This window comes from Hesperophylax consimilis, chromosome 16, assembly GCF_061612785.1.
Source record: "Hesperophylax consimilis isolate HC1 chromosome 16, BYU_Hcon_1.0, whole genome shotgun sequence".
Taxonomy (NCBI): Eukaryota; Metazoa; Arthropoda; class Insecta; order Trichoptera; family Limnephilidae; genus Hesperophylax; species Hesperophylax consimilis.
The window spans coordinates 4,357,290-4,501,468 of NC_142851.1; the positions used below are offsets into that span (position 1 = coordinate 4,357,290).

A 144,179-nucleotide genomic window follows, 5' to 3' on the forward strand; every position below is an offset into this window, starting at 1 on the left:
ACAACAAACCATCACGTCATTTTTCCGCAGGGGTTGGTGAAGAGGATGGCCCACTACACAACTGTGTCTTCATAATCATAATCTATAGAATTAAATTATCTAACAGAAACTATTGGGAAATACACACATTGCATACTTAACCCTTCAGGCCTCGGAAGGACATTACTAGCCACAAACATCATATTCCATTATAGCCTCTGAAGGACAGATCTGACTGGGGCGTCAATACATAACAAAAGTATTTTTATCTTTTTTCTATAATGCGTAGATATGTGATTTTTTTTCTTTTTTTTTTTTTTTAAGATAACAAAATTTATATTATAAGTAAGGTAACAAAATTTGTATTACAAGTGAATAACAAAATTATAACTTACGAAGAATGCAGTTTTTTATTTTATTTTTTTTATTTTTTTATTTATTATAAATTTTTAAAGATACAGGTATATGCAGTCCCACAAAGCTGTCACACATGACGGCTTGTCTGTAGGTTCTACAAATAATATGTATAAACATTTTTAATTTTTAATACATGTATGACACAAAATTATACAATAAACAATATCACAAAATAATATATATCAAAGTACCTACCTATATACAAATTATTTAGGCAGGTACGTTGAGATGTTCAGGAATACATCAATAATAATGTTCAGAGATACATTGATTCGTCGCTTATTAGCCAACGCTTAGTGTTTTTGGGGCAGGTAAGTTCGTCATTAGAAAGATAAATACATTATATTGAATAAAATTGTCAAAATGCATGATTACGAATTTCGTCATTTTTTCATTGACAGTTAAAAAATAATTTATATTTTTTTATTATATAAACGGTATAAAATTGAAGCGACAGTTTTATTAATTATTAGCTACACAAAAGAAATATTATTTATAAATATATAGAATTATTTCAAAATTATAGACGTTCCGAGTCAAAATGTCCTGGTTAGTTTTTTTGCAAACATTTTCATGTTTGATATTAATAATTAATTTTTTAAAAAGATCAATGTTGTTTCCAAAGGCAAATATTTCTAAGATAATTTTATTTAGTTTCTAAAATAGTATTTTTTTAACGAAAACTTCAAAAATAAGTGACATGTAGCACATTTTAAATACCTCAGTAGCATTACAAAATTCAAAAAAAATTCACTATGTCTTTGGGACTTGTTGGTAAAAATATTTAAAAACCTGAAGGGTTAAACGATTGACAAATGATACAGAATAAAGATGTAAAAAAACTCCTGAATTATAACCCAGATACCCTAACAAAAAATTATATCAAGAAATGAACTTTTTGAAATTAGAAAATTGTATGAATATAAACATACGCCTTTTCATCTACAAAATACACACTGGACACACGAACAAAATAGTATAAAAAAGTCACAAGTACATAACACTATACAAAACAACATAATAAGCAACACCGGTGTTAAGAGAAGCTTAGACCACGAAGGTATACACTTTTACAATCTGCTTCCCGATCCTGAATAAATAAATAAAATAAAAAATCAATCTTAATACAAGTGAACAAAATTATATTCTACTTTAAATGTAGAATAATTGTTAAGACAAGTAATTTAATTAAATCAATTTGTGTATTATTTTAATTTTAAATAAAATAATAATTATTAGGTAAATGTATCAAAATTATGAAATATGTACTCAGTAAATAAGAAAGCGAAATATTTTTATTTATTTAACTATAAATAAATATTTAAAGAAAATAAACTTAATTTTCCACATTACATAATAAAATTATATCCAAAATGGGTTCATAAGTAGGAAACATTGCACTCAAACGCATTTATTAAATGCATGAATCTTTATTTTTTTCTTGGCCTAAAACAGGACTCGAATATAGTAAACGTCAAGATATGTTCTATTTGCAGTATTTAATTAAAGCATGTGTAATATTTCTAAGCGATCATATTTTCAAAACAAAACACAAGATTTGGCTTAACCTCGCAGTGCATCAAGACCGGTTTTTAGTTGTTTTTTTATGAAAACTCGAACCTCAATGTAAAGGTGGCATTGCAACAAAACGTACTCGTAAGAAAATTTCTTATATTAAATGTTTAGCGGATAATTATTTAAAGTACACTCGATCCAGGTTTACTTTTACTGGGGATCATAAAGTGGAATGGTATTTATCATCACGATTTATTGGAAGTGATACACACCGAGCGCTAACGCAATGCAACGTCAAGGCGGAATTCGGTCAACCGCACACAAGGAGAGCCGCGTCATTAGCTCATAAATTTTCGGAAAAAGTGAGATTGCGCAAAGGAATGTTGTACTTTACTTAAAAATACAATCGGCATTGCGGTAAAAAGTTTACTGTTTCATCCAGGAGTGGGTGGGTGGATATTATTTCTTAGTAAATTGACGCGACGCGCGACGTCATGATAAACGTAAAATCGTTTATTGATTCAATCAGGAGAGAGTGAATATTTTCATAGTAAGTTGTCGCCTAGCATGTTATATCAAGAGAAATACAGAAAGATTATTAGAGTTTTCGTTTGATTTTATTTTTGTGGATCTTAAGCAAGCGTTCCAACTGTCCGAACGTAAGTTAAGTTAAGTTAAGTTAACTGTAAGTTACTATTATTAGACACGTTTTAATTTTTTATTGAGTTAGTTTATAATACATAATATATTAATATATAAAAAAATATTATTTTTATGATAAACTAATGTTTATAAGACAAGGTTTTTTATGCATAGAATAAAGGATAAAAAATAATTAGTCGCCTGAGATATATCAATACAAATTGAAAATATCTCCTGAGTAAAAATAAATGCCGCCAACGGGAATTGAACCCGTGCCTTCTGATGTCCGGTCAAGTGTTCTGAAACCACTGAGCTATGTCGGCTTATTTCCAAACCGCCAAATAATTCAACATGTACTAGTTACTACACTACTACACTAGTACATATTTATTAATCCTATAAAAATAAAATAAATACGTATTAATACATTTTACAGCTCTTGCCTATCGCGATTCTTGAATTAAGGCCAATGTTAAAAATTGAGGGATTTACAAAATCATTTAGGTTTTCTGAACGGTTTTCTAAAGAATTCATTGCATTTAAATTTCAATAATAATTGATGTCTAAACGAACACCAATAAAATAAATCACAGTAATACAGATTAATGCGTATCATAATTTCCTGGCACCAAATTTGGTGCGCCGTCGTCCCACTGTTCCACTTTGATAATCAGCAATCATAATTCACATTTTGCCATATTGGCAGAGGCGGTTAACGTCTAAACCTCTCTCCAGGGCCAGGGTTGACCTAGATCCCTGGACTGGACTTAACGAAATATTATAGATAAATACATATATGCTCCTGACTTTATGCAACTTCGCTTTCTTCTGTACCGATTTAGCGTACAAAACAACTCCCAATTAAACAACGAAGTAATTTGGGAAGCAGGTTTCGGGCTTTGCCGCCCCGGGTCCATTTATTCGATAGCCAACATTTCTGACATAGATCACTCCAAGTGGTTCGCTAAGTTAACTGTTTTAGCAGGGGTGCCCGGGTTCATCGGATGAGGTGTGTTCCGGATGCGCCTGCCCACCAGCTGCGTGGCGTGCCAGATCAGGAGACGCTGGTTTGGGGAGACTATGATCCCTAGATTCCTACCCACACGTAATACCTTTTTCCTTCCCGGAACTTCCTTTTCTTCCGTTCCTTATAAAGACACTCCACGCAGCATCCCCATGACATGTGCCATGAGGGAAATTGTTTTCTTCAGGGCCTCCTGTTTGGGGTTAGTGAAAAAAAAAAAAACATTTTTGGCCAAATATTAAGATCACAAAAAACGTCCACATGGCATTTCTTGTGTTCTTCTTTATTCTACTTAAATAATGAATTGACTGCGGGATGAACTGTACACATAAATGTGTAGGTAAATGTGCACTTAACAAGGCTTTCATATCACCGGGAATTAACCCGTTCAGCTCGCCATGGTCACGAGGAAGCTACTACCTCTAATGACACATGCGAGTAGGTACTCTCACTCATGAAAAACCGCAGGTATCTCTTGCGATTACACGGCATGTCGCTCCTTCTACACAAATGATACAAAAGTCTGTAATTTACAGCATTGCTGGCCTGTAAAAAATGGCAAAATGGCTGCCAATGTAATGGCCGCAAGTCCCGACATAACTGCTGCCCAATTTGGCATTATCACATTGACTCGCATTCACAATGAACGATTCTCGATGCCTTACTATTTAAGTGGTTTGAATCGCGTGTAATAAATATTTTTAGAAGTACAGCTCAGCTCACACCTTCCGCTGTTCATTAGGGAATCCCACGTGACGAAATCGGCTTTCGAAAAATGTAATGAATAAGTTATAATATCTACATAACAGATGTCTTTGAAGTCATTTAAATATCGATCTCTAGTCAAACCAGAATAATACGAGTAATGAGGTGAAGACGAATAAAAAGTAAGCAAGAAAACAGGTGTTCTTTTTTTGTCAATGGTAATGACTCTTTCGCAATCGTTCTCTCCGTAATTGCATATTTTACAAATACCTACGTAGGTATCACTTAAATTTATGGTAATATGTAGGCAAGGATACGGCTTCATTGAAATTTAAAAACTTTGAAAAATATTTTTTGAAAACATAATTTCTTAAAAAAATTCGGACGAACAACATAATTTTTAAATACAATTTGAATTTTCTTTTTGGTTTTTTGGAATGAATTAATGCAAATCTTGGAGGCAATAATTTACCCACTACAAGACCCCTGATCGAGCTGAAACTCAGTAGATAGACTTGTTAATGACTTATCAATGTCAATGAAAAGGCACTCTATCAACTTTTGGTACACATTTTCACGTACATATACGCGAACACAAAACACAAAAATTAATATAGGTATGAAACAAATGTCTTCCTACCTACCTCTGGTCCTACCCGATCAGCATTTGGCGCGGTTGTTAGAGTTGTCGACTCCAGTACTTGAGTAGGAAAGTTCAATCTTGAGTCAAATAAATATGGTAAGCATGTCGAATTCTGCTGCATACAAACTGCAAAGGCTGTTTTACAAAACAAGCCTTCATTACAACTTAATTATTTAGCTTTCAAACATTGATTGAGAATAAAATGGAACAATAATGCAACCCACGACAAACAATTATTTCTTGTAGTAATTAAGTTGAAACCATGAGTTATTTTTTGTGTATTAACTGTGCAGTGGAATTCGAAAGTATATATTAAAAAAATAGTTTTTTAATTCATTTTTACAGGATGAGTTTAATGAATATAAATTCTCAATGTATTATGATAGGTAGAAATGACCTTGTACATGTTTATCGTTTATCTAGAAATTAGATCTAGGATACTTGGTACATTTTGTTATAATGGTTTGGAATGTCAGATTCAGACTATAGTAGCATTCTCCACATTCATTACGTATTGCACAGTAAGATGAATTGAATTATTACTATTGTAATAATGAACATAGTGCAGTTGGCGGTTCAGATTGTAAAATTGAATCATGAATGTGAAGCAAAATCCTAATAAGGACCTCAAAATTGGATAAACTCTGAATTGCGTGTTGATGGACATTGCAGGTACAGGTAGACAAAACAGATTGGCAAGTGTCAAGCACTTATAAGTTAACCACTTTCAACATAGGTGAAGAATAGTTTTACGATGCACTACGTCGTGTAATATTTTGAATCGAGCCGCTATCAATAACACACCTAACGTAGATGGCAATAAGGCTTAATTTCCCGCTTCACACCATCCTCCTGTTTTGATTTATGCAAGAAAAAAACATGGCCAAAAAGTGCCTTTTATTTTATTTTGTGGATGCTCAGGAACAAATATTTAAATGTTTTTCGATCATTTTATAAATAACTTAATTTGCCACATTATACAATAAAACCATCACCGAAAATGGGTTCGTAAGTAGAGATTAGAGCTTTAAAGCAGTTTTCGACGGCCTGCGTGGTCGAGAGATAAGACTCGACTAGCAATCCGAAATCCGCGCGTTCAAATCCCGGCGTGTGCAAGTAAATTTAATTTGAATGGTTTGTGTTATTTTACAATTTAATCATTTAAAAAAATTAAAGGTATATTTACGGTACGTTCCAGAGTGGAAGATACTCTCAGTATCACCCTGTTGTAAGACCACCATTCAGAATTCAGAAATGAAATGCCTTTAGCCATGTTTGTTGATCAGATCTGAATAGCCAGGTACGTCCCCACCATCCTGTTCCCCATTTTCTTCCCCTCCCTACTACCTTCAGCCGCAAAACATACCCAATTGGGGATGCCATATTCTCACTGGCAACAGATGGTTGGGACTCTTGTGCGGTATTCACATTAAAAAACATCAACAACAGTAACTTAATGCAACTTTTTTATTGTTTCGCGAAAGCAGTACGTCACACGTTCTTGAATGCACTGACGTGCCGGAATTGGAGTGTTATATACATTCCCCATTCCCCCGGGCTACTCTGATAGCAGTATTATGGCACCTACTTGGTTTTTGTATACCTGGTGCCTACCTTCATAGAGCCACGCGTACCTACATAATATTATGTCCTATACCTGCCCGTCTACCCGACGTAAGAACACACAATGATGTAGTAACTAGCGTAGTGGAGTTGGTTAGTTTATTTCAGGAAGCTTCTTTACAACTTCTTCTTTCACCAGAACTTCGGACTCGGTGAAATTGACGTATTAGATCGGTTTATTCACACGAGAAATTAATTTTGGTATTACTACGTAATTTAATGTTTTAAAAGTCTAATCATATCCGATTACAAATTCTAAAATAATCATAAAGAAATACAAATTAGGTATTAAAATTTAGTAGAACGGATAAAACCGGATAGGTGCTTTTGTGTAGGTGTTTTCTTTTATATTATTTTCATTGTTTTTACCAAAATTTACTGTGTGACGTCAGGTACGTTTTAAAAGTAACGATACGCGATAGATCGAGCTCCGGACTTAATGATATTCAATATGGTTAATGTAGTAAAAGTTTGTCAAATCATTCGTTTTTGGCCTTCAGTCCCGTTTTAACAGGAAAACGAATAATTTGACCAGGTTTTTAATGAATTAACAATATTTCGTATCAGTAAGTTTTCTCCGTTTATATACGAGTATATCATTTGTACTGGACACCTACGCCAGTGACATTCGACTGTAAAATGCCGTTTTCCTCTCGGGGGTACCTTGGGTAAGGATTTGCAATGAAACACAACTTGCGAATGTCGTCGAACAAATGTATAATATAATAAAAATACAGTTGCTACACGTGTTAATGTGTAGCAATTATCCTTATATCTAAACAGAAATATTTCAATGCGTCATAGCGCCGAAAATTAATTACTAAGGTCCCACAGTTTTGTCAGTAATTCATCCTTGAACTGGCGATATGACACGTGTAAGGTGATTTAAAATCTTATCAATATGACTCTTCGTGCGATATAAGCCTTGAAGGATTCGGCATCGCAAAATGTGTGGTATCAGAATATTCATTTTCTTAATTATTTAATAATTATTATGTACATCCATCTGCTGTCCGGTACATCATTTATTATCAAAAACTTCCCAACTCAATATAGAAACCAATTCTAGTGTTTGGATTGGAGAGCAGCGCTATTATAGTTTTCAAACGGTAAGGGAAAAAACTATTTAGTTAAGCTAAAATAATTTTAATAACCCAAAACCTTACCGCTAGATTCAGTCAAAACAAAATGCTGCTTTCTTGATAAAACATTAAAAAACCATGTTTTAATAAGGCCTGAACCCTGCTTCATCTCTTACCATTATTATATCTTGTTATGGTCCTGAATTAAAGTCCGGAACATCTACTACCTCTCACAATGGCTACATACTTTTGCCTTACATAGTCAGAGCTTCATTCAATATTATGGTCTATGTCTTTTTTCAAGTCTCTGGCTTCTTTGAATTGCCTGCCTTTAAATGCAACATGAATATAGTTTTTATCTTATTACAACTGTAGAGTTGTTTCTCGGAAAGAGCCGTAGCTGCAGAGTGTGATGATGGATCAAATAACAGACATGGAATACTACGTAACGTCAAAATCCTACATTAATTCTTTACTCGGTAGGTGCAAAGTAAAATAATTGGCAAGTTGATGAAGAAAGGAACGTCACACTGGTCTGAAGTGGAATCAATTACAAAACACACTACACCGCCAAACAGACTGGAATTTCGGAATCGTACTAAGAATTACGGTCTGAAGTGGAATCTATGACAAAGTTTCCAAAATTTTAAATCCATATTCTTAGTCTCTATGATGCCGATTATAGACTATTATCCAGTAATAACAAAGTAGAAATGAATGAAGACAATGGTGGGTAGGTACCTAGCTACACCTGAATAAAACAAGGATAAAGTGCACAAAACCTTACATCAGCTGTCGAGTGCTTTCGGTTTCAGTTTGTATTTGTTGTTATTTTTTTTTGTATTTGGTCAATATTTTCTATTTTTGTGCTCCCTATGTTTTGTTTCCAACTCCTTGTTTGAGATTTAAATATTATAAGATTGTTGTGATTTTTGAATGAGACTGGGATTTTTTCGTATTGTTTAGTACCACAATATTGGAAGCATTTTTGTCCAAATTTTGTATTTTTATTTGCTTGTTGTATATGTTTTTTACCATAGTGTATCTAATATTTTTATTTATCGGGTATTGAATTTATGAATATAAAGGAGTATTATTTTATAAAAGAGTTCTTTAATTAGCACAATTTTAAGAATGCTGAAGATTTCGTCAGTGCTAGTTCTTACAGGGACTTTAGAATGTTGTCATTTCCTCTGCCCCATCCAAAAATACCGTATTCTAACACTGATTTGTTTTGATGAAATATATGATTCATGCAATATCTTAATTTTTTTAGTATCAGTGTTGTCCAGCCCTGGGGAATGTGAGGGTATATAGTATTTTATTGTGTTTATTTCTTGCTATAGCAATCCCGATGAGTTACAAAACTCATTTTAGGGCAGGAGGAACTTACAATTCATATGTAGGAGGTAGTAGGTACAATTTTACAGCGGTATTTTGATATCAAATATAAGTTTCACATTCAATACAGCATAAAAATTAAAAATTAAAATAATGACACGTTAAGTAGAACAAACAACAATAGAAAACAACTACAGAAAGAAAAAAGAAAAACATGGATAAGATACAACAAGAAATGACAACACAGTTACATATTTTCATTTTTAAATGTAGTTAAAAAATATTCTTTTAAAGCATTGCTTTGCAATTTTTTATTATGCTGGATGTGTTTGTACATATCTGGAAGCGAATTATATAGTGTATAGGCAATATAGTTCAGTGATTTTAACCCATATTTTGTAGTGTGTGTTTGAGGAATGCGGATTTTATTGTTATTTCGAGTATTGTGGTTGTGGATGTCTTGATGGAGTATAAAGAGAAGTAGTCATATATCATATATCGAGAGGTTTGTGTCACCGCTAACGTACGTAACGCATTGTTGACGTTATCCGTAAATAAATATAGTTTTTGCTAATATAATATCTTTTATCGTAGTAAACTATTGTGTAAAGTGATTAAACAACATTGCCCTTCGGCACTAACTAACTAGCTCTGTGAACATTCCCCTCAATTTAAAAATATCGCGAATGTGAAATACGCTTGTCATCGTGATAGCTTATAACTTAAACAAAACAACAACAAAAAAACTAATCTCGTGCTGCATACAACAAAATTCTTTGCGAATCTCACCATTCAACTAGTTAAAATCACAGTGCAAAATATAGTGAACTATAGTGAAAAAAAAATAATAGTGAAAAAAAAAACATAACAACAACAACAACCTGTGTCACCAACCTAGAAATATAAGAGTAATATCCACCGTCGTTCGAAAAGGGCGAATAGCTCCGTGGTCTAAAGCACCATAACCCAAGGCGACGCCCATGGTTCGATCCTCACACCGGCGAAATTATAAAAGAACTTTTTATTTTTATTTTTTATAAATCTAATTTTTACTATTATTTTTTTGATAATAACAAGCTATTTTCATAAAAATAAATTTATTTTAATAATAATAATACCTGCCAATAAATAAATAAAAATTAAATTTAACACCTATCAGCACAAAAATAAATATGGAAAACTTCACCTGCAACCTATAATTACAAAGGAATCGATGTTTTGGTGCTCTTCCTGTGAAGAGAGTCTTCACTTTGCCTGCGGCGGCATAACTGAGGGTCAGTACCGGAAGCTCTCCCAAGAAAAACGAGCCAACACCAAATGCAGTGGATGCAAGACGGAACCTCGTCGAACGGCGCGATCAACTTCCACATCGAGTAAAGAGATCGCACCGCCTCCTGCCAACGTCAGCAAACCAGGACTAAGTCCAGGGGAAACTCTTCTAATGGAGGAGCTCCGACAAATCAAGATGGAACTCCAAGATTTCAAGGGCATCCAAACAAAAGTGGCAGTATTATATGATGAATTCAAAGAATTCAAGAATTCATTGACCTTTTTTAACTCAAAAATGGAGGGATTTGAGGATGAATTGAAAAAGACAATCCTCAAAATGAAAACAATAGATTCAGTCCAAAAGAAAAACATGGAATTTGAAGCAAAAGTTACAATGCTCGAGTTTAAACTAGACAATCAAGAACGCCAACAAAAAAATTTCGCTGCCGAAATAAGAGGAATACCTGAGGCTGAAGGTGAAAAGTTACAAAACATTATTTTCAACACAAATCAAGAAATACGCACAACCACCACTAAAAATGACATCGAAACAACCTTTAGAGCTCCTGGTAGGCAAGCTCCAACAAAAACCCGGCCAATAATTGTGCGGTTCAAAGACATTCACTTAAGAGATGAATTCTTAAATTGTGTAAAAAAATACAATTTGAACGCTACCACGAACGAAGACAAACTCAACACGAGCTCCTTAGGCCTCTCCGGACCGTGCACTCCAGTTTATATATCGGAACACCTAACGTCGACAAATAAACGCCTACTCTACCTGGCGAAGAAGACGGCTACGGAAAAAAAGCTAGCTTACGTATGGGTTAAAGCGGGAAGGGTCTACGTACGACAAACATCAGAATCGCGAGCTATACACATTACATCTGAAAATATTCTTCTCACACTATGACTCACCAATACAAGCATACACATAATATTTTACTCAAACACCACACACACATCTGTACATTTACAAATCTTATTATTGTGGATATACTTGCATTATATGGCTACTCCATCTAAAATTGCGACAGAGATAATAGAACGCAATATTCATCCTCTAAAATGGCCTCAACACTGAATATTGATTTTGGAATATCATGTAATGTAGAACACACTTTCACCAATACTACAGATTTTAAAGCAACCGTCGCCGAAAATAACTCCCTAAACATAATTTCTCAAAATATTAGAAGCATTCAAAAAAACATTGACAATTTTGCAGTATTTTTACAAGACCTTAACACTCATTTCGATATTATCATTTTAAGCGAATGTTGGATAGACGAAACTTTCACTGACATTAACATATTAGGATATACGACTTTCCACACAACTACTAAACTGAACCAAAATGATGGGATCGTTATCTTTATTAAGGACTCGCTGAACTCTTCTCTATCGGAAATAAAATTAACAGAAGCAAATTGCGTCAAAATATCTCTAGGATCAGATTTATCTATTTTGGCTATTTATGGGCCCCCATGCTACAAAAATATATCACCTTTCCTAAACTCTTTACAACAACTCATGGAAAACAATAAAAATACTCAACAACTCATCTTAGCAGGAGACATAAATATAAACCTTCTTAACTGTAAACCCAAAACTAACGAATATCTAAGTCTACTAGCTCACTATGGCCTTCAGCCAACTATAAATTCTTCGACAAGAACCTCACTAGAGTCAAAATCCTGTATTGATCATATTTTTGTTAAAAAAAAAAAAAAAAACCATCTCATCCACTATTCATTCCACCGTTACCGACCATTTCACCACCACACTTGGTATGCGATTAAAAAATGAAATAAAACGTAAAATATATACAAATATGTCACAGCATATCATAGATTTCAAAGCACTTAGCTCTGATATAAGTCACGAATCTTGGATTACAACTCTAAAAGAAACGGATCCAAATAAAGCGCTAAATGAATTTCTATTAACCCTGAATACGTTTACCACTAAACACACTATAATAAAAACACATAAAAACACTACTCACAAAACACTTCAAATTAAACCATGGATTACAGCAGGGCTAGTAAAAAGTATACACAAACGGAATATAATGCATGCAAGAGTAAACAAAAACCCAATGGACAGTAAACTAAAACACAATTATTTATTATACAGAAACCTATTTAATAGACTAGTAAAGCAGGCGAAACATGAGTTCTACAGGAAAGAAATAGATAATGCCGGAGGAGACACAAAAAAGAAATGGAGAGTTATCAAAGATGCCGCTTATTCAAAACCAAAGAACAGTACTTCTATTAATAAATTGTTAGTCGATGGGGAAATCTGTTTAACACAAAACGAACCCAAAAAAATTGCAAATCACATTAATTATCATTTTTCCAACGTTGGCTTAGATTTAGCGGAAAAAATACTTACAAAGAACCACACAACAGAAGAGCTACTTGTCAAAGAAAGTTCCTCCTTGCGACCAAATCACTCCTTTAACATTTATAAAATAAATAAAAAAGAAATTAACGAACTCATTCTTTCTCTCAAAACTCATTTTGCACCTGGCCCGGACAACATATCTTACCAAATCCTGATTAATTTACGAGAATATATCGGTATACCTCTCCTACATATATTTAATCAAAGTTTCTTCCAATGTGTTGTACCTGACAAACTTAAAATTGCCAGTAATACCACGATCCATAAATCTGGAGACAAAACGTTAATCTCCAACTACAGACCTATTTCACTACTTAACTCTCTATCAAAACTCCTAGAAAAAGCAATGAAAAAAAGACTGCTATCCTACCTCGATAAACACAATTTACTATCAAGTCATCAATTCGGTTTTCGGGCAAAAATGGGCACAGAACAGGCAATTTCTGAATTAACCAACTTCATTGTAAAACATGTAGATAAGGGATCTAAAGTAATTGGAGTTTTTCTAGATCTGGCTAAAGCCTTTGACACCATCTCTCATGATATGCTATACGAAAAACTTAAAAATATTGGCATCAATGGAAAACCGCTCAAATGGTTCATCAGTTATACAAAAAATAGGAAACAAATAATTGAACTTAATAAATACTTGAGTGACACAGCAGAAATAAAGTACGGAGTGCCTCAGGGTAGTGTCTTAGGCCCTATTCTTTTTCTTATCTATATTAATGGTCTCACTGATATTAAAATTCCAACACTCTGCTATAATGTGATCAGCTACGCAGATGATACTGTACTTCTTTTTAAAGAGCAATCTTGGGAAAAGGCATTTAAGAGCGCCGAATTTGGTATGAGGGAGATAAAAAAATGGCTCGACAAAAATCTTCTTACCTTAAACACCTCGAAAACCAAATTTCTAACATTCAGTAAAACAAATATTGGGCAACCAAAAACCGTCCCGCTTTTACACCTGTATCCATGTACTACATCACAAACCAAAAACTGCGACTGCGAAAAAATTGAACATTCGGATAATATTAAGTATCTTGGTTTAACAGTGGATTGCAAACTAAAATGGGAACTTCACATAATTTCACTTGCAATGAGAATCCGGAAACAAATATAAATTTTTAAAACGATTAGAAACATTATGTCACTTAAACTACTAAAAAATGTCTACTTTTCCCTTTGTCAAAGCATTTTAATTTATGGTATATCGGCATGGGGTGGTGCCGCAGACACATACATCAAGCTATTTAATACAGCTCATAAAGCACTTATTAGAACTATGTTAAAAAAACCACATCTTTATCCCACTGAAAATCTTTTAATTAAAAATAAAATACTTGATATCAGGAAGCTATTCATAAAAAAAATTATCCATACAAATTCCATAAAATCGTCACCTTCACACATATCTCACTCCCAGAACACTAGAGCTAAATCTAACAATCATTTACAAGTGCCAATAATTAAATCCACCATTGCTAAAAAACATGAATGTTACCTCGCACCTTCCATATTCAATATTTTCTTAAAAGAAACACAACATACAACTCAAATAAACAGAAAATGTACATATAAATACTTTAATACGTGGCTAATGAACAAAAAAAGAAATTGCATTAACAAGTTACTCGCAAACCTTCCATGCTAATTTTTATATTATGACATATTAAAATGTTCAATTACTGTTACATATGAATGTAATAATTTTATTTAGATTATTTTATCTAGGTAACCTTTTATTTTTTAATTACGTTTCTTTTTCCTGTATTTTGTATTTTTATTTATTTACTTTGTATTTTTATTTATTTACTTTGTATTTTTATTCACTTTTATTATTATTGATATATGTAATAGTAGATACTGCTACCCGGCTCAGAACAGAAATTGTCTAGGGAGACGGGTAGCGCACATAATTTGTAAACAAATATTGATGTCAATAAACGCCCGGGTTACCGGCAAAAAAAAATATATATATATATATATATATAATGTATTAATCTTTTATAATTTTTCGATCCAAATCAACAATTTATCAAAATATTGTTGAGTTTTAAATTTCGCTCTGAATAACGTTGAGTTCCTTATCAATGTGGTGGCTCACTTGGTTTATTTGGCAGTTTGTCCCAGGCTTTACGGCCCGACACTTCAAAACTCGTTCTCGGAAATTTTTAAATTTGGTGATTACATTGATAATATTGGCTACTGGGCCATCGCGGTGTACCGCTTGAGCTCCACTGAAGTACTTACAACTCGCAACTTGTATTATGTGTACATTGTATCACTGTATGCAATCTTTGCCAAAGCTTCTCAGTGCAAACTGCAAACATGCACGGCCGAACTGCGCGTCTTCATACATCTTAATAATCATAATAATATGGCATTTATATAGCGCAGTTTAGTGTCATTTCACTTTAAGTGCGCTTAACTATAACAAACTTGAAAACGGTAATTCAGTATTAGTGGTTCTTAAAATTATTCCTACAGTGTGCCTTACCCAATAAAATTCTAATATTATAACACTAAATACACTGTTTATACAAAGTGATGACAAAACTTGGAATAACAATAACAACAGGACAGGACAAAACAAGAATATTAGAACTAAAACATAATATAAAACAGGAGGCAGTTTGTGCTCAGAAATGAGAATCTTCTGAGCAGACATTTCAAAAAGGTACAATAAGGAGACAACCGAAACCAAACAATTACCGGAAGTTTTAGAATATGGCTTATTATAAAATATTAACTATTTAAATATGTCTTGACCGTCACCTACTAGAATTATACACGTCAAAAAACCAAACTTAACTTAACTATTACTTTTCTCTAGCAAATATGAAATATTTTGAAAAATTTTGAGAAAAATGAGTGTTGCTAATTTATTAAGAATCTCTTAAAAATATCAGTATTCCGGCCAAAAATGGGATTGCAGGCCCTAACGATTGAATTAACAAGTTTCGAATATTATTATCACGATGTCGGAACAAATGTTCCGACATATTACATATTTGTAATTTGCTAAACGCTTATCAGGAAACCTGTTAATTCATCCGTTAAGGCCTGCGATCCCCTTTTTAACCGGAGTACCAATAATTTAAAGAGAGTTTTTAATAAATTAGCAATATTTACTTTTCTTCGTTCACTTAAACACTCTTAAATTTAAACTTACTAAATAAAAACAGTAGTTTTTGGGAAGTACAATTCCAGTAGGTGCTTTGGATGTCTAATTTCGTCCGTGTTTAATTATGTCAGTGCAATAATTGTAATTTTGTCCTAACACCTTTTTCGTAATCGTCTAACTAGGTGGGGCTTATAAAAATACCTTTTCATGTGTCTAACTGACTAGTACTGCTTCTCATTTGGCCTTATTCCTATTACCATCTGATGGCTTTATTTACTCGACTGATATTAGGTTACATTCATATGTTTTATGACGAAATTTTTTAACTGGATAAAAAACCTCACACAAACGACAAAAAAACTTACACCGTTATAACGCATTAAAAATTCAGCGTATCGGCCAATGCGACACCATTTCTCACAACGACTTCTTTGAAAAACTACGCCTCGTCGTGGTCCATTGTCTCCGGTTTTGTTTCTGGCCTATCTCTCCCGAGAACCATGGCTCTCATCGTCCAAGATGAAGGTCTTGTAGCATCACAATGCAGCCAGACAATGGGCCGTCGCAGGGATGGGCGGCTCGGGGGGCGGAACAATGCCGGATGAGATAACCGGCTGCTTGGCACCCGACACTCCCATGCTCCCAGGCGCTAGGATACAATACATTTATCCATTAAAAGGTTATAAATGATCATTATTAGGATGAATGTAGTAAATTAACTCTAACTACAAAGAAGATCTGATTGTTTTGCAGTAAAAAATCCCGATCGATGAATTTAAATGTTTAGAAATGCACACAGCTTTTTCTGTCTTAAATTTTTAGACCAACCCAGGTATTTTAATCTCGATACATTATTTTTGAAAAAAAAAGAAAACCTGTATCGTAAGCACACACATGAGACGAGAAAAATAAACATTCTGAATTTTCCAAAACATTAAATTTATTTTCACGTTGTTACCAATATTGACAATTTACATTTTACAATTAGAGTTACGCCTTGATTCTGTTGTGTTTATTTATAAAAGTTTTTGATATACCCATAGAGAAATGTGTTAGTTTGTAAAATTTTTTGTCATGTACATAAATTAAATAATTACCTATAAATATTATTTATTTCACGTAATTATTTTTTTACAATTACTAACAACTGCTTATATTTTTTTCAATAGGTACTTATTTGTCTATTCTTAAATTAACTAACTAAAACTAATTAACCATCACGGCGTTTCCCCGCAGGAGTAGGAAGAGAGGACTGACTCGATCTCGAAACACACTCCATGCCTCATTCACATTCATACATCGTCTCATACGTACTGTTTCTAATATAATTTGTTAATTTTCACTAAACGCTTATCCCGACGAAGAAATCAATGGTTTTGAAACGTGTCGATCCTTTTTTGATTAAATAGTGGTGTATAAAAAGTTATTTATTGTATTTAAAATAAAATTACGCCATAAAGCAAATTTTTAATTATTGAAGAAAAAAGATTATTTTCATTTCATTTAAAATGACGTCACAAACAAGAAAAAACTATGTATATGTATATAAATAAAAGTGTAAATGTTCTATAGTGATTTGTTTTGGGGTATTATGCCGTGTTGCGTTACCTCCTTCTTTAGCCAACGTTTTGGACAGCATTGCAGTGTCCATCATCAGGGAAGATGTGATCTTATGATGATGAACACTGCAATGCTGTCCGAAACGTTGGTTAAAGAAGGAGGTAGCGCAACACGGCATAACACCCCAAAAACAAATCACTATAATACTTTTGGCCGTGAAAATATCAAAGATCTTCTCCGATTGCTTTGAAATTTTAGACACAACGTTGAATTCGAATACGCGTGTGTTTTGTGACAAAAATTTAGATTTTTAAACAGGGTCATCTGGTGGGAGTAAAAGCAAAACGCGCTATTGTTTCTCTATCTGCACAGACAGACTGTGCCACCGCAATAGGGGGCGGGGTACAGCTAGTAATATAATATAATTAGTAAAAATATTATTAATGATGATGTAAGACTTTTAATAATTTATAACGGTTTCTTTATAATACTGTTTTTAATTATCTTAATGTTGGTTTCAATTTCAACAGGCCGATAAAATCAAAGAAAACTGAAAACCTCAACTAATCGATTATGGCCGCGTTTAATCTTAACCGTCAAACTTACCAATAATATTCACGGGCCGCGTCTAGGTAATTTACTATACAGGATGTCTGGAATATTTTCAAACGCAATAAAGGAGACATTTATTTTAACAAATATTTTGTGAATACGTCAATCCGTAAGCATAACTGGAAAAAAATATGAACACAGAAATGCGATAACAATTAACATAATCTACTATGTAGGTGTTATTCAGTTAACACACATAATTTTATATTGATATTAAAGGCTGTGGTAACATTCAGAAACAGATTGAATTGGTGCGGGTTAGCGTCGCCAGTAGAAGATACTCTAATGCAGTGTTTTCAAAAATGTTATTATCTGTTTTTTTTAAAGAATTATAATGTACAAAATTGTTCACTGTATTTTTATTATCTGTTTTCGTAAAGAATTATAAACTACAAAATACAAACTTAGCGCCCAAGTTACACGCTACATTTGATAAAATCATTATCCACATTTCAACTAATAAGAATTAACAAAAACTAAGTGGTATTTCTTATTAATTCTTAAAAAAAACATCAATGATGCCAAATGGTCGAACGCCGAGAGCGATGTCGCGCCAAATCATCAAAATTGGCCACTGTGCACCGGTGGGGCATAACGCCTCAGAGGTGGGGCACCATGCTTTAGAGATGAGACACGTAGGCATTCCACGTATAAAGGGGAATACTCATCGGTCATACAAAAAAATGCCTGAGATGTACAAAATTGAAATATACGCCAAATTGTACTTAAAATAGAATGAAACCCGTTACAATTTCAATAATTATATCTAAAAACGCAGAAACTGTGCAAGATGTAGCACAATACAATGTAGCTTTGCTTAGTGTGAGTGCGAATGTGCCATTAAGGCTTAAAAAAAGAAATTTACACTAAGGATTTGCGAAGAAACTTACACATCCTATCCTAATATTACTTTGCATGCCAGAAAATTATTATTACCCTTTCCCTCAACTTATTTGGTGGAATGTGGATTTAGCGCCATAAGCGGTTTACTCATTAAATACGAAATCGTTTGATATAACTAATAGAAGGGACCTAATACTGAAATTAACTAAGTTAGATTCGGACATAAAATTTCTTTGTAGCAAGCGTAACTGAATTTACGCCTGTTGCCTGTTGCCTGTTGTATGCTGATGATGCGGTGCTGATTGCTAATAGTATGGATGATCTGCAGTCTCTCGTGTCTAGGATGAACGAAGTATGCGTGAAGAATGAGTCAATGATGAATGCAAGTAAGTATAAAGTAATGGTGTTTGAAAGAGAGAGTACGAAAACAGTGTGCAATATAGATGTGAATGAGGAATACTTGGAGCAGGTGGATGAGTTTGTGTATTTAGGAAGCATGTTTACGAGAGATGGGAAGGCTAAATGAAAGAAGAGTAAATGCAGGTAACTCCATAAATAGAGGACTGAACGCAGTTGGCGCTAGCAAAAAAATGTCCAAAGAAGCGAAGTTAGCAGTCCACAATGGAGTGCTGGTACCTACCCTGATGTATGGAAGTGAGGCATGGAACTGGCAAAGAAAATATGAAAGTAGATTGAATGCTGTTGAAATGAGATCTCTGAGGCGTATGTGTGGTAAAACCATGTATGATCGTGTGAGGAATGTGGATATCCGCAAAGAGTGCAAGGCTGATGTAATCGTAATGAGTAAGATCAAGAAAGGAACGCTTAGATGGTTTGGGCATGTAGAGCGAATGAGCGAAGAAAGGAGTATAAGGAGAATATACGATGCAAAAGTGAATGGTAGCAGAAGTCGGGGACGCCCGAGGAAGACATGGCACGACCAAGTAAATCAGATACTTGAGTCGGGCCATGTCAAGAGTCAGAACAATAGAAGAGTATGTATGAGACGATGTATGAATGTGAATGAGGCAAGGAGTGTGTGCCAAGACCGAGTTGTTTGGCGGTCCGTCCTCTCTGCCTACTCCTGCGGGGAAACGGCGTGATGGTTAGTTAGTTAGTAACTGAATTTAATTTCGGTTATAATATATGTATTAGAATAGGTTTTAATTAATTTCATTAGGGATTCTTATATTTACAAATATATTACAATATGATTTGAAAAATTACCTGCTGTTTCATTAAAAAAGATGCCAGTGGGGCATCTGACTTTTGAAAAGACTACGGTGGGGCATGGCATAAAGAAGGCTGGGAAACACTGCTCTAATGTGAATTAGCTGTTGTGTTCGCTTTATATACTATTAACGCGATGCACTACGTCGTGTAATATTTTAAATTGAGCCGCTATCAATAACAACCCTTACGTAAATGGCGATAAGGTTTAAATTCCCGCTTAACACCATCCGCCTGTTTTGATTTATGCAAGAAGAAAACATGGCCAAAAAGTACCTTTTATTTTATTTTGTGGATGTTATTTACTTTTTGAATATTTATTTTTTTTCTATCATTTTATAAATAACTTAATTTGCCACATTATAAAATAAAATCATAACCGAAAACGGGTTCGTAATTAGGAGATTTTGAACTTTAAAGCAGTTTTCATAGGCTTTATACATTATTTTTTTCTGGGCTTATAAAAAGACTAATTTAAAAATGTATTCTACTTGCAGTATTTAATTAAAGCATCTGAAAAATTTCTAGGCGACCAAATTTACAAACCAAAAACACATGATTTTGCATTACTACGTATAGCATCGCCTTAATGGTGCATAACCCATCTCTATTGTTTTTATTTTTATTTTAAAGACGCCAAGAATAAAAAATATTTTTTTAATAAAATAAAATACTTTTTTGTTTTAAAACCACGATATTTATTAATTTAAGAACCGACCGGTTTCGCTTTACTTAAGCATCATCAGGGTACAAATTAATACTAGTATGAATTTCAGTATTATCTCCAGTATTAATTTGTACCCTGATGATGCTTAAGTAAAGCGAAACCGGTCGGTTCTTAAATTAATAAATATCGTGGTTTTAAAACAAAAAAGTATTTTATTTTATTAAATATGTCAAACCACAAAGTGATTGCTTTCTACAGTAATAATAAATATTTTTTTCAATATCGACCACTCCTTGTCCTGCATTCATCATCCTGTTAAATCACCAAAGGTAACGAACTACTCGAGTGATATAAGGCAGAGGTTTTAATATTATTGTGTATTATTTCCACCTGAAAAACTTTTGAGAATAATTGATACTATATTCTCATAAGTTTTTCACTTGTTCAAAATATTTCTTCCATTACGTCCTTCAATTTTTGGCATCACGTACGAGCCTCTGTATATTTTGTTTCCCAAATTATTTTTTTACTTTTTTTATTGCGTCGACTGAAAGGCGAACCCGAGACCACAATTCTTGATTACAGCATGGGCCGCTGACTCGCCGTCCGCTGGGCAACGGGCAAACGAGCATAGGAAACCAAACCACAGAATGGAATGCCTGCGGCGCAGCCGGCGAGATCCATTTGGACTTTAATGGGGTAGTCCGTAGAGATGAAGGAATAACAATCAACTCTGGCCATGGCGGAGAAAACAATCCTCATCCACTGTAGAGGTAAACCGATAGATGTGTGTTGTGGGCGTGTCCATGTGCCAGAAGTAAGGTAAGTTTTCCCTTACTTTAGATAAAATTAATTATGTCATCCCCAATCGGTCTATGTTGTGTGACGAAGGGGGTGGAGAAGAGAAGGAGATGGGAAAGAGAATGGTTCTTGAACATATAATCAATTATGTTGATCTTTCATTTACTCAAATGCTTTATTTTATTATTTTTTTTACTGTACGACAAAATTATTATTATACATTTACAGATTAACAGTAGTTACACGATTTCTTATATAAATTTTGTTTGGTACGTAAATTCAGTGTTTGTAAATATATATGTAGTTTTAATGTCTCTCAATAGATGTCATAAGGATATACAGTTTTATGTAGTTTTTAGGTGTCTCCATAGGTGTCAGTAGTACATAGTACCGCATGATAAAGAAGACTGTGAGACGTTTGATACCCGAATCGTTACGATAATAGCCGATGTTAGCCGATTTACAGGTGAGCATCTTCAGTGTGCGATTCCCCCGCTTCATGATATCTTTGATTATCCTATAGAACGTGAGACCATTTAGATATTCATTGAAATATATATATATATTTTTTTTATTTATTTAGAAAAAAAAAAATATTCTCGGGTAAAACTGGGGAGCTTGTCTATGTGCTTATATATATAGATAATAATATGTATAGTTTAAAAATGGAAAAAGAATATATTCAAAAATACTGTAAAATACTACAAAATATTGTACAAAAAGAAAATTACGTATAATTATAGAAACAGAATATCAACAAAAATCAACGAAAAATCAACAAAAATATAAGCAACAATATAAGCAACAGAATATATATGAAAATCATCGATAAAAGTAAGTCAATCTTCTCTGTAAAAATACAGACTTACATAATATGAAAATATAATACACAGACCCCTAATCTCAGAACGAAGAACAACAGAAATAATATGGAATTCTCCCGATCATTCAAGTGTATTGATAAACAGAGGAATATACCAGTAAACCACAACATAAAAAAAAGTTGTAAGGTTATTTAAAGATTACCTTATTTAAAATATCTACTATTTTAGAATTTTTATTCTTGATCATAAAGTGTTGATCAAGTAAAGTTGGTTAGTAATAATTGATAGTGTTTAGTTGTTTTGCATGACTTTTTTTGGTTTTATGTCATTTCGTTTTCAACGTATTCGTTCCTATTAATCTTATGCGAATTGGTGACATCAGTTTTCACACTTCTAGTTATTTTCTGTTCAGCGTCCGCCTCAGTTGTTTGTACAACTGGTTCGAAGATTACAGGGCGAGCGATAGTGTGTTTCGAATTCGAAATTTAGAATGAGATTGAGGCGATGATTGAATTATTGAAATATTCTGTAACTCTGAAGGCAAACCGAATGAGGGTTTATCGGGGTACTAAGTAATTTGAAGTTTCTTTGCAACCGTAATAAATGCGGCAGATTGCTCTATTGCCAAGTACGAAATTAAGGTGGCGAAAGACTCAAATAACGAGAGATTGCTCTACGCTCACATTTTTTATTATTTATGATGACAGTATTACTAAAATCTAAAATGTTTCTAGAGGGATCCCCATTGATGTAAGTTATTTATGGTTAAAATTTATAAAAACAGGACTTTACAAACGTTTTTCATCTATGAAATTAGCTTAGCTTTACTTCCCGAGGGATGTCTCTAGAAACATTCTAGATTTTAGTAATACATTCATCAGAAATAATTAAAATTAACCCCACAGAAAAATAGATTTTCTAGACTTGCTAGGGCAAAGTCGACCTTGTGTCCATCCATTACGCCGGGCTGCGCGCCGAATATTGTTTTTAGACGACATTATCACTTGTGTCGTTAGGTATTTCGACTACGTATCTCTTTTTGTGCAGATAAGTCTTCCTTGGGCATAGTCGACTATATCATCCATTCGCTACTGTATACCATATTGTTACAATTAAAAACTAAAATATATTTTATTATATTAATTTATTCTATTCAGTATCTCATTCCAAAGCAGAAATAATCAATTAAGTTCTCCCGACTGCTTCTAACATTCACTCCTGGCACTAATAAAAACAAACTTTGAAAATTTCATCGAAATTGGTCCAATAGTTTTTGAGTCTCGAGAGTCACATAGTATGGATATTGCGTTCTATTGATATAAATTGCAAGGTTACAAAATTAATGTTTTCGGTGAGATCCTAAAGGAGGAAACACATTATTAAAACGCGACGCGACGCCACGTCTCGACACCCGATGTGCACCGTGCACATTACCAACACGCGACGCCACGACATACTAGCAATTTCTGAATACAGTTAGCTAACAGCAGTGGAAGTGAATGGTTTTGTACTATGGATTTAATAAATAACGAGTCAGATGAAGACTTTGAAGAAGATTTGATGCAAATTATGGGTACATATATGATACTTAAACGACTCAAGAAAAAGAGAATAACTAGGCGTTACTGGGTTCATGAAATAAATCAAAAGAGAAGTATGTGTGGTGAATGTCATACTCATGTATCCAGACTTACTTCAAGATAATGAAAGATTTCATATGTATTTTCAGGTTACTAAAACACAATTTGAAGAAATACACGAATTTATTCAAAGTGACATACATACACAAGATTATTTGTCACAGTATGATCCCTGTATATAGCTAAACTCATGTCATATAGAACAGGATATTCTCACAGTATGATCCCTGTATATACCTAGCTAAACTCATGTCATATAGAACAGGATATTCTCACAGTATGATCCCTGTATATAGCTAAACTCATGTCATATAGAACAGGATATCGTTTTACCAACTCAATTAATTGTTCGTCGGTCATTTCGCTAAATAAATGCAAAAATAATATTAAATTGGCCAAAATTCCGTATATGCTCGGTGACAGTTCTCGAACGACTGACGCGTGGCGTCGGGTGTTGTCTAGAAACATACTGCGCAGGCCGCGTCGGGTGGCGTGTTTACCCCCACCATGGGAAACACGCCGACCTGGCACGTCTAGATCGGGTGGCGTGTGCGCGCATGGCGTCGCGTCGGATGTTCATAGTGTGATTCTGGTCATAAGAAAACAATACATTTGATTCGACTCAACACGCATCGCGTTTCATCGGGTCGCGTCGGGTTTTAATAATGTGTTTCCACCATAATAGACTACGTTATTCAAGTTATCAGGAGCTCAGATATGTTGGGGGTAACAGAAACAGCGAACGAATAAATCGCCGGCATCTGATCTGCTAGATTGATATTCCAATTACGCTAGAAGTTCGCGGCTGAACGTATCGCATGCACTGCGTACTTCGACGGAAGCATTTGGCAGACGTGCAAGCGCTTCAATTATTTCAAACGAAGTATAACACCAAGTTGATTAAAGAGGGCCATTACAGATAAGCCGAAACCCGGTACGCAGATGGTAAGTAATATACTCGTATTTCCATTTTAATCACAGACTATTTGGTACCGATCTTTAATAGGTTAATGAACGTAACGCGTGTAAGCGACGATAAATGGACTTCGCTGAGGTATTTTTAATTGCGTTACGTCGATTATCGGTAATTATTTATACACCGGGCAACTATTAAGTGCTCATTTTGGGTTTAGTTAAGAGATAAAATGCACGTATTTTGAACGATTTAAAATAGTCTGTGAGAACAATTATTATGATGTGCGATGTGACTTAGGTATTACATTTAGGGTAAGTCCCAATTAAAATAATCGTTAGCACAATTTCGTGAAATGGATTTAGCTCAAATATGTGTGTAAACGACAAGGTATACCTAAAACATGAAATCCTGCACAAGTCTTTGGAAAAAAGCGAACTGTATCATTTAGTTGTACGATAAGATACGATTGTACCACCCCAGCCAGGAGCACTCCTGTTCTGGGGGGAGACCGGTAAGCCAGTTCTTCTTCATCACCTTCCTTTTCTCGAAAATACCCTAAATACAGCATCCTCAAGAAAGATGACAAAGGAGGGGAATTATTTTCATCGAGGCCTCTTGTGTGGGGTTAGTGAAAAACAAAAAAAAAATGAATGAATGTAAATCTTCGAAGCGGAAAATAACACGCTTCCCGACATCCGATCAAGCTGAAACCGACTGAAATAGACTCGTTGTCGATAACAATGCCTTTCATGTCAGTCACGTATATACACACGGATATACAAGCATTTAAAGCAGTTAATGTACGAAATAAATATCAGTCCTGCACGATCGGCATGTGGCAAGGGAATGAAGGTTCAATTATCAGCCTAACAAAAAAAAACAAAAGACATTTTAAAATAGATATATTACATGTTTTTTATGTGTTGATTTTTAGGCGTTTTTTCTTCACAAGCTTACTGAACTCTTTATTATCTCCGCTTTTGGTTGAAAATAACTTACGATTCCACTCACTCGGCTTTTCCTGTAAATATTATACAACTCTAACAATCTTGAATGTTTCCGAAAACTCCTAAAAACGGGACCCAATTACCTCACAGCCAGTTAATAATATTTAATAATTATAATTGGATAATTTAAATAGCGCAGTATAAAATTCCAGTCTTATTCGAAATCTCCAGAACATGGCAGTTGGCAAGAAGCTCTAAGGGAAATGTGTTCAACGACCCTTATTTTACAAGTGTCCTGGACTTTCCCCTATTCATGCCCGAAGGATCCGATCGGTTTACAGTTTACAACACCTCAACACGAGCTGAGATGCACCCATTTTAGGTACATTACATCCACTATACTTATACAGATACATCTATCTAGCCAGTTGAAACTACCAGGCGAGCAGCTGCGAACGAGGTAATTCCATCATCAGTCAATTAGGGACTAATCACGGATAGAAATAGATTGATCGGTGTGGGGCATGCAGGAAAGTATATAGCGTGTAACCCTATCATCTAATCTACTGCACGAGCTGTATAGGTACTCGTACTCTGCAAAAAGCGTTAATACGCGTCATATTTATTGGGTTTGAAAAGAAAAAATGTTTAAAAATATAATTTAAGGCGAAAATACATGAATCTGACTTTATCATAGATTCATGAATTTTTGATGACACAACCCGGCTCCAATGGAATGAACCAGGAAAAACGTCATGAATTGTTGGATAAATTTTCTTTTGTCGATGTTTTATTCGATAATGTGTTCAATTTGGCTCCCCGGTATCGCGTTACAAGTAAAAAGTTTACAAACTTAAATTGTTTAGATTTTTTCACAGAAAATTGTGGTTTGAAATTGCACAGGAATTACTCGACAACTTTATTATTTTGTATGACAGGTTGGTCACCCAGTTAAATTAATGTTGAAATTGGAATGTATTTTAAATAAAAGGGATAAGTAGTGGTCTAAACAGTACGAATTGGTTTGGTTTAGATCAAAGCAACAGGGTATTATCTACTACAGTATTACTTACTTATTTATATATATTTATTCTGTCCTAATTTTATTATTTATTTGTTTTTACGCCCGTCAGGGCTTTTACATGAATTTTAAGAACTGAATATACGTAGTGAGCTATCGATATAACTGATAAACTGAATTTGAAAGAATATAAGTAAACATGTAACAGTAACATAAAATAATAATGAAACTAGAACAATACTACATATAAGACAAATCACTTAAACTACAATACCAACGCTACTATAAATTTTAAGATTCAACAAAGTGCTGGTACATATTAAGATTCATTCTATAAATGAAGTCAATAAATCTATCAATAGTACCCCCAAAATTTTTGGCCCAGATCATGAACCTATTGGTTATGAATCCTATTGGTATATATTGCAGAATAATGTTACATTTTGTCTTGTGTTCCTAGTCAGAACATGGAAATCAATAGTGGCAACGATGGAAGGACTGTCAATAAAGATTTTAATGACTCTGTGTAACACAACCAGTTATGAAATAATTATCCTGTGTATAATTATATGCTATTGAGTCATCAAGCTGACATAATTACTGTATTGCATTGGAATTTTGAGATTAAAATTTACGTACCTAAGAAATTTGTGTTGAAATCTTTCTATATTGTTAGAGTGAACTTTATACAAAGGAGACCAAATAGGTGAATTATATTCCACTTGATTTGTGACCAATGAAATATGGACGGTTCTCACACAATCTAAGGACATAAAATCAGTAGCTCTGCAAAGGAAGCCAAGCATCTTTATAGTGAATGTTACACCTAAGTCACTAATTTGTGACACCGGTATTAATTTAATGTAAATTCATTTAATATATTATAATGAGTTTTGGAAAATCGTATGATATAAAGGTGTCCGGGAGTAAAGAAAAACTTTTTTTTCCAATTCTTAAATATTTTTCCATGGAAGAATATTTATTTTCCAATACAAACAATTCATATTTTTTACTTAAAAATGACCTTAAAACGTTGGAATTTCGAAAAAGTTATTAATCTTTTCTACTTTTAAACCCACGTAGAATCACCGCCCCGGAGTTAGTACACTATACCCCCAGACACCTGTATAATCGTAATAATCTAATGAAACGGAAGTAGATATTTGTTAAATAATGACTGATAATATAATAAGGTTTTTTTTTGTTTTTCTGTATCTGTTGTAAATAATATGTACGTTTTTCTGAATCTGTTTGTAAATAATAAAAATAGATGGAGACTCGGAATTCGTAATAAATTGTACAGCGCACTTGAGGAGATTTTTCACACAAGCACTATACAAGTTATGCAATTATTATTATTTATATTAGTTATATTTTAAAGCACCACAAGATAACCGTGAAATAAAAAGAAAGATTCGCAAGGTTTCAGCGTCGTAACCATTGATGTAATGGTCGTAACCCATTGTTTTATAAGCCATTCTAAAATTTTGTCCACTTTGCGGAATCGAAGACTTTCGAAAGCCCGGAAGCCTTTATCAAACCATATTTTGGAACACTTAAGGATTTCTGTCCAAAACAGTGCTACATTTGTATGCAGTCCTCGTGATATTAAAATCCAACGGCAACATTACAAAGGATTCCGACCGAAATTATCTCTCGAGTAGTAGTTGTAACGATTCCTTGTGTGCAGTTCACACGGTTCTTTCTTCTCCACTAGTAACGGGCACCGAAACAAAGTTGACTAAATTGATAAAGCCATCCAATATAACCAATACGCACAATTTTTTATCATTTTTTACACAATGGCGCAGTTTCACTGACAAAATTGAGGTTTCGGGAATGAGCCGGACTTTATAGACACCCCCTGCAATCAGAACGTCCTATCTAACGGCTGCTCTCGATGGGTTCTAAAATAAAACTGCAATTAATGTTGGTAGAAAATGCAATGACGAACTTCGTGGAAGAATGGCGTGCTCCAGGACTCTTTATCTTGCCGGGTTTAAAACCCGTTACCGACAAATGAAACCATAAGAAGGTAGGTATTAAAGTTACAATTGTGCTTTTTGGATTAAGTGGAATATTCGCATTTAGTCCGAGGGGGACATTTTCTTTATTTTCTTGGGGAGAGACAATCATTCAGAATCGAATCAAATGATATCAACTGAATTGCCAGTTTCTTCCTAAACTCAATCTTCCCATCCACACGAATCTTCTTCCATAGTGGAATATACTGTCTCTAAATATCACCCTATTGAGATGCGACTGTAAATTATAGTTTTATCGTTACTTTAGAACGGCTAGACTTTCCAACTTTCTTATTTTGTGTATTTATCTCTCCAACCTCATTCAATACCACGACATAATCAAATAGACATGTTATAGTTCCACTGACTGTAGGCAGTTTTTGTAGCTTTTATGCGGAATTACATAAAATTCAAATAACAGCAATATTTTAGTTTCCCTTTATTATCGGGTGCTTTTTGTCTATATTTCTGTGAGGGGAGGATTTGAAAATCCACCGTGGCGCGCAATGAGCGCTTTTGTGTGCGCTGCGAAGATAAAACGTTAATAATATCTGAGCGTGCGTCGGTTGTTAGACACGCTCCGTGCGCATGCCTGGAACACAAAACACGGAACGCCACGGAACACCACGGAACACCACGGAACACGGAGGCACGGACGTGATCGTGCACGATTGCAAGTGATACAGCCGAGACCTAAACTCCCTGTAGTCCTTTAGAGTTCCGGGGAACTCGCCCCAGGCACCCCCGGGACTTTACTAGATTTATTATCGTAATTGGGATGTGATTTTTCATCGCCTGGAAAAAAATACACGAGAGGCTATTGTTGTCTTACTAATGCACATATATATCGAAGCAATGCATATTTCACATTCAGATACTGTATTTATGCTAGTGGGTCACATTATATATTCCCCACTAAGCAACCCCTCGTGGCATTAAAAACTATAAACAATAAAATAAATTGTACTGGTTATTTTATCTATCATTAAATCCGGTTGAATTTATAACTTGTCCTTAGGCAGAAACATATGGCATAAAAAAATTGATTTAATTTTAACCGGAGGTTATTTATTTATTCGTTCATGCGAAGCAGATACTAGTGATGTGACATTATAATAAAAAATAAAAAACACAAGTTTTATTTTTATAATTATGCTGACCAGGTTTTGACAAAACTGTAGCTTTGCCGGGCTGTACCGGGCAGTTCAATAATCTACTAAAATCTACAAGTAACATGCGTTACAATTATTATTCAGCTTTCACGTACAAGAAGAGCGTTATCATGTTAAAAAGTGATGGTCTGCCAATTTCTTGATAAAATATTGGTCATTCAGAATATCGAGATTTGAGATTTTAGTAGATTATTGTACTGCCCAATAACACGAATAATTTTACTATATTTTTAATAAATTAACAGTATTTTATATCAGTTTAAGCTTTCTCTGTGTAGAGTTGCAAAAAATGGAAAGAAAGTGTAATTGTCAATAGGGAACAAACTTACTTTGTCAATATGAACACATTAGCCGCCTCACTTGAATATTATTAATATTGTTCCAATAACTAATAACATGTACATATTATTCTCACCACAACTTACAGGGAAATTACGAATAAACTGCACTTGATAATGCTTTAACTTCTCCAAAGAAGGGGGTGGTGTGCCGCCACCCACCTACTCGAACTTCTGGGGTGAACTCTGCCCTTTTGGAATGCATTCGTCTCCATGTACACGATGATGGCTCAGCTAGTAGGGATTTTGTTGCAAAATACAATCGTAAATACAAATTTTTTTTTATTAATGATATCATTACTGTATTTTATAATTATATTTAAGTGTTGTTGCCCACGATCTTTTAAACTTTGAATTAAAAATCTTAAAAACTCAATTGAATTTGATTAAAACTTATAAAAACTATCTACGACTGTATTTATACTCAAATATATTAATTTAAATACATAACATGAATGCTAACATCTTTTTTCTATACTATAACTGCCACTTAATAAGATTTCTCAGAATGAATCAGCCATCAATATAAATTTCAACTATCAATATAAATTCAACAATGTTTCCCTCACCTCTCCCAGTGAAATTATTTACGATTCCAAGTTTATTTTTCTTTGACACATCAAAACAATGAGAATAAAGGATTAAAAATGCTTGGCTTTTTACTCCGGAATACCAGTTAATTTTCAAAATTAAAAATCTTATATAATTATTTTGTAATCTTATATTTTTATTTTGTATGTAGATTTTGTTAGTTTATATTATATTTTAGTTTGTAGGTTTCGCTATAGAAACCTTACAAATTAACATAACAAAAATATTAATTAAAAAATTAATTTAGTTAAATACAAAAATTTAGTTCAAAATAATAGCACCCCTTTATTGAAAATGTTTCTCTGTTTTGTTCCTCCTCCCACTTTTCTCGCCCTCATCCCCACCCCCAAATCACCCCACCCACTACCGTCACCTAATAAAATCTAATCTTTCTGTACTTGTTAATTGTTTAATGTTTAAGTTAGTTTTAAGATTGCTAGATAATGACACGGTTGTGGTGAAACCGGTAGCCAAAGTAAACCAAATTTAAGTAACAAATGTACATTAGAAATTAAAACAAAAATGTCTTGAAATTGACATAATTAATGCCCAAGAAATACAACAAAAATTGAACAGAATTATTCTATCTGGTTCTCACTCACTTCAAAATCCACTCCGATTCAATTAAAAAGGTTAATATAAATTTATAAATTATATTAACTGTACTTACTATTACTTGATGAAAGAATTAAAATAACTCTCATATAGAGAAGACTTGTTTTCGACTATATTTTTAATTTTTTTCAAGTTACTTTAGATAGCCCTGATTTATTGCCTCAGTCAAATTGCTTTCCACATACCAACTAGAACTACTCGATCCAAAAATATTTTTATTTTTGTAGTAATTATATTAAGATAGTCATTCAAATGCTATCTTGTACCTAGCTTGCGTACATTTGGCAATACTTTCGCATAAATAGAAAAAAAACGCTAAAATAGCAAATCTCTTAAATAATTACATTATTAATCTAAGCATCAAGTTATTTTTCATGCAAAACTCGTAAGTAGCTAAATTTACTCAATAATTTTTTTTGTACTTAAATTATCATATCACAAAATATTGAAAAGGCCTTATGTCCCGTATAATATTATAAATAAATAGATAAGATATTCGTTTCGTAGCTTATTAACACGTCTTATTCGTTACAAAACTCATGCGTGTAACTTAAGATTAGTGCTGTGAAATGTACATGAAATTTAAAAAGACAATTTGAAAGATAAAAATGAAAAAGTGTCAAGTAATAAGAGCTAAGTTAGTATCTATCTGCCAACTTAAATAAACCCTCGATGTCTGTTCTTATTCCGAACCATTTAGTTATTTAGTAGAACAAACGTGCGCGTGATTGTTATCGGCGCACAACTCGCACGATCTATCTGCATTGTCTGTGTGTCAATAGTAAGGGGGCGTGACTCGCCTTATGGCGGGAGCCCTGCGCCGACTCATTTTTTTCTTTATAAATAAAATAATAAATAGTTTATCATACGCGCACGTGCCGTAACGGGCGCTCGCCCGAGGAATCACGGGATAATTGCTGCGGTCCGCTGATTACGGAAACTTGTTATTATTTCGTGCCAAAGTGCGATAACAAAAAGCTGTTATTGTAGTTTATTATTAATAACGGCCATGTGCATTCGTACACATTTTATCGGCGGTGTGTAATTTAGACTTTACTTGGCAGTAATTTTTTCATTTGGTTTGGTCGGACAATATATTGTACACAATTATTTGCTGTTTCATGTTTTCAACACTTGATCATCAACAACGTTTAGTTCGTTCGTAGTATGTATTAACATTCAAATACGTTTTTTCCTCTGCTTTCTTATTGTTTCTTCCTTCTCCACCGGTTATTGTTCCTAGCCATTCTTCTCCAATTCTTCATAATCTACTCCAGCATTCTTTCACGCAGCAGTCGGTCCATAACTTCCTCAATCTGCCTGTAGGGGCCAGTATGTCAGTTGCTCTTCATCTTCCCTTGGTTTTAATGAAGAGCTCACCACGTAATCCGTGTATGTATGCGAGGAGCCTAATTTCAAATAGTAATTGTTTTGCTGAAGAAATAGAACTATTAATGAAGTTATAAAGATTTAAAATATCTCTAATACTAAACTTATCAAACTCTTTTGAATTGAATATCAGCCATTATTAAATAATCATTGACAATTCTGATAAAAGTAGGCAATTTAAGTAAATTTAGGCTAGACGAAAGAATGCAATTACTTACGTAAATGTAAAATTTGACATGTTTAATGTCTTTGTTGACTATTCAACAGCATCTAAAAAACGAACTAGTTCTAAGACCAGCAACTAATGCTAGCATAGTTATATAATTGGGAATCTTACAATAGTTTCACATTCGTTTCCATAAGATTTTTTTTAACGCATTTCCAAAATATTTTGATATATTTATATGTCTCACGACTAATATAATAATCAGTTAGAATAAAATTAGATTATATATATATTTGGATAATAAGATTATTTATTTGCTGCAATTGAATCACAAATCCATTATTGCTTGACTGTGAATTACTAATGTGAAGTTGACTGCGCGAGAAAAGGTGTTTTCAATCCACTTATTGCATTTTAAATCTCACCGCTTTCCACAGGAACGATTAGCTTAGCACGCTACTGCTTTTAATTCACAAGAATGCTCATATGTAACCAGTTTTGAAGTAATTGTTCGTAACAATGCAACATGGCTATTATGAAAACTTTGCTGAATAATACATTTGGCTATTTTTTTCTTCATTGCTTGACTGACAGGCGAGTTCTTTTGACAATACTTTCTATAGAAAATCTTTTAAAATTAAATTAATTGCACCTTCAATATTAAAATGAAAAAAAAACACTTTTTAATTTGTTTTCATAATTGATTTTGATTGACGTTAGAGCAAAAGAAGAATGACAAAATATCAGTGTTATAGTGGTGGAATATAGGCCAACAGCTCATAATTAAGTTTTAACACCAACCTTTGACGATAGCGAGGCAAGGATAGGGAAGAGGAAGGATAAGATTACAATGCAACTAAAAGCAGCGAAAATAAGAGTCCTGAGGCGTAAAACGAGCGTAAATAAACCTACAATTATATTAATTACACGTTCGTTACAAGCAGTTACAGTTTGGCTTGCGATAGATATTTAGTTGAATTTAAACAAACACTTGGTTTAACCACTGACAAAACAAGGATTTTTACAAAACCAGTCGATATAATACAAATTTATTTAGTGGGCTAGACAAGTGTTTGTATAATTTATTTCATTTATACAGAAATGGCTTCGATTTAATGAATTAAAGTAAATATGAGATTCAAGAGAATGTAACGATTGAAATTATTATACATTCAAAGGCACGAAAAGAGAAATACGCATCTTTTGAAGACAAAGAAACGACCACGCTATTCGAATATGATCTTGTGTAGAGTCCAAATAATATGGCCTCTGAAGCAGGGACGGATGCGACGGTAAGCATTTCAGCAAATGCTGACTGGGCTCCAGCAGGTCTCTTGCAGTAGAGTCTTCATCATATGGGCATTGGGTTATCCCAGGGTTCCCGGCTTGAAATTATGCCCAAAGACACTTGGCCGCCACGAGGGAGATATACATCGTCGGGCCCAGCCCGGTCTGAAGGGACCCGGATTTTTTAAGAAAATTTATTGGTTGGCCCCCCGACCGATATATGATGGAAATTTATTGGTTTACCCTCGAATCTAGAAAAATGTTCACCCGCTGCGCCATTTCTGTCATTATTCGTAATAAAGTTCCTTTAACCACACTACACAGATACCCCAAATGGAGGTAATATGTAAAAAATTACGCTTGCGGCGCATTTCCAAAGGCGCATCTCTCCCGGCGCATGAACAAGGAATTAAAAAGATGGAAGAAAGAACAAAGAAGTAAGAAGAAAGAAGAAAGAATATAGAAGTAGGAAGAAAGAATAAAGAAGAAAGAAAAAAGAAAAGAGAAGAAAGAAGAATTAAGAAAGAAGAATTGAGAAAGTAGCAAGAAAAAGGAAGAAAGAAGAATCAAGAAAGAACAAAGAAGTAAAAAGAAAGAAGTATTAAGAAAGAACAAAGAAGAAAGAAGAATTAAGAAAGAACAAAGAAGTAAGAATAAAGAATAAAGAATAAATAATGAAGAATAAAGTAAAAAGAAGAAAGAATAAAGAAGAATTAAGAAAGAATAAAGTATAAAAAAAATAAAAAAAATGAAGAATAATTAAGAAAGGAGCAAGAAGAAAAAAGAAAGAAAAATTAAGAAAGAAGAATTGAGAAAGAAGAAGGAAGAGAGAAGAATTAAGAAAGAACAAAGAAGAGAGAAGAAAAAATAAAGAAAAAAGAAGAAATAAGTTAGAAAAATGAATGAAAGAAAGAAAAAGAAATAAGAATAAAGAATGGAGCAAGAAGAGAGAAGAAAAAAGAATTAGAAATTAAAAAAGAAGAAGAAAGAGAGAAGAATTAAGAAAGATGACAGAATAATTAAGAAAGGAGTAAGAAGAAGGGAGAAAGAAATATTAAGAAAGAAGAAGGAAGAAAGTCGAAAAAAGAAAGAAGAAAGTGGAAAGATGAAGGAAGAAGGAAGAAAGAAGAGTAAAGGAAGAATAATGAAGTAAGAAGTAAGAAGGAAGAAGAAAATTGAAAGAAGAAAGAAGAAAGAAGAAAGAAGAAAGAAGAAAGAAGAAAGAAGAAAGAAGAAAGAAGAAAGAAAAAAGAAAAAAGAAGAAAGAAGAAAGAAGAATTAAGAAAGAAACATACGAGTTTGTTAGGAATAGTTCATTGGAATACCGATTGGAATATCAGACACAAAATACCAACTTTTGAACATAAAATTCCCATTTATATAATTTTTTCTGCAACTATTCCTTTTTTTCTCGTAAGAACTCTATGAAGGTCTGTACGAATATAGAATGTAGGTATGTTTTTTTTGAGACGTTATTGTTTCAGCTTTTAATATTTTTATGAATTTATTTACACCGTTTTTAGGACGTTTTATATATGTGTAACAGACGTTGTTGGGCACAATTTTCCATTTAAAAAAAATATGTTTTCATTTATAAAACTCCGCGCCACTGCCAAATTCCTCATTCCCCGCCACTGCTCATTTATATCCCGTTTCGGCCAAAATTACCCGAAATTTCTGACCTCGAAAAGCAACGATACCGTATCGCGCACGTACCCCGGCCGAGCGGCACGATGTTCAGTTTTTTTTGTATACAAATATAACTTAATTATAATTTACAAAATGTTAATAATGTCTGTTTTAACTTGTACATCTCCTCAGCGGTAGTCAAATAAAAACTATTTGCGATATGTTACTACTGAGGAGATATTTAAAATACCTTTTATAACGATTTTATTTAACCATCTTTTATAATTAATTTACATATTTGTCTCTACAAAAATCTAGGAACCGCGTAGCATAGTGAATCTTCCTTTTTTCGGAGCGCTATGTTACTGGGAACCTGCGAAAAAAACTGTCATAACCCTTTTACAAATTTGATCGCTTCGAGGTCATTTTTACAATTTTATTTTACAAACATTTCTTATTTTTTGTCGTATTTTGATATACAAAAAAATCTATTTGTCAAGATACACATTGTCATAACTACTATGTAATAAAACTATCTAATTTTAATTCAGGCGAGCTTGCAAAATCTTTGCAAAGTCTCAATTTCAATTGTTGATTCTGTAGATATAAGTTGTAAATTATAACTTATAAAAATGTATATGTTACTAAACTTTAAGCACCTGTTGACAGGCCAATTCAATTGGCTTAGCAGGACTTGTTTGTTGCTATGTATTAACTATTTATTCAATAAAAAAAAATAAAAAAGACCTAACTAACCCACCGACAAAATAAATGTGCAACATTTTGCGGTGGCTTACGTACGCATATGTGGCGCGGGTAAAATCCCCCACCCCTTTTCGGTCGACAGCCAAATGTCGGCTTAGAGGTGACCTTATAGGATATAAGCAGCGATAAAAATAAAAATAAATTAATTCAACTTTACCATCGATTGCAACAATAACATTTGGCTGTCATCAGTTGTTTTGTTTTGCTCTATCTAAAATTAATTTTTTACCATTCTTTTTTGTTTTCTGGCAAAAAAAAAGTGTAGTGTGTTGTGCCTTGAGGTTTCTTCTCCCTCCTGATCTTCCAGGAGTCACTTTTCGCTGCTGATTTCCAGATATTTATAACCTTTTTTTACTTCTGTCATTTTCCATACTATTATTGTAGTTGTTTACTGTTGTGAATAATGGAGGAAGATTTCCCTCCTGGACCCCCTACAAAGCCCCCAGATCCCTCTCCAGACCCCCCAGACGGGGAAAATGGAGAAATTTCTGACAGTGATTCTGTCATTTTGACTTCTACCAAAAAAAGGAAATTTACTCCTTCTTCCCCAATAAAACTTGACTCTCCTTCGACTTCACAATCCCCACCAGCACTTTCTCAACTTCCTCCAACAAACTTTTATTCTCCTCATTCCCGTGGCCCATTCATAGTATACGCCCAAAAAACTGAGCAAGGAAAAACCATCCACCCTCTTGAATTTGGCAAATTCCTATCAAATAGCAAGAACCTTTCAATCAAGCCTGGAGGTGTAAAAGCCGAGGGTCGCTTCCGAATCTCCGTCGAATTCCTCTCAGGGTCAGCTGCCAACAGTTACATCAAAAATATCTTCATTTCATCTAATTCAAAGTTCAAGGCATATATCCCTACTTTCAATGTCACTCGCATGGGCCTGGTCAGAGGTATCTCGACCGACCTGTCCATCGAAGAAATTCTGTCTTCACTTTCAACCCCCCAACACATTGGCAATCCCATAAAAGCCAGGAGGCTAAATTACAAGGACTCCTCTGAGGGTATAATTTCCTGGAAGCCCTCCCAATCTGTAGTTATCACCTTTGAAGGTCAATCTCTTCCCTCCCATATATATTTATTCTTCAACTCATTACCAGTTGAAATGTATACTTATCCCACCACTCAATGTTTCAATTGCTGCCGTTTTGGTCATACCAAAGCTGCATGCAGATCTCAACCCAGATGTTTTAAATGTGGAGAAAACCACGCAGCTGACCAATGTCCTTCTTCCTCCTCACCCAAATGTTTTAACTGCTCAGGCTCACATACAGCTATCAACACTTCTTGCCCAGAACAATCTCGCCAAAAAAATATAAAAATTTCTATGGCCTCTCAGAACTTGTCTTTTCTGCAGGCTTCTAAACTATTCCCGCCTGTCAAAAAATCATTTGCTGAGGCTTTATCCAGCAACTCCTCATCCAACCCTCTTCCCTCCACTACAACAACTTCTTCTCGTTCAACTAAATTCACATACAAAAACGCTATCTCTAAACCGGCTCCTGGATACGATCAGCAACAACACAACTCACTGCTCTTAAATCCCAATGGTTCACCTCTTTCAAATGCCACAAATGGGTGTGCAAATAATTATAATCCGTCCTCAATGAACTCTCTAAAACTTTCTGAAAAACTCTCCCAAGACAATTCTTCATTTATCCAAACTCTCATTATGCTTCTAATTGACCTTATTTCTTCTCAAACTAATCTACCGTCCAACGCTGCTACTATTATTTCCACATTAAAATCATTTATTCAAAATGACTCTTCAAGATTTCAAAATACTTCAGTGGAATAGCCGAAGTGCTATTTCTAACAAATCTGATCTCCTTAACCTATTAAATTCCAACTTTATTTCTTTGGCTGCTATCTCGGAGACTTGGTTTACTCCATCCACCCACTTTAATGTGGGAGGGTATTCCTGTCTCCGCGACGACCGCCCGGAAGGTTCGGGCGGCGGTGCTGCCCTTTTTATTAAGAAATCCATATCATTTTCCCCAATAAATAATATCAAACCCCCCAATGCTGACTTCCAAATGGTTGCAGCTAAAATAAAGGACACATCCTTTATTTCAGTCTATCTTCCCCCAACAGCCCACTTCAATAAACAAATTTGGTTGCAAATTGTAAGTCAACTAAGCCCTCCTTTCTTTATATTAGGCGATTTTAATGCCCATTCCCCCGTCTGGGGTTCTGCTTTCTCCGACCGAGATGGTCGAAGTGTGATGGATTTCCTAGATCAATCCAACCTTTTCCTTTTGAATGACGGATCTCCTACTAGGATCTCTCGCCCCAGCACAAACCCCAGTGCAGTGGATCTCTCGATATGTTCTACTAGTCTGGGTTCTCTCTCCTCTTGGGTGGTGTCCCCCGACCCTTGCTCCAGTGATCATTTCCCGATCACCATTACTTATCAAACTTCTTTCCAATCGGACAAGTCTCATATTTCGACAAAGATTAAAACGAAACACACCAAATGGGATGAATTTAACTCTCATATGGACAAGTTCCTACTAAATTTACCCGACACCAATATATTTTCCGTCAAAGATGACTATAATAACTTCAAATCAATGCTCATAACTGCAATAAATAAATCAAATCCTCCCCCTAAAACTAAATCTCTTTTAAAAAAACTCCCTCCAACTCCCTGGTGGGATGAGGAATGTTCCAAAGTAGTAAGAATTCGGAAAGCTAAATCTCTTTCCTATCGTTACAATATGACTATGGAGAACTATCTTATATACAAAAACGCTGAATCCAATGCCAAAAGGGTATTGAGGTCAAAAAAAAGATCCGGGTGGTACAACTTCTGCAGTTCAGTATCTCCGAACACTCCAATTTCGGAAGTTTGGTCTATGATCCGAAGATTTCGATCCTCCTTCAGTTCACCATCTCCTCGAGCGTCTCATTCTAAATGGATAGATGAATTCTTGGACAAAATTGCCCCCCCTTCTGTACCTAACTTAGATGAAATAACGCCTATCTATAATACTCCTATGTCTAATCATTGGCTAGACTCTCCATTCACCTTAATTGAGCTAAAAAATTGTTTATTAATAGTCAAGGACTCATCTCCAGGCAGAGATGGTATACCTTACAGCATAATCAAAAATAGTAATGATAATGTTCTAAACCACTTCTTAAGCATCTTAAACAAAATCTTCCAGACTGGTATAATGCCTGATGACTGGAGTTGTCAAATAATCATCCCTATTTTAAAAACAAACAAATCACCAAATTCTGGATCCAACTACAGGCCGATCGCTCTTTCATCCACCCTCAGTAAACTTTATGAAAAATTAATTATAAACCGATTAGAATTTTTTGTCGAGAGTAAACAGCTTCTCTCTCCATCTCAATTTGGATTTAGGAAAAAAAAATCCACTCAAGATAACCTTGCCATCATCAGCACTGATATTAATTTATCAATTTCTAAACAGGAAGTTTGTCTTGCCGTCTTTATAGATATAGAAGGCGCCTTTGACAATGTTTCCATCCCAATCCTGAAAAAAAAACTTCTAGGCCTTGGCCTTCCCCCCATGTTTGTCCAATCTATTATTAATCTATTTCTAGATAGAAAAATTTTCATTGAACTTCCAGATATTTCTCCTCAAAGTAGGTCTGTTTGGAAGGGTTTACCACAAGGCGATGTATTGTCCCCCTTACTGTATAATATATATACATATGATATGCATGTCACTATTCCCCCACAAGTAAAAGTTATTGAGTTCGCAGATGACATAGCTTTCTTCTTATCATCCAAAATCATCCCTCTCGCCGTCAAATATCTTAACGAAGCCATGAATGCCCTTTGCACATGGCTCACCTTAAATGGTTTTGAACTTTCAATCCAAAAGACTCAGTGTGTCACCTTCTCAAACCGCCATAAAACCCCCCCCGTTCAAATTTTATTTAAAAATTCTCCAATCCCCAACGCTTCTGAAGTAAAATTTTTGGGAGTAACATTTGATAGGAAACTTAAATGGTCTTCCCATATTAATAATTTAGTTACTAAATGCGAAAAAATTTTAAATATCATCAGATCCTTATCTGGCGTTTGGTGGGGAGCTCACCCTACTTGCATTAAATTGCTTTACAACGCACTTATTCGAAGCCATCTTGACTATGCCTGCCCACTTTTTAGTACTGCCTCAAAAAATGTACTTGATAAATTAGACAAAATTCAATCGAAATCTTTGCGAATTATAACTGGAGCGATGCAATCGTCACCCATCAATTCCCTTCAAGTAGAATGTTCTGATCCTCCTCTTTATTTAAGGCGTCAACTATTTGCTGACAAATTTGTTCTTAAATGTTTAAATTCTAAATGTCATCAGGTTATCCCCAGCGTCTCGTTGTTCATTGACTCAACCCATTCATCTACAATCAGAGCTTCAACTAAACCTCTTCCTGACATCTGTAAAAATTTTAAGTCTCTCTCAGAGCTTCACATCATCCAAAATGATCTACTTCCCTTATACAAATTAAAATATAGTCACGTCACCCTATCCCCAACAATATTTGAAGGGATCGGAATCCTTAAAAGTCATTCCAATCTCCCGGCCCGAACTGTCAATAATATTTTCAATGACATTATTTCATCTAAATGGCCCAACTTTTCTCTTTTATTTACTGATGGATCCAAATCTCCCGACTCTCCTAACTGTGGTATAGGTATTAACGTTTACCACAATAATTCTAATGACAGAATATTTCATTCAATTTCAAATCAATTTTCAATATTTTCAGCCGAGTGCATTGCAATAATAGAATCTCTCAAATATATAATCAAAAATAATTTTGAACATTCCCTCGTTCTCTCTGACTCTCTCAGTTCCCTCCAAAAACTTAAATCCAGTCCTCTTCTTCATCCTGATGATCATTTTGTATGCCTTATTCGAGAGATGATAGCATCCATTCAAAGCTCTGGTAAATCTGTAACTCTGATTTGGATTCCTGGACATGTTGGTATCATGGGTAATGATATTGCGGATGCCTTGGCAAAACAAGGAGCGTCCAACCCTGTTGTTACCCTCGTAAACCACATTCCCTTATCTGACATTTTTTCCATCATCAAAGAAAGATCCCGCAATGTTTGGTCAGAGTATTGGCACATTGCTAGTCAATCCAAGGGAGCCTGCTATGCCTCAATACAAAGGACTATTCCATCAAAACCGTGGTTTCAGCAATTCCCTCATTTTTCCAAAAAAGAAATTTCTTCACTCATTCGAATGAGGATCGGTCATTGTTCCGTTCCTTCCCATCTTTTTAAAATTCACGTCCTTGACTCCCCAGATTGTACATTCTGTGGTCTAGAAGTGGGAACTTTAGATCACATATTTTTTGGTTGTCCCTCTCTAAACAAATATCCTCTCTTCTATCAAGCCTTATCTAAAATTGCCTCCCCTCCATTCAACATCTCATCTCTTCTAAGTCTGAACTCGACTCCAATTTTCATTATAATTTTGAAATTTGCCCATTTAAATAAAATTAATATTTAAATTCACCTTTCATTTCTCAATAATTTTAAATGATGGCCAAGAACACCCTTGAAGGGTGAAAGCCAGAAATAATGTTAAAAAAAAAAAAAAAAAAAAACTTTACCATCAAAAACAAGTGTTTTACTTCTACAAGTGACTTCTGCCCACCAACTGCCTCACCTCGCTTCTCTTCTCTTCTGCTCCAAATCTTCTGGCGTTTTATTCAAGGCCAGCCGGCCCTGCCTAGGAAAACCACCAAACGCCAGAAGCGAGCAGAGACGACAGCACACCCAGTGTCCAGCATTCACCGAGCACTGGGTGCGGGAGGCAGATTCCCATAATTTATACAACTATCATCATTTATTTTACAAGCAATAATTATTCGCCCGAAACACACATCCATTGAAAAATCTCCTGATAAAAGATACATGACGCCTACGGGACTCGAACCCGTGTTCCTTCGATTTCCGGTCGACAGCTCTGACCACTGAGCTATGGCGGCTTATCTCTTATCCGCGAAATAATTCAATATATACTAGTGTTTTATTGCTTGTAAAATAATTGTTACCCTTTGTGCTATGCATAAAAAATCTTGTCTTAAACATTAGTTTACCAAAAAAATAATAATTAACTATCATCATCATCGGCCGTAAAGGAGCATTCCCAAGGCCCTCTCATCTGGAATAGACTTCCCTCAGCTCTTACTAATCTCCAGAATTTGGCTGAATTTAAACGGGCTTTAAAAACAAAATTAAATTATTTAAAAAATCTTACCATTTATAAATTTTAACTTCTTTTCAATATTTTACAATAAGCCATATTCTAAAACTTCCGGTAATTGTTTGGTTTCGGTTGTCTCCTTATTGTACCTTTTTAAAGTGACTGCTCAGAAAATTCTCATTTCTGAGCACAAACTGCCTCCTGTTTTATGTTATGTTTTAGTTTTAATATTCGTGTTTTGTCCTGTCCTGCTGTTATTGTTATTCTAAGTTTTGTCATCACTTTGTATAAACAGTGTATTTATTGTTATAATATTAGATCTGTATTGGGTAAGGCACACTGTAGGAATAATTTTAAGAACCATTAATACTGAATTACCATATTTTTAAAGTTTGTTATACGAGTAGTTAAGCGCACTTGAAGTGAAATGACACTAAACTGCGCTATATAAATGCCATGTTATTATTATTATTATTATTATTATTGTGTGGACTCCTGTCCAGTACAATATGAATACGAGTACATTTTAAAGAGTATTTTAAATAGTTAATAATTAATAATAACTAAAAGATAATAATTATACCTAGTTAATAGTTTGATTACCTCAAAATAGTTTGTTGTATAAAGGAATTTTTTTATTTTTTTTTTATTTTTTTGTGACACCTCACAAGAGTGTCCCTGCTTGTGCAGTGTACAGACAGGGGAACTATGTCACCACCCGGTTGGCCGGCGTTGTGAGGAGGAATAAGGTAGGGCCTGTAGGAATGGGTTTGTTAATGCGGGCCTTGAAGAGGCTCGGATTATAGGAGGGAGGAAAAACAGATGCCGGTAGCTCGTTCCACATACGAGCCGACTTACACAAAAAAGAGTCGTAAAAACGGCCCGTTCTCATGAAGCCAACGTCAACCGTGAACGGGTGTTCAGTTCGTGTCCGTCGAGTTTCGCGCACGTGCACCGGTGCATCAGGAATCAATGCTGCTAGCTCCTTGGAGCAGGCTCCATTGAAATACCTGTAGAACGGACACAGCATGCCTACATTGCGTCTATTCATTAGAGAAGGCAATCGGTCTGTTAACAACGGATTGTCAATCAGACGGATCTCTCTCTTTGCACAAATTCAAGCAGGTTTATTAAGTATTTAATAAAGGTAAAAAAAAAATAAATTCAATAGTTGGGCGGACTTGAGACTTGTACAGGGTCAGCAGCTGGTCACTGTTGAAGAATCTCCTAGCCCTGTACAAGACGCCCAACTTTTTGGAGGCCTGATTTACTCGGGCTTCTATGGATCCCCGATACTTGAGCCGGTCTGATATAGTAACTCCAAGCAAGATTGCAGGAATGCAAGATTGCAAGACCAATTGATATATTGTAGAAGCTATATTGACAGAAAGAAAATGCAATGATAAAAGTATTATAATGTAGACATGTAATTAATAATAAATTAGACATTTGTAAACTTCCGAGTACAAATGGATAAAATAAAATTAATAAATAAAATAAAATTAGTGACAAATTGTAAATGTCTACTGACACGGAATAATGTTTACCTTCTGCATTCTTAATAAAAAGCAATATATATGATAGTTAGTCCCAGAATTTTTGCACTGAAATAAATCACTACTTCTAGTATTACGTAGTCCAATCAGAAAACTTATCAATTCAAGCAACTCTGGTCTATCAAATGCATTATTGGGGATGGGTTGTTTCACAGAATATGTAAAATTTCAAATGTGATTTTCAAGTTCTGTGAAAGTTTTTTTAAAGTTCTGTCATTATTTCAGTTTAGTGAAATAATTGGCCAATAATGATTTATTAACAGAACTTGAATAAAACCTTTACAGAACTAGAAAATCAGCTTTGAAATCTGATGAATTTTACAAATTCTGTGAAAAAACCCGTCCTTAGAATTTTTTTTTTTAATGTTGAATTTTTTTTTTTGAATGTAGAAATACCAATCCAGTGAAAATCATTCTGTCTGGCAATGTAAGCAATTTAATATCATTTTAAAGAGTGTTGAACTGCAACAAACTTTTTGGTATAGAAACCGTAAGCATTTATTTTGTATTCTTTCAATAGCTTGTACATAATTGCGATGGGGGTTCCAGTTACAATTATATTCAAATTGCCATCTAACTCTAACAAAGGCAAAATATAACATTTTAATGCAATTAATATTGTTGAAATTTAAAGTTTACCTAGTTATAAATCCTAACATATGTAAGTCATTATTAGAGATTTCCGTTATGAGGTCTTTAATTGGTAATAATTAAAGATCACTAGGAATTTTTATTAGAGAAAATATTTGCATTCTTTGGAATTTTGAGATATGTAAGTAGTCTATTTTCATCGCAGAAAATTATGATATTAAAGTTCATATTATGATATTATCATGAAGAATGGTTACAGTGGTAAATATTTTGAATACATCCAAAAAAATTTAGTTTATCGATCATTTGTAAGTGCGAGTATGTATGTGTATGGTTTACATGTGAATGATGTGTTTATTTTCCAAAAGTGTTCCCCATATCTACATCCTCCCTCCCGCAGAGCTCCAACTATTTTCATCCGTCCTATTATTATTGGTGCACGTCTTCCGGAACTTTCGCATCCCATCGGCCGGATGTATTTTTTGATTAAAGGCGGCCATTGTTGTCGTAACCGGAAGTGGATCCCTCACGAGCTGAACATGGCCGCCAGAATTTCAATTTCCTTCGCCAAGTGCAGAATGCGAAATAACTGCCTCCATTCTCTTACTGGGTATTGTAATGCTTTCGTCGTATTCTGCTCACTTTTCCAATAATGGAAAATAATGGATAAAATATATGGAACAGCAGACAATCCCAACAAATGTATATCTATAGATATGCTGCGTCGCGGATCTTGGCAGATGTCATAAGTTATTGTGTCATATAGAAGGAGACTTCCAACAGGATCATGTATGCATAAACCACCCAACCCAAGCTACAAATTGGCAAGCAGTGATTAAATCGTATTTGAATGTTTGCGGAATCAAAAATAGATATTTCAGTAATGCGTTAAATGGAAGAAGTTAATTTTTTTTATGAATATTGGAATAAAGAAGCATTGTTTATTGTGGGTCATATTCAAAATCTTGATTATTTTGTCAAAGATTCGGTTCGTCTTGCATGATTTCAGCTATTTTTTTCCTCTGCTTTAACTCGACCGTTTGGGATTTCATCTGTCTGTACATTTGTTTGTGTGTTCCGTATCCGGTTCAATTGGTGGCTGTGTTGGATACTACCTTTTTATCCCGCCAGAGTTTGCGTCCCATCAATCTGATTAATGATTATTATGGTACCTACCTGCCTGAAGAAAGTTACAAAAAAGGATTGTCATTGAGATGGTGAGGTTTATTTTGAAAAAATGGCACAATTCCCTATTTGAAATAAAACAAATTGATTAACGGTATTTCATTCAACCTAAATAAATCAGTGAAAATTTTCACACTAAATTATTTATAATTGCTTTAATTGAAAAACATATATATCTTTCTTTATAGCCAGTTCTTCTCGATGGCTGTGTTTAGTTTTAATGGAAGCTTAATTTTATGCAGTAGCTTAGTATATTATGTAAAATTACATTAGACGGAAACAAAACATTTATTTTACAATAATTGACTTATTGATTAGATACCACAGCTGACGCTTTGAAAATGAAGATATGTATTTATAGTTAAGGCAATAAGCGAGGAACATATTTCATTTGTAATGCATTGTTCTGCAGTAAAGTTATTAAAGTTTGAAGGGAAGGGAATAGCTTGCAAAGTAACTAAGCCGTTTATTTGCCTTTCTCGGTAGAAAATGTGGAAAACTTTGCGCTAAATCCGATCCGACAAATGTACGGCAACTTGGGGAATAAATCTAAGGGAAAAGAAAATTCCAACATGAGACGGAAAAGAACGATATAAAATTGAAAAAAACCATCCGACAGATAGAATTTCGTTAACGGAGTCCTGTCGGCGTCTGTGTTTACTTCACCCATGATAATATAAGAATCTGTGTTAATATAAATTTTATTGTAATATGTTTTGAAGGTAAAACACATCAATGTAATGTTAAACATAATAAATATACCTAAACGAAACATGATACCGGACAAGACACAGAACCGGCCAACCCAAGACCAGGACAATACTATTGAGATCTGATTATTTTCATCTCATATTTCAATTTAAGAATTACCAACATCATTCTCAATTACTTTCACATATTTTTTTGGCTGCTATATTTTTGAATGATTACGTTTTACCCGAATATATTTGAAACCCAGATAGTATCTCACAAGTTACCTTTTTATTTTCTTGTTCACGTTCTGTTTATTTGTTTCTTTTAGATTTATTAACATTATCTTCTTCATAATGATTAATTTTATTCAATATTATTAATCTTTAAAGTATTCTGAAACTAACATCATTAATAGTATGATTTTTTTTCATTGGAAAATGTTTCTGTTTTCCATTTTTTTTCTTCTTTTTCTGGTGCCCTCTTCGACCGGAGGTTAGCTATCATCATGGCAGACCTAACCCCGTAAGCAGCAGCCCAACTTCGAAGCTACACTCGAACCAGTCACATAGATTACGACTCCCTCTGCTTCGTCTACTATTCATCTTTCTCTGGATTATCAATTGGATAATATTGCATTTATCGTTTCACATTGACATTGGAGTGGATCAGAACAGTGGATTCATACTTCTTTTCTTAGCTAGTTTAGTTATTACACTTTTATTGGTCATTCGACGAAGTACTTCCTTAACTAATAAGTAGAGCGTACTTTGAGAATGCACCCATATCCTATATGTTCACATTTCAAAGGTTTATTTCATGTTATTTAGTACTTTGTTTAATGCTAACTAAATCTGTTTTCAACCGTATACGTCTTAAAAAAATTGACATTAAAAAGCGAAATTCATAATCTATTTTGGAGTATGTATCTTGAAGAGCCTGAAATTTCACACTGTTCTCACCATACAACAATGCTGATAACACCGCAATAAACTAAGTGTGTCAAATCACGTAGACAAAAATATGGAAGGTTGTTTATGTCGTCTGACTACTAATAATACATGATACAATAATATATTACTAATGCTCCCGCGAACAGTAGACTTGCCTAATATTGATTATTTCGATTTTACAACTCGTAACGCTCATGCGAACTCTGGCGGAGTAAAAACTATCCGATACGACTAGCATCTTGACACGATTTACCGAATACGAAACACACAAACAAATTTACAGACAGGTAAAATGCAGAGTGCTCGAGATAAACAGGACTTCGCTAGCCTCAGTCAATTATATCAACGACTAGTTGCGGCGCTTGCGTTGGGCTCCGGGCTTTACGCAGAGTTTTTCAAAATCAGATATAAACAGTAATTTTCCTCTCATTTTGGACGTCAAGAAGATTCGTAAGATGACAAAATTTTACCAAAACTCCACAAACAAGTGGTTGCCCTCACTTCTGCCGGTATCACGTCTTGCACAGAAACAATGGAACCGAATTAAGGCTAATTCAACGCAGTTAGGAATGTAGACCTTGCCAAGAAAGTGTGAGGTTAGCGAGCATCCAGCCCACTCATTTACCATTGACCACCAATTATTCAGTCCTGGTCTTGTCGACTCTCTTCCTTTCTTGAAAACCGCACCATTAACTGAAGTCCAATTAAATCCAACGGTTGCTACTCGCTACGAGTCGGAATCGGTGTGACGTACCGCGGTATTTTCTTTAGTCATTGGACGTACCCACTACCCAATTATTGAATAGCTACCCCAATGTTAAACATACAGGCTACAAAATATGCTTCGATGATCGCAATTTCATTTTAGTATTTTGGTTTTGACCAAAGAATCGTAAATGGTAGTTCTAATGGAAGTATTAAGAGGGGATAGATCACAAATTACCTTAATAACATATCTCCTGTTTCATTATCATGATAATGAGGGTTTTATTATCTAGAGATAATGATATCCTCACTGGAATCTGCCATGCTGGGGATTTGATTTACATATTTTTAAAATTTTGTAGTATGGATAACAATAAGTAATTATAAATATGCTAAGTAGTGTTTTTTCAGAAATGTTTATGATTAGATTACATGGTGATTTTTTCTTTAGTTGAGTGGTTGTCATTTCAGTCTGAATTTGGTGTCAGTATTTTTACTATTTCTGGATTTCCCTGTGTTTTGTATCCAGCTTTTTATTTGAGATTTAAATGTTATAATACTGTCGTGAGTTTTGAATGAGAGTGGTATTTGTTGTACCATAGTATGTAATTGTACAGGAAGCTATTTTGCCCAAATATTGTGTTTGAAGTTGTTTGTTGGATATGTTTTTGATTCTGAGATCTAGAGTTTCTAAAATACGAGTTAGTTATTCCTTATGTACGTAAATGAGTATTGTTTTAATAACAGCATATTTTTATACAGTGCGATTTGGCGATATTTTACTCCAAGACCGCTTATATCTAAGTATAAAATCACTCGATTTTCTAAGATGGACTTCAATCTTGAAATAACTCCCGCAGTAGTGTAATTTAAGTAATTGACGTATTGGATTCATTGTTTGCGCAATATAAACGTTGATTTCTTGATTTATTTTTACCTATATATGCATACCGCATTTACGTTATTAAAAACACCACTTTCACAGAAATCTTCCAAAATTCACGCGGTAACAGTCAAATAAAAAATAACATGTCAGAAATAACTTATCTTTTTTTAAGACGGGAATCTTGGCGGTACGTTGCCGGCTCTTTCGCAGCCCAGTTAGAGAATTATTTTTTAAAAGTAAGAATTTAAAATAGAATTATTACAGTCTTTATTCAATGTGTAAGAAAAGTACCGTTTAATTTATTAGTAAGGCTGCTAGTGCTTATTCCATACACAACGCCCGATGTCTACCAATTAGTTTCTGCATTTTTACCTCGACTCTGCTAATGTGAAATTATACCATCTTCGGTTGAACGTTAAATCCTTTAATTTATTATAGTTGATCAGAAATCGCATTTATAAAAGCACATCTGCTCTGTGGGTATTCAATAACACGATGCAGCGAATGATGTATGATCATTTTAATGGATTTAAATTCTCATGATACACGTTAATCTGCCGCCCACGAGTTTTACATTGTGCCTTTGGCAGATGGCTAAATATTTCAGGGAACACAGAATAGATAATCTCCAGAAGTGTGTTTTGTATCTACCGATTTGAAAGAAAATTAATGTAGCCAATTTACGTAGGATATTTCAAATCCCAGACCCCTTACAAGCCAATTATCTTTGTCCAAACACTTGATTTGGCCCTCAAAAGAGCAAAATATAAGGACACGAGATCAATTGGGACTATTTTTTGTTATGTGACACCTGACAAGCGCGCCGCTGCCTGTACAGTGTAAAGACAAGGGAACTATGTCGCCACTCGCACTGAGAAAAATGTGAATAGCTAAAAATGTAATGGCAATCATGATAAGACATGAGTCTATTCAGAAAACGTTTTTATGCAGGTATTCTTTTCACACTAAACGTAACGACGAAATGTTATAATATTAGGATTTTTATGAAGATGTGTTCCGCTGTCGCCATAATACATTCGAGTTTTACAGATGCTTTTTGAGGAAATCTGTCAATTCATTTGTTTAAGGCCTGCAGTCCCGCTTTTAACAGAAAACCGTATAATGTTACCAAATTTTTAATATTAGCATTTAATTATGCATGTAAGTTTTCTCCGTGCGATTGGACAGCTTTGTAAGGCTTGTTAAAATAGGAGCTGTAGAAAGAGAAGTAGAAGACTGCAGAAAAGGCCCGGATTACACAAAGGAGGAAAAAAAATGCCGGTAGGTCGTTCCACATACAAGCCGACTTATACAAAAAGTTGATGAAAAGACCCGTTCTCATGGAGCCAAATTCAGCTGTGAACGGGTGTTCCGCTCGTGTCTGTTGAGTTTCACGCACGTGCACCGGTGCACCGGGGATCAATGCTGCTAGCTCCTTATATTATGTACATACATTGCGTCTGTTCATTAGAGATGGCAATCAGTTTGGTAACAAAGGTTTTTCATTATTGTCAATCAGACAGACCACTCTCTTTTGCTTAGTAAAAGTAGATTTATGAAGTGGGCTTCAGCCCAGAGGTGGCTTCTAAATTTAACTGTCGAGCGTACTTGTGATTTGTACAGGGTTAGCATCATTATACTATGTTCTAGTATTTCCATTAATGCTTAATTAGGTATTTATTAACTAATTTGCTAGTTGAGATATCTCATACGCTAATTGGACGAAGCCAATCAAAATGATTATCCGTATAAGAGAAATTCGAAAAATTAAAACGTTTGATCAATTTCACTAGAAGTAGTGAAAATTTTAGCTAACTTAGGACACACGCATACACAGACAGACACGTCCATAGCTTACTCCTACGGGTTTTCTCTTCAGTGTCAGCGAAGGACAAGTGAGCAATTAAATTTGTTAAGCTTTAAGAAATACACAATTTCGTGTAAGTAAATCGTGCATAAATCCATTAATTAATTAATCCACTGAATAAAGAAACACGTTCTTTTAATTTTGTCATGGTCTCTCCGATGATGCATTCTCGTATCTTGGTGATGGACACGAGAAATGGAAACTTACATCATTCATCATTCATTGGCATCCATAATCGTAATATCTTGTGACGCTGAAAAGAGTGGGGAGGGGAAGAAGTTGACAAAGAGGATGGTTGGCATCGTAGGGAAGTACCTGTGCAAATCTGGTCACTAACTACCATGACGTTTTAAGATATAAAAAACAGATATTTTAAGATATTCTTATTCCTCCTCACTTGGAGATGTTGTGCTGAGGCGAACTACGTTTTGGATAGAGGGTTTTCAGTGACTTATATGGTACAACTTAGGGTATATTTTGTAACTCCCATGACGATGCTTTTAAAAATACTAGCTAGTTTTTTTTCTGATAATTCCCTAAGTAAAAATTGGCTTTAGTTTTGATTTGGTTGGTGCTAAGTGGGAGTTTGTTGTGTAACCTTACAGCTACTTCCGACATCGTGATAATATATTCTAAATTCACTCAGAGTTTAATCAAGAAACCTTTTAATTCATTCGTTAAAGGCTTGCAATCCTATTTTTAACCGGATTACTAATACTTTGAAGAGATTCGTAATTAATTAGCAATACTAATTTTTCTCCATGTAGTATTAAACTTGCTGCTGTGGTTTTATGATTGTGTGAAAAGTTAGCCTTTTTCGGGATGGTGAACCAGAAAATTAATTAAATTATTATAAACAATAATTAGTCGCCTAAAATATCCATATAAATTGAAAATATGTCCCGAGTAAAAATAAATGCCGCCGACGGGAATTGAACCCACACCTTCTGATGTGATTTACTCGGAAGATATTTTCAATTTGTATGGATATTTCAGGCGACTAATAATTTGTTATCCTTTGTGCTCTGCATAAAAACATCAGCAAAGGTTTTTTGTATATTTACAAATTTCTGTTTGTTGATGTCCTTATAGGGTCCTTTAAGATGGTTTATATTTTCAATAGTAACTTTCAGTTGTGATATATACCTAAATCACATACTTAAGGATTACTAAAAAATAAATTTATTTATTAAAACGAAAATCGCATCTTTTGACTAAGACATTGCTTTACAACGCATTCTGTTACCAATTATTTTTATTTATATGTATTGTCAGTCGAAAACGATACATCTTCATAAAAATGTTTTTTTTAATGTGAATCGTGTCTGCAAGGTATTTTTTTTTGTCTCACCCACTCCAGTTTCTCAGTAGTTTATACCTGCGAGGCTTAGCCACCCTGTATTCTGTTTCATTGATCACGAATCTCTGCAAGCGTGACGCGGCGTAACCCACACAGCCTTTCATGGAAAACCACCCAATAAAGTATGGATAGACCTGCCAAGTAACTAGATCCCATACTAACAATATGAAGACACCTCCACAAAAATAATTTAAGAAAAGAATTGTTAATATTATTCCTTTAAGACTCTGTGGTCGAGGGGTAAGGCTTTCGACTAGCAAGCTGGAGATCTCGGGTTCAAATCTCGGCATTCACAACAAAATTTTATTCGATTAATTTTTTTTATTTCACAAATTAAATAAATAAAAAATAAATAAATAATGCAGAGTGGAAGATACTCTCAGTATCACCCTGGTGTAAAGACACCATTCAGAATTGAAACGATGCTTAAAATGGCTTTGGTCGTGTTTGGTGACCAGATCGGAATAGCCAGGTACTTCCACACCTTCCTTCTCCACATCTCCTCCCCCTCCCAACTACCTTCAGCCTCACAACATACCCCAATTGGGGATGCCATAGTATCACAGGCTCCAGACGGTTGGGATCAGTTGGGACTCTTTTGGGGTTGAAAATCCTAAGCATCTCGTAGAGACTATTTAATTATACAATGAACATAAAAGAGAAATAAAAATAAAGCAATAGTTCTGCTCTGGTGATGAACACTGCAAGGTTGTCAGCATCATTGGCTAACCGAGTAGGAACTGCAGAACAGCGTGATAATCAATAAGGCACACAATATATATTTATTTATTTTATTCTTTATATAAATTTTATTACTCTTTTATACGTCCATGGGGCTCTTACATTGGGCACAAATGGTTAATATTTATACAGAAAGGTTCGTAGTAAACAATGGTTTCATATAGTTTACAATTGAATAAAATTAGCTTAAATATAAAAATCTTAACATTTTTAGAAATAATATTTATACACGAAAGATTTGTTTGGGTTGTGAAGTTTTAAACATCGAATTGGTTGTGTTAATAATTTCGATATTATTTGTGTATTCGTTTTCTAAACTATGTAGGTAAGGCTTGGCAAGTTTGCTGCATACTCGTAATTTGTTTGTGAACAGTGACAATGAAATATGTCCTTAGGCCAAATGTGTCGAGTAGCTACCTACACTTATATAGTCGCTTATTCTTCCTCGATCCTTAGTAAAGAAGTGTATTTTATTTATTCCAAGGGAATATTTAACTAAAAATTAATGAATCTTAAAAACTTTCGCTGAATCCTTTAGACAATTTAATGTGAATTTTACGTTGAGGTGACCAAACATCGGTATTATACTCTAGTTTTCTAAGAACTTATTATAGTGTGATTTGATTATTGAAAGGTGTAAAACGTGCGGCTAACAGTCCACAAAGGAAATCTGGTACTAGTCTGATGTGTAAATTGTGAGGCATGCTTGGTAGAGGAAGGAAGAAAGTAGACTGTGAAGTATTACGAATGTGGACATCCGAGAAGAATGCAATACCGATGTATGCGTAATGAAAATTATGAAGAAAGGAATGCTAATATGTTTGTAGCCTCCAGGCCGCCCTAAGCTCTCGATCGTGATTACATGACTTTTAGTTTAAATACGGACGCAGTGTTTTATTATAAAGAAGGCAAACTATTTACGACAACCCTCGAAGAGATTGGATGAAGAAGACGGGGTGTTCCAGGAAGATAAGCTAAATCAAGCAAATGAAATGCGTGAGTCAGGTTAAGGTTATGGTCAGTATAATACGATGTATGAATGAGGAACAAAATAAGGAGTGTATGTGATAGATTTGTGAGACGGTTTATCTTCGCTACCGATCAATGTGGAGATATTAGGTGCTGGTCAATACGTTAAATAGTGAAGAACTGTTTTAGTCAACCTATCATAAAAAACCATCAAATTAATTAAAGCCAAAGTAATTATTATAGTAAAATACAGTATCTTGGTTTCGTTTTGGGACGGCTGTGATTGCTATACCGATTTGTAACCAAGTACCTACACATGGTCATGGTGAAAGTGTCACGAAGCGATCATAAAGGTCCAACAGACCCCACACTTTTAATACGTCAGACTAAAAACACAACACCATATTTCCGAGGCGACACTGTCCATTGTCTGGGCCCATTGTTGGCAGGATGTTGCCTATTGAATACATCAGGATATCCCAAATGCTATTTGGGGTAAAAAAGTACCCCGTTTTTGTTCGATCACTCGAACGATCCGTTTTAATTGAATTTTGGACGGTCGTTTTTTGTTCGCGTACAACTCTCCACGGAATTGTAGTGAAATTGTTATTCATTGGACAGCGTTAGAGTGTGAGGGAACAATACACGTTCCAATCATTTTAAAATTGGACTAATATTACGTGGATGTATATATTTATGATCGGAAGGTTTGTGCGGCAGTGGGGTGCCATAAAATAAGTTTGAAAAATGTAATTTTATACATCGAAAGATGAGTTTTGGTAAAGCCCTTCAAGCCACATTTTTAGGAACGCTGCTTTTCAACGGTTTCATGTAGAATAATCTTCAAAGTACAACACGGTAAAGATAATTTTGCTGATAAGCATTTTTAACACTAAAAACTAAATTTAGGTATGCGTACAAATTTTATATGTTTTTTCGAGAAAACCGTTGATGGAATTACTAAACCCTAAAATCAATCATAATTATAAACAGAATTGAAATATCTTACTACTAAACCCTAAAATCAATCATAATTATAAACAGAATTGAAATATCTTACATCACAATTTTGAAAAACAAATAACCACTTTCATATGATACGCCATGACATAAGAAGATCCCTAGCATGGCGGGTGACATAACACTAAAAAAATGTATTTGCTGTACAAATTGTTTGAAAAAAAAATCTATTTCAAAATTTTAATTAGTTACACGATTTTGTAATCAATTCGTTAGATTTTTTTTAACGTGTTAAAAAAATTTTGTGGCTTGAAAGGTTTGCAAATCACAGCTGATATATATTATATATACCTACACATGTTTGTGTGGCAAGCTATGACGTAAATTTACAATTATTCTCATTTTGGATACTATTTTTCTTTGCGTTGATTCGTTTTATCCCTAGAAAAAAGAACACAAGCGATCCGGCCATTCTTTAAATTTTAAATATTATATGCCGAACTGTGGTTTGGCGATATACGATGTTAGCCAAGTGTAAGAGAGACTGATCCTGTGTTAAAGGGCTAAAACTAAAAGGTTGGTTGTAAGTCTATTTATTTATTTATTTATTAAAGGAGAAAAATAGATACAGACAGTAATTAAAAGATAATTTTGTAAAACAATAACTTGAGAATTCGCCTACATCCTAACTATTGACTGGTAGATAACAATTTTAGATATTTTTTTACATGTAAATAAGAAAAAAGTATAAAATAAAATTATTTTGTATATAGATAATGCTCAGTGTCAAATAAAGTGAACAAATATTTTTATACAAGTTTAGAGATAAATCATAAAAAAGTACTTAAAGAGTATAGTGAATGAAGTAAATACACATTTTCTTCTTTTTTATATAGGAAAACAGACTTCGATTTCCTACCAAAAGTACCATATGTATCATAAAATATGTAGGAATCCTTCAGGTTTTGGTTTTTATTATACAATTCGCACATTCTTCTGATTGGATCCCCGACACCAGCATTTGTGCGCGTCCGGCTAATATGGAATAAGTCGTTAAGCCTCGTTGTTCTGGGTGGTATTTTAAAGGTTTATTAGATTGAGTAAACCAGGACAGTCGATAAAGTTGTTACAGATTTTGTACCAGGTCATTATGTCAAGGTAAGTTCGCCGGTTAGTAAGAGTGGAGACGTTATATTTCGAAAGCATATTTGTGTATCCCCGTTTAGGTGCGCTCATTCTGTGGTTGATGTAACGCAGAAATTTGTTCTGGATACTTTCAATATTTTCTTTATAGATATCGTAAAGTGGATTCCATATGGAGGTGCAGTATTCAAGTTGAGAATGAACCAGCGTATAGTAAACCAGAAGTTAGGTTTCAGATTTTCGAAATACGCGGCTGTTTTTGATAACAAAGCCTAGCATGCAGAAAGCTTTATTCACAATGTTTTTAATGTGTGCGTTGAAATGAAGTTTGGAATCTAAAAGTACGCTAAGATCACTTATACAGTATACACGATCTAGTAAATAGTTACCAATATAATAATTGTGTGTAATAGCGTTATGATTTTTAGTGAAGCTTATTTGTTTACATTGGTTGTAACTTAAGTAAATTTTGTTTTCATTGGAAAACGCTTCGAACCTTACTAAGTCTCGTTGGATGAGCAGACAATCATTTAAATTCCTAACAATGGCAAATATTTTTATATTATCGGCGTATAAGAGAAATAAACAATGCATGAAACATTCAGAAACAGTATAAATAAAAAGTATAAATAACAGCGGACCTAGGATTGATCCCTGTGGTACGCCGGAAGTAACTGGTTCCCATACGGAAGTATGTCCGTGTTACGATACAGCTTGTTGTCTTTTTGTTAAGTATGATATGAACGAACGTAATAAGTTTCCCCTAATTCCGTTACACATAATTTTTTTAATAAGAATCAACCTTGTCAAAAGTTTTTTTGAAATCACAGTAAATTGCATCTACCTGATGGCCTCGATCCATGCTAGTAAACAAGAAATTAGAGTAAATAAGTAAATTACTCACGGTAGATTTGCCTTTGACAAACCCGTGTTGTTGGTCTTTAATTTTGGCAGCAAGCTGGGGATATATATTAGCATGGATAAGTCTTTCACACAGTTTAGGGATCGCCGAGAGAATGGATATTGGCCTGTAGTTTTCCACTTGTTGATGCGAATCACTGCTTCCACCTGCCAGGGAAAACTCCATCACTTAGACATTTATTAAATATTATGGTAAGCGGCACACACAATGACGACGCAGCAGATCTAAGGAAAAACGCCGGAATTCACCTTTGTCTAGCGACTTTAAACTTGATTTCAATTCTTGTTTCGTTAGTTCAATCGTGTGAATATGCGCAAGTCTTGAGTCGTGAACTGATTCAAGTTGATCAATGTCTATTGTGTCATTGACGGAGGAGGGTTCAAATGTTGACTTGAAGAATTCAGAGAACATATGACAGATTTCCTGGGCATCATTAGATTCACGTCGGTCATAGTACATAGCAGCAGGGTATCCGTCGGACGATTTTAATGAGGATATGTATGACCAAAAACTTTTGATATTATTTTGCAATGAACTTTAGACGTTGTCGAAAAATATCTTTCGAGATTCACTAGACAACTTCTTGTATGTAGCACGTAAGAAGGAAAATTCACGATAGTCAGAAAGACCTTTATATGTCTTCGATTCGAGCCAGACTTTCTCTTTTTTCAGTGATAACCTAATAAATTCGGGGGTAAACCATGTGGGAAATTTCTCATTTCGTCGTGCCAGTAATGGAATAAACTTATCATTTTCATTGTTTATTATTACATAAAATTGGTCTACTGCTTCTTCTGCTGATAAATTTGCAATTTCAGACTTCCAATCAATACAATTAATGTCATTATTAATTTGCGTGTAATCAGCTTTCCTGAAATTTCGCCTACACTTTTTGTTGTTTTTAATTTTTGATTGAATTGCGGAGGATATTTCGAATTTCAGGGCTGGATGGTGTCTATCCTATGAAAGGAGAAGGTCGTTGCTACGTGTAACTTTTGTTTCGCACCTGTAAAATACAAGGTCTAAGAATTTATCGTTGTGGTTCGGTATACTATTATATTGGAGTAAGCTCATCAATGCCATTGTTTGAAGCAAAGTATGCGATGTAGGCGTGTTCGAGGAGGCAAGACCATGATTGTAGCCTTCGGAAAATGACCATGTTAGAGTAGGTAGATTCAGATCTCCCAGAACACAAAACATATTATTTGGTTCTGATGAAAAAACGGATTCCAGGTTTTTGGAGAAAATATCATAAAACTTTGTTGGCGAGACAGGAGGTATGTATACAGCACATATGATTAGATTGAGAGACCTTACTGGAATAGATACGAAGATTTGTTCAATCTGATTTTTTTCCCAGTCATCGAGACGGGAAGCTAAGAGCTCCTTGCGTACTGCTACTAGCGCACTGCCTCCGTCCATCTTTCCAGTAAGTATACGGTCCCTATCTTGTCGGAACACCATGTACCGTGGTTCTATGAATTCGGCCGTATTTACACTTTCTACTAGCCACGTTTCAACTAGAACTATAACATCATAGTTATTCGATTAAATATTAATAAGTAGCTCCTGAGAAGTCAAGACTACTATTAAAGAAATATTCAATTTTCATTTAAGAGTTACTTATTTTATATATTTATTTTGTTTATGTGAATCGGTACCGAACAAGAGTTCCAACTGCTTCCAACCGCCTGTAGCCAGCTAGACTATGACAACCCCAATTGAAGTGTGTTAATTCACTTTCATGTTCATTAAATCAAGGTTCCCTAGTAGTACTATTGTGACAATTAATTATTACACGGTTTCAGGCTACAAGTTTATTATAAACTTCAATGTTCCTCTTTTATAGAAGCTGGCGCTTGTGTCTAGGAAACAGATTGTTAGTAGTTTATTTATGAACATTGGTAACTCTTATGCTATGTTAGCTTATGTTTTTAATGAGCCACTATTGAAGAATAAAGCAGCATTAATAAAAGATTTTAACACTGCATATTTTAACGATGTTTTTGTTTCTTTTTCTACTTCATTTTTTTCAATGATTTTCTCTTTTTTATATTTGAAACCGCACAAGTGTCCCAAAAATTATTTTATTTCTATATTATACTATGGCAGTCAATAACTATCAAGCATGGAAATGGCACATGTACTGTTAATTATAAATAAGTAATTTTCTAGCATAATTTATTCTATTTTAGTTATATTTATTATTTATTTATTGCATCCCACTATACATAAATTACGTTTTTTCTCATTAAAATTAAATTCACTAGGATTAAACCTGTATCGAAGTTAACAATTTACAATTGAGTGAAGCTATCATATAGTAATCACAAACATAAATTAATAAATACTACATAAAAAATTTTAACAAAATATTTCAATAACAAAGAAAAAAAAGTATTTGATGAGACATATTAACATATGGGAATTTGATAGTATATTGTAACAACATTTGAACCATAACTACTTATTAATCATAATTTCAAAGAAGAAACAAGTAGATAATAAAGACAGCAAGGGTGACATTCAGATTTTATCAAATGGGACGTATATTTAAATTATTATTATTTAAGAAAGGACAAAAATGAAAAAATATTAAGATAATTATATATTCAATTACTAAATTCCTTCAAGGCCTCACAATAATTATCAACTTCGTAAACATGAATTCTAAATACTCTACATAAATAAATAATTAGATCAGATTTGACAGTCTTACGTATAGTAAAGAAAGGCCTTCGAAACGTGAATTGAACCACGGACATTAAAAAAATAGAAACCCGCTATAATAGTCTCCATATTTATATCGGTTTGTGATTGGATTGATTAATGGCGACAAGTTTCTCCGATATGGGCGCCATTTGTACGTGATCGAGTTAATTACTACGACGAAGAAATAATAAATTTTATTGCGAGTTATTCAACTATTTGGATACCGAATTATCATCCAAATTACATTTCACTCATGAAAAAGTCTGATGTGATGGTGATTCATAGATTGCAATACGTTCTTCGCTTGGAAATGGGAAGCGGCACTGAGTCATGATATATATATTTATGATGTGATGTAAACGTAAGCTATGAGAAATATTTGATATTATCTGAGAATTCTTCCTCCGTGGTTGAGGGGTGAGGCCCTTGAATACGAATGCGAATAAGGAGGTCGCGGGTTCAAATACCGTTTTTTATTTTTATTTCTTTGAATGTTTTTTTGTTTTTGTTAGATCTCAGTGTAACCAGGTACTTTCCATGTCTTTTCCGTCCCCACTAACTTCAGCTTTATAGCATGCCCCAATTGAAAATGTCCTAGTCTCCCTGGCCCCAGTTGGGAGTAGTTGGGACTCTAGTGGGGTATTCACATTGAAAAACCCGTGAAAAAAGAACAATATTCACGAACAGAAGATATCTCAACCGGTAAAAAATATAAACAATATTCACACAGGATAGGAGACCCTGGTTCATCTTTGGGGATGCTGTATGGATCATTAATTCGACCACCGGAAGATCTCAGTATCGCCCTGTAGAATGACCACCATTCAGAATACAAATGGAAATACAAAATGGCTTATCCGATAATAATAATTATGGATCAGTTGGTATTTTTTTACTAGAGCAGAATAAATGAATTTCCTTATGCAAAGTTTTAATTTTATTTTCTGAAACATATATTTTTTCCGACTTAAGCAGTCTTATCGTATTCTCATGGGAATCGATTGTATTCCAGACCAATTCCAGGAACATTCAACTTGGAACACGACTGTCACTGTAGCTAAGTGGTCCCAGTACGTGACTTTATATACTGAGATATCCAATCATAAGTTCAAAGGCGCCCAAAGTAAAGAACTTGAATACGAAAGTAGTTTACGATGTGTTCCGGTTCCGAATACTAAAAATCTATCCAAATGCGTCGTTATGAAACTTGCTGGAATTTTCACAACACTTGAACTTTTATAATCGAAGAAATGAACCTAACTATAAAGGTGATTTTTTTTTTAAATTTAATTAAAATCAAATTCAATAATATAATGATTAAGTTCTGCAAGTATTTTTTGGTTTTTGTTATTGTTACAGCTGTTTCGGCTTTCAAGGCCATTTTCAAACTGTGAAGTTTAGCTACGTTTAGACGACTTATTAATATTAATAAGTCGTCTAAACGTGGCTAAACCACAATTTGAAAATGGCCTTGAAAGCCGAAACAGCTGTAACAATAACAAAAACCAAAAAATACTTGCAAAACTTAATAATTATAATGGTGAAATTTGTTTGCACTAGGCAACAAAAGTTATTTAACGATGAACTCTGGTGTTGTGAAATTATCACAGATGTCTGGAATTTAACGGTCAACGCAATAATATTTAGCTAGCATTATCATTCGCTATGGAGTCTTGATATTTATATATTTATTCATGTTTATTTATATATTCTACGCTCATATGGGCTTTTACAAACATTTGAAATACATAATAGTTTTGTGCAACAGTAATCAAGAAATAAAAGTTTGCTATTCGTTATACAAAGAGAAATTCAATGCAGCAGAATAGTATTATGCTTAGCTTAGTTATTAATATAGTTAAGTTATAGTTAGCTTTCTTGTAACTATATTCCGTGAAGTTGAACGATTCTACCATTTCTTTGATATTATTACCAACTGCATGAAATCTAGGTACAAGTGAATATCTAAATGCCTCAGTCCTGATATTGTTGTTGAAATTAAAAACAATTTTCGATCGAGTAATTCTAGTTGGTTTGTTGAAGATGATTAGGCACTATATTTCCATTAATTTTTTTTTTAAATAAAAGTCGGAGACGAATCTTCTATCTGAGAGTTTTAATCATTTCATCTCTTCTATGAGGGTCGTTTGGTTAATGACCTCCCAAAATATGCTTCAATAGTATTAGTATATAAAATAGGATTTAACAAACTACCCGATTATTAATTTAGTTTTAATATTCGTGCATATTCGTACAGTAAAAGCGGGTTCTAGTGCCATCTAACGTCTAAATGAGAAACTATTGTATGTACCTACCGTGAGTCACTTTAAATTTTGTCCCCAAACTATCTCCTTTCTTTATCTTTGCCATAAAGACAAAAGAGGTAAATATTATCATGTCTGATGAATGATTTTTATCACACAAAATTTATTTTACAGACATTTTCGGACTTGATCGTGGCGAGATAGAGATATCTACGACCTAAGATCATTATTTATTAGGAAGATGATAAAAAATGTCAGTCGTAAGTTTTTTGTGTGAAAAACGATCAGCGCCATATTGAAATTGAATATTAGCTGGCGAAATTATTTTTATCATTGTTGACGTAATTTAAAATGTAAGATTATGTGGATATCTTATCAAAAGAAATCGCAAACACTTCATTCATCAAAACGTGACAAACGTAATCAAATAAAAAGACAATTAGTTTATGTTGCAAGAGAGATAAAAATAATGTGGTTAAAAACGAAAAGTTATAATTTTTGTCAGTAAATTTGCGGGTGAATTTAAATTAACTTATAGGTACTATTGATTTCATTGTTTGTTTTTTAAGTCTACTGATAAACAACGGACTGAGATTGGAGTTAGTGATTTAAGGCGAAGCTTGATGCTAAATTACCATTTTGATTAATCTTTATAACGAATTGGTGTACATTATGAATACCAAAAAATATGCTTTAGATAAATTGAAGGTTTTTCTATCCTTTCGCTTGAGTATAATACAAATAAAAAAATAAATTACTCAGTAAAAAATATAAATGTAAACTACTAAAATTTTTTTTAGTAGAAATGTATGAACGCGTAAAGAAAACTACTTAAAAAAATACAGTATTATAGCTAAGATCATCTGTGACAGTTTCACTTGATAAACTTTTTTGCTTTCTTGTAAAATTGTTTAAAAAATAAATAAAAACCCGTTCATTGCTTGAAATCGAACGTTTCTAGACTCCGTTTGTCAAGCGATTTTAATGTCTATTAACTACAATATAAGTTAAACCAAGAATATACACATTTTTGGCTTGTAGCTTCCTCTTAAAAAATATATGGGAAAGTTATTTAAAAGGAAAAAAACATTAATATATGTGTTGATAATTAAATAAATAATCTTCAATAAAACAATATTGTACTACCGGCTTCTTAATAGATGGGGACTGGCAAATTAATTACATACATTAGCGTTTTTATAATATTCATTACACATTAGTAATAAATATTAAAATTTCATACTCATTTTAAAACATTGAAAAGAAATTAAGATTAATGAATGGTAGGATTTTTTTAAAGCCCGTTTAAATTGTTGCAAATACTGAATAGCGCCCTTGAGGTGATATTGCACACAAACGGCGCTATACAAATCATCCAAATATTATTATTATTATAAGTAAGAGCTGAGGGAAGTTTATTTCAAATGAGCGGGCTAGTTACACGAAAAGAGCGATCATAGTAAACGGCTCGATTTGACCAAGGAAGTTTGATTTGATTATTACTAACATCTATAGATCTGCTGACCTTATAGTAAGCTGTCTATTGCTAAATTTTTGTCGGACACATAGTTCCGATATATAGGCTGGCGCCATTCCTTGCAATGCTTTGAAGGTCATTAAGCAGATCTTAAACTCTATTTTTACAAAGCACTCTTTTCAGGGTGAAATGCCTAAAACCAAAAAAAAAAACTCTATTTTTTCAGGACGAAGCCAGTGAAGGCGATCCCTTATGGTTAGTACACACGCAAAGCTCACATCAAAAGTTAATGTACAGCGCATCATCTTTTCTACCGACACACGACGCTATCAAATATTTGTACCTATGGTAGGAGAGGGGGTCAGTTGAATTCGAGAGCGGCCGAGGAACATAATTTCATCTGTCAAAGTGACAACTTTACTAAGGGAACACGGAACTTAGTTGGTAGCTCCGTAATTAAAATGACCCCCTCTCCTTTTGGCGGCGGAGAGGGGGACGCATAACTTTTCAAATATCGCGTCGGGAGCGGTTACGTAAAATAAATTCGGTTAGCGAAGTTCAGAACCACACTTATAGCGCGTTATCTTTTTACGTGTGTCGGGTCTGTATGGGATTGTATGGCGAGCGCTATTGTGCTTTATATTATCTGTTGATGTGAGCTTTGCGTGTGGCAGCACCATTAGAAGTGGGGTTATACGACAATTCACCAAATATGAATCTCGCCGCAGCATTAAAACTGACTGGATTCTATTGATTTGTTTCTGAGGTAGGCCGTCATATGCACTATTGCAATAGTCCTTACGTGAGACGACGAACGACTTTATGAGTGACTGATTCAACAGAGGGAAGGCATCTCCTGATTGATTTTATCTGCCTTAGATGGAAAAAACCAGACGCACAACTTTTGAAATTTGAAAGAGACAGACTATTGTCTATAGTGAAACCTAGAAATTTTATTTCTGTAGAAGATCTTAGTTGTAAGCCCGTAATATTTATTATGAAATATATATTTTTTTACAGCACCTTTGAAGTGATTTTTTACGAAAACGGCGCCACATAAATCAGCCGAATATTATTATTTTTTATTCCTGTTAAGAACAAGGGTGGATAAAGAAACGGGTAGTACGTATATTTTCTCGTATACAGGTAAAGCATAAACTTTTTTTGTGCTTTTCTATTTCTAGGATATGGTTTTATTCAAAAGAGGCACAAATAATGGAGCTTTATTCCAGGTTACTGCGAGGTACATATTATTAGATAATATGTGAAGTAGAGTGTCCCGGTATGAATTTGTTTTTTAAACAAATGTACAGTTTTACTCCGAAATTGACCAAATTTTGCACATTTGACCTTCAGAATAAGAGAAATGTCAATGTTTGCACGAGATTTCGAAAATTCAAATTCGACGTTCAACATAAGAGGACAATTACTGTACTGCACGTCTGATTTCCACAACTCTGTGTAAATCTCGGGCTTCAGTTAGTAATATTATAAAAGAAATCAAAGTGCTTCGAAACATCTTCTCCTTATTTTAAAGGAAACGAATTTGAAATCTTAAGTTGACGATACCAATCTCCCTGTTTCCCATCGAGAAATAATAATATATCTGGAGCATCTGGAACTATTCCCTGGAAACATTTCCAGGATCCGATTCAATATGACAAGATGTCAAGAAACCTGGAATATCTCCCGAAGGACTCCGAGGCAGCGATCGCTGCGATTCCAGAAGTACCTTACGTACATGACCCGGGTTCAAAGAAATAAATATGTATCGAATAAAGCTTCAGCGCACAGTTGAAGGGTAGGTACTTGAGACTTGACAACTAGAGCTTCCAAAATACTTCAACTGAAACTAACTTAAAGTTTAAAGATATACATTATTATATAATGTAAAGCAGATGTACCAATCTATAAAAAAATATATAAATAATATTTTTTGTCATACATGTCAATTTGAAAAAAAACGTACTTACAAACTACAAACTACGTATTTTCAAATTATAATTAATTGCAGGATTGATAATTGCATGTTAGCTAAAAACCGCAGACCTTTGAAAAATATCAGAATCTGACTTTAGTTGTCAAGATTAAACCCAAATAAATTTAAAAAATGCAAATACGCTACTCAAATACAGATTTTTTTCTGTTAAACAAATATTGCGTAATACCTGTAGATAAAAAAGCGCAAAACCTTTGCACTATGATATCGTCTCTCACCCTGCACGCCACTTGAAGCTCTCAAAACCCTTCTGGAGGAAGGAGAGAGACTCCTCCAAATACCTCTCACTCTAGAATCTAGAAGATAGATAGAAGCTTGAGTGGCAGTCGGCTAACGTGCGAAATGCCCATCTCGTACATGACCCTACTGTGAGACAACCTGGGTTCTCCCTGCCTCGTAAACTCTGGTCCTGCATCAATAAGATAAGGTGCTCCTGCAGCCAATAAGCCCACGTGATGGAGCCTTAAAGAGTCGGCGATGTGTGAATGCGGTGCGGTGGAGATCATCAAACATGTGGTTGACAAATGCCCGCTCTATTCATTCATTTCCTGGCGGGATGTATGAGGTCTACAGGGCAACGCCTGAGGCCCAAGACTATCTCACAGACCTCGATTTCTCCCTCTGACAATACGAAATAAGACGAAGACCTAATACACATTTCTAATTAAAATTTGTGAAGGTTTACTGATGTGGAATATGTGCACGTCAAAAGCACTGACAGGATTGATGCCTGATGATTGGTGAATTCAAACACTGTTTTGAACGGTAACCAGACAAATCGAAACACCGATGAAAATGTATATAAAGCAATGATAAAAACAAACTAGGTTAAGGCTGGCCGCATACATACGTTTTCCGTATTCGATTTCCGAATTCGTTTTCCGTATTCGGAATTCCGTGAGACTAGCGCAAACGTTCGTTTTTCTTCATTCGGAATGTATAAACGTCAGTACCAGTGTTGCCAACAAGGGCGATATATCGCCATTTAGGCTACTCAGAGCGAGAATCTAAGTGAAGTAAACATTTTAAACATGTCCCGAAATTCTCTAGCCACCCCCCCCCCCATAAAATTTATTTTTCTGGGGACAAATTTTATATTTTCTTGAAATTCTCTAGCCACCCCCTCCCCCCACGAAATTTTTATTTTCACGTAAAAACTAAAAAAAAAAAAATTTTAAACATGTCCCACCTAACAGCAAATTCGGCTACTTTACGCCACCTTATGTATGAGAAACGGCGATATTAGGTCAAGATCCGTTGGCAACACTGAATTACGAACGGAAATTTCCGTACGTTTGCGTCGGCACAAACAAACTGTATGCAATAGCTGCGTTCCACATGACGTCATTAGGTTTTTTTCCATTCGGTTTCTCCGAACGCGCCGGCTCGCATTCGGAACGTGCGTAAGGAATTTGTTCCGTTCGGAACTAAAACGAACGTGTGCGGCAGTTAATGTATTTTCTACTGATTCCGTGCATTCGGATGTCCGAATACCGAAAACGAATTCGGAAATCGAATACGAAAAACGTAAAAAAAAAAAGAAACCCCTGAGTCATCCAAATTATTCATTTGGAAACACCTTATTTTAACGACCTTTAGTCAAATTTAAACAATACAATAAAACAGTAAAATAAAGTTAAAAAATGTCATAGAACCGTTTTGAACGAAAGAAAAAGCGTTTAGTTATGTGCATTGCATCTAACGAATCGAACTTTTAAGGTGTACGATGTCACAAAATCTAGTAAAATTAACGTTTTTTGATAAATAAATTCCAGTTTTATTTGAGTCCCTTTCACATTATAGTATAGTGTATAAATTGGACGTGAAAGTTTTCACCAGGTATATTTAATTATAACATGAAACTTTGATTATTATCACGCTATTAAATCCACATACTTATTATGTCTTCATTATTTCCAAATTCATCTAATTTTATGGACACGTATTTTTTACGAAGTCGTTAAAAAACAATAAAGGGTTCTTAAAGGTCAACGCCGTAATAAAATTATGTTTTAGTATGGCTTGTAGTGTTGCATGCATTCAAACATATCTAATAGTTGTCATTAAAGTGTTTAGCTTGCCGTCTATATTAACTATGAAAATATACTCGAGTGTTATGACAAATTAATTGATTATTAATCCATTTACAGTATTCTCATTCTGAAACTCTTAAAATCTGGGAAGATAAGTATACAAAAAGTCATAAGGCTATTAAAAGAGGAATAAAATACATCTACCGTTTCAGAAATTCAAATTAAAAAAATTCACTTCACCATTCCTCGTATCGTGCTATGTTGTGCTATAACGTCTATTCTGCCATGTGGTATCTTTAACAAGTCATGGCTAAAGTTTTTGGGAACTTATAAGCCATATCATTCCAAGAGGAATCGGCCATCAATAGTGAATTATATTAAAACTGAGCATTGCAAGATTTGCATTAGGTCGTTTTTGGCTAAATCTATTTGCTGCCTCAAGTATGTCTATATTGTGCGTAAACCTCGGATAAGTTCCATGCGTCCGCATTTAGACGTACCTGAGGATTTTTTTACGGATTTGTTCCAGAATAATTAAATGTTTAGTTTGGTGTGGAGTCCATAAACCATTAGCATACTACAGCTTACCATATTTAGTTTGGTGTGGAGTCCACACACCATTAGCATACTCCAGCTTACCATATATAGTTTGGTGTGGAGTCCACACACTATTAGCATACTCCAGCATATCATATATAGTTTAGTGTGGAGTCCACACACCATTAGCATACTCCAGCATATCATATATAGTTTGGTGTGGAGTCCACACACCATTAGCATACTCCAGCATATGATATATAGTTTGGTGTGGAGTCCACACACCATTAGCATACTCCAGCATATCATATATAGTTTGGTGTGGAGTCCACACACCATTAGCATACTCCAGCATATCATATATAGTTTGTTGTGGAGTCCACACACCATTAGCATACTCCAGCATATCATATATAGTTTGGTGTGGAGTCCACACACCATTAGCATACTCCAGCATATCATATATAGTTTGTTGTGGAGTCCACACACCATTAGCATACTCCAGCTTATCATATATAGTTTGGTGTGGAGTCCACAAACCATTAGCATACTCCAGCATATCATATATAGTTTGGTGTGGAGTCCACACACCATTAGCATACTCCAGCTTATCATATATAGTTTGGTGTGGAGTCCACACACCATTAGCATACTCCAGCTTACCATATTTAGTTTGGTGTGGAGTCCACACACCATTAGCATACTCCAGCTTATCATATATAGTTTGGTGTGGAGTCCACACACCATGAGCATACTCCAGCTTACCATATTTAGTTTGGTGTGGAGTCCACACACCATTAGCATACTCCAGCTTACCATATTTAGTTTGGTGTGGAGTCCATACACCATTGGCATACTCCAGCTTACCGTATTTAAAATACCTGTAATCATATTTAAATCAGTGAGATTTTCCATTGTCAGTGACCGCCGTCATTTTCGCAAATTCAACACCACTCTTTTAGGTCATCTCATTTGTTGCAGAGTAGTAGTAGATACTCTCAGTATCAACCTGCGTAGATCAGATCTATCAGATCAGATTCATAGTAGACAAGTTGTTAGATATGGCTTTAGCCGTGTTTGGTAACTAGTTCTGATTATATAGGTATTTCCAATCCCTCCTCTTCCTTGACTACATACTAGGAGAAAAATGAGCTATTTTTTAAGAATCTCTTAAAATTATTAGCAATCTGGTTAAAAATGGGATTGCAGGCCTTTTCCTAGTAAAATTTTAGTCAATTCCTTACATATCAGGTAGGTTAATTCTTTCAACATTAATCCTTTTAACACAGTTACAATTTTTAAAATGACAGTTAAATTCAAAGCAAATCCGAGTTCTAGAGTTCATTGAATCAGATTAACGCAGGATAAACGTACAAATGAACATCAGTATTTTTGTTGGTGTCGGTTATGGTAATACGTTCTATTAAAACACGTTTCAAATTGAAACTATTCATTTTTCAAATAAACATGAAAGCAAACAAACGGCCGAGGCGGAAATGGTGCTTCCTCTCATGCGGAACATCAAATATCGAATTCGGAAAAGTTTTGAAATTCTAATTTAGACAAGTTTGAATATGGACCCACCGCTATCCGCCGGATGTAGGTACCCATCGCCGGAAACGGTTGTCCGATACAGATATACATAAGTAGGTACTATGCACACATTTCCTCTCTGTTAACCAACTCTGATAAGGGCTTGTATTTGTAAATAATAGCGTTCAAAGCTTCGATTCCGATTTAGAAATAAAATATCAGTTCGCTATGAAATGAACAGTAAAATTAGTACAGTGGAGACACGTTGAGTAGCTTTGTTATTTTATTGGCAACTAAGATTGTAAAATGATTTGACTTTTTTATCACGCAAAAATCTATTTGAATTTTTGGTAATGAATGAATGCATATCTTGGAAGCGGAAATTAACCCACTTTTCGAAATCTCATCGAGATTAAACTCGGCAGAAAGACTTGTTGTCGATGACAATGGATTCTATCAACTTTTGATGGCAATCACGTACACACACGCGGAGATATAGGCATTTAATGAAATTCGAAGAAATAAAAGCACATAATATATGAAATAAATGTAAGTCTTACCATGCTCTGTGTAGCCCGGTTGGTAGCGGGGGATTATTCCGATCACTGTCAAACTAAAAAAAAGTTTTTAAAACATTTAAAAATAGATGTATTATATGTTTTTTTTTATGGGTTGATTTTTATGAATTATTATGTTTATCGGTAAATATTCACTTAGATTAATTTTGCACTGAAAATGATGATATAAAAGTAGTATGTTGCATGGTTTTGTAGGAAGAAATAACTGACTGATAAATTGATACTGTTACAATATAAGGCAGCAAGCGTTCAGAAAATGCTATTCAAGCATCAAGTAATTCAAGGTCTTGTAAGTCATTATTCAATATGCTTTTAAAAACACAGGTCGTATTCTGAGATCCGCTAATGAACGGTGAAGTCGAAAGTAGATTTAAATACAAGAACGAGTACCTAATCTTTAATCTCTTTCCGTCGTGGAAACATGAATAATTTATCATTATTTTACATCCGATTGCCATTACCGTTAATATATTAATTATTATTGTGAGCTTGTATCCAAGTATCTTAATTTCTCGCGAAATTTGATGTTAATACATTTACTGTAATTTATAATTTTGCGACTAAGGAAATGAAATATAATATTTTTAATCATTGAAGAAGAACAAATTATTATAAGCAATAATTAGTCGCCTGAAATATCAATACAAATTGAAAATATCTCTGAGTAAAAATAAATGCCGCCGACGGGAATTGAACCCGCACTTTCTGATGTCCATTCAGGTGCTTTGGACCACTGAGCTACATCGTCTTATTTCCAACACACCAAATAATTCAATATATACTAGTACTTCAATCAACAATTAATGCTTATTATAGTTTTTCACCTGTAAACAACCAACTTTATTTTTGTAGGAAAGGCTTTGTTAGTGCTAAATTTCCCACTAGATGGCGTCGAGACATATTATATCTACATTTGTTTGTGAAATATTTTTACTTGTCAAATATTATTATTTTTTTATAATGATAAACTAATGTTTATAAGGCAAGGTTTTTTATGAATACCACAAAGGATAAAAAATATTATAAGCAATTATTAGTCAATAATTGTAATTGTTGATTTCAAGTACTAGTACATATTGAATTATTATTTGGCGTAATGGGAATAAGCCGACTTAGCTCGGTGGTCCAGAGCACCTGACCGGACATCAGATGGTGAGGGTTCAATTCCCGTCGGAGGCATTTATTTTTACTCGGGAGATATTTTCAATTCTGATTGATGTTTGAGGAGACTAATTATTTCTTATAATAATTTGTTATCCTTTGTGCTATGCATAAAAAACCTTGTCTTATAAACATTAGTTTATCGTTAAAACGAATAATAATTATTGAAGAAAAAGATATTATGAATAAACCTTAATGAAACATGAAACAGCAGAAGAGGAAGAAAAAAATTACGATCGCACTGGGACCGAACCACAGACATAGGAATTAATAGACGAGAAGATAATGGCGAGGGGTAAAATCAACTGTTGAAGAACGAAGGGAGTGAAGCTGACTGTGATTCGTCAATAAATCAATCTGACAGTAAATAGGCATCTCGCATTATAATATCACCATTTACTTCTTAAAAGTAAAATCTGCTTTTGAATGAATAGACATTTTTACATGGGAGCGCAAATTACTCGCCACGTTATGAACAAATTTGCGAAGTCCAAATTCGGCAAAAAAATTCGGTTCTATTTTCAGAGTCGAATATTTCGTTTAAGTATTTAGTTAAGACACTTTTATAAATGTTCATAATTTACTTCCCAGCAACCAACCAGCTTTGTGTTTCGCGTCCAGACGTTTCTCGATGTGATAGTATATGTTTCTAAAACTGATCTATATTATACGATGTGAATATGCTTAAAATAAAGTAAAATAATGCTTATATATGGAATGTAATACGACAATTGGGTTTTTCACTCTTTTTCAAATCTATTTTTACAAGTTTTCATAGTACAAGTCAACATTTTGCCGTGTTATTTCGTAAAATGAACCGATGATGCCTCGACCATAGTTCGCACAAGAATGATGACGTCACGTTTTCAAATTTCACTTGAGGCCATACGCGAGCACAGCCGGCTCCAATGGAACCGGTATGGGGAGTGGGGATAATACGCTTTTAATCACTTAGGGCAGGTCTACTAATATTCATATGTCTATGGACCGAACCCATGAGCTCTGCTTTACTGGGACAAAACCTTGACCACTGAACATTGAACTGAATTATTGATCTCATATTTCAATTTAAGAATCACCAGTATTATCCCGAATTAATTTTCCTTTTTTAGCTGCTACATATTATTGTATGATTACAAAGTTCTACCCGAAAATATTTGTATCCTAGATAGTGTCTTGGATATACCCACCTATGCGATTTTTAGTTTATGTGGGATACCTAAAATCTAGAAATAATATATTTTTAGAATCAGTTGCGTCATGATATAATAATTTTTTTTTTTTTTAAAGAAAGATAAACATTCCCGGGTTACGAATAACCCAACAATGTTTTGAAAATCTCCTACTACCACCACAGAAAGCCGAAAATGTTGCTTGTGTTGTGATGGAGGACTTAGCCAGCCGAGGAATCGAACACGCGACGCTCGGGTGAGACCCAAGCGCTATGCCCACTCAACCACTGACCGGTCAATATTATTATTCTTCCTCTGGTGCTCTCTCTTATCGGAAGGGGGCTATCATCAGTACAAATGTATCATATTCAACAAAAATTTGGGCTTTATTTTAAGATTATCTAATGATTTTCACAATATCAACACCATCAAAATATTGTGTATGTCACTAGTAAGGACTCAGTAAGGAGTCATATGGAATATAATTCCACAGTTTGGTCTCCAAATTATGAAGTTAATTCATACACCATTGAAAGACTCCAAAATAAATTCTTAAGTTATGTAAATTTTAGAATACGTATTCCTAGAGAATGCATCGGTTATGGCTTCCTTCTCTATTCATCAATTAAACTGTCCTAGCAGGAGAGTTGGTAAACACATACTCCACTGTTGTAGATAAAAAAAAAAAAAAACAATTGAATGCACTTTATGACTTCAAATAGAACTGTTTCATTTGGTGCAATGTAAACAATTATAAACCAAGTAGAGTTAAAACTCTGGATGGGCTAAATTTAGGTGATCAATTTATTGTATCTAATGATCAAATGATATTTATTTTATGTACTCAGTAATTAAATTTTTGTGTTGTTTTAACTGTATTTTGTCTGTAAAAGCCCTACGGGCGTTCTATAACTAAACAAATATATTTAACCCTTTAGGCTGCACCCCGGAACAGCTGCAGAAGTGTACTCGCACGAGTCACCTAAATACAAGTCAATAATGCGCCTTCTTCAGCTTAGTCATCCATCAATCTCCCCCTTTTTACACAATATTCCGATTATTGAAATGATTGGAACTTCATTTGATAAAAGCGGAAAACGACTTTCAACTGTTTACCGTAGGCGTGTCTGTTGTATTGATTGCGTATAATTGGAATAAATTTCATGAAATCGGCGCTAACAGGTTTTTACATTTTTTTCTTTTAACATTTCATTTAATTACAACTCTGGTGCTTAAATCGTGACAGTTAAATTTTAATCAACATTTTATAAACGTCCATTTCGTTTGGCCATTAAAACTAGTTTCACTTTTCATAAGTTTTATGACCTCTATGCATACTATATTTATGTAAATTAGTTGGCTATTTATTCGTTGTTGTGCGATTCCTAGGAATAATATAAATTATTTTGAAACGTTTCCAAGCTTCGGGCTTGAGGTTAGCAGGTACAGAAATACCTTTTTTAAATTTATATTTTGCCTAATAATGATTGATGTTTTATACTAAATAACATGCGTGGAGAATAAACAGGATATTCATATTTTTTTTTAAATACTCGTAACTTCTACTTTAATGATTAGCTAAATATATTAAATCATTAGTAAACTGAGAAAAAAAATCACTACTGGCGGCTTGGGTGTTTACAATAATTATTTTAATTTCCTTTTAAGTACTTACATAATATATATATGTTGCCCGCCTCCCTATGTAACTCCGCTGTATATTTTGAGGCAGATTAACTATGCATTCACCTTTATTCTAACCAACATTATATAGTAACAGTAATATATTAAAAAAGACAACGTGAAAACACTGAAAACACATCGCAATTACGAATTCAGAACCATATAAAAAGTCAAAACTCACATAAGAAATTCATCTCGACAAACACATAAAATAGATGAAAAACATTTTCTACAGCCTACAGTTTGCTTAAAGTACTGTTATAAGATTTTAATATTTGTTTTTCAACTTTTTTCAATCCCACGTGTCTGATCCTTTTCACTTCCAGCAACACCTTTAAAAGATATTTACAAAAAGTTAAACCCAAGTGCAACTAAGGACCCAACATTCGTACACTTTTGAAATTCGTCACACGAGAACGGGTCGTTTCTTCGAATCGTTCTTGAGTTCAAAATCTTAGCTGTAAAACTTATTTCTTCTTTGTTTTCTCCCTCCTGCACCATGTTCACTCCTTCCTCTTAATAATAATAATATTTGGATGATTTTTATAACGCCGTTTTTGTGCAAAATCACCTCGAGGGAGCACCAAAATACCATTCACACATCATCATCATCACCGAACTTGACTTCTGTGCTGAGTTATTGTTAACAGAAAATATTTTAAACATCAAAAATGTGTTAAAAGAATCTATCTATGAATTATGTAATGACTTATATTATTAAAAGAGGTATTTTCGAACAAGAAAGTTTCCTGGACGAGATCGAGATAATATAGAGATTATAACGTATTAATTTTTCGGAAAGCCGTTAACTTGTTTCAATAATAACATTAAATTTACAATCAAGTTGTTGGTACGACAAAGTAAACATGTTTATCCTTTTAATACTCTTAGCCCAAATACTGAACCAGTTCTAAATTCCTGTTATTTAATGACGACGCTTTAAAAAGTTTTTGCTCGTTTCCAGAAATGAGTGGGCTAGTCGTTTATGAAAGAGTTACTATGTAATGATATTCAGAGTTAGCATTCTTGCATATTTCCAACAAAGAATTTATCGATTTGACTAATGGTCACCTGTCAATTTGCTGTCAAACCCACATTTAAAAGCCGGTCCTTTATAGTTTCTTTTACCGGTTATCAGTTAGTCGTCAAATCTGCGCCGATTTCTCTAAAACGATAAACTTGGAGGTTTGTTTCAGGAAGTTACGTTTATTATCGTCAAACATAATAATTTCGTTATGAGTCTGTCTGTGATGTAACTGCTATTCAATAAACTCGATTTGTTTTGAATATAAGTGTCATTTTCAAAATTGCAACTCATTGTGTCAAGAATTCAGACAAGCGATAAAGTTCAAATCATAATATAATCTGTAGCTGAAAATTATTATTATTATTATTTTTTTTTTTTTTAAATTTTAATTAATAAAATTTATACGTAACAAATGTACATTGTGAATAATAAAACTCATTAAAAACAGAAAATTATTTTAATTGTTATTCAATATTACTATTTACAATAAAAAAACCTATTTTGATTCTATTATAAAATAAAAGAATAGAGTTCGCTAACTTCGGGAAGTGATTCTACATGATGGTAAAAGTAAAACAGATAAATATCTTTTTTAGAAATTCCACTGTTATTTTCCAGTACAAAAATATTATTTCAGAGAAGAATATTTATTTTCCCATACAAAAAACTCAACTTTTTTACTTGGCAGTTTAGTGTCATTTCATTTCAAGTGCGCTTTACTGTAACAAAATTCAAAACAGTAATTTGGTATTAGTTGTCATGTATAAAATCTCATGACTTGAAAATAAACTTTTAAATAATAATAATACTTTCTTGTATTCGAAATCCTTTGCCACTGTAACTGGGCGAAGTTTCAGGTAAATTGCGGCTTTGAAGCAATTTAATTCTCTATTCAATGTATCATTGAATATCGTTCGTTAAGTCTACTGAAGAGATAAACCGATGGAAGTACACCACTGAAGAAGTGTAGGTAACTGTGGTCGTGACTGCACCTTGCTGAAGAATTATACTCTCCGAGGCGTAGAGAAACGACAGCACGTAAATTACGCAAAGTGTATTTATTAACTTAATAAATTCAATAGTCTCACTACTTAATTACATGAGCTAAATTTTATTAATTAAATTGAAATCTCTTTTCTTACCTCTTGGTGAATCAAAGTATTGTCGTGTAACCCCACTTCTAATGGATCGCCTTCACTGGCTTCGATGCCCTGAAAGAATTGCAAGGAATGGCCCCAACCTATATATCTGAACTATGTGTCTGACAAAACTTAAGCAATAGACAGCTTACTCTAAGGTCAGCAGATCTAGATGTTAGTAATCATCTAATCGAACTTTCTAGGTCAAATCGAGCCATTTACTATGATCGCTCTTTTCGTGTAACAGGCCCACTCATCTGGATTAGACTTCCCTCAGCTCTTACTAATCTCCAGAATTTGGCTGATTTTAAACGGGCTTTAAAAACAAAATTATTTAAAAAAACTTAACCTCTTTTCAATATTTTATAATAAGCCATTTTCTAAAACTTCCGGTAAGTGTTTGGTTTCGGTTGTCTCCTTATTGTACCTTTTTAAAAAGTCTGCCCAGACGATTCTCATTTCTGAGCACAAACTGCCTCCTGTTTTATATTATGTTTTAGTTTTAATGTTCTTGTTTTGTCCTGTCCTAATGTTATTCTAAGTGTTGTCATCACTTTGTATAAACAGTATATTTAGTGATGTAATATTAAATCTGTATTGGGTAAGGCACAATGTAGTAATAATTTTAAGAACATGACCACTCATACTAAATTACCGTCTTTAAGTTTGTAATAGTAAAGCGCACTTGAAGTGAAATGACACTATACTGCGCTATATAAATGCCATCTTATTATTATTAGCATCGACGTGTTTTGTCCTCCGTTGAACTCCACTGTTGTGTCATAGAATTTAGTCCAAACTCCATCGCCCTCTGTTCAACTCGACCGCTTCTACAGCGGTCTTAGTAAATTCCTCCATACACACATTGAATTCTATAAATCAGCATATTTTTTCTTTGATTGGTTTTACGCCCAGCTGGGTTTTTACATTTACATATTGGTTGGCTTCTTGGGTTCGATGAATTCGGTACAGTTTACTTGTTTATTGACATCTTTTTTATATTTTGATATTTTTTACATTAATTCTAGTTAAACTGATCATAAGCTTTCAAATGTGTTGTTTTTCATGAAAAAGTAATTCTTTTGTTTTCAAGTTTTCTTTTAATTCGGTAAGAATCACACTTCTATGAATTAAATGTTTGTTGGTTAAGCTTTTTAGCTTTTTACCATAAGACCGCTATAACTTTTTAAACTGTCATGGGAATACCCACTCTTTGATTAATAGAATAACACACTCTTCCAAGTTCTGTTGTCTAAGGATTATATTTAGGGCTTTAGAGATTGGGAGCGAGTTGCAAAACAAAAAGCTGACTTGACGCCCACGTCTTTGATTAATCAACGACCTAAATTGTGTGTACTTTTTGGAAGATTATATTTTCGGTATGATGCATTGAGTACATACAGGAAAATCATTTTAAATAGGACACCTTTAAACTTTATAAAATTCGATGGAGTTTGGAAAACCCGCCCACGGTCCTCACTTATCAAGAAAATACAAAAAGATTCTGGGTGCGTAGCCACGTTTATCAATGCCGTTTAAATTTACATTTGTGATTCAATTCGGCTATGTTCTTCCTATTTTTTTAATGAATTCATCAGCTTCCTAGCAACAACAAAAAATATTAGTAAATTAGGTCAATTATTTTTCGGAAATTATTACTACCCAAGCAAGGGTCTCTTTTAAAATGAATAGATTTACCTACCTTTACCTTTAAAAGGTTCATAACGTTTTTGATTAACTTGCTTTTCAAAACCCATAAATTCAGATCATTGTAAATTTATTATGTTTAATGAAATAATCTTGATTTCAGCAATTTGCAAATTGTTACGCACAATCAATCAAACATTTTTTTACACAATTTTTTTACCTGGAGTATGCAATGAACTTCATTATGAACTACAAACATTGCAAAAGCAGCTATTCGTGAACTCGTACTACGCGCTTCTTGTCCCTTTAATGACGACTTCTTACTTCTTCATCTCCACACCAACGGATTTCTTCAGTCTTCAGGCATGCAATCAAACATCTGCTAGGACGTTAAGTGTGTTGAGTCGTGTTAGACAGGTTGTGAAGTTGTGATGAAGATTATTAAATGTTTCAGGCTTATTGTTTCGCTAAAAAAATATCACATAGATTCCATTTCAACATTTTTTGTTTGTATAAAATTCTCTTAAATCGTATTCCCGAATAATTATTGTCCCCTCGCTACGTGATCTGTTACGGCTTACAATTTCATTTCAATAACCCTCCCAACACGTAAACAAGCAATTTGAAATTTAATCCTAGACTTACCTTTCCTGATTGAACGAAGGTTGCTTTATTATTATTATTTGTCAAAACCAACCCAAGGGGAATTCCGGTATATTTTTTACACTGTGCAATATTCTTGTAAAGACTTATTTTTTCAACCTTGTGTGACTTTGTTTACAATACCATCTATTTACAGATGATATTTCATTTTGTTTCCTCTGTGGATAAGTAGACCTGCTCAGTATTTACTTACAGGGTTTCTTCGTAAATAAAACTCTTTAGGAAGTTTATAATTTGGGAGGCGGGTTTGGATACCGCCGCCTCGGGAACCGTTTATTGGATAACCAACACCTCTGCCATGAGTCACCCCAAGTGGATCGCTACGTTTGGTGATTTAGAAGGGCTGCCCGGGTTCATCGGGTGTGGTGTGTTCAAGACTTGCCTGCCCACCTGCTGCGAGGCGTGCCATATCAGGAGAAGCTGGTTTGTGGAGACTCTTTGAACTCTCCAAATGGTTTCTCTTGAGCTCGATAGAGTACGGCATCATAAATTGAAATATGTTGAGGTGTTAAATGTAGCGGTGGGGAGGAGATGGGGGAGAGATACGAAAGAGGTGAGGAAGTATCTGGCTATTCAAATCTGGTCACATAACACGACTGGGAGTAAGGACACGAGTGGAATATACTCTCAGTATCGTCCTGGTAGAACCACCATTCATAATTAAAACTTTGCTTGAAATAGCTTTGGCCGTGTTTGTTGACAAGATTTGAATAGCCAGGTACTCCCCCAGCTTCCTCTTTCCTATCTACTTCCCCTCCCCACTACCTACAGCCTCACAAAAAACCCCAATTGTGGAATCTTTAGTCTAACTGGATCTAGACTTTGTTCTACAGGTAAAAATGTTCTACAGGTATTTCAATGGAGCCTGCTCCAAAGAGCTAGCAGCATTGATTCCTGATGCACCGGTGCACGTGCGCGAAACTCGACGGACACGAACTGAACACCCGTTCACGGTTGTCGTTGGCTTCATGAGAACGGGCCGTTTTTACGACTCGTTTTTGTGTAAGTCGGCTCGTATGTGGAACGAGCTACCGGCATTTGTGTTTCCTCCCTCCTATAATCCGAGCCTCTCCAAGGCCCGCATTAACAAATCCCTTCCTACAGCCCCTACCTTATTCCGCCTCACAACGCCGCCCAACCGGGTGGTGACATAGTTCCCCTGTCTGTACACTGCACAGGCAGGGACACTCTTGTGAGGTGTCACATAAAAAAAAAAAAAAAAAATAGACGGTTGGGAGGAACGGTTGGGACTCTTGTGCGAGTTTAAAATAAAAAGGGTTATACTTAAAGTATCTACAACTCAAGAACCTTTATTAATTTTTCTGGACAAATAGGGACGATGAACGTAGAACAGAGTGTCAGTAGAATATATACGTCTGCGTCATAACACGCAATTGAACGGAATAGCAAAATGAAGATGCCCCGGAAGGATACAACACGATCATGTGAAACAAGTCCGTATGAATGTGAATTAAGCAATGAGTGTGTGACTTTCTAACCTCGAAATTACGCGGTGGTCGGTTAGTTCAGTCAACTCAAATGCTTTTACCAATACTCGAATTAGTTGGTTTTAAAAACATCATTATCATTCGCGTCAGTCGTTTTTTAGTAATAAAATTAAATTATAATTTTAAGTCTTCAGACTCAGACCATTCATCAGTAATTCAATGTGAAAGATAATCCAATTTCATATTAAAACAACCGATGCGATTCTTCAATTCGATTTCCAGTCAAGTATCTACCTCCAATAATGGAATTATTACATTTCTCGCTGAAAATGATATCAAATAAATCATTGTAGTCTGGCAAATAAGTGCTGCTGACTTTCGAATACTTTTCTTTGTGTGTATTCCTTCAGAAAATATATAATAAAGATTATCAAATCTATTGATTAAATAATAAGTTAAAGCAGAAAACCGATGAAGGGAAGATAAAATATAACATTTCTTCATCATCTGCGAATTAAATGAATTGACTTAATTTTCGTTTTTCACTAAGTTGACCGAATAAATGATATTCTGTGCTCGAAAAAAATGGTCGAAACTCAATAAATCACGATAAATAAATGTGTTTCTTTATTAAGAAAAAGAAATGCCTAGCACGAAAGTAATGCGATTAAAATACTTCTGCAAGATTAAATGTAATTGCTTTTTTCATGACGTGATTCAGTGGATTTTTCGTCCGGATAACGGAGCTCAATTTATATGTGGTATTTCACGTGACGAACCTATGAGCGGTGCTTCATAAAATTAAACCTTAGCATTAAGTAAATTTAAGATATACTTTTCCTGTATAATCCTGCTTGCATCAATAAAAATATTCACCTTTAGATTTCTATCCTCCGAAAATAGAGCTATGGATTTTCTGAACTGATTTATTAGTATTATATTCTTCTTCAATGATTTATTACATTGATGAGTATAATCTTAAAAAGATATTAAAAGAAGTCATAACAGTAAAATTGAACATACATTTAAACTTTTAGAAAAAGTCAATAGGTGTCCCATATAAATAAAAATCAGAAATGTTTATCCGAGACACTATCTAGGTTACAAATAAATTCTTTAGAACTTTGTTATCATTCAAAAGATGGCAGCTTCAAATACGGAAACAGTTTTTTTTTGATAATATTTTTTAATTCTGAATATTAAATATGAGATCGACAATAAGGAGATAAATATATAAATAACATACCACATCTTTTAATCAAAAAGGATAGACGTGTTTCAAAACCAATGGATTCTTCGTCAGGATAAACGCATAGTAAAAATTTGATAAAAAGCAAATATTTATATAATATAGACAAATAATTATTTATTTTATTCAATTTAATTTGTATTATTGAGCAAATAAAGCATGATTATTTATAAAAACAATATTAAATACATTATCTTGAATCTGATATAAGTAAATAACGAACTGGCTTAAAGTCTCACAGGTGTAATACATTTTACCAACAAAAATTGAATAATATTGTATTACAAGAATTTCACAATCAATAAAAAAGATAATAATTTATTTATTTTTAACACAGTGAACAAAAAATTGCTTTCTTTAGTCTTCTACACGAAAACAAAGATATATTTGGTTATTATAAAGTGCGATGTTTGTACAAATGCGAAATGGAGTTTAAAGTATGAGCGATACAATTTTCTCATTCACGCACATTGAACGCTCGTTTTCTCACTCAACTTTTTCCAGAATGGTTAAGCATGTCGGTTGTCTTGTGATTAATTAAAAAAATATATATCGCTCCCTATCCTTCAATGATTTCATAAATTTATTGGATTAGTTCGAAATTCTATGTATAGTCTTGAAAGAAAATATGGTTCTTTCAACGTTTAATTTAGAAGTACGAGTACATTCAATAAATCGTACAAATGACAGCTAATATGTCTTGTAAAATGTTGCTAAAAAATTTCGAGAAAAAATCTTTTAATAATAATCATTTCTGCTGACAAACTGCAAAAGCAGTTTAGCAGGTTTAAATTGTCAAATAAAAATAATAAAAAAAATATTCCAAGATGTGGGGGGGATGTTAGTGCAATCCCACACGTCCCATATAGATATACATTTTTTACTGCAATAGATATGTGAAAAATGCAAAAACAGATGAAGAAAAATAAATTAATAATTAACGACAACTATGTAGGGTGTGGTCTTGAGCGAGCTTTGGCCCAGCGCTCACTCAGGATTGGCGCTTGGTGCTGGTAGGCTGCGGTCACTACCGTGTTGGCGGAGGCCGTTAGCCGCATCCTGGCTCCAGTGACCCGGTGTCTCATCAGGCCGGCAAATCCATTTATTACTAATTCCGTGAACATTGTCGATGCGCTGCTGTATTTTCGGTATCCAAATATGATTCTACAGCCGTCATTATATTGAATTCGGAGTCGTTCCATCGAGCAAGTTCGGAAGTGACACCATGTCTCACACGTATACAGGCAGGTACAAAATGCGTTGAACAGTATTTTTTTAACAGTATTGCTGCATTTTCAAAATCTGCTAGCAATCATATTAGACACTATGCTTAGGCTTCTCCTTCGTCGTTCGATATCGCCATCGTCCGATAGGTCTTGATTAATAATGTGCCCCAAGTATTTTAAGTTCGAACATGTATTTATTCTTGCCTCGTTAAGGTGTTCGGGGAGCATCTTACTTGTATCTGGATTTTTTCCGTGGTGGAACGCAATCAATTCCGTCTTCTCCGGGTTGTACAATGTACATCATATAGTGCTGTTTTCCATATTCTTCACAAATATTTAGCAATAATCTATAAATTTAGTTAAATGTTGTTACTTTCACTTTCTTATGCGGTTTGGGTATCGCCACCCCGGGAACCATTTAATGGATATCCAACACCTCTGCCATAGGTCACCCAAAGTGGTTCGCTATGTTTGGTTATTTAGCAGGGGTGCCCGGGTTCATCGGGTGAGGTGTGTTCAGGATGCTCCTACACACTAGCTGCATGGCGTGCCAACTCAGGATAGGCTGGTTTGGAGAGACCCTTTGACCTCTCCAATTGTTCTCTCTACCTATCGCCTTGCGCTGCAGTGAGAGGGATACATTCGTATGTCCATCACTCCTGGACACACTGATTCATAGATTCCTACAAAACCCTCATACCTTCTACCTTCCCAGAACTTCCTCTCCTTTCTATCCTTAAAAATGACGCCACACACATCATCCCAACAGATGATATAGACCTTGAAGAAAATTATTTTCCCCCAGGCTCCCTGTGTGGGGTCAATGTAAAAAAAACTTTTCAAGCGTGTTAGCGTGAACCTATACATACAAGATACAAGATATGATAGGTTGTGTACGTACCTACCTAGTTATTTTTTTGCAGTAAAATTAAATGCATAATTGTTTCAAATCATTTTTGTACCATCTGTGAGTTGAAATCTATCCGCGCATTCGCTAACCGAATACAGCTCTCAACCACCCCAATTTGACTATGCAATCTCAAAAGACAGACGTATGGGACTTCAGAATAAGTTAGTGTATACTCGTTTCAATCAACTGTACAAACTAAATGTATTCCCACGAAACGACGTAAATTGTAAATCTCCAGAAGACTCAAATGGCAGTTGTTGTTCGGGTACTGTTGACAGTTGCGTTGGATTCAGGTTTTCTGCAGTCAAAACTCAACAACTCGGGGTCAGGCCACTCCACCTTTTATTGATGTTTGCCTTTGTACGTCACCTCTTCTTGTATAACCCTAGCTACTTTTCCATTCCCCATTTTATTACCACGGACCAAAATAAAGAACTATGGGTAGTATGCGCCCCAGGGGCATATTGAAACGGACCCCTAAGGGTTGTGAAGTGATTTTGGTTTTGGTAGGAAATTGCATTTTGGACGGGGAATAGAGAGAGGGGAAGAACGGAAATGTATCGATTGTCTTGCCATTGATTGTACCAGGAGCGGAATTATATTTCGACGGATGATTGATTTGATTGTCGATTGGTTGTGGGATTGCCAAACGGCTTCAGTCGGGGTACAATTCTCGAGCTGTTTCAATCTTTGGATCGATCAGACCTTGTTTATTATGATAGAATTTTGACATAAACTCACGGTCAAAGCTCCAATCGTCTATATCAGACACATTAAACTAACAAACAGTACAATTTTACTTCTTCAATAATTGCAAATTCACTCTATGCTAGCATTTTAATTTAAATAAAATAAGTAACTTTGTCTACACCACTACTTAATTAAAATAATCCACACGTTTCACAACCAATGGTTTTTTCGTCAATATAAACGTATAATGAACACAGATATAAGAATGGACAAACAAGTACAAAAAAATAGATAATTCTTTGTAAATTTATTTATTTATAGACCCCGATCTGTTTAAAATATCATTCCTATCCTGGTTATTTAATACATATTTTGTAATGTGTTATTTGTATAAGAAGCTGGTTGGATAGTATTTGGGATGTTTTAATTACAAAATTTGAAGTACGATTATTTAAAAATACTAAATATCTCCACTTCTTTACATTGTCAACTATGGGTGATAAACATAAGATCTAATAAACTTTTTCTCATATTTTTTGTTTAACATATTATCTTTTAATTTCATTCTATAACCGTTTGATTGCAATTTGTTATATCGGAACAAGAGTTCATGCACCTGCATTTGCATTGATAATATAGAATGACAAAATGCGAAAATATTAGGATCTTTAAGAACACGTGTTCTGACATCTTAAATTTTAAGATATTCTTAATAAATTAGCATTGCTCATTTTTTCCGTGTATGTTGTCAGTGCCGCTTGAAGGGGAGGAGATGGGGAAGAAGATATTAATAATTTCATAAAAATTCATTTATGCTGTGTTTACATACCTCCAGGAGTCAATCACTCACAAAATATAAATGAATTCATGGATAAATTATGTGAACTTCGAGGACTACATCACGATGATCATTTTGTCATATCGGATGATTTCAATTTACCTCAAATTAACTGGTCTTTAAGTAATGGTAATAGTATGCAAATTACGAATGGCTCTAAATCTGAAATTATTTCCAAACTATCTGACACCCTTTCATTTACTGATCTATCACAGTACTGCACCTTTCCAAATAATAATCATACATACCTAGACCTTGTTTTTAGCTCGATCCCTGTAATTGTATCAATTACTGACCAGTATCTCATCCCTGAATGTAAACATCATAAAAGCATTCTTGTTGACATTAACATATCTCTGGAAACTCCTATGGTGGACAACAAACGAACAATCAATCTTTTTAGGAAAGCTAACTATGAAACAATAAATAACGTCCTTAATAGTATTGATTGGGATGCAGAATTTTTAAACCTATCAACCAATACTGCTATTGACCGCTTTTATACAATTTTATATGAAATCATTCGATTAAACGTCCCGTCAAAGGAAGTTCATATTAATAATTCTTATCCCTATTGGTTTAGTCCAGCCCTAATAAAACTGACTAAGGAAAAATATAAAGTGTTTAAAATGTGGAAAAGGTGGTCCAATCCTTTAGACTACCATGAATTCTGTATCCTTAGATCAAGGCAAAAGAAATTGTCTAGAGAATGTCTTAAACAATTTATAACAAACGCTGAACTTAATATATCTCGTGACCCTAAAAACTTTTGGTCTTATGTTAAAGGAAAAAGAAATAATTCTGGTTTGCCTCATGTTATGAAACTGGGCGAAGTGACTGCTGAAAATCCTTTCGCAATATGTAACCTGTTCTCACAGCATTTCGTCTCCACCTTTAATTACAACACTATTTCCGATGTACACTCTACCAACTATCATTTTGACAATCAAGTTAATATCTCCTCGGTATCAGTTTCAAAACAAAAAATAGAAAAAATAATCGATACTATTTCTAGCTCACTGGGTGCGGGTAGTGATAAAATTCCGGCTTTCTTTATCAAAATGTGTAGCAAGATAATCTCGAAGCCCCTATTACTGCTCTTTCAATCCTCATTGAAAGAAGGTATCTTTCCTGATCGTTGGAAGAGTGCTCTCATCACACCTGTTTTTAAGTCTGGGGCTAAAAATGATGTCCAGAACTATCGACCGATATCTAAATTACCAATCTTTATTAAAATTTTTGAAAAAATTGTTCATGAACAACTATATAACTGCATCGAGTCTGTAATACTCGTGAACCAACATGGCTTTATGAAAAAAAGATCGGTTGTATCTAATCTTGCCATTTTCATTGAAAATATTACTAAATCAATGGATGATCAAATCCAAGTTGACGTAATCTATACAGACTTCTCAAAAGCGTTTGATAAAATTGACCACAGTCTTCTTTTGTCCAAATTACTAGCTTTGGGAATTCATGGGGATTTATATAGATGGTTAGTCTCCTATCTTAATGGGCGCACTCAGGGAGTAACAATAAATGGCTTCATCTCTGAGATTGTAAATATACCCTCAGTTGTGCCCCAAGGATCTCACCTGGGACCGTTACTGTTTACAATTTTCATCAACGACATTATAAAATGCTTTAATTATGCAAATGTTCTACTTTTCGCTGATGATATGAAAATATTCCTGCCTATCAATTCTATAATTGACTGCTTTAAACTACAAGAAGATCTGTATAGGCTTAGTGATTATTGTATCCGCAATCGTCTCAACATGAACACTTCTAAATGTTATGTAATTACCTTCACTAGAAATAAAATTAAGTTTGACCATAATTATCATATAGCTGGCCAACTACTCAAAAAAGTTACACAAATTCGTGATCTAGGTGTTATACTTGACAGTAAACTTACATTTGAGGCTCATATTGATATGATTGTTAAGAAAGCCCTTAGAATGCTAGGATTCTTATTCCGTATTGGAAAAGAATTTAATAATATCATAACACTTAAAATATTGTATTTTTCTTATGTTCGCAGTCATCTTGAATTCGCTTCTCCCATATGGAATCCTCAATATAATATTTACATAAATCGCATTGAAGCCATCCAAAGAAAATTTGTCCATCATTTAAATTTCAAACTAAATTCAAACCTTGACGTAAACAGCTCGATGGACCTTTATGGACTTAAGCCATTAAAAACTAGAAGAGACTCCGCAGATATAATATATCTCCATAAAATTATCAATGGCTTTATTGATTGTTCTCCCCTTCTGTCTGAAATTAATTTTAGAGTTCCGAGCGTTAGAACTAGAGAAAAATCACTTTTTCATCTCCATAAATGTTCTACTAATATAAGACAAAATGCGTTTATATTCAGAGCCTGTAGTATATTTAATAAGAATTTTAATGATATGGACATATTCTCAAGTAATTTAGGAACCTTTAAAAGATATGTAATAACTAACATTAAATAATTTTAAATATTCTACTTGAAGTTATCATGTTATTGCTTTGAATCCTTTCCAGTTACTTACCTTCCAATTTATACTCATGTGTTCAATTTAGTTGTAGGTATACATTTATTATATTGTTATTATTGCTATTGTGTAGTGTTATTGATTGCTGCTGTGTTGAAATTTTACAATACATTTTGTTTTGAATTTTAGTTGGTTATTAGTATATCAGTTAAATTTAAATTTTTGAAATTTAGCTGGTTATTAGTATATTATTTGTGTTCCTAGATCTGTTATTATTTTTTATTTATTATTTACAATTTTGTATTTTTTGTAAATTTCTCAGGCCACGGGTACAGAACCCTTAGTTTCTTGTTTTAATATTTTTTATTATTATTATAATTTTAAGTGAAAATCTGTTATTGGATTTTATCTTTATTATTTAGTTTATTCTTATATATGTAAATAATCTGTTGATTTTCCCAAATAAATAAAATAAAAAGAAGGTTGAGAATGTAATTCAAACAAAGTTTTGATTCATGAGAGTCTTTTACCGGGACTGTACTAATGTCAGTTTCTTTCTAGAAATTATTATGTTTTACGATCGAAAAGTTCAAATTTTCAGTTGTGCTGAAAGCGGTAGAGATATATATGTATATTATATTTTGACGAAAGTGAATATTTATAATGTCAGTTACATTTGTGTTTTGCCGGGATTAGAACGGGTAGCTGGTTACCCTCGCATGACAGCAAACTAATGATTGAGTTGCTATGGAAAGGGTTAGAAATGCAGCCTGAGAATATTCCAGCTGGATATAATATAATAGAATACAGATAATATATGACCTGCAATTTATTATGTTCTGAAGTTTAAAGACGTGTGTATTAATTTTCACATAATATATTTAGTCGGATGAAAATTATTCAAGTGACAAACGTAGAATTTTCCCAGTGAGGATATCATTATATCTATTTGTTATTATAGCATAATGTATTCTATGGTGGATAGGAAATATTCAGCTACATTAAACTCTTTTTAATTTGTGTTTATTTATTTCTGAGAGACACAAACGGGACATGCTCGTTTTACAAAAAAAATAATTAAATACCAGATTAATGCGTCTGTGTCTTTCACATTAGATTACACACAAAACAATATGCAAGTATAAAATTAATCAAAGTAAATTTTCGGTTTACGTAATATTGCATACTAGGTATTTCATCCAGGCATAACAAACAAAATGCCCGCCATTAGATGCCCACCGCCACACGGAAAAAACTTGCTGATGTGAAATACTGTTATTTTATCAAAAATTTGGTCAAATTAAATGGGACTACAGGCCTATAATCAGGGCCGGTCCTATGCGGGGGCAATTGGAGCAGTCCGCTCCTGGCACCATATTGCCAAGGCGCTGATAATACCTAAAATCTAACAGTCTTATCACGTCTCCTCAAAAATGGCGCTACATAAAAAAATACGAATCATCCGAATATTATCGATTACAATGATAACCTATTATTGACAATCCTACAGTATAGACAACTATGAAATGACAAAAAAGTGAGGTTAAAATAATATTTATAATACTTTTTTCAATAAAATGTTTATTCTTTTTTTCATTATCAGTAAATTTAGCTCAGTGTTTAGACGAATAAATGTGAGGGGGAGGCATTTTTAAAACGTTTTTTTATGTTGATTTAAAATTATTAATATTTGATAATTATATTTTCATTTCAAATAATATCATTAGAAAGCGTATTTCATAAACTTCCAAAAACAATTTTTAGTTTTTGGATTCGCTCAGAAATATACTATTTATTTGGATTTAATTGAGGAGCGAAAAAGACACGCAAATTCTCCGACTTTCTGACAGCATCTTTAAGAAATATAACGGTCAAAATAAGTGTAAAATAACAAACTACCTATTGTAGTTATTCGTAAGTCGAAGTTTTTCGTTAATAATTATAAGTAAGCTCCATTTACTGTGCTAAGACAATGAAAACTTTTAAACACCTTAGAAAACCTATCCCATACTAAATTATTTAAAAAATTAATAGATTTTTTTTATTTTTATTTATTTTATTTTATTTTTTATTTTTTATTCAACGGTATAAATATACCATAAACAATGATAACATGTCACAGTTAAAATCGTAGAAATATTTTTAAAAAAGAATTACAAATATATGTGGCATTTGATTGTGAAATGACATTAGAGAGTAAGAAAGTAAGTAAACAAGAGATACAAGTACATAAGTTTCTGTAGTGCAAATAAGGTAGAATTAGATTAAATTAATATTGATTGAAAAGATTTGATAGCATAGCCCTCTTGTACCTACCTTGCGTGCAGTTAAATAGATCTGCCACATCTGCGTATCTATTACTAACTTCATGCAACCTAGGTACAAGCGAGTGTTTGGAATACTCAGTCCTGATATTGTTGCATTTAAACAAAATTTTAGAACGAGTAGCTCTCGTGGGTATATGGAATTCAATGAGGTTAATTAAATCAGGACTGTCTATACTACCATTTACAATTTTGAACATAAATATTAAGTCGGATATAATTCTTCGATCTGAGAGTTTTAATAAATTTAGATTTTTCATCAAGTAATTATAATTTATATTTTCAATGGGAATACCGAGTTTAAAATTAATGTGTCTTAGGAATTTATGTTGAATTTTTTCGATTGAATCTGAATGTAATTTGTAGTGGGGGGACCAGATCGAGGAGTTATATTCGACTTGACTACGAACCAGGGATGTATATAAAATTTTTAATGTTGAAATATTCTTGAAACCTCTGGAATTTCGAAGAATGAAGCCTAGCATTTTCATTCCTTTATTATTAATATTATTTATATGCGATATAAAGTTTAATTTAGAGTCGAAAGTTATCCCCAGGTCATTAATTTCTTCGACAGAGGTAAGGATTGAGTTATTGAGTTTATATGAATGAATAATTGGTTGATTTATTCTGTAAAATTTAATTGAATAACACTTATTTATGTTCAGATGAAGTTTGTTAAGAGAACACCAATTAATTAACCTGTTCAAATTATTTTGTAGACAGATACAATCTCCAGCGCTTTTGATTATTTTAAATATTTTTAAATCATCTGCGAAAAGTAACGTATTAATATCTTCATCAAATATATTTACAATATCATTTATGAACAGTAAAAATAATATTGGGCCTAAATGAGACCCCTGTGGTACACCACTGGTAGCTATAAATTGATTGGAAATGAACAAATTGATTTTTACAAGTAAAACTCTATCAGTTAGATAGCTAGTAAACCATTCTAAAAGTTTTCCGTCAATACCGAGCTTACGTAGTTTGATCAGGAGAATTTTATGGCATACTTTGTCAAAGGCCTTGATAAAGTCCGTATATATGGAATCGACTTTGGAATCGAGTTCTGTTAGCTAATGCGTTTGATATATAGTTTTCATATAACGAGAGATTTGTCAGAGTTGATCTACCTGACAAAAATCCGTGTTGATTCGGAACAATGAGATGGTTAATACATCGTGAAATTTTATCAAGTAATAGTTTTTCAAAAAGTTTAGGAATTACAGATAGCTTACATATTGGTCTATAGTTAGTAACATCACTTTTATTACCCTTTTTAAATATAGGAGTTAGATAACAACGTTTCCATATATCAGGGAAGCACCCTGTGTCAAGGGATTGATTAAACAATAGAAAAATCGGCTCAGCCAGTGAAGTAATGCAATTTATCAGGATATTGGGATGTACATTATCAGGTCCAGCCTTTTTGTTTTTGTCTAAGGATTTGATTTTACTTATAACGTCGTTTATGTTGATGTGTATGGCAGGGATATGTATGCTCTCGTTAAGCGATGAAGGTGGTATATAATTGTCTGGGATATCTTCGTCATAGACGCTTTTAAAATAATCAGCAAAATAGTTAACTTTTACATTCATGTCAGTACTACTCTTTTCTTTGAAGTGCATTGAAAGGGGTAAACCTTGTTTGTTTTTTCTAAGAGAGTTAACGTGAGTGAAAAAGTTTTGTATATTAGAAGGTATAGAGTTTTCGATTCCATTTATATAATTGAAATATGAATTTCTTGATAGTTTTTTACATTGAGTTCTATAGTTGTGAAATATCTTGTAGTCGATAAAAGAGTTCGATTCTTTAAAGTTTTTGTGTGCAATTTTTTTACAGATAACTAGGTTAATTAGCTCGCCACTGAACCATTTTGGGAACTTCGCTTCCTTGAAGTGTGAAAGTGGTACAAAGCTTTCAATGGCCTTATTAATAATTTTGTAAAATAATTCAAGATTATAGTTAATAGTATTATTATCGTGAAGAAATGACCAGTCTTCATTTGCAAGATATTGATTCATGTTAGAATAGTCAGCTTTGGAGAAATTATAAGTTAGGTTAGGAAGAACAGTTGTGTCATCTGGTGAGTTATTAGTAGTGATGGTTATGCTTAGGGCGGGGTGGTGGCAGTCTAGGGGGAGAAGCTCGTCAACTGATTTAGCAATATGGACTGAGGTATCATTGCAGAATACTAAATCCAGCAGCCGATTATTGGTATTGTAGACTTGATTGACTTGATGTAGAGAGAGTAAGTTCGTCATATCTATTATTTCGCGGGCATTTTCTGGTAGGCTTAAGTTGTTATAAGAGTCCGTATTCATCCAATCAATGCAAGGGGTATTATAGTCACCAAATAAAATTGTTCTGGCATCAGGGTATTTATTTTTAAAGGTTTCGAGGTCATCTATGTGGTTTCTGTAGACTGTGATATTGGATCCAGGAGGAATGTAGACACATCCCAGTAGAATTTTGCCAGATTTAGTTTTTAGTAAAACGAATACCTGTTCCACGTCCAGATGTTTACAAATTAATCGAGTGGATGGCAGTAATTTTGTAACGGATATAATAACTCCTCCTCCTCTGGTTTTAGTACTAGTGGCTGGATTTCTGTCAAGGCGGTAGGTGTTGTAAGATGAAAATCCAAGTTCCTCGGTGTGAATATCAGGATCAAGCCAAGTTTCGGTAAGAAGAAAAACTTCAATGTGTTGAAGTAGTGGAAGAGTATTTTGTAGCTCTATGAGTTTGGTACGGCAGCCTCGGATATTTTGGCCGTATCCGATGATGTGTTTGAGTTTTTTGAAGTTGACCTTATTATTGTGGGCTTGTTATTCATATATTTTATTGTTAACCCAACTTCTCCTCCCTTTATCCGAGTTTCCAATTCTTGGCGGAGGTCCGAAAAGAATTTTCGTTGGTTCGGTGTTTGGTCGGAAAAGATTTTAACAGTGGAGTTGGTCAGATAAAAGTTCTTTCTCCTGAGGATATTTATTGCTTCAGTGGAGTTCTTTAGAATAACCTTAACGGGCCTAGGTTTATCCGGCCTCACTGCTCCAAGGCGTAAAGTGTTGATAGAGTTAATTTCAATGTTACTATCAATCTTATTCAAGATATTTGTAATTTGTATTTTGTCATCTTGTATTTTTTCTATTTGGTTGAGCTTAGAGCTTTCAGGAATATTTATGATTATTAGATTATTTGCTCTTTTTTTTCTTTCTTCGAGTTCGTCGGCTGCTTCACAAGTAGATACTACTGAGTTAGGTTTATTGGATAATGCTTTAAAAGCTGACAGCTCACCCTCGAGTGCTGCCATTTTGGCAGCCATTTGAGCAATGGTTCCGAGAATAGCATTTGTTTTTGGTACCATTTTTGCAATTTGATCTTTGTTTAATTTGCTTGTTGGGTCAATTATTAATTCAGTGAGGGCCTCAACCGCGTTTCTCGCCAGATTGATGAATCCTTGGGAATCCATTTTATTAACTTAAATTTTTTTTTTTTTTTTGGAAAAATGGAGGATGGGTCAGCCTGTATTTAAGGTGGAGTGATTTGAAGTAGATACTAGGGACCCAGCCGCGCGGTAGTAGTTTGGGTGACAATAATACTTAATGTTTTGACTTTTAATTATATTGACAATGCTCACTCAGTTATGAATTTAGGAACCAGCAGGATTGCTCTCCGACTTCCTTAAACTTGCAGTCTCTCAATGATTCGTTAACTTGTTAGTTTCACTGTTTAAAAATACTGTAAAATATTAAATTGTGTGAAGCGTAAAATTGAGTGTGCTCTCCGTGTCACTATATAAGGTTAACTCTGGTTAATTAATCCATAAATAAATTATTGTAGAAAGCAATCACTTTGTGGTTTGAAATATTTAATAAAATAATACAATTGCTTGAAAATCATAAATAAGGCATGTCTTACAGTAATAAAATATGCCCTGTTTCTCAAAATCCGAAATACCATAGGATAAAATTAATACAAAAGTTTCTTTTAATAGTTAGAGGTCTATTTGCTAATACTATATTACTTGAAAAACATAAATAAACATGTCTTATAGTATATTTATTCATACGAAATACTTGCAGAACTTAATAATTATATTATTAAATTTGATTTTTATTTAATTAAAAAAAAAAATAATTAAAAAAAGTCTTATATTAATAAAATAGGTCTCGTTTCTCAAAGCTCTGAAATACCACAGAATAAAATTAAGACAAAATTTCCTCTTAATAGTTATAGGTCTATTCGCTAATACTCTATGGTCTCTATTCGCTCTCACTAGATCGGAAATTCCTTCCATTTGTTTAGTTCAAGAATCGATTCATTCTACTAAATTAAACAAAGAGTCAGAACAATGAAAATAATTTTTCACTCTAATACCATGTCCGGAGGAATGAGACAATTTGGAAATGTCACGGACAGGCTTAAGTACACTCTCCGGGAAAATAATTGTCAGGTCCGCCGTACTCGTAACCCATTACAATAGGCATCATTCTGCAGGGGACGTTATTATTATCAGGGGTACACAACTTTTCAGTGCTTTTACATAATTTCTAATTACATTTTAACGAATCTCTACAAACTCGATTAACAAGTATTATGCTTTTTTTAAATTTAGAAGGAGCTCAGTAGAATCTGAAACATCTCATGTATTGGATAAGCACTGTACATTTCTCTTTTGCGCACAAGCTAATGCTAAACAGAAGCGAAGTATATGTTACAAAAATGTTTACATATTTAATTAGATATCTATTACAGAAAACATAATAGAATTAAAACTATTTCAATACTGAATTTTGAAACATATGATCTTTTCTTCCCTCATTATTCTACTTGTTTATGGGAGGAGTATTATAAACATAATATGATAATAATAGTAAGTGATAATAATGAAAGCAGTATCCAATGACTTATTAAATAACTACAAACGTAATTCCACAAAGATTATTACGAGTGTATTTTGTGAATCTACTATACAAATAAAAAAATATATTTTACTAATTTAATTATTATAAATGTAATTAGGTAATTATGTTTAGGGAAATTGATAATTAGTGCCCTCAAAAGGTAAGATATAAGATTAGAGTACTTGCAACAAAACCAAGTAAACATTAGTTTGTTAAATTTTGAAGCGTCCGCTGTCGCCTAGGTTGATGACCAATGTGATATTAAAACCGGTGAGTGAGCACGTAAAAAATGACGCCAAGCGAAGTTTGTTTTGTCTGAAAGGATCAACATTTCACGTCCGTTTCATTTGGCGGCAGGGGAGCGATTTAAGGGATTACTGAAATAATTGACGGACGAACAGATGAAGCGCGATTTTAAACAAACGAATTGAAAATGGTTGAGTATTCCCATTTTCAAACATACATACATAAACTGGAAAGGCTTAACCCAGTGAAGATCAACCAGCGGCCCTTATCCCATTTCGTGCGGACCACTTGTCTAAATAAAATAAATAAAAATGAATAGCGTCCATTTATGGGTTCGACCTAGAAAAATTTCCAAGTAAATATTGAAATTTCTTATTTAAAAACTATCATTAAGATTTTCGGCTGCTACGATCAAAATATTCAATGGTTTCCGTTCTGTTTTTCAAAATGCAAAAGTCAAGCCACAAACTGTGTGTCTTCAATATTTTAAATCAAACGCCAAAAATTACAAGCTATAGCTATATATATATATCGGGTAAACCGAGAACATTATTCTACATATATATAGAATAACATATATATATATATATATATATATATATATTTTCAAACATACATACATAAACTGGAAAGGCTTAACCCAGTGAAGATCAACCAGCGGCCCTTATCCCATTTCGTGCGGACCACTTGTCTAAATAAAATAAATAAAAATGAATAGCGTCCATTTATGGGTTCGACCTAGAAAAATTTCCAAGTAAATATTGAAATTTCTTATTTAAAAACTATCATTAAGATTTTCGGCTGCTACGATCAAAATATTCAATGGTTTCCGTTCTGTTTTTCAAAATGCAAAAGTCAAGCCACAAACTGTGTGTCTTCAATATTTTAAATCAAACGCCAAAAATTACAAGCTATAGCTATATATATATATCGGGTAAACCGAGAACATTATTCTACATATATATAGAATAACATATATATATATATATATATATATATATATATATATATATATATATATATATGTTATGGTTAAGGTTTTCACGGGTGTAAGATGTAGAATGGCTCAACAGATAAAATTAGTCGTATCCTCAAAAGCAATAAAATCAAAACAATTTATAAATCGGAAAATAAAATCTCATCTCTATTAAGAAGTCCGAAAGACCACATTCCACTTGAGTCTCATGGTATTTATAAAATACCTTGTGGGGCATGTAAAAAGGTGTATATTGGACGGTGTAACAGAAAAATATCATGTAGAATTGCAGAACACAAGGTAGATGTCACTAATAAACGCTTAACTTCATCCATAGTACAACATGTCCTTAATGAAGGTCATTAAATGGACTTTGATAATACCACAACAATAGCTAGCATATACAATGAGCCAAAAAGAATTTACCGCGAAGCAATTGAAACATAAAAATAATATGAATACCAGAAATGACTCAATTAGAATTCCCAACACCTGGAAAGTTATAATTGACCAAAATAGCCCAATACCGACATTTCCAAAATTCTCAGAAACACTTCCAACAAGTTCAAAACAACCCAATCAGGTCGTTACACACATACTGCTTGATATTGCCAACCCCGCCTCCACCCCCTCTACCGTCAAATCACTATCAACACGCATACTTCGTCCTAGACATAAGAATTGATAAGCACCCACTTGTATCTTGACTTCCGGACCAAACAGACACGCGAAAGCGTTCAGTTTGAGACGAAATTCAGGACATAAGGCCTCTGAAGATGGACAGTGAGATCTGTCCGAAACGTCAGAAATTAAAAAGTCCTTTTAAGGACTACTTTACGCGGGTAAACCGAGAACATTATTCTAAATATATAAATATATATAATAAATAATAATGGACAGCATTCTTATTCGTTTGAAAATGGAGATGAACAAATTATATTCTGCGGTGTTAATTTGTGCATTTAGTTTTTTTTTGTTATATGACTACCGTTTTAAAAAATACAATAAGGTCACCCGACCAAATTATAGTTGAAAACCCTAACTTTAAAAAATGTACACATTTGTTACTGAATTTTGATATGGCCACTAAAAATTTAGCATTAAGTTATATCGTTAAAAGCGATATTTTAAGAAACTAACAAATAAGAAAAATCTACATTGGCTGCACCAATGGCTGCAAAATTGACTATGTCAAGCTGTAGGTTCTATACCCTTTGCGACCCGTGAACATATTATTGTAAATTTATAAAATGGCCTTCCGGCTAAAAAGATAATCCATCACTGGCCCGATAGAAGAGAGTTGTGCTTAATTTTTCCAGAGTTTTGGTGTATTTCATCAGATATATAACGGAACAAATCTATAAAAATCTTCGATAGAACACCATAAATAGCACCAAAAGAAACCCACAAAGATCATATACTACTTTAGAAACTTAAGCAATATACTAAGTAAAAATGATCTGTGTAAAGTCTACTATGCTCTTTGCCTATCACGAAAACCCAAAAAGTAATAATAAAAATATTTTAGTACCGAAAAAAGTATTTCTGAAAAAACTTTAATGAATTCAGTATTATAAATCTAAAAGTCAACTGAACATCCCAAAATTGAATACATCTTTTGTCCAGAAAAACAATATTTTTCATGCTACACAATTATATAATATCCTTACAAATGAAATTAAAAACACCATGCAGACAAAAAAGTTTAAAAACGACATCAAAATATGACTAACAAAACATGAAGACGAGGAAATCATTAAAATTATGAAGTATCATCAACACACAGTCAACAAACATGAAAATTTTGTATTTTGTGTAAATCAAAATGTACGAAGATGAGGAAAACATGGTGTAACACCCATACAATAACCTACAGTCCGCCCGTAACATGAATACCTAGTGAGGAGGACTGTTAAAAAACTACTTATTTTGTATTTTTAAAATAGTTCTTAAAAATATTTTAAAAAAACATGCAAGTAATTAAATTGTCCTGTCTGGGCTCTTGTTCTTTCAAATTGGACTAGGATAACACACTTCTCTGAGTGATTGCTTTTAAAACTCCCACGGCAACGGCACGGCGACGGCAACGGCACGGCGACAGCAACGGCACGGCGATGGCAACGGCAGCTCGACGGCAACGGCACGGCGACGGCAACGGCACGGGGACAGCAACGGCACGGCGACGGCAACGGTACGGCGACGGCAACGGCACGGCGACGGCAACGGCACGGTGACGGCAACGGCACGGCGACGGTAACGGCACGACGACGGCAACGGTGTTTCATTTCATTACGAATGATTGAGGGTCATTATGATAATGATTGCATTTTTCCTTTGGGGGAAGCAGACACATGTACATTATGTACATCGTTTTTCTCGCTGGCATTTAGTGTGTAAAAAAAGTCTTTATCATTATTATGATAAATAACGCACGTTTTATGTATTGTCGTGCCGTTGCCGTGCCGCAATCGCGGAAATTATAACAAAAATAAGAACAGTGCGTGGGTACGTAAAACAGATTGGTTTTAGAGAAATAAATAAATTTTCTTAAACATAAAGTTCTTACTAAAAAAACGTGATGAAAATTTTATTCAATTGATAAACGACCGTATATATGAAAAGCTTACTAATTTAAACATAAAATAGAAACTGACATAAAATTGTTCATGGAAAGATACACACCATATATACATTGCTTAATTGCATGAAGCAGTCACAGGGGGTTGTTTATCGGTTGTATAAACATAAAATAATAAAAAAAATTCATCGAATTTTTGAATTTTTCCATGGTATTTTAAATGCTCTGTCGTTATTTTTATTAGAAAATTAATGAATTTAAACGTTTACCGCTTTTATACAATATTTAACAAGAACACGGAACTGAATTGGTTTTTCTTTGGAAGGCTGTGTATTTTGATAACATTTTATATGGTATGATATCTTATTCAATCTTACTTTTAAAAAAAATCTGTAGGAATATCAAATTCTGTTTGATAAGTATTATGGATAACTAAATTAATTTAATATAAAAGCCACAGAAGATATAAATAATCTAAAAATATGGTTTGACGATAACCTTCTATCGTTAAATAGTGAAAAAACATATGTCATCCCCTTTGAAATAATTACCAACAGTATACTTCCAAATCTTCAAATAATCCTACATGATCATTCTCTCACACAAAACGACGCTAACCTTTGTCGACAAACATGCTCATTTCTGAAAACAGCGGATAAAAATACATATCTAGTCAGAATCATTGATAAAAATTTAAAATAGAAAGATCACATGCATATATAATAAAAAAATAGGAAATTAATTTATATATTCTTACAAATCAGAAATTTCTTATCAATGAAAAATCTATTCTCAATATATTATGCATTAGTACAGTCTGTTCTGAAATATTCCATTATCAGTTGGGGAGCAGCTTTCAAAACTAGCCTGACCCACATAGAAATTATAATTATAGAAGATTGTTCAAAACGTCTTAATAAAAATAATACTAAAAAAACCTCCAGACTTCCCCATTGAACGCGTATTCGAAGAATTCAAAGTTCCTACATAAACACTTATTTATGAAAAATTCCATTATTCAAATTATAAAAGAAAAAGATAAATACTCATTCATAATTGAAAATCTAACCAGACTTAAATATTTGCATGCCCTAAACTACGCACTTCTTTTGCCCAGCATCATTTTACCCACCAAGGAAAACATTTCTTTAATAAATTACCAGAAGAAATTATAAGCATTAATGATAAAAAAACAAATATTAAACTACATTTAAAATATTTTAGGGAAATCGTTAACAAAAAAACTGATTCCTCTAGTTTCACTTGAAAATCTCACAAATTATCCTACCATACTCTATTTATCCTCCATAATATTTTCTTCCTTCCAAATACAATAATTTGTATCAATTTTAATTTTGTAATTATTTATACTTTGTATCCTAGTTGTATTAACTAACTAACTAACTAACTAACCATCACGCCGTTTCACCGCAGGGGTAGGCAGAGAGGACGGACCGCCAAACAACTCGGTCCTGGCACACACTCCTTGCCTCATTCACATTCATACATCGTCTCATACATCTAGTTGTATTATTTTTTCGCAAATGTACACTCCTCTTCCATCCACAAGCAAATGCTTTTAGTGGAAGTGTAGTATAAATTAAAACAGTATGACTTGTAAACATTGTATATTTATTGTAAAGAACACAAATAATAAGCAAATACAAATACAAAAATAAATAAATATGTAGTTCAATTTTGCCTAATCAAGGTTAGTGCCGTTTAAAAAAATATATGATTTTTCTCTTCATAAATGTTAGAAGTCAAAATTTACTTTCGTCTGAAGAACTTTATGACCCAAATGAAATAAAGTTATTTACTTGTCAATCTTAACATGCTACCGGCAAAAGTATTACTTTGATGGGAGAATTTCGAGAAGCTGGCTCCCTTATTGTTCTGTGGAAGCCTTATTAAGGCAATATAATGCTGGTATCACATGTTCAAACGAACGAACTAAACATCTCTTCAATCAAATATACTTTTTACACCTCAATTGTGTGCTGTTTGAGAAAAAATCAAATTGTGATCCTAATTGCGTGCAATGAAAATACATCTTTACAAATTTTATTATGTAATGGCAGGTAATATACTATTATACACGTGAAACTGAGGGCAACGACTTAAGTCGTCAGCCACAACAGACATAAAAGTTGTCATTCTAAGATAGTTTTTGTTTCCGACTGGAATTATTATACACAGTACCACTTTGGTAAACGATAACTATTCAGAATCGAAAGGTTGTTTGAAATGGCCTTAGTCATATAGTTTAGTGTCAGCTACTTCCCAACCATAAATAAAGTAAATAAATTAACTTCAAACTACAACGCAATGAATTATGGTAAAAAATATATTTTAACATCTCTTTTGTACTTACATACCTCCCTAGAGAAAAACATTATTTTTTTCTCTGAAAAAATACCGAGGTGTTATTTGTTTCGGCAGCAAAAATAATTTTCAAAGAAAAGCCGGCTTTAAAGGGCTCCACAATCAAAACATTTTAAAGTAAGTTCCCTTTGAATGCTCCTTGCCGCCCTACCAACAAATAAGACTTATTTTTTGAAAGACGAATCTCCCATTTCAAATAAGGACTGTTGTTTGTTTGTAAGGTTAGCGCTGTGTGTTATTGATAAGGTATTGATTTAAAACTGCCGAGAGGTAAGTACATTCGCAGAAGTCTGGTGTACTTTTGAATGGAAGTGATTGTTGTGACTTAAGCCACTCCTTTCACGAGCCTAGCCTAAGGAATTAAGGAAAATTAAGCATTAAGATTTGAACCTAAAAAGGTGTGAAAAAAGTGGGGTTATCATTATTATTAAAGAAATAAATTATTTTCCCCTTTTTGGGTCCTGGTATTAGCTCAAAAGCACATAATTGGCGTTAAAAAAATCACAATAAGTACCCACGTCTTATTAAGAGGAACGGCTGCGTGGCCTGTTTCATACAAAACATAAATTTGGATTTGAACAGATTTTTTTTGATTTATTTTATTTTATTTGGTTTTATGCCCAGCTGGGTTTTTATGTGGGTTGTAAGACCAGAATATACATAGTGAGCTATCGAAAACAAGTCCGGTTGAAGAGGTCAAAAGGTCTCCCTCAATAAGTCTCTCCCAATCTGAACCACCACGCAGGGCAAACGCATCCGCCGCCTAGACCTAGACCAACCTCAGTCAAGGAACCCTGGCATCCCTGCTAAGTCACTTAACGTAGTAAAGAACTTGGGGTGACCTATGGCAGGGTTGTTGGTTATCTAATATATGGTTTTCGGCGGTATCCACACCCGCCTCCCAAATTGCATTATGCATAACTATAGAATTACGATTTTTTTGGTAAACTAATGTTTGAGACAAGATTTTTTGTGCATAGCACAAAGGGTAACAATTATTTTATAAGCAATAATTATTAGCCTGAAACAACTGAGCTATGGCGGCTTATCTCTTATCCGCGAAATAATTCAATATATGCTTGTGTTTCATTCAACAATTACTGCTTGTTACATTTTTTCACCTGAAACAACCAACTTTATTTTATATGAGAAAGGCATTGTAAGTGCTAATGGTCAGAGCTGTCGACCGGAAATCGAAAGGACACGGGTTCAAGTCCCGTTGGCGTCATGTATCTTTTATCAGGAGATTTTTTCAATGTGGATGAGTATTTCAGGCTAATAATTATTGCTTATAAAATAATTATATCATTATGGATAATTTGACCAGTCGGTGGCTGAGTTGACATCGTGTTTGGGTCCCACCCAGGCATAGTGTGTTCAATTCCTCGGCTGGCTAAGTCCTCCATCACATCACAGGCTACATTCTCCGATTATTGTGGTGGTAGTAGGGATTTTCAAATATTTTCAGGTTATTCGTAACCCGGGAAGGTTTGTTTTCTTAAAAAAAGACATACTAACAAAACTCGAATGGAACTTTCACAGAACATGAAAATTATCTACGAAATTTGACGAATTGTTCAAATTTTTGTGAAACAACTGGCCCTTAGCGTATCTACACGTAAGCAGTCGCAATAATATTCACAGTTTTTGTACTTTTTATTAAGAGCAGTTTGGAAGCGACCTTCAGTATTGACAGGGCTATCAAGGCTAGCCGTGTTTGGTGACCAGATCTGGAAAGCTAGGTACTTCCCTTACTTTTAACTTTCTCCTTTTCTTAACCACTTCCTTCAATTTTTTCCGGAATGTGGGGAGGTTTGTGCAATCACACAAATTCCATAAAACGTATAAATCAATAATACAATAATATTAAAATAGTGTAACAATAGGAACAATACAATAATAAGAACTAACAATTTTTTTTTTTTTTTTTTTTAAAGACGTTACTCATCAATAAAATGTTTTATTTGTATGTCATAATTTGACTTCGTAAGATAAGAATCCTTTTCGTGACTCATGTTAAATCTTGTTTATATGTAACAACATATAAAGTTATCTAGTTCTGTTGATTTACTTGTCAAATGACAAATGAAGCCCCTAGCCCATATTGACCTAGCTACTCTAGTTAGGTGAACACCGAAATAATGCCACAAAAATAAAATAAAGAATGCGAACAAAAATAAATACATAAACAGAATTGTGTAAATGTTTCACGAAATATTATTAAAGTAATATTGTTTTCAACAAATTGATATTCTATTAACGGCAGTTAGCTGTTTTAGGACAGTGGGTTAAAAGCTTCCGGGAAAGAAAAAGGTTTCTAAAATTTCAAGTCGAAGATGTCACGATGATTGACGCAGCTTTGATGATTTGGTTTGGATTCTTCTACGTTATCAAGTAGATAACATTTAAGTTTAGTATTGGTATTTCTTAATCCCCCTCACTAACTTAAAACGATCCAGAAAGGGGTGAGGGTTGGTATTTCAGTAGTTTTAGTAATTTATGTGTGGTAGAACCATGTATGATTGTGTGAGAAATGTGGCGATCCTCAAATAATGTAAGTCTGATGTAAGCGTAATGAGTAAGATCAAAAAAGGGACGCTTAGTGGGCAAGTAGAACGAATTAGCGAGAAAAGGAGTGTAAGGAGAATATATAACGCAAATGCGAATGGTAGCAGAAGTCGAGGACGCCCGAGGAAGACATGGCTTGATCAAGTGAATCAGATACTTGAGTCGGGCCATGTCAAGAGTCAGAATAATAGAAGAGTATGTATGAATGTGAATGAGGCAAGAAGTGTGTGCCAAGACCGAGTTGTTTGGCGGTCTGTCCTCTCTGCCTACCGCTGCGGGGAAAAGACGTGATAGTTAGTTAGTTTGTTAGTTAAGTAGTTAAGTACTAATACAATCTGGATAGAATAGGAACTCTGTCAATTCATTCGTTTAAGGCCTGCAGTCCTATTTTTAACAGGAAAACGAGTAATTTGAGGTTTTAATTAAATTAACAGTATTTCTTATAGGTATGTTTTCTCCGCGTGTTGATCGCCATTATTCTAAAAAATATGATATTTAAAAAAAAACGATAAAATTGATTGAAATGTCCTCTGCAAGATGGGGGAAGGCAACAGACTTTTTACAAAGGGAAAACTTTAAACGCCTCGGGGAAAACCATTTTGTGCATTTTCGTAATCAATCTTCGGGATATTATGAAGCCTCGCAATCCTCGTTCTAGACTTGTACGCTTTCCAGGCAATTTCCGCACAGCCGCTCCGGGAAGCATAAGGCTACACGGTACCTTTTACCTCGCTACTAAAACTTCAATTAAAACAAAGACTTCTTGGAAAATTCTTAGATCGCCATTTTTGTGAAATTATCCATAAGGTCATTGTGATCTCAGGAGGTCAAAGCCTAGCTAAACATAAATAATATAAAAATCACTAATTTAATATTGTAACGTTTTTACTGGATTTTTTATTAAAAAAATGTATTACGTAGGTAATAAATTGATTTAATTAGTAACACGATAAATACAATTTGTTCCGAAGTATGTGACTATCGGTATGAACCAATGAAGTTACAATATATTATAAAGACTGTTGATGGGCTGTAGAAATCTCAAAGAAATAGAAATAATCATTGTATTATTTCTATAGCGCCGTTTTCGTGAGAAAATAACCTCAATACTCTGATTCAATTAAGTTTATGTCACGTCCGCCGTGACAGGGATCCACGCGCTTCCCAAATTACTTATTGCTATCGATTATAATAAATAATAAATAGAAATTACAGAAAATGCAATGCTGACTAGAGTACAGGACTGGGCGCGAAACTACCAAATTACGTCACTGCTGTCGCTAAGTTAACTTCGCTGTTTAAAATAGTCTAATCACTCACCTTTTCTTTAGATGTTTGCGATAAAACAAGATACAGATTAGCAGTAACAATGAGTATCAACCATAGCCACTATTTGAAAACTGTCATTGCTCTATTCAGGCACGGCGCTGACTTGATCACTTGACACCTCAACAAAGTCCGTCAGGCGATATATATATATGACACCATATATATATATATGATCTCATATATATATCGCCTGAACATGCACAAAGTTTGAATTGATAATTTACTGTAAACATAATATTGTTTCTTAATTGCCACTTTTTATCTTAATTGTGTGAGAAAATAACATGTCTAGATGTATTGTAGCGTCATTAGTATAAACTTTAACAATTTTTGAACTTCACCAATCAGGATATCTACCACGGTCGATCGATAAAACCCTATATCAATAGAATACTGTTGAAATCCGTCATCTATGGTGAGTTAGCAAGTTTGCAAGCACGGTCAGAATATGATTCTAACAGTTTGTAGACAATTTTGATTTTTACGTAGCCGTTAGATGTTTAGGAATGTTAATCCATAAACAGATCCGCCAGAGTCACTATCGTATAATGATTTATTATTTATTTCCTGTCAATATCGGTTTCGGCTATCAACAGCGCAACCGTGCTAGGATATCGGTATAAAATCATCGGGAGTTCATTCGATAACAAGTTACCAATTAAATCCAGTTTAACTCCCAGATCCCGATAAAATTAAACATATGTTTCTACATATAAAAACATAATCAATAATTCAATAATGAACCGTGAAATAGCATTTGATGATAAGTTGCCAAGCCAACTAACTAATCATCACGTCGTAGGCAGAGAGGTCGGATCGCCAAATAACTCGGTCTTGGAACACCCTCCTTGCCTCTTCCATTATTCTGACTCTTGGCTTGTCTGATTGACTTTATCGAGTCATGTCCTCTACAATCTACATGCCCAAATAATCTGAGCGTCCCTTTCTTTATTTCATACTTATTACGCCTACAGCATTCTTAGCGGATCTCCATATTTCTCATACGATCATACATGGTTTTACCAGAGATCTCCGTAGCATTCCGTATGGTACCAATGCACAATTTTCAAATATGGAGGTACGCGCTCATAAATCATAAAAAACCAAGTAGGTACCTACCTACAATGTACTTACAAAATGTCACATGTCTTGGAATTTTCAAATAGGCAATGTATACTTATCTTATCTCGAGTTTCAAAAAGCAATAACATAATTCGGCATAATTAAATTAATTGGCTAATATTAATTTGACATCTAGTACCTATCCGTAACAATCAGGTCAATCAAATAAGTACATACACACTCGAAGGTCATCTATGTATATATATTAATCGGGGACCATGGAACAACAAAGTCTACATCGATGTTGAGGACATAATATGTACTTAAACTTCACGGTAAGAAAATAAAAAAATTTCTACAGAAAATCAAATTTTTTTTTTAACAAAGTAAAAGAATGGCGGGTACGTTCATTAAAACATGTACCTATGTAATTTTTTCTTTGACCACAAAAAAATCAAACTTTAAAGCCTGACCCACATAGAAATTATAATTATAGAAGATTGTTCAAAACGTCTTAATAAAAATAATACTAAAAAAACCTCCAGACTTCCCCATTGAACGCGTATTCGAAGAATTCAAAGTTCCTACATAAACACTTATTTATGAAAATCCATTTTTTTTTTAACAAAGTAAAAGAATGGCGGGTACGTTCATTAAAACATGTACCTATGTAATTTTTTCTTTGACCACAAAAAAAATCAAACTTTAAAGCCTGACCCACATAGAAATTATAATTATAGAAGATTGTTCAAAACGTCTTAATAAAAATAATACTAAAAAAACCTCCAGACTTCCCCATTGAACGCGTATTCGAAGAATTCAAAGTTCCTACATAAACACTTATTTATGAAAATCAATTTTTTTTTTTAACAAAGTAAAAGAATGGCGGGTACGTTCATTAAAACATGTACCTATGTAATTTTTTCTTTGACCACAAAAAAAATCAAATTTTAAAATAAAAAAGCTAAAGGAGATAAAATTTAAATCTTTATGTACTTTAAAAAGAAAAAAAGCAAAAAGAAGATTGGAGGCGCCGGGTATCGATCCCGGTACCTCTCACATGCTAAGCGAGCGCTCTACCATCTGAGCTACGCCCCCAGTTCTCACATACGGCATTTTAGTGAAAGTAATTCGGGTCTAACAAAGTATAAATGGTGATTTATATTTCTGTCGCTGTATTTCAAGAAAATAATAAATTATGATTTGTGAGGTGTGCAATTACTAATTACAGCTTGATTTTTTTCCTTTATGATACTTACTGTATACGCTATTCATAATGTGATATTATCAATGAAGTGATACATGATATATGTAAAATTAAAAAATAAGTGCATTAAAAATATATTTATTTAAATACAATAGGTATATCATCTATTTTTTTTCTTCAGTTATTCAATTATCGTTAGTATAATACATACTAGCGCAGACCCACGAAAACCACGAAATCTAACATTCCTTGTCAAAATGAACACTAAGAAATTTAAACAAAAGAAATACCCATTTCAAATGTAAAATTGACATATTGTACTAATAAAAAAACGTATAGAAGGTAGGTACCTACATTATCCAATTTTGAAAATAACACCTCAGCAAAAAATTCAGTTCATTGAACATGAAATTAGTATGTTTGAAAAATCCAAAAAAATCTTATTTCTTCTGGAGTATACTGTTAACAATGTTTACATCATTATTTTGACTAATCGAATTGGTCTCATATTCAAGAGATACTAGGCGCAGCAGAAATGCTAAGAATTACACACATTTTCTCAAATTATCGACTAGTGTACCCAATATCCAATAACCATTATTAAAACTAAAACGCTTTAAATTGTTAACCCACTTATAATATAAAAACACATTAATTTTACATTACCAACAATGGTTTTTAAAATTACAAAGCACTTGTCTGTTGAAAACACTTGCTCCAAGAGCACACGGTTTACATACCTGTGGTTACGTTTTATTCGCGTCTATTTCAAAAGTGTAATTTGGTGAAAAAAGATTTAACATTGTAATAATCTCTTTCATATACTTAAAAACCCATTTAAAAATCATAATAAACACTTTCGGTACAGACAGTACCCGATTACTGTGATTAAAGTACATACATTATTACTTACACAAGATATTGCGAAGTATCTGTGGCAAAAAACAATAATGTACATTTCCTATTGCGAATTTGTATAGTAGGTACCAACTACTATGTAGTGTATTTTGTTCTTTGAATACACAGGTATTATGTTCGCATTGAAATGAACATTGAACAACAAATCTGATTCAATGTTTCAAATGAAACTAACTGAATGAAGAAAATGTTCGACCTAGTTGCGCTATCTCTTGTTGGGACGACTAGTATCCAATTTCAAAGGTTTTTGTTTGTTTTCGTTTTGATTTATTGAGGATTGAATCATTTTCGCTAGGGACTTGAGTTAACACAGCTAACACCTAAGCCAAATCCTAATTGGGTAGTACTGACATTTATTCCGCACATTAAATTTTAAAATACGAGTACAATGTCATCTAATTTCAGAAAAATGCGTTAGTTATAGAATGAATTGTTACCAAAATCTAGATCGGAGTCGGGAAGGGGGTTAATTTTCACTTCCAAGATTCCATTTCATTCATTCATTCGTTTATTCATTAAATTAATGTATTAATTAAAAACGTTAGAGAGATTCAATGAAAAATCTGGTTCGTGGACAAAACATAGTATTTTATGAAATTGATATACTTACAAAACATATTAATATAAAATCTTTGTTAATTTTCCTATGGCTAGCTAATAAAAAAATCGAATTCAACCAGAATCTTGAAATCACTTATAAAGATAACCGCCAAAATATATGCGTTAAGAAAATCGAAAAGATAATGTTGATAGCTCTAAGTCGAAATATTATACAGTTAAATATGACCCAAGGGGATAGGTTTTGATTAGCTTAGTAATACAGCAAAGCTCCAGCAAGGCTGAGGTCCTGGGGTCAATTCCTAGATGACACCGAATTTTTTTAGTTTTTTTTTTGTTTCATATTTTCTTTTGAGAATTGTTAATATTATCTGGAACGATTGAATAAAAATTCTTCAGTAATTTAAAAGTCATGCTAAACTGTGTATCTAAATGATGGGTAGGTACTTTTGATATCATTGATTAAATGCCCGAAGCATGGAATAAAGAAAAACACAAGAAATGCGATATGGGCATATTTCTTGATTCAAAAATCAGGCCAGTCGGGCCTTAAATATCCAATGGAAAAACTGTGTTTCGTCATCACTATGCGATTCAAATGGGAACACGATAAGTCTTGAGCAGGACAGAGCTTCCTAAAACCGAAAGGTATTAAGTCAATGGCAAAAATAGATTCCATTTAATTACATATGTAAGGCATTTCTAGGGGGTATAATCTATTCAGACGTCCGAAGGAAGTGGGATTATGGCATCTCCAAATCCGGTTGTTGCTGAAGGGATTGTGATAGAAAGGATATGCAAAAGAGGGAGGTTGGATATTAATGGGCTATTCAGCGCTAGTCACAAAACACAAAAGCCATTTGAGGTTATGTTTCGATTATAATGGCATTCTTTCACCGGACATCGATGTCTGGTTTCGTAACATCGACAGATAATGAACAGGAAAATAATCAACCCTTAATGTCGGAGCCTCCGATAGAATAGGGGATTGGAGCTTCAATTCGATTGATTTCGCTTGGGGATAGAATTCGGTTCCAATGTAGGTATTGCTTCAGGGATCTCGTATCTAATAGCCTTAGGGTTGAACAGTAAAGTAATACTTGCTCTAGTTACGTAAAACTATATTTTATTTATCTTATATCGTGATGCCAAAAACATAATACCTATGTAGAAGCGGAGGTTGGTTTTATTGTTGTGAATCTGAGCTCAATACGGCCAAGATATGTTATATCTTTGAATTATTGCCCCTTTCCGTTCGAAAAACTAAATATAAATAATATTTGTTCATATGAAGCAGATACTTTGTGATGTGACATTATAATTTAAAATAATAATACGTATTATCACAAAAATTGTTCTGATGTACGAATTTGTTAAATTATTTCTATTTTAATAAAGTTATTTATTAATGTTATACATTTCTTTTCCCCGTATGAAAATAACCTATTATTTGCTCGATGTTTTGTTTGAACATTTGTTTTGTGACAACAACACATTTTCAATTGGGAGGCGGAGGTGGGTATTGTCGCCCCGGAACCTTCAATCGGATAACCAACACCTCTGCCGTAGGTCATCCCAAGTGGTTCGCTACGTTTGGTTATTTAGTAGGGGTGTCCAGGTTCATAGGATGAGGTTTCTTCGGGTCTTGGCAGCGGATGCGTTTGTCCAACAACTCTTGAAGGGATGAATCATATATCTGATACTCCTTGTCACACTGAACCCCAGATTCCTACTTACCTTTTTCCTTCTCAGAACTTCCTCTACTTCTTTTCCTTAAAAAGACCCTCCACACAGCATCCCCCAGATGATAAAAATATTTTCCTCAGGGCCTCCAGTGTGGAGTCAACGTAAAAAACTGTATAATTTAAATAAACGTTGTATTTATTTGTAAAAGACATCACCAAAGTTATGGATTGGAAAGGACGAACAAACAAATGACCTTTTTTTACACAAATCTTATATTCTACAATAGCAGATGGGTTTTTGAGTTCATAGAGATTTATCGACACTAATAATTCATATAAATAATCGTTGAAGGTATTTTGTTGCTTCATTATTACCTACAATACAATCGAAAGTGTCATAATTTTTTTAAACTGCTTTGGAAGTATCACTTTACATAAATTTTAGTTAAGAGCAAGGAAGTAATGATAATTGGACTCAAGTTTTATGATATTTTTTACGATTTGTGTTTTTTTGACGATAACAAAAATTGCGCTGCACAAATTAGAAAAAGTAGTAATATTATAAAATACTGTTATTTAGAAAGGCCGTCTGTAGTCATTTTTGTCTTTTCTTCACAATAATAATGCTATATGTGTTTTATCAAGAAAACCGAATATCCAAAAAATATTATATAATCACAATGGACAAAACACAGTTAATAATAATTACAAATAAATCTTATTGGTACATCGCTTTATTTGTAATAAGATAAGTAATTCATTTTTGCCATAATTGTATTTTTAGATTAGTGTTTTCATTTAGAGCCAAAGAAAATTAGAGAACGAAGCTCCAAAAAATACAAATTAATCATCCCTTACTTCTGCTGTATTAGAAGGGGTGTTTGTGCTCCCAGAGGAGAGAGGGTGGGATTGTTTTGACCCAGGCTTCTGGCTGGGAGAGTGTGGGGGGAACATGGGGGTGTATACGGGGCGGTAAGAGCTTCGAGGGGGTTGGGAGAATTCGTGGGGAGTGGGGACTTGTTATGGAATCTTAATAAGGTGAACGCTGTAATAATTATGATGAAACGGCGCAGTAAGCGGAGTTTCAAAAGCTTCATTATCGTGATTTGTATTTCCCTGGGACTAACTAGAAGCACTTTGTCATGCTGTGTGTTCGAATAAAAATGTATTTTAGGTTATGAAAAGAAATGAAAATATGAAATAATTACATAATAAGTCAAGCTTGTTGTCATCAGTAGGCAGAAGGTCATGTTAATATTTTGATAACGTAAAGATTATTTTCACATTCGATTTTTTTTTTTAAATTACTTATATTAGAGTTTTTGTGGGATTAGATTAGAAAGATTAAATTTAGTCCGCCATGATAGTAGTCCCTTAAATGGGTGTATAAATCAATAAACTACATCGAATGAAGCACGGTTTAATAATTTTAAAAAATGTTTTAGAACCTAGTTACCCAAATCTCACACTAAATAGTAAATAATATTGGCGCAGCCGGGAAGAAAGGTTATGCCATTTTTTATTGCTCCAAAATTGTGGGTATGAGCACCGTTCATAATTTTAATATTATTTTTATATCACATTATGCTTGAAACTTTTTGAACGTAGTCGTAGAAGCAATTCGGCATTTTATAGATCTCCGCGTAGTGCAAATATATTTAGATTTAAATAGATTAATTCATTTCATTAATCAAGAGCGCTACTAGGTCTTAGGGTTGGGATCTAAATAATTTAACTGTCAAAACCAATATGAATCATTCCTTCTTTTGAAGAATTTGTACATTTATTTATTTATGACACGTCCAATCTACAAAATAAGTAACACGAAATTAAAAGGAAAGTGTAAAGATGGTAAATGGATTAAGCGAAGACAAAAGACAGAAATAAACATCAGAAAATAGAAGTGGCAAGTTTAGTCACGTCCAGACCAAGCTAGAAGTCATAAAAATTATGTTTCTATACTTGCTTTGTAACAGACAAAAGTCATTTAGATTTATACCAACAAAATGTGTCTAGTTTTGACCAGTCTACTAGTCTACACATTCTGGCAATGGTGAATAGTATCCGTATTAAGTTGTTTTGACTTTGATAGAATGACAAATAGAATGATTAAATTAGCTTGGTTTACAAGCTCTAGCTCCTTTATAATGATGGGAAAATGATTTTAGGGGTAATAATAACACGTTATGTTTGGTTTGAGGAAGAGCATTATTTTGAGAGTCTATGGGAGGGGATGTTGAAAGGGATGAGTTGTAGTAAAGTAAGTAATTCAGTAGTACAAATAAAATTTATTCCTGCGGTCTTCTAAAGGTGAAAGGTTTACATACATAATATGGTTATTACGGATAAAGTTATGACGAACATACATAAATATGATGTGTTCAATTCCTCGGCTGGCTAAGTCCTCCATCACAACACAAGCAACATTTTCAGCTTACTGTGGTGGTAGTAAGAGATTTTCAAATATTGTCAGGTTATTCGTAACCCGGGAATGATCGTCTTTCTTTAAAAAAAAAATAAAATAAAAAATAAAAAATGATTATTACGGATAAAGTTATGACGAACATACACATAATGTGATTATTACGGTTAAAGTTGTGACGAACGACATGTTCGTCTTTTATTCAATTTGTATACTAATATAAGAAATTATTATAAAGGGAGAGGAAAAAAATCCTACCAGAGAATTACATTAACCACAAAGGGAGCTTGAAGAAATCAAATGCATGTTATATAATTATATCAAACCTTATCTTCCAAGCAGAGCCCATTATTAGTTTTGATAAGATCTCTACACTTCTGATATTGCGTATCCGAATCAGTGACGCCCCTTCTCAACCCTATAAACCTAACCTGTATTCCTTCATATAATACCAGGGTTCATTATAATATTGTAAAATATACCAGGATCTGGCCACTGAGATATAATGTATCTTTGGCCTAGCAAAATATGCAATTATATTGGACCCGTTTCCATTTAAATGAAAATTGGTATTGCTCTAATCACAGTTTCGCCGACCCATCGCGGTATGTTAAAATTTCCCTGTCGGAAAGATCGAACACATTACCTTTTTATCCAAAAACCTTCATTTATTTATTTAAAATTTTTCTAAAGTGAATGGTAGAAGAAGTTGGGGACACCCGAGGAAGACATGGCGCGATCGATTGAATAAGATACTTGAGTCGGGCCATGTAAAAGTCAGATTAACAGAAGAGTAGATATTTATGAGACGATGTTTGAACGTGAGTTAAGCAGTGATTGTGCCAAGACAGATCTCAGTGATAGTCTATCCTTTCTGTCTTTTGGTGCTGGTTATTTAGTTATTCACAAAACTGCAATTGATTGTCCATTCACTTGATCGTCTGGGATCCGGGGCGCCTGTTTAATGCAACCAAACCTTAGATACGCCACCGTCTAGAATTATTGACCCTGAAACTAAAGGTTCAATTTAGGATTATTTTCTTTTGAAATTGACTCCGATTAAGTTTTATATTCGCTCTTACCAACAGTGACGTGCATAGATCACATTTTAGAAGTTATTTAATTTTTATTCACAAGTAAAAAAGTGTTAATAAAAATAAATAAAATCAATTGTAAAAATACCAATGATTTTTTTAAACTTTATTAGTAAGAGGCGTAAGAGCTAATGTTGTGATATGATGTAAGGTGATGGAGGGGAGTGGTAAATAACAGAATGAAGTTCGATAGTACCTGGTAATTTAGATTCGTAGATAAAACCATTTCAAGCATTGCCCCTCTCTCTCTCGAGAAAATTTGAATAGTACCCACAAAGAAGATGTGCTAGTAGTAATAAAGAATTAATACAAAAAGAAGATATGTCGATTATTTCAAACTTTGCCTAGCTATTAACCCAATACTCAGAAGGTGAAATGGAATCTAGAATCTTGATGAAATTTTTGAACTCTGTTACTGGCTTCAGTTCCTATTTTCATTTCATTTCTGGAAAAGAACATGTTTTTGTCGTAAATACAAATAAATAAAAACATAAAATAACCATTTTATGGTTTTAAAATCCTCCGCACATCACTGCCAAATATTACAATAACACAGGGCATTAGAAATTTTTCTACTTCTTTCATGCTTTATTATTTTTGGGGATTACGGAAGACCGATCGTTTGGAAGGAATTAATTTCCTTGGCAGACTTCCTCTTCCTCCCATCTGCGCTAATGAGTAAATCCATAATCTTCGCAAAGCCGATCTTTCAGACTGAGAATCCATTTTCCCAACGGTACGCTCCTTTTTCACTCACCCCACCCATCCTACCTACTCTTGCTTGGTGGAGAAAGCGGCTTAAGTTGTTTTATAACAAATTCGTATTTGCACGGAGAAAACTTACTGATATAAAATACTGTTAATTTACAATAAATTTGATCAAATTATTCGTTTTCCCGTTAAAAACGGGACAGCAAGCTTTTAACAAATGAATTGACAGAGTTCCTAAAAAATTATCAGTTAATAGCGAATGTTTTATGAAGACAGCGGAACACGTGTTCATAGAAATACTGTTATTGATACTTTCGCATTAACGCACAGTAACAAAAATTGGCATGTTTTATGATGCATTTTTATTTCACAATAAGAAGTGATCGATGAAGGTAAATAACTGGCTTAGTTAAACTCTTCAATAAAGATAAAGTAATGTTGATACTTATTAACGCTTTGTTGCAATGCATTAGGCTTACAAAAAAACATACCTCGTTAAAATCACTGTTACGCTGTTTAGTTGTAACCTTAGAGTAGTGTCTGTCATACTTTTTTACTTCACGGCACACTGGTGAACGGCATTTGTTCCGCGGCACACCAAATAAAAATGCCTCAAAAATCAAATGTACTTTTTTAATATGGATGAAGGAAATCACAGTGTAACTTTTTTAATATTGGGGTCACTCACTCACACTCGCTCACACTCACAATGCTGCATCACTGCATACCAGCGCCAATTTTCCCTAGATTCTTTCGCGTCCACCACTATGTACGAACGTGACAAATATCTATTTAAATATCCGTGTAGATGTAGAATTTACTTAAAATTGATTAAATTTTGAATGAATGGGAATTATTTAAAATGAATAGTTTTGAGGTTTCTTTTTTCGCGGTTCACCTGAGACTTCTTGCGGCACACAATTTGGCACACTGCCTTAGTGTGCCTAATTGTACTTAATTGTACTTAATTGTACACTAACAAAAAGGATAACAATAACAATAACAATAACAATAACAATAACAATAACAATAACAATAACAATAACAATAACAATAACAATAACAATAACAGTAACAGTAACAATAACAATCAATAATACTCATAATTTGACATTTTGTAATACGTCGTACACCAAATAAAGAACCTTTAAAACTCAATCTAAAAGGCCGCCCCTTTGAGAACACCTGAAAAGGATACAAAATATTATTACAAATACATTCAGTATACCTACGAGTTTGACAATTGAAAGCTCAAAGTAACATTTTATTTCACTTTACAAATTTCTCCGATCTGTTTTACAACCTCCATTGAAAAAATGTTAAAAAAGACCTGATCTACGCAGGCTCTTAGAAACTCCCTCCCCGACGATAATGTGAAACGACATAAAAGATAACTGGTCTTGATAAGGGTTGTTTCTTTTTACCGGTTAAGTTTTAAAAGTAAACGACAGACTCCCTTCATAATGTTTTAATTTAAAAAATATCAAAAAACTCAAGATAACGAGGAATATGGTCGATGAATTACCTAACTTAGAACTTCTTTGTGAGATCTATATTTTTTAAATATTTGGGTAAGAAGATGGAACTAATCGAAGAAAATACAAGCCGTATATATTTATACGTAAAAATATACACGTTTAGAATATTACTTACGCAAACCCGTGTAAAATCAAGGGTTATTTTTTGTCGTTTCTTGGACCATAAAAAATAACTGGTTATTCTGACAATAAATAGATAGTTACGCTATTTACATCACCTGTAAATAGATAATAATTTGGATTATTTATGCTTTGTATAAATTGGCATCGTTGGAAAATAATTATTTAAAATCATTTTTAGCAATATAATTTTTTTACCTTTTGTACCTACTTATGTTTTTTATTATTTATTCTAAATAACCTTAAACAAATTTATATTTAACCTTTGCACTTTATTATTTAGGCTAGAATTTTAATTGAATCCAGGACCCCTTAATTTCCGGGAAAGTACTCTGACCACTGAGCTAATCCGACCATATCAACTTCAGCGTCATTTTTATCTGTTTCATACTTCGATTGAGAGCTGCCAACAAAAAATGTAGCCCCGCGTGTAAGACATAATATATTCTAGGAATATGGGTGTACGGATGAAATAGCTTAATGAATGGGCTGCTAAAGTGTGTCCACTGGACCTAGTTCAGTGAAACCACGAGCGTTATCTCAGTACGTAAGCGCAAGCCGAGCCACGAATTACAGGAAAGGTAGGAAATAATCGCAAGCGGCACGATTCGCCGCTTGTGGTTGCTTCGTTCCTTTTCCAAAATTCGTTTCTCTATTACATTATATAAGTATCTCTAAACACTGTTTTCAGTAAATGTTTTTTTTTCACATTTCGAATAAAGAATTATGGTACCTACTTTATCGCTCTTCTGACACGATACCTAAGAAGTATAAGTAGTTCCAATTTTTAATTAAAAGTTGATTAAATGCATTCCATAGTGATTCCATACCATAAAAGCTACGCCAATTTATACATTTAAAATGGATTATAAGAATGAGTTTAAGTAAAATAAAATTTTATTGTATGTTTGAAAGATATAAGAAGTAATTTGTTCTTTAATGTTTAAAAAAAAGATTTTTAAGATAAGCTTGAATTTTTTTTTAGATAAGTATACAATATAAAATTTAATTCTCAGTTTCTTACTTAACCACAACATTAAAAAGTCATTTCACATCATCCTTTTACCATTACCCTTTTTTCCATAGTCATCTTTTCCATTAAAGCTTCGATCGCTTATTATTAAATAAATTATTCCACGATCTATCAGATCTTTGATCCTCCTCTTCATCTCATAATGACTTCGCCCTTATCCCTTGTTCCCCGTGCTCTCTCCAACCTATAATCAATATCCGGCGAAGGTAATCGAATCAGATACGATTGAGATTAACCTGCAGGCAAAATATACATGGAAACTTCGATGGAAAGGGAACAAACTGTAAATTAGAAGTACTTTTGCAATATTGAGGCTAGTGCTTTTGGGTGTTTTTCTTCGATTATCGGTACGTTCCTATGTTGGGATAATAATTATTGGATTTTTGCATGAAGAAGAATAATTTAATTAGATTTTAAATGAGGAAGTTTCGTAGTTCATTTATTTATACTGGGTTTTTACAGATGTTCTCACGTGAGAACGACCAAGTTACAAAAACTCAGTTAACACACAGATCGGTACAATAAAAAACTACTCTTATTATATATTAAACTACCTATTATTTTGCATAAATCTACCTAAATAAAGATTCAAAAACAGAAAAAAATACGTATAAAAATAACTAAATAAAAGTGCACTACAATAATACAATGAGAGGTAGGAGACCAAGAAGACAAAAACAGAGACACAGAATAATATACATAATAAAAAATGCACAGCAAAATATCAGGTTTAAACTAAAAACACACCTTTTATGAATCTCATACCCTTAAATTAAAAATTCCTGCCTGAGATTAGCATTCGTATACTGCCTATAATACATCCGGGTGAGGTGTGGTCAAGATGCGACCGCCCACCAGCTGCGTGTCACGCCTAAGGTTCGAGGGGACCCTTTGACCTCTCCAACTGGTTTCTCTTGACCCATAGCCTTGAACCAAAGCCGGAAGGATAGATTCATACGTCCGTCACTCCTGAACCCACTGATCCCTAGATTCCTCATACCCTTTTCATTGCCAGAACTTTCTCTCCTTCCTTTCCTTAAAAATAAACGAAGACCCTTCACACAGCATCCCGAAAGATAACACCCAAAGAAAATTATTTTATTGACGGCCTCCTGTGTGGTATAATAGAAAGCAATGTGCACTGTATTTGCCACAACTAAGGGGATAGCTGTGGTAATTTTATTGAGTGTTATTTCACACGCATATGAAATAAAATATACAGACAAGTAGTATATTTGCGGCACGTTCCAGAACGGTAGATACAGAATCGCTCCAGTGAAAAACTATTATTCAGTTACTAAAAGATGCTTGCAATGGCTTTAGCCGTGTTTAGTGACCAGACGTGAATAGTCAGATATTTTCCTACCTTCCTCTTACCAATATATCCTTATCCTCCACTCCCCACTCGCAGTATACCCCAATTGATAATGATTGATAAATTAATGTTGTTATAGTTTGTATATATCTGGTACTAGATTGCTACACCAAAAACTGAAAACCACATTAATTTAACTAATTATTATACTGAACGGTGTAACGGTATCACCTCTACATTCTTAAATGAACACATCACTACAATCTACACACTTTTCCTGATAATGGTCACTGTATGACCGAAACGTTGGCTAAAGAAGGAGAAAGCGCAACAAGGCATAGTAACCCAAAAAATAATTATGATAATATTTAAAGTTGATAACGACTTCAACAAACCAATGAACTATCAAAAGCATTATGGAATTGAAAATACTCTACCAGGAAGTAACAAGTTTTCTAATAAAAATAAACCAATCGTGTTTTAGTTCACCTGCTTTCGAAGAACTTTTATTATGAAGTCAGATTTATAAACCGTTTGATTAATTCCTTATTGTTATGTTGAACTGTAAGGAAACGCAATGAAGAAAACAATCGTTACGATAAGGAGAACAATACTAAAGCGTTTTATTTATTTTTACTATTGGAAGGTAACGATATACACATTGGATGTTGGACGGAAGGTAGATGCCCATTTTTAGAGCTTTATTTCATAAATGGAGAAATAAATAGTTTACCATCAATGAACAAACAAATGTTAAATCATTTGGATATCATGGTATGTTTTTGTCGGAGTGAAAAAAAATCATGCTCAATTCGGGGTTAGGTTTATTTTGGTTCGGTTCGGTTCAATGAAGGTGCATGATCACGTGTTCTAAAATATATATTACTGCTCCCAACAGTCTATTAGCCAGTGAGAGGACTGCATACCCAATCGGGGTATGTTGTGAGGCTAAACGAAACGGGGAGGGGAAGGAGACGGGGGAAAAGATGGTGGGGAAGTACCTGGCTAAACAGATCTGGTCACCAAACACGCCAAAGCCATTTCAAGCAATGTTTTAATTTTGAATGGTGATCTTATATAAGGGCTATATCTAGAGTATTTTCCACTCTGGAACGTTCCGCAAATATACTATATACTGGCAGTTAAAAACCCGCTGCGGGCGGCACTTAGTTGGGCTTCGCCCAGTTTAAGTGATACTAACAACAGTTACATTTAATAGGTAGATATTTTGCCAATGGGTACCTAGATATATAATAGTAAGAAATTCTGTAATAGTCAGAGCGCGAACAATGAGAAAGACACCTTTCACCCCAACATAAATCTCGTCAATGAGAAAAATGCTTCCTCTCCCATACTACTGAAATGATTTCATTTTTAAATAGCGAAATATATATATTTATTTCGTAAATAAGAAAATATCAACAGTATTATATATATACGTATATTGAGACATAAGACAAAATTATTGAAATAAAATTTACTTGCACACGCCGGGATTTGAACCCGCGACCTCCAGTTTGCAAATCGAGAGCCTTATCCCTCGAACACGAAGGCCGAAAAAAATGAGAGCTGACCTAAACCTCAATGTAATACTGACCAATTACTTGAGTAAAAATATCAGGCCTACATACATGGTTAGGTTAGATTAGTTTAGGTTAGGGTTTGAAATAATTTGCTGATCAATCTTGTTCTACTTGATGACCACAAGTTGCTACTCAACCGGCTATATTTACCGACAGAAACCTTTTTATAGCTGACCAAACCTAAATATGGGGCTGACCATTTTAATTATAGCCATATAAATTATTATTTTTTTGGTAAACTAATGTTTAAGACAAGATTTTTTATGCATAGCACAAAGGGTAACAATTATTTTACAAGCAATAATTATTCGCCTGAAACACTCATCCACATTGAAAAATCTCCTGGTAAAAGATACATGACGCCAACGGGACTCGAACCCGTGTCCCTTCGATTTCCGGTCGACAGCTCTGACCACTGAGCTATGGCGGCTTATCTCTTATCCGCGAAATAATTCAATATATACTAGTGTTTCATTCAACAATTACTGCTTGTTACTTTTTTTTTTTTTGTTTTCACCTGAAAACAACCACCTTTATTTTATATGAGAAAGGCATTGTGAGTGCTAACTCTCTCACTAGATGGCGTCGAGACAAATTGTCTACATTTTTTGGTGAAGAAACTTGAACTTGTCAAATATTAATTATTTTTATCAGGAGATTTTTCAATGTGGATGAGTGTTTCAGGCGAATAATTATTGCTTGTAAAATAATTGTTATAGCCATATAGGTATAGGGCTCCCTTTCAAATTGCAAGAGATTCAACTGCACTTTACCATACCAGTGGGACTATTGCATACCCAATCGGGATGTTTTGTAAGGTTGAGGGGAGTGTGAAGGGCAAGGGTGAACGGGTGAAAGTGATGTGATCTACAAGTATATATATATATACATATATATATATGTAGAATAATGTTCTCGGTTTACATATATGTTTATATATATGTTCTCTATAGACTAGTATAATAATTATAAAAATATTACGAATACCTACAATAACAGCATGACAAAATACACTATTCCAATGCAACACACATAAGCGCAATTACATTGCGAACTCCCCAATACAACGGTTTCATACTATGGGAAACCAATACTTAATTGATGTCGATATATTTAATATTAACTTTGCGAATTTTGTGGATTACGTAAAAGACTTATTTAAACACTATTCTTAAATGGAAGTTATATTTTTGTAAGCCATTCAAATCGCTGTATTTTTTAATTTATGTTCTTTTATTTTTAATATTTCTTTCTCATGTTTCAAAACTGTCATTAAAATTGTACCACCTACATGTAAAAGCCCTTGGGCGTTAAAAAAATAAATAAAATAAATAAATTAATAAAATAAAATAGACACAAAAACTAAAAGACCGATTTCACAGATAATTCAAAGATTGTTCTTATTAGTGCCAGGATTATTTAGAGGGTGTTTTGAATGGTTGAAGAAATCAGGGACGCCGGGGACTTAACGCATTAAAAAAAAACAAAAACAAAAAAAGTCGCATAGGCCTGAGGAAAACATGAGTAATCAATAATGTTATTTCATTCTTAAAAATGCATCAAGTACACCATTCACAACGTTAAAACTGTATTCCAAACCATTGATAACCCCAAGCAATGCCGGGTGCATGTCAACTAATATTTAATAAAAATGGGTCTGCAAAATGTGATCACTTATTATTATCGTATAAATATAGTCATTTTAATGAAAGTCGAATATTTAGCGTGCTTTGATAACTAATGATTAATGTAATGCTGTATTATTTCCAAGAATGTTTGAATAAGTATGCAGTAAAAATATCTTCAAACGAGTAAATAAAATTCCTTCGATGGTACAGCTGCGTGGATTATGTCCGTAAATAAATTAAAAGGAACGTGGAATAAATTGGTTGCAGCTGAACGAATGAAACCAACCCACCATTATGCAAAATCTATTTTGAAGTCAAGTTATATGCCCAGTAAAATTTATTTTTTTAGCTAGCTGTACCCTGCCATGCGTTGCTGTGGCTCAGTATGTGTGTGTAGATAAAGAAAAATATCTCGTGTTGCTTTTACATCCATGAGATGTTGGCGCTGTCTAAAAAAATATGTTTTTACCTGTAACGGGTGACATCTATATAATATGGGTATATAAGAACTCAAGCGTATTCGAATGCATCGTTGTGTCAAAAAATGTAGGTACTCGTACTTAATTATTTGTAAACGTAGTTAAACGTTGATTGACCCATTTTGGATAAGTTTGTGGTTATAGATATAGAGGGACCAGTTGAATGGTGAGTTATCACTTATCACACGTAAAAAATGAGAGTTGATAATTTAATAAAAAACTCATCTCTTTTAAACACAAGCGTCTGCTTCCATAAAAGAGTAACATCAAAAAATTCAAAAAAAAAAAATTGAAAACTATTTTTTATATATCATTATTGTTAGCAAATATTATTATACATTTTAAACTGTTTAATCATTAAATAATAAAAAAAAAATAATAAAAAAAAATTAAAATCTCTTTAGATTATTAGTAATCCGGTTAAAAACGGGATTTCAAGCCGTTTCTTGATAAACTTTCAGTAAATTCCTAATATATTTGAGCACGATTTCATGCAACTACATTTGCCTTAATAATATATAAAAACGTATTATAATATCATGATAACACATTCGTATCTTAAAAAAAGTTTTGCAGGAAACCTATCATTCGTTAAGGGCCTGCAATCCATCAGTACTATCCTGGAGAAAGAAAACCATTGATAAGCGAAACGTTCTAACGTTGGAATAAGCTTTGTGGTTTAGAACAGCTGACTGGCAATCAGAGGGCTGCGGGTTCAATTCCCGATATATATTTTTAACAGAGGTATTTTCAATTTGTATGGATATTTCATGCGAAATTCAATTATTGCTCATAATAATTTGTTATTTTTTCATAAATATCTATCGAAGATACATAGCATAGTAATATATTAACAGCCCCTATTAGGAAATCCTGTTCCCAGGCTGAAAGTATGTTATTGTGTTGTTTTCAAGTCGTAATTTTTATGATTTCCTTATCGTCATGTTTGTTGATTTTCTCATCTTCATATTTTTAGTGCTAATCTTCATGTTTTATGATTCCTCTTCTTCGTGTTTGATGATTTTCTCATCTTCATATTTTAGACATCATCTTCGTGTTTTATGATTTCGTCATCGTCATGTTTGTTGATTTAATCATCTTCAGATTTGATGATTTCCTAATCTTCATTTTTAGACCTCATGTTTTATGATTTCCTCGTCGTTAATTTTTGTTGATTTTCCATCTTCATATTTTTAAACCTCATCATGTTTTATGATTTCCCCTTCTTCATGTTTGTTGATTTCTTCATACACGTGTTAACTTACATTTTGCCATATTTTTATGTTAGTATTTTGAAAATTTATTTGGAAGGGCATTATACAATTTCATTTCATGAAATTTATAGTTTTTCTGTCCATAGTAGGTATTTAATATTTTAATGCTTATTTCTTTACATTTCTACATATATCCAATCTTTGGGACTATTGCAGATTATTATGTTATCAATTATATTATCAAGTGCATTTATATTCCATGTGATTCATTTTCTAGATTAGGTCCAATTCCCTATATTTTATTACAACACTATATTTATTTATGAACACTTTACGATGAACATCCAAAATGAATATTAACACGATGAATAATTCTCAGCAGCGGCCAGTTTCAGTTTCTCATTTTCTATTTCCATTTCCCGTTCGTTTTCCTGAAAATTTCATCTGAGCGGCTGAATTTATCGGGAACCGTGCCGTCTCAGACACGCCCGCGGGTGCTTTAATTTGATCGTGAGCTATGAACTTCCGCCCCAGCGGTGCATATTAAACTTTTAATAGAGGAATATTCTTTACACTTTTAATACGGCACGCCCAGGGAGATTAATATTCTGAACACACCCTGCTGGAAGCTGGTAGCTGGTACCGGGACCTCTTCAAGCGCTGGTGCTCTGTGCACATATTGGTTTTCAAGATTAGAGGATCGTAGGTAGTGCAAGGACGTGGAAAAAGTTCAGTTTTCAAAGAGTTATGAAAACCGGACACGCAAACTTATCAATTAATTGATTTATGTAATGTAACATAGTTTCTCTGTAGAACCCAATGAAAGTATATACAATTCCAATGACTTCTGTCACAACCTGAAACACAGGTTATTGCAATAACATGTGTAATTTACTGCTTTACCAAATAATAAATGGTAGTTATAATTTATTTTTTCCCTTCAGTGGGTTTTTGTTACAAATCAGATTAATGTTTATATTTTTTGTTTATGACAAGTGAAATGATCCGTAACTTTAATTAGAATTATATAGATTATTAGTTTGAATGATACTAAAGCTTCATCTTAACGCTTTCTTTGAATGCAATTTTTAAAAGAAGCTGAAGAATATATACAATTTTTATTTTTTTATTGTAATACATATCTACTTGCTCTCTAGTTCTAACAAAAAACAGATGCCGGTAGCTCGTATCCACGTACGAGCCGTCTTCGACAAAACGAGTTGAGAAGTAGCCCATTCTCATGACGTTAACATCAACTGTGAACCGATGTTCCATTCGTGTGTGTCAAGTTTCATGCATTGGTACACCGGGGATCAATACTGCTAGCTCCTTAAAGCAGATTTCATTAAAATACCAGTAGAACAAACTCTCCATGCCCAAATTGAGATGGTAATCGGTCTAGAAACAATGGATTGTCAGACATCAAGTAGGTTTATCAAGTATTGTGGGGATCCAGCCTAGAGGTGGCAATATCAATCCTCATCTAGTGGGTTTATCGTACAATTAACTCATTATTAACTATGTATGAGAAATGTAATATAACCTTACTTTTTATTTATTTTTTTCTCTTCAATAAAGCACCCTTTATCAATATTTCACAAACACACCGAAATAAAAAAATAACCAAGTATAAGTATTATTATAAATCAAATTGCTTTGTTACATCAATAGGAACGCACGTAATATCATGAGTGTGACAGGCAATGTGCGCGAATTGCATACAATGAAACATAGTGCGGCATTTTATACATAATCATATAAATTAATGGAATTTGATAAAATCGTTAAGTCTGGGATTGAACACAAAAGTAAAAACATAATAGTCGCGTTCGTCACCCACTTGAAAAAGCTCCCCCTCCCGGAGTTATTAGTTCACAGGAAGGTGAGAAGGGAGACGGGACCCTGTCCCCGACCGCTTTATGCAGCGTCACGCCCCATTAGACCGAGGCAGAGGGTGTGTCAATGACAGACGTGATCAAATAAAAACTGTTCGACAGTTATTATCATTCTATCTATCTATTTTTCTATCATGGGGTGGCGCACAGAAACGTAGGGTTTGATAAAATAACGCTATATTGAAGCAAGCGTAGATATTATCTTCGGTGAATCCAAAAATATTGGTGACACTCTACTTAATGATGAAATGGGTGGAGTTCTATGACGCTTAAGTATCTACAATTCTTCATACATTAAAAAATGTTTCTTATATTGTATTGCCAATAACAGTGATGTTTCTGATTTGAATGGAATGGAGTGTGGGCGATAAAAAGGTTGGACGAGATTTGTGACCTGACATTTTAATGCTAAACACAAGCACGTCATTTGAAATTATTTTGAACGTTTACAAAAATTACTTTGAACGGGGCACCCCAGTAAGGTCACATTATTTTCAACAAATGTAAAATAAAAACGTAAACAAAAAATGACGTAAGGCTCTTGACTAGCATGAGGGCGGTCGCGGCTTCAAATCCCGGCGTGCGCAAATAAATTTTGTTTGATTAAGTTGTGTTATTTGAAAAATTGCTCATTTAAAATAATATAAAGTATATTTGCGGTACGTTCCAGAATGGAAGATACTTTCAGTATCGCCCTGTTGTAATATCAAATGATTGAAACGTTGTTTAAAACGGCTTTGGCAGTGTTTGGTAACCAGATCAGAAGAGTCGGGTACTTTCCCATTTCCTTCCCTCTCTGCTACAATTAGAAATGCCATTGTCTCACTGACTCCAGACGATTGGGAGCATTTGGTGCTCTTGTGTGGTTTCACATTAAAAAATATATATTTTTTAAAAATTTAAAATAAAAAATTTTTTTTGAAGATGTTTTGGATACGAAGTTTTTTTTTTAAGTAGCTTTTTACAGGGCATAATAATTTATTCTAGAGGGTAAGTTCGTCGGTATCGATGTTTTTAGAATGCCTGGTTGTCTTTTTTAAATGCCTCACATCTCTTTTTGCGGAATGGATAAACGCGTTTCAGAATTCATCTCATGCTAAAACTTTTACACAATCTTTGCATTTTCACATCCTGTTGTTTGATGTCCGATATCAATAATGAAAAATAATCGTGAAACAAACCCAATAGAGAAAAGTCCATTGCCGTCCGCCGTCAAATTTTATCTTTCCACAAACTCCTTGCTTTATTAGTGTAAGGGAATGTATGTTCAAATGATTTAAAGAGACAATCGAGTATAAATGAATCCGCATGATGGTGAATATGCAATAAAAGCGAATGACATTTGTGTTCCTAGTTTAAAGCTTATGAATAATAAAATATAACATATAGTATGTATAATAACAGTTTACAATCTACCAAGATTATTAATTATTCCTACCTTCCAAAAATTTTCTTAGTTATCGATTGCCATATTCTAAAACGAGCAATCACAAGAGTAATTAGATACCTTTAAATTAATTAATGTTAAATGTTAATTTCGTTGGTAGGTATGTACCCATTGATGTATTATATAGTCTATGTATGTACCCAAAGTATTCGTTAGTATTTATGAGGTTTTGCGTTGTTTTATTGGTTAAATAAAAGTACTTATAGTTCCTCGTAAAATAAATTTAGTAGAAAGAAACGCTCATACATAATTTTCACCACAGAAATTGCTTTATTATATATTGAATTTGTTTTAGTTCGACACTTGGAGGCTTACAATTTTATTATTTGAATGAGTAAAAAGTTACTTACGACAAGTCGTACTAAAAAGCTCGCATTTTCCAACATTAAAGTAGGAAACGGTTCATCGAACCCGTCAGTAATTGTACTAGAGACAAAAAATAAGAGCTGAAAATCAGATTAATGTTTGTTAATTCCCTGTTGGTAGAAGCTCCCTACATTCCAAGGATAGATAGGGCTTCACAGAATAAATTGCTAACACCCATTGATGAAAAGGAATCAAGAACTAATATCAAAATGATAATAACCCTTTTTTGGTTTTTTTACCACTTTTACATAGTGCCGAGTTACTAGTGATGATTTCGCATTCTTGTGAACGAAATTGAAAAGCAATATTTCATCTTTCGGCACAAAATCAATGACGCTGAAAAAACATTATTTTTCAAACTGAATCGTTCGTTTGTTTTGCGTTGAGGCTTTTTAAAGAAATTATATTTTGGTCCATGTTTTTTTAGGCCTCAGTTGTTTTTTTAATCGACGAATCTTCCCTTTAATAAATGGATTTATTTATCAGAATATTTATTGAAAAATGAGGAAATTTTTTTGCTGCCCAAAAAATAAATGGATAACCTAAGTAGCTTTAAGACAAATTTTGGGCTTTATGCTTTATTTGATATGATTATTTCAGTAATAACTGGGGAAATGCTTAACAACTGCAGGATCATAAAGATAATAAATAAACGAAGGCTTTGCTTGAGGGATTTTATATTAGCGTCATCATTAATTTCAGTAGTTTGATGTGATTTGCCCAATAACCATCGTTTTAAAAACACTCTTTGACTAAAAAAATATGTACTTCATTAGTCCGGAGCCAAATAGAGTATAACTCACCCATTCACCGTATTATAAAGTTCATTCTTTTGAAAAAATACACCATTTTATACATTTTTTTTAACTCTTGAGAAGTATGTGACCTTACTGGGGTACCCCGTTCTAAAGTCACGTTGTACATGGTTATTTGTATGAATTTTAAATTTGGTCAAGTTTTTTTTGTATATTCAGTTCTTTTAGTAAAGTTAAGTAATTTTTGAAAGCGTATCAAAATAAAAACCAAAGGTAAATTATACAACGAAATAACAGAAAAAAACACAACGTTAATCTTTGTTAGGTTGCAACATTTTATATATATTCTTCATTCCCGTGTCAATAATCCTTATCTTAATACTTCTTTGTTAGGTTGCAACATTTTATCTATATTCTTCCTTCTCGTGTCCATAATCCATATCTTTATACTTCTTTGTCAGGTTGCAACATCTTATCTATTTTCTTCCTTCCCGTGTCCATAATCCGTATCTTAATACTTCTTTGTAAGGTTGGAACATTTTATCTATATTCATTCTTTCCGTGTCCATAATCCATATCTTAATTTTTCTTTGTTAGGTTGCAACCTTTTATCTATATTCTTCCTTCCCGTGTCCATAATCCATATCTTTATACTTCTTTTGATGTTTGAAAAGTTTCAAACTTTTAGGGTTTGGTTTTTATTGCAAGAGGGAAGATATTAAATTACTTGCACTTTTTTTGCCTAAATGTCGTTTTAGTATAAAATATAAACTACAACTGTCTAATGAGAAATCTAAAATTATTAATACTGTTCGACAGAAGATTGGTATCGGATTTAATTTTTCTTTTTAAAATCGTTAATTCCCTTTATTGATTTCATTTCATGTTTTTAATAGTGTCAAACGAACTCAAAATATATTTAACTGCAACAATAACGTCTCTACTAATTCGTTTACAAACTTCATTACACCACGCTGTATCTATGTAACCAATATTCTGAAATAGCAGACATTTTTTAATAGCACCGAAAAAACTTATAAAAAGTATTTCACATAGTTTTTAAAAACAAGTAGTCAACATTTTATTTCCCATAGCCTGATTGAAAATTTTAGGTGCAGAATTTAGATATCATATTAATATGTTATTAGGTATAATTGTCTTGTAATACTTTAGTAGTTAGTTTAAAGTTTTATTCTGTATCTAAAGGTACACTTTTTTCCATCAATAAATAAATAATGTTTATTTTATCGTATATTTAATGAATATACCTTTGTGTTTTTGTCCATCTTCATATGGTTGGATTACTTCTTAATGTTTTTTTATATCGGTTAAAGACCCTTTATAGTGATGTACAGAAGTTTTAAAAATTGTCCCCACACTAATAAATTATCAATTTAATATTGTTTTTTTTTTTACTATTGTTCTCATTGTACAAAGTTACCTTTTAAAACAGTGAATTTCACCCAAGAGTCCCAACTGCTTCAGAACCAGTGTGACTACATTGAGAAAAATGACTATTGCTATTTTATTAAGAATCTCTTCAAATTATTGGTAATTTCTTTTAAAAACGGGATTTCATGCCTAAAGAATGAAGTAACAGGTTTCCTGATAAACTTTTGGGTATATTATGAATATTATTATGGTGTCGTAACGTTCATAAAAATACTGTAAAAGATTTTGCATTACAGCGAAAATTCTTAGTATCGTCATGATATAGTATCGATAAAACATTATTAAAATAGTGTTTTGTTATTGAAGACTGTTAATTTTTCGTGAGCAAAAAACGATTTCCCTATTTGGGGTGTTTTGTAAGGCTGAAACAAGTGTGGAGGTAGTGCAAATGGAGAAGAAGTAGATTGGGAAATACCTGGCTATTCAGACCTGGTCACTAAACACAGTTAAAGTAACTTCAAGCAACGTTTTGATTCGGTATAATAGTTAATAATAAGATAGATCGTTGTAGAAATGTAATGTGATTTTGCACCAAAACGGCGCTGTACAAATCATCCAAATATTATTGTTATTTTTTATTGACTTTCACCAGGGCGACACTGACTGACGACTAATACTCTGAAACTCATACGTGTTCATGTTTGTTTCCATTTCGTTATAAGAGCTTCAAGTGTTGTGAACATTTTAAAATAAAAGCTCATTCTTTGAATTCCACGCGCATTAAAGTTATCCCCAAAGCTTGTATTTCGATATTTCAACATTAAGTGGTAGTTTTTCACAGTGGCCTGAGGTATTTTTTTGGATAAAGCAATTTAAGGAATGATCTAAATCAGCTGACGGGACATGGATTTGAAATCCAAGGAATGTTTTACACAGCGGGAACTCTAGCAGTTGTTGTTGGCAACAGCTCGAGGTTTGGAAGCAAAAAAGGTTTGAACATGAAATATTTAAATGTTTTATTGAAATGTATTTTAATGTGGCATCATGGATGTAAAAAATCCCGGATGGGCGTAAAATCAAATAAAATAGAATGATAAAAAAAATTTGAAAATTTACCATTCTGCCATGCTAAATCCTTCCCATTTTCAACTAATAACTTAATTGCGCACCTAGGAATAGAGAGAGAACTAAATTTATTTAATTTTTCAATCTTTAATCACTTCTACAAATGAATATAAAACGTAACCCACCAACTGATGGAGACGAGTCAAATAAAATAAGATTTTGACCATTGAAGAATCTATAAAACTTCATGTTCCAAGAATTCATTAGATCTATCTTTATAATTATATTAAATGTATGTAATAGCATTCTTTTCTTAATGATTTTATTGAGAAGTCCTTGTAATTTATGTAATAATTATACAAATACAACTCTTGTGCCAACCTGTCCACAGAAGTGTTTTTGATAAATTGATGTAATAAAATTTATTTTGAAAAATTTATAACATCATATTTTTGAAAGCAGATTTAAAAGATCGATCTAATTAAAATCATGATGGCTATTGGTACATTAATAATTTATTAATTAACTAACTAACCATCACGCTGTTTCTCCACAGGGGTAGGCAGAGAGAACAGACTGCCAAACAACTCGGTCTTGGCACACACTCCTTGCCTCATTCATATTTATGCATCGTCTCATACATATTCTTCTGTTATTCATATTCACATACTCTCTACTTGCTCGACTCTAGTATTTGGTAGTACTTGATCGTGACATGTCTTCTTGAGGGTCCCCGGCTTCTTCTACCATTCTGATGGCTTCATATATTCTCCTTACACTCCTTTCTTTGTTCATTTGCTCTACATCTAATCGTCCCTTTCTCATATTTATTTATCTTACTCATTACGCTTACATCAGATTTACATTATTTTCAAATCTACGTATTTATCACACATACACCTCATTGATCTCGTTTCTACTCAGTCTAGCAATAATGTGTAAGTTTTGCATTTAGAATGAAAACTAACAACTAACTGAAAACATCCAAACTATCATCAAAAAGTAACTAACAATTCTAAAAGTCTGCCTACTCAGAGCTATATTAATTTTAATTTACTTATTCACGTGATGTCTTATTTTATTTTATGTTATCTTTAGGTTATTTGTTGTATATATCTCATGTGGCAGACTGGGATTGTACCACCCTCCCAAATCTGCTTAGTTAAAAACTTAAATAAAGTAAATATAACTACTTATAATTATAATTCTTATAACGGTCTAATATTACAAATGAGTTTCACTATTCGGTCATAAATAATTGAAGACTGGAAGGGTAAAAAAGCACTTCTCACGCTTTACCACGATTCAGGACCAGAGGGGAGGATTTACCCATCAGATGGAATAATTATCCCCTAGCTGCGTCCCTAAACTTAGAGCCTTAAACCCGAAACCAGCCTGACGCATCCCTCATGCCATCGTTTCGTTTTATTTATCATGAAACTTAATCACACACCTTCCGAGTAAGGTTAAATTCCTATTTCGAAGCGTTTTACGACTTATAGATTAAATTATAAATTAACAGGCAACTTGCAGGTAAAAGCACGCATCTATAATATATGCAAATCATCTTTCAGTATCGACATAGAAGTCTTCTGTTTTTGGGTAGGGAACAAAATTGTTTTTAAAAACCCTGCAAAGTCGAACGTTTTTCTTGTACAGCAATCCGGAAGCAAGTTGCCCTGGCCATAGGTTCATAATTTGTCTGTTTGTATTGTGTGTGGATTGGGAAGGTGTCAGCTATTGCCAATCTTTGGGAGTTTCTCCGCATTGGTGTATGAAAATAAGGAAAACCGTAGAAAACTTTATTCAGGAGGAAACGGCAGCTTATCAACATGGAACAGGCATTTCTGTGGTGTCGGTATATGTCATAAATAGATATTTCAAATCATTGTATATAAATAAATAGTTTTTTTACATATGTTTAATTTTATAGTAATACATTTTGGGAGGGAAGTCGGGAGATTAGGAAATACCTACCACTCATTCGACCGCATCTGGTACATGTCAGACATATATAATATATATATGTTATTAAGATAGTAGTTATTGGTCTTAGTCGTAAGACAGTAGTAATAAGTCTTAGTTGTAAGTCACTAGTATTAAGTCAGTAGTTCTAGTATTAATTATTATCGTCTAGCTAGGTCCATCTAAAAAAAAGTTGCTTGGAGTGTATTGTCCGATTTCCTATATTTTTACTGTGTCGTAATGGCTTGTAGAAACATTCAGTCAGTCTGTGGGTGTGCTGGTATAAGGTAGGTATTTCTTGTATATCGTGCAGTTTCTTCAGTTTTACCTGAAATAGCTTTGGCTATATTTGGTATATGTGAATAAAATACTATAATACTAAAACAAATACTTTTATATATTCGTGTATCGTTATACACTTCGAGTGATGTGTTCTTGTGGTGCGCACAAAGAACACTTACTGATGATAGTTTATTTATAATCTATTCAAATTATTCTAATTTCTGTTAAAAACAATTAACGCACCTGCATGAACACGTATTCCGATGTATGATGAAATGAATAATAGTTTATATGGAAATGACCAGCTGTCACTTTTTAACACGATTTTAATAAATCAGCATTACCCATTTTTCTTCGAGCATCGTTAAGAAACGGCCCTTTGTATTGTTTATCTTAATGTAAGTAGCAGAAAAGGGACAGCAAGTATTTGTGATCTCCGTTAAAAAATAATCGTAAAGGACTTACACCATGTCTTATTCATTTTGTTCGTGAGGGTGGTGATGTGTGTATACATGTATCTAGTACCTATCGCGATTGAAATAATTAAAGTTTTCCAAAACGGGAGGTGGAAAAAATTAAAAATACATGGTCGTGAAATTTTTTTCTGCTTGTTTAATTATTTTACGTATAACACAAAGAGAACAGTGGTAAATTTTCATGTATGACTGATATATGTTATATTATATTATTAAGTTTATAATTCGTACCTTCTTGTTAGTAATCTGTTATGTTTCATTTAACGTATTAGTAATTTAATGGAATTTATAGAATTGGACTACCCTTGGAGCCATTTCTTAAATAAATATACATGTTGATAGTAGCTGATGATGGAAATGGGGACCGGATAAATCATAAAAATGATAATTCATCACATCTTCAAAAAGTTATGCAAAGTCATGGAAAGTGATGAAACAAAAACTTTATTAACTGGGTTAAGTAAGTTGTGTTAGGTTAGGTAAGGTTAGGTTTAATTTTTTTTTTTCATCGTTTCTAATGACTTACATCACTTTTTTAAAGTGTGTTGAATTGTCACTGGAATTATTTTCACATTTGATCTCTGGTGATTTGACGTTTTGTTCTTGTATTGCTTTGTATTTATTATGCTTGTATAATGCACTTAAATAATGTGGATTCACTAGATGATCATTTGTGGAAAAGTGTGTGGAAAGGATTAGTTTTTCCTGTGGGGAAGATTTAACCCGAATATAAAGTCGGAAAAAAAAAATTAACAGAACAAACGTTTTTTTCTGTGTCATTATTTATTTGAACTAAGTTCTAAAGATCACATTTAGTTAAATAAACTGTATTTTCATAACTTTTGGTAGTTTGATAACACTACACAGAGAAAATAATCTCTTGGAATTGGAGGAATTACAAATAGATTGACAGGTTTCCTCATAAAATTTAAGCATATTATCACGATGTTGGACAAGTGTTCAAGAAATCCGAATATTTTCGCATTTTGTCATGACATATTGTATGAGAAAACACGTGCATTTACCAATGATTTAAAGAGATTCTTAAAAAAATTGCAATACTTATTTTTCTCTGTTTGAAATAAAATAAAATTTGCACGCTAAAATGAAAGTTTAAAACGAAACACGCTGTATGTAAATAATGCACCTGTGTGAGGAGTGTGAAGAAGCCAACTAAGTTGGACATACATATAACAAGATATAAACAGCCAAGTACTTCATCTCAACTTATTATTATTTTAGTAAGTCTAATGAAGTATTTTACCGTCTTGACATGCAAAATTTTCTTTTTTAAATTAAAAGAAGTTGGACTTCTCTAGTTTAGATAACACATTTGTATTGGACGGACCTACGATCGAATTTGCCCTAGCTGGCCTCGAAAATTTATCTTTGCGTGGGAATTATTTTAATTAATTCTAATAAACGTAGGACTGAAATCTCAGATTTTTCTGAATGCATACCTCGGGAAGTTACTAATTAATGGTAGAGAAAAATAAAATCTGGTGCTTGCCGCTAATAAATAACTTATATCCGTGGGTATCGGTCTGAAAAAGTTACGAATTCGTCGAAGTTAATTAAAATGTGAGTCTCGATCGAATCCCCGTTATCAGAGTATATTGTGTCGGAAATTTCTGGATTTTAAATTTATTCTGCATTACTTCATGACAGCAATGTACCCAATCCTGTTTTGTTTCAGTACCAGTCCTGTTTTATCGTCAACATAAAAACTCAGCTCATAATTCCGCTGTTTGAAATTACCAGAGGTGAACTATCACAAAACAGGGCTATATAAATTAACTGTTGTTATTATATTATGCTAATCTGTACTTATTTAAACTTGTTTTAAAATCTAGATTAATCTAGTTTAATGAAGGTAAACTTCTGTCTAGTTCAAAGCATTTTTTATTGCTGTGCAACTTAACCATCAGGTAATAGCTCTCAAGACGTTTCTCCAAAATGCGCATGTTTGAAACATCAAATATTTAATTACGGCTATAACGTCAAGTTCTCATTTCAAAATGACTGTGTAATTTAGCCCCCATGCCCCGGGGATTCCATCACTAAGAAATAAAAAAAATCCAATGCATTCTGAATTGGAAACATCCATTTAGATTTCTTCCACATTTCCAGAAAACATAATGGTTCGTTTTGAGTAGCGGGAATTCTTTGAGCACGTTTTGGGGAGGGGCAGAATGCTAATTAGGTGGGATTGTAATCAATTCAGTGAATTGTGAGATTTTTAAATAATTACCTTTTTACAAAGCAGGTAAATTTTTCATGTTCATCGGTGGTTTTAAGTTCCTGAGGGTATTTTGGTATAATATCTAAATCTTTTATAATAAGGATTTTTTTCTTTCTTAAGGCGGATTTTTTATTGTAAAACTACCGAGTTTAGAAGTCGCGAGCTTGGAACCCAGAGGGGGCAATTGATGTTATTTTTTTATCTACATAAAAATATTTGGTAGGTATTTTTTTATTCTAAAAAAATGTATTATTTCCTACCTTTGTACAGTGAAAAATCACCGGAAGTAAAAAAAAACGTTTTAATATTTTAATTTTTTAAATGTTACTCCCGAGAATCAAACCACCAACTGCTTGGCAGGCAGATTTAGTGCTTATTACATTCTATGTACTGAAAATCATAAGGATTTTTTTTATTTTTTAGAATTTCACGTACATCACATCCGCAATTATATTATTTCATTATTTACTAAGCATCGATAAAATATGTAAAGGAAAGTATTGTTATTAGAATTCCTTCGAATCTGTACACCCTTTTTTTGTCTCGGCTAGGATCTACCTGTGTTAAATTAAGAATGGCATTCTCTTGTAAATTGCACAATAATTTTTTTTTTGCCCGGTTTACATGTGTCTTCTTTTCATGTGGATTCGAGATGAAAAAAACGACTTATTCTATTTTGGTAACAATTTCCGTGCAGTTTAAGCGGCGCACATTATTTGACATCTGCGGTGTGTCATTGTTTTACTTAAGTAACTATATTGTATGGAAATGTTGCTTGATTATATTGTGGTGTGTCTTCCGTGGTAAAGTTTCCGAATTCCGCTGCCCCCGCATACTCAATTTCTGCCGATTTATAACAAGTTTCTCGTACTCTTTTTAAGTTTTTATATTCCAAAATTTTTAAAATATTTTTAGATGATATCCATACATTTAGTATGCCGTAACGTTAATGATATGAAATTCCATCGATGGAAAAAAACGCAAATTAAACTCCGAAAATAATATGTTATAGGCATGAAAAAATTCACAGTGTATCTTTAAATGCAACTAAAGCATTTGTAGAGAGATTTATGCTCTATTTCATACGAGTCGTGTTTTATTAAATATTTTTACCATTTTTGCTTGATTATTGTCGTTTTTTTGGTATTAGAGCGCTCCATCTAAGATTCGTATTTAATATTTCCCTTTCAAACAACTGAAACAACCATCTTTGAACGCTTACTGCAGGGCCTTAATTTGCAAATAAAAAAATACCATTAGTTTCAACTTAATTACTACAAAGAACAACTATTAATTTGTTTCGGGGAGAGTTCCATGATGATACAAACACAATTCAACACATCTGTACGGAGTGATATAAAGTCATTAAAACGAAGCAAAAATTAATATAGAAACCTTACCTAAGTAACCTATCTATCTAACCACAGAGCTACAATTAGAGGCGCTACTGCGTGTTAGTATAATAGTCTCTATTCAAAACTTTTCCCACTATTATAACGCAATAAGCGGTGCGCGTCCACCGGAATCGGTAATTTTAGTTACAGCCTTGGGAGAGTCGGAGGTCAGTTGGAGGTAAAAAAGCGGAACGTAATTTTTCGTTCATGTCTCATCTAAATATTATACATCAATGATATAACCAAGTTTTTGTTTCATCACTTGTTAGGTGTGTTGAATTGTCATTTTGATGAGTTAACCGGTCACCGTAACTTCAAAGGCACGTGACAGATTCATGTTGCCATTTTTTACGATTTACCAAGTACCCATCGTCCCAAAATATTATTTCTTCTTTAATGGCAACTATCTGTTCAATATCTCAAGCATGAAAACATTGAAATAATAAGCAAAAAAAATTCAAATGGTTCCTGGTATGGTATTCATAATATGTGGATCGGTATGAAAAAGCACCGTGTAAATCGGGTTAAAAATTAAGCCTGTTAAATAATATAAGGCCTGGTAGATGTGTGGCCTGTTAGATTTTCGGCCTATAGGTCTATATGATGATGGATCCTCGGAATGTGAACATGACAAAGCCATTATTAACGCGGTGTGAGAGACCGGGGCTTTTGTAAATGGGCGGGTCCTAGGTGTTTGAGTGATGGTTGGACATTTAGCACGTATTAGTTAGAAATTCGTTATAATTGGGGTCTGTAGTATAAAAAAATACTCGTGAAATTATAAAATTTTTAAAATTCTTCGAATAATAAGAATTTGTGAAATTTGCCACATGTTTCTTAGATTTTTACCAATAACAATAGTGGGTACTAAAAAAAATTATTTGAAAACGATTTTTTCTTTAAAGTTATTTTCTTCTCATAACGCCCACCACACTAACGATTTAATGGCGTTTTTTTACACTAGCTCCACACAAGACGCCTTGAGGAAAATAATTTTTCTCGGGCCGATGTCACTTTGGTGCAAGGCGATGAGTCGAGAGAGTCCTGCTGGAGAGGTAAAAGGATCTCCTTTACCAGTCTTTCCAAATCCGGTCACACTACTGTGGGAAGACGCATCCGCCGCCAAGACCTTGGCAATCCTCACTCCATGTAATGAGGCACCTCTGCACCAAACATTGCGAACCACTTGGAGTGACATATGGCAGAGGTGTTGGTTATCCAATGAATGGTTCACAAGCGGCGGTACCTATACCCACCTCTCAATGTGAGCGCCTTTGTCGAGTGAATTAGGTTAACGTTCAATATAAGGTATTTGGCGAGTATGTATTTGAATTGAAAGAAAATATATTTTATGATAGTATCGCTGCATTTGAATTATTATTAATTTTGTCTCTAGAGTAAAAGCCATTAACACCGGTGAAAGGCTGCGTGAAAGAGCTTTAGCCGTGTTTGGTGACCAGATCAGAATAACCAAGTAACTTCAAACATTAATATATCCCATCTCCGTTCCCTAACCACTCTATTTAGCTCTGGGCTGTTGGAACTATCGAGCGGTAATCACAATTAAAATTGTAAGGTTCAACAACTTATTTTTTAAAAGCTGTTTCGTTGATTAAAAGGGCAGGCAATAGAGTAGTCGTGAATTCGTGATGCACAAAGTACATTATTTTTATAGTGGAATCGCTTATTGACTAAAATCTTAAATTGTAATATTTAATCATTGAAGATAAACTTGTAACAAAGTCAGTAGATGTCGCACATTAAAAATAAAAATCATCTTTGTTGTAATGGAATTTGGGTAGAATTTTGCAATTACTTATAAAGATAGAAGCCAAAAAATATGCGTTACGAAGTTAAAGTTAAATACGACCAAAGTTGACAGTGATCGAATTAACTCAGTGGTAGAGCAAAGCCCCGGCAGGGCTGAGGTTCTGGGTTCAATTCCTAGAAGCGACTGATTATTAAATTTTAGTTTGATTAAATATTACAATTTGAGGTTTTACTCATTAATCCGTAAGGCTAATATATTATTACTCGCATTGTCTCATAGAAATCGTTGTCTCCCTTACTGTCATTTTTAGAAATATTTTTTTATTTTTATTATACGTTATACACTTTACAAATATAAGTTAAAAAGTCCCGATAAACTGCTTTTTAGCAGTTTCATCTATTTCATTATAAATCTTATTATAGTGAGTTTACAGTTACATTTTAACAATTATGTGTATAAAACAAAAAAATGAAAACTTTACAGAAATATAGCAAATGAAAAATTATGAAAAAAATAAATAACAATTTAAAAAGTCTTTAAAATAATACATATTTCATTGAAAATAATTATTTCAGTAAACCAAGTCTTCGGTAAGTTCACCAATTGTTTGTTTTGGGCACAATTTTAAATTTCAGCAGGTAACATATTAAAATAACTGGGAATCATATAGTTTAACGTTCTTTGTCCATATTTATTTGAATGCTTAGGTACAATAAGTCCAATAATTAAAGTTAAAACGAGTATTATGATTATGTTCTAGCCTGTTTATATATAAGGGGTTATTTATGTGCTGAAATATCATTTTGTACCACAGAATTGTTATCTTGAAAGAATTTTGTGACTCTGATAGAAGTATGGAATATTATGCCTTTCTTTGTATAAATTTTTTTATGGTAATAATTGAACCAATGAATTTTGCACGGATTCAAACATGGTCGATATTAGTTTTACAGGAAAATCCCCAAGCTATTATTCCATACCTTATAACAGCTTCAGCTAGAGATAAATAAATTATTCGAAGTGTGCAGATTGGAACAAAAAATTTTAGATATCAAAAATGATCTAAAAGATGATAGAAAGAGAAAACATCACATTTTATATTCAAATCTAGAAGATAACCACAGAATAATCAAAATGTACACCTCCATGAAACCAACCGTTCCGTCCGCAAATCGAGATAAAAAATAATTTTTAGTATCTTCAATGATTATGTTTTATTTTTATTTTGATGATATTATTTTCCTGATAAAAATCCTTCATAAATAAATACCTGATGTTATTGACGTAGCATGCATCATCAAGTTATGGGCAGGCTCATAACTACACTTTCTTATGACCAAAGCGGCGATTACGACAGCTAACGGCGTACAACGACATCGTTGTTGGCTGATTGAATCAAAATGCAATTGGATTCCTCTCCGTGGAATGCATCGTGTGTGCACTTGTAGAAACGGCAATCAATTGCATTGTTCGAGCAGAGCGCTGAACGTTGAACGCAATTGTTGAAATTGCACCAGTTATTTACGGCGGTGTTGATGCGATCAGATAAACAACTGCGGAATTATTGCTCGAACTGCGAACTATTGAATGCTGTTTGGAATATCGTTTACTTTTCTGAAACTGATAAGAATCGATGTTTATACGGAAAAATTCTCACACATAAATATTTCCTAATTTATGCTATACACTAACTAACCATCACGCTATTTCCCCAAAGAGTCAGGCAGAGAGGATTATTTTTTTATTTAAATACCCACACAGAGAAAAAAAAGTATTTGCCAATCCCGTTTTTATCCGGATTGCCAATAATTTAAAGAGATTCTCATTAAATTGGCAATACTCATTTTTCAGGTGGAGAAGGGAAAAAGATGAGGTAGAGTAAGGATGAATGAATGAAGTTAATACACGGCTATTCAGATCTGGTCACCAAACATGTCTAAGGCCGTTTCAAGCAATGTTTTAATTCTGAATGGCATTCTTACACCAGGGCGATACTGAAACACAAGCTGTGTGGCGTTCCGTCCTCACTGTCAAGCCTTGCAGATATCTATTGAATTACTAGATCATCGAAGATCAAATCAATTAAAGACCACCACCTCAAGATCTATTGTGATAATAATCATAATAATATCTGGATGATTTGTATAGCGCTGTTTTTGTGCGAAATCACCTCAAGGGCGCTGTACAAATATATAATACATTTCTACAATGATCTAAGTTATTACTAACTATATATCTCCATATATAGTTAGTAATAACACAGATCATAAATAACATAATTGGAAAATTGGATATAATTGGATTTTCTCTTAGGAATAGTATATTTAATTTAAGGGTATGGCAGCTTAAAAAGGTAAGTTTTTAGTTTATGCTGGACTTGTTATGGATCTTCTTAGTTCCGGAGGGAGTTTATTCCAAGCCTTCGGCCCTGATACTCCGAAAGCGCGATCACCAAACTTAATATTTGCTTGTGCTTAGGTTCCATCAGTCTACCTACAGCTGTAAATTGTTGTAAGCTATATTGAAATTGTTGTCCAATTAATTCTATAAGTAGGTACAATATCTTCCGTCTTATCCGTTCCATTAACCGACAATAAATAGATTCGAGAAATGTGGATACGATACCAATAGGTAGGTAACGTAATGCACCAACAAATAGAATTTCTCTTACACCGTTTCGACTGTACCAGAACACACAATCCTTCTAATCTCCGCAGAGCATTCAAGAGCTATTCAAATATTTCATCCCCTCCCAAAATACAGACATAGCTTCAGTGTTAGCATAACGTTATGCTTGATTATAACCAGTGGTGTGCATTGCTGTTTGACCAAAGGCATCCTGTGTGTAGTTTTGACGATTTTAAAATAATAATATCTTAACGTAATAAATTTGCAACTATAAACATGTTAAAAGATAGAATACATAACAATTAGATACAGTGGAGGATTCTCATAACCTACCTCACTAGGCTAGCGGCTAGCCTGTGTTGAGACAGTCATTCTAATATTTATTTTTTTAAATATATAATATTGATTACATTCTATGCTTTTGACTGTCCAACTAGGAAGGATTCCCGTTTTAGGACAGTCAGGTTTCAAGTTATCCTAGACGAATACAAGATTTAAGACTAGATAAAATAAGTATGTTAAAACGAAGACACATAAAAGATACATACAAAGTTATATAAAAGATACATAGAGGCTTTCGTGATAAATAATTATCAAATTACATTTTTTAGTAACATTTCGGAATCAGTCAGAAATCATTTCCTAGATCCAACACCCATTTTGTCACTCTTGGACCGAAGGATGACAATTCACACAGTTTCAGCTGAGAGGAGATTTTATTATATATTTTAGGAGCGAGATATGAGAATATTTTTTGCCGCTCTGTTGCTTGTTGGAACGGAAAGGTCATTCCTTCCCTTACTTCTGGTTTGATGTTTGTGTTCGGCTGTTTTCATTTTGTTTTTAGTTAGTTTATATGTTTGTGAGTATACCTACACTTATATTATAATATAAACACTCTATATTTTTGTTGCATCAATAGTTTCTGAATTTGGGTGAGGGCACATTATTATTATTAAGTACCCATTTCTCACAATATTTCAAGCTCTGTCTTTGAACAATTTACAACTAGCTCTGTACCTACCTTATATCATTACCTACCTAATAAGTACATTTATTTTTATTTATTATGTTTTCTAAGAGTTTAGTAAATATTATATAACATAAGTTATAATTTTAATTCTTTGTAAGTTGGTAATTATCTTTCTTGTTTTCTTAATTATATTATATTATTTTAATTTATCATCTAGGTTTATTTAACTATTTGTTAATTATTATGTACCTCAATTCATGAAATTTTACATCTCATAAACCATAATAACGCAACTCCCCAATTCAAACACGACAAATTATTTCTCAATTGAGTTTGGCAGTTTTGTTAAAAAATATGTTTGTATATTTAAAAAAAATCTATTTGAATTTTGATTTTGTTTTCTTGGTTGAATGAATTAAGTGAAAGTTAACCCACTACCCTACATCCAATCAAGCTGAAACTTGACAGATAGACAGACATGCTGTGGATGATAATTCATTGTATCATCTTTTGATGGCACAAAATCTGCATTTTTCTGAAATTTAATGACATTATATTTAATGCATAAAAAATTACAACAGTTAATATAAATAAATTAATATCACTACTATCCAATTTAAATTTGGCCTAATTCTTAGCTTTGTTGACTCGAGTCCCTCGGGAGAAAGGTTCAATCCTTAGTCAAAGCAATAAAAGAGCTAAAGACATTTTAAAAGTTCACAGCAGTTAAGAGCCAGTCCCTGGGGAGAAAGGTTCAACCCTCAGAAAAAATCTTTACTGGTTTTGATTTTGTTGTATTCGAACTCGCAATTTTTCAAAACTTATTTTAAAATATTTGAACTATATGACAATAAAATACGTCGTTGAAACCATTACGTGTGGTAACAAATACGTACTAGAAAAGAATCAATAAATGATAAAACAATAAAAAAAATCGTTAAAATATTAATTTCCAGATAACGGATGCCAAAATATTTCAAATACAGATTGAATTTACTCAAAAACGAAAGTTCAAATCAATTAAGTTATACCAGAAAATTGCCAACCATCAATACAACATTGTTGATAATTTGAAAAAAGACCATTTTTTCATTTTCTAGATTCTTATTTTCCATGAAGTGGTGAATCATTTAAATTTACTGAATTTGAAGTTAATGTTCTTTTTACAATTTTTACCTCATATGGGTGTTTTAAATGTTACCTGGCTATTATAGACTTAGAGGCCTTGTGTTTTCACGGTAGGGAAAAAAATTGTTTCCTAAAAATTCCTACAAAAGTCCAAATGGACTTTGAAGACAGATGACACTGTATATACATAACATACTGTTTTTTTTTTAAATTTAATTTATTTATTTTATTGTTATTTGATTCAAAACCTAATAAGGTTTTCCAGTCATGTTTATAACATTATTCATTAATAATATGATTATAATTTTTTTTTTCTTGACTTAATGTTATAAAATTGATTCTTTCTTGACTGAGCTGATAAGGCAGAGATTACACATAAATCAAACATAACTAATTTCAAAAATGAACTATGTCAATGAACTATGTCGAAAATTTTTAAGACTGTCTGTGGTGATGTTAACATCAATATCTCAATAAACCACAAT

The 144,179-nt window shown here is 33.5% G+C and overlaps 1 non-coding gene across 1 annotated transcript; it reads right to left on the reverse strand.

Moving 5' to 3' along the window:
• Nucleotides 1-107,435: 107,435 nt before the first annotated feature.
• Nucleotides 107,436-107,508, reverse strand: TRNAA-AGC (transfer RNA alanine (anticodon AGC)). The gene has a single exon. It is a non-coding gene; the product is annotated as a tRNA-Ala (tRNA).
• Between the last annotated feature and the right edge of the window lie 36,671 nt (nt 107,509-144,179).